At 38.6% G+C, this 135,762-nt stretch overlaps 9 protein-coding genes and 1 long non-coding RNA gene across 22 annotated transcripts in view; 8 read left to right on the top strand and 2 right to left on the bottom strand.

The window, feature by feature from the left end:
* scarb2b (scavenger receptor class B, member 2b) overlaps positions 1-6,080 on the bottom strand; it is a 46,970-nt gene extending 40,890 nt beyond the window's left edge. For all 5 annotated transcript variants that reach the window (XM_082140121.1, XM_082140119.1, XM_082140118.1 and 2 more), the window contains exon 1: positions 5,744-6,080. In XM_082140121.1, coding sequence (XP_081996247.1) covers positions 5,744-5,866 — 123 coding nt within the window. In that variant the 5' untranslated portion in view covers positions 5,867-6,080. The remainder of the gene's footprint in view (positions 1-5,743) is intronic.
* A 16,754-nt stretch (positions 6,081-22,834) lies between these two features.
* Positions 22,835-29,259, top strand: LOC309476912 (liver-expressed antimicrobial peptide 2). 3 transcript variants are annotated; one of them, XR_014198409.1, is made up of 4 exons: positions 22,835-23,035; positions 24,365-24,507; positions 25,863-26,030; positions 29,125-29,259. XR_014198409.1 is itself a non-coding variant. In XM_082140073.1 (3 exons), the coding sequence occupies exons 1-3, from the start codon at positions 22,976-22,978 to the stop codon at positions 29,156-29,158; spliced, it is 237 nt and encodes a 78-aa protein (XP_081996199.1). In that variant the 5' UTR covers positions 22,835-22,975; the 3' UTR covers positions 29,159-29,259. The 3 variants fall into 3 exon arrangements, 2 of the variants coding, with proteins under 2 accessions (XP_081996199.1, XP_081996198.1); XM_082140073.1 differs by lacking the exon at positions 25,863-26,030; XM_082140072.1 differs by lacking the exon at positions 29,125-29,259 and having other exon boundaries at positions 25,863-26,768.
* On the bottom strand, positions 26,425-47,971 carry scarb2c (scavenger receptor class B, member 2c). The gene is made up of 12 exons (XM_082140014.1): positions 47,706-47,971; positions 46,820-46,977; positions 45,151-45,295; positions 44,775-44,963; positions 39,817-39,908; positions 39,589-39,708; positions 38,317-38,495; positions 36,810-36,928; positions 32,883-32,956; positions 30,724-30,775; positions 29,165-29,317; positions 26,425-27,945 (listed from the first exon to the last, which is right to left on the bottom strand). The coding sequence occupies exons 1-12, from the start codon at positions 47,826-47,828 to the stop codon at positions 27,907-27,909; spliced, it is 1,443 nt and encodes a 480-aa protein (XP_081996140.1). The 5' UTR covers positions 47,829-47,971; the 3' UTR covers positions 26,425-27,906.
* Positions 47,972-48,200: 229 nt separating this feature from the next.
* On the top strand, positions 48,201-58,951 carry LOC309476875 (lung adenoma susceptibility protein 2-like). Its single transcript, XM_082140015.1, has 8 exons — positions 48,201-48,783; positions 49,515-49,780; positions 50,470-51,045; positions 55,999-56,131; positions 57,459-57,525; positions 57,601-57,747; positions 58,536-58,582; positions 58,667-58,951. The coding sequence occupies exons 2-8, from the start codon at positions 49,537-49,539 to the stop codon at positions 58,791-58,793; spliced, it is 1,341 nt and encodes a 446-aa protein (XP_081996141.1). The 5' UTR covers positions 48,201-48,783; positions 49,515-49,536; the 3' UTR covers positions 58,794-58,951.
* A 2,609-nt stretch (positions 58,952-61,560) lies between these two features.
* LOC309478087 (vitelline membrane outer layer protein 1-like) lies at positions 61,561-63,177 on the top strand. Of its 4 annotated transcripts, none has more exons than XM_082141537.1 (6): positions 61,561-61,794; positions 62,023-62,126; positions 62,242-62,358; positions 62,638-62,819; positions 62,898-62,930; positions 63,098-63,177. In XM_082141537.1, the coding sequence occupies exons 1-4, from the start codon at positions 61,591-61,593 to the stop codon at positions 62,816-62,818; spliced, it is 606 nt and encodes a 201-aa protein (XP_081997663.1). In that variant the 5' UTR covers positions 61,561-61,590; the 3' UTR covers position 62,819; positions 62,898-62,930; positions 63,098-63,177. The 4 variants fall into 4 exon arrangements, with proteins under 4 accessions (XP_081997663.1, XP_081997661.1, XP_081997664.1 ...); XM_082141535.1 differs by having other exon boundaries at positions 62,892-62,930; XM_082141538.1 differs by lacking the exon at positions 62,898-62,930 and having other exon boundaries at positions 63,098-63,164.
* Positions 63,178-68,838: 5,661 nt separating this feature from the next.
* Positions 68,839-77,865, top strand: LOC309476906 (lung adenoma susceptibility protein 2 homolog). Its single transcript, XM_082140066.1, has 4 exons — positions 68,839-69,023; positions 75,966-76,095; positions 77,455-77,521; positions 77,597-77,865. The coding sequence occupies exons 1-4, from the start codon at positions 68,861-68,863 to the stop codon at positions 77,750-77,752; spliced, it is 516 nt and encodes a 171-aa protein (XP_081996192.1). The 5' UTR covers positions 68,839-68,860; the 3' UTR covers positions 77,753-77,865.
* A 158-nt stretch (positions 77,866-78,023) lies between these two features.
* LOC309476922 lies at positions 78,024-79,211 on the top strand. Its single transcript, XR_014198419.1, has 2 exons — positions 78,024-78,383; positions 78,432-79,211. It is a non-coding gene; the product is annotated as an uncharacterized lncRNA (long non-coding RNA).
* An 11,476-nt stretch (positions 79,212-90,687) lies between these two features.
* Positions 90,688-131,934, top strand: LOC309476897 (vitelline membrane outer layer protein 1-like). 3 transcript variants are annotated; one of them, XM_082140053.1, is made up of 6 exons: positions 90,689-91,066; positions 91,297-91,421; positions 91,544-91,657; positions 91,870-92,051; positions 92,128-92,160; positions 92,348-92,433. In XM_082140053.1, the coding sequence occupies exons 1-4, from the start codon at positions 90,872-90,874 to the stop codon at positions 92,048-92,050; spliced, it is 615 nt and encodes a 204-aa protein (XP_081996179.1). In that variant the 5' UTR covers positions 90,689-90,871; the 3' UTR covers position 92,051; positions 92,128-92,160; positions 92,348-92,433. The 3 variants fall into 3 exon arrangements, 2 of the variants coding, with proteins under 2 accessions (XP_081996180.1, XP_081996179.1); XM_082140054.1 differs by lacking the exons at positions 92,128-92,160; positions 92,348-92,433 and adding an exon at positions 131,766-131,934 and having other exon boundaries at positions 90,688-91,066; XR_014198406.1 differs by lacking the exons at positions 90,689-91,066; positions 91,297-91,421; positions 91,544-91,657; ... (1 more) ...; positions 92,128-92,160; positions 92,348-92,433 and adding exons at positions 131,558-131,689; positions 131,766-131,934.
* On the top strand, positions 108,558-116,819 carry LOC309477560 (vitelline membrane outer layer protein 1-like; the record flags this gene model as incomplete). The annotated part of the gene is made up of 3 exons (XM_082140834.1): positions 108,558-108,602; positions 114,179-114,279; positions 114,553-116,819. The coding sequence occupies 3 exons, from the start codon at positions 108,558-108,560 to the stop codon at positions 114,734-114,736; spliced, it is 330 nt and encodes a 109-aa protein (XP_081996960.1). The 3' UTR covers positions 114,737-116,819.
* A 1,155-nt stretch (positions 131,935-133,089) lies between the features above and the next one.
* On the top strand, positions 133,090-134,903 carry LOC309476894 (vitelline membrane outer layer protein 1-like). Of its 2 annotated transcripts, XM_082140050.1 has the most exons (6): positions 133,090-133,465; positions 133,711-133,829; positions 133,952-134,065; positions 134,334-134,518; positions 134,595-134,639; positions 134,817-134,903. In XM_082140050.1, the coding sequence occupies exons 1-4, from the start codon at positions 133,265-133,267 to the stop codon at positions 134,515-134,517; spliced, it is 618 nt and encodes a 205-aa protein (XP_081996176.1). In that variant the 5' UTR covers positions 133,090-133,264; the 3' UTR covers position 134,518; positions 134,595-134,639; positions 134,817-134,903. The 2 variants fall into 2 exon arrangements, with proteins under 2 accessions (XP_081996176.1, XP_081996175.1); XM_082140049.1 differs by having other exon boundaries at positions 134,595-134,903.
* The last annotated feature ends 859 nt before the right edge of the window (positions 134,904-135,762 follow it).

Below are 135,762 nucleotides of genomic sequence, written 5' to 3'. Positions count from 1 at the left end.
GAACTTAAGGGTTTTCTGTTAGAACGGTGTCGTGTTAGCGGCCCCTAAGTTAATAACTAATGATCGTTGCGACGGAAGTGAATCAATCAAAACTAACTTTAGCTGGACAATAACTTTATTCTAGATCTGCTGTAAAGCCAAAACAATCTCTGTTACTGTAATTTCCTATTATCACTGTAAAGCAGCTTTGAAACAATCTATATTGTTAAATGCGCTATATAAATGAAGGTGACTTGACTTGACTTGTTATACAATGTATCTTTCTATATGATGTAATGTATATTCTTATTGGTTAACTCTGAGAAACTCCCCTCATATTCTTACTATGGGCCCTATTTTAACGATATAAGCGCATGGTCTAAAGCGCACGGCGCTAATTCACTTTTGCTAGTTTAATGATAGGACAAATGGTCGGCGCTCCCGGCGCAAGGTTTAGAAGGGTCGTCCCTATTCTCTTAATGAGTAATGGGTGTGTTCTGGGATTTACGTGCGTTAAACCAATCAGAGTCTCATCTCCCATTCCCTTTAAATGCCAGTTGCGCTCGTGCCATGGCGGATTCGCTATTTACATGACGGAATTTGATAGTGGAAAGACCGAACGCGTCTCCAGAGCGCAAACGGATCTGCTCGTGCGCGAGGTTAAAGTGCACAAGCAGACCCTGTACGGGACAAGCCGGATTCCACCATATCTTTATGTACACAATAATAATATTTTACATTGTAATCCTTTTATTTTAAATATTTGGCATGTTTGTGTGGACCTGAAAATGATAACTGCGTCGGACTGAAACTAGCAGAAAATACTTGCGTCGCGCTTGGCGCTGCATTGCGCCGGTGTAAGATAGGGCCCTATATCTTCTGAGATAAAGATGCTAATAAACTTGAAAGATACTTTTCTCCCTCAGCGCTGGGTCATTGTTCATTCAAATGCTAATTCCTGGAAGGACTGGAATGAGGCACATGAAATTCTAATTCTAACAGTAGCCTAAAAATTCTTCATGATATCTGTGACAATAAATTCATTGCTTTTATAACTAAGAAAAATAACAGCACAGGGGGTGTTGCAAAGGGTTTAATCAGGCGCTCCATATATAGAACCTTTTAGGGGTTCCCATTATGGGATGAAGATAAAGGCTCTTTGAAATTGAGTCAAGAACCGTAGAGTTCTATTTAGAACCACATTGAACCTTTTTGGATTAAAGGTTCTTCAAAATTGAGTCAAGAACCTAAGAGTTCTATATAGAACCGCATTGAACCTTTTTGGCATAAAGGTTCTTTAAAATTGAGTCAAGAACCCAAGAGTTCTATATAGAACCACACTGGACCTTTTTGGATTAAAGGTTCTTTAAAATTGAGTCAAGAACCCAAGAGTTCTATATAGAACCGCATTGAAACTTTTTGGCATAAAGGTTCTTTAAAATTGAGTCAAGAACCCAAGAGTTCTATATAGAACCGCATTGAAACTTTTTGGCAAAGAGGTTCTTTAAAATTGAGTCAAGAACCCTAGAGTTCTATATAAACCCCATTGGACCTTTTTGGAAAAAAAGTTATTTAAATTGAGTCAAGAACCCTAGAGTTCTATTTAGAACCGCATTGAACCTTTTTGGCATAAAGGTTCTTTAAATTGAGTCATGAACCCTAGAGTTCTATATAAACCCCATTGGACCTTTTTGGAAAAAAGGATCTTTAAATTGAGTTAAGAACCCTAGAGTTCTATTTAGAACCGCATTGAACCTTTTTTGGCATTAAGGTTCTTTAAATTGAGTCAAGAACCCTAGAGTTCTATATAAACCCCATTGGACCTTTTTGGAAAAAAAGTTCTTTAAATTGAGTCAAGAACCCTAGAGTTCTATTTAGAACCGCATTGAACCTTTTTGGCATAAAGGTTCTTTAAATTGAGTCATGAACCCTAGAGTTCTATATAAACCTCATTTAAACCTTTTTGGAAAAAAAGTTCTTTAAATTGAGTCAAGAACCCTAGAGTTCTATTTAGAACCGCATTGAACCTTTTTTGCCATAAAGGTTCTTTAAATTGAGTCATGAACCCTAGAGTTCTATATAAACCCCATTGGACCTTTTTGGAAAAAAAGTTCTTTAAATTGAGTCAAGAACCCTAGAGTTCTATTTAGAACCGCATTGAACCTTTTTGGCATAAAGGTTCTTTAAATTGAGTCATGAACCCTAGAGTTCTATATAAACCCCATTAGACCTTTTTGGAAAAAAGGATCTTTAAATTGAGTTAAGAACCCTAGAGTTCTATTTAGAACCGCATTGAACCTTTTTGGCATAAAGGTTCTTTAAATTGAGTCAAGAACCCTAGAGTTCTATATAAACCCCATTGGACCTTTTTGGAGAAAAAGTTCTTTAAATTGAGTCAAGAACCCTAGAGTTCTATTTAGAACCGCATTGAACCTTTTTGGCATAAAGGTTCTTTAAATTGAGTCAAGAACCCTAGAGTTCTATATAAACCCCATTGGACCTTTTTGGATTAAAGGTTCTTTAAAATTGAGTCAAGAACCCAAGAGTTCTATATAGAACCGCATTGAAACTTTTTGGCATAAAGGTTCTTTAAAATTGAGTCAAGAACCCAAGAGTTCTATATAGAACCGCATTGAAACTTTTTGGCAAAGAGGTTCTTTAAAATTGAGTCAAGAACCCTAGAGTTCTATATAAACCCCATTGGACCTTTTTGGAAAAAAAGTTATTTAAATTGAGTCAAGAACCCTAGAGTTCTATTTAGAACCGCATTGAACCCTTTTGGCATAAAGGTTCTTTAAATTGAGTCATGAACCCTAGAGTTCTATATAAACCCCATTGGACCTTTTTGGAAAAAAGGATCTTTAAATTGAGTTAAGAACCCTAGAGTTCTATTTAGAACCGCATTGAACCTTTTTTGGCATAAAGGTTCTTTAAATTGAGTCAAGAACCCTAGAGTTCTATATAAACCCCATTGGACCTTTTTGGAAAAAAAGTTCTTTAAATTGAGTCAAGAACCCTAGAGTTCTATTTAGAACCGCATTGAACCTTTTTGGCATAAAGGTTCTTTAAATTGAGTCATGAACCCTAGAGTTCTATATAAACCTCATTTAAACCTTTTTGGAAAAAAAGTTCTTTAAATTGAGTCAAGAACCCTAGAGTTCTATTTAGAACCGCATTGAACCTTTTTTGCCATAAAGGTTCTTTAAATTGAGTCATGAACCCTAGAGTTCTATATAAACCCCATTGGACCTTTTTGGAAAAAAAGTTCTTTAAATTGAGTCAAGAACCCTAGAGTTCTATTTAGAACCGCATTGAACCTTTTTGGCATAAAGGTTCTTTAAATTGAGTCATGAACCCTAGAGTTCTATATAAACCCCATTAGACCTTTTTGGAAAAAAGGATCTTTAAATTGAGTTAAGAACCCTAGAGTTCTATTTAGAACCGCATTGAACCTTTTTGGCATAAAGGTTCTTTAAATTGAGTCAAGAACCCTAGAGTTCTATATAAACCCCATTGGACCTTTTTGGAGAAAAAGTTCTTTAAATTGAGTCAAGAACCCTAGAGTTCTATTTAGAACCGCATTGAACCTTTTTGGCATAAAGGTTCTTTAAATTGAGTCAAGAACCCTAGAGTTCTATATAAACCCCATTGGACCTTTTTGGAAAAAAAGTTCTTTAAATTGAGTCAAGAACCCTAGAGTTCTATTTAGAACCGCATTGAACCTTTTTGGCATAAAGGTTCTTTAAATTGAGTCATGAACCCTAGAGTTCTATATAGAACCGCATTGAACCTTTTTGTCAAAACGTTTCTTTAAAATTGAGTCATGAACCCTAAGGTTAAACCTCATTTTACCTTGCTGACATACTAAAAAGTTTCTGATCTATTATAATGGCATCATCTATTTCACATTCATCTGCCTCTAAACGGTACATAAAAACAAAACAAAACAAAAAGCCAGAATTTATGAAGATAGACAAAAGTCTCCAGTACGAACCATGCGGACAATCTAGATGTGAGTGTGAGTGTGTGTTTTACTCCTCTAAACATCTGCAGAACATGATGAAAGCAGAGGTTAATCTGAGGAGTCTGATGTCTCGGATATAATCGACGGACGCCTGTAAACATGGGCGGCTCAAACAGAGATCGTCTGACCGCTTCAATCGGCACTGTTATTCTCGGCTGTGGGCTGAACTTGAGAGGGTTAATTGCTACTCTGGAAAAAGAACTTCCTCTTGCAATAAAATCTGCATTATTGCTGCACTAAAAGAAAACTTGGAGTTGAAATGATTTTCACTAAGAAATTGCTGGTAAATTTCACTAAATTATTACAAAGAAATGTGTTATTACCAACAATTATTACAAGTAACGTGAAACTTTGAATTAGAAAGACTAAATTATAAAGATTTAATTTTCTTTTTACTTTTACTTCTTTTTCTTTTTACTAAGATATTTTAGTGCTGAAATGCAGTGAACCGACTCATCACACTAACTTTTAGGCTAAAGTTGCATGAACTAGGACTCTAAGACAAACCAGCTGAACATACTGTAAAAGTATCTTTCAGCAGAAGAGCAGCAGTGTTCATGGAAACACACACACACACACACACAATGTTTTCCTGTTCCTGCAGCCGATGACATTTCAATACAAACAGAGCATTGAGATCTGCTATTAAAGCTCAAGATAATTATTTGTGCAAACCGAATTAGAATGAGCGGTTTATGTTCCTGATGACTTCATTAGATCGTTCTCTACACTGTCTGATGAACTATCATGTGATTTCTGCAGACATGGCATTTATGTGAAGCTCTAAGAGGAAGAGTGATGGTAGCACGTGGACGAATGCAGAATGTGGTGAAGACAGAAACACTGAGCACATGTTACACGTCACTCTGATTACACCGAATGAGCACATGCTCGTCTCTGAGGACTGAACACACCGTGCTCGTTTCCCGCCACTCCATGGGGTTTCCGAGCTCATGAAATGGTAATAATTAAGTAAAATTTAAATAAATAAATAAATTATTTATTTATTTATTAAAAAACAATCAATATAAAACACTTATTAAAAAGTAAGTATCCTAAAAATTTAAATAAATCATAAAACTTTAAATAAATCATAAAAAACACTACAAATGTAAATAATTTAATATAAAACAATTACAAAAAATTAAATAGATCATTGAAATTAAAATAAATAATTAAAAATCAAAACAAAACAGTTCCTAAAAATTTAAATGCATAATTTAAGACAAAAAATAATCTATTTAAAACACAAAAATAAGATAAATCATAAGAATTTAAATAAATCATTTAAAAATAAAAATAATAAATATGAAACACTTACTAAAAATTTAATAAATCATAAAAAGTAAACTTAATCATTAAAAAAAATCGGAATAAAAGACAAAAACATTTATAAATCATAAAAAGTAAAATAAATATTTAAAAAATAAACATGATTAATATAAACACTTAACACTAATATAAAAAATTATAAATACTTAAATAAAAACAATAACTATAAAATAGTTACTAAAAACTAAATAAATCATAAGAATGTTAAATTAAAAGAAAAAAACGTATGAATAATGTAAAAGACATAAAATATTATACACATTTAAAATGAATAAGATTACAATATTTTGGCTGACAAAAAAAGTTCACTGTCATCAAGCAGAAATCAAACCCAAACCTCACACAGAGTAAGACACAAGCACTAATAAACTCCACAATGATGAATGGAGATGAAAACGAGTCTCTCACCCTCTTCAGCTTGTTGTGGATCAAGGTCTGGAAAACACCGGACACAAACAGTGCGATTCCGGAGACCAGGAGAAGAGCGCCGATGACTCCGGACGAGAACATGCAACAGGAGCCTTTCCTCATGGTGCAGGTGTATTAAAGCTGAGGCTGATGAAGTGATTCCTCTGCTACAGCAGCTGGACGTGTGTGTGAGGTTCTCCTCCTAAACACACACACACACACAGGGTTGAAAGTTCAGCACTTGCAGCAGGTTTGCATGAGATAATAAATCAGCTGTGGCGTGTTGACTGTAATAGTGTCTGCCTCCAGAAGCTTTTCAGAAGAGTAAACGCGATCCAGCGGGCGGCTCAGTATTTGAATGAATGAGTGCAGTGTGAGGGGCGAGCGTCACCGAGAGTGGGAGGGAACTGAGAGAGAGAGAGAGAGAGAGAGAGAGAGAGAGAGAGAGAGAGAGAGAGAGAAGGAGTGTCGCGTGTTTGGATTCCTGTACATGGATCAAGGTGACCGGACGGATTTAACTGGACCTTCTGTTGTGTGTAAATTCACAACTCTCATGAAAACAGATCTCATGTTTCACCACCAAAATCAAAGCAAACTTTTAAAAAATATGTTTTGCTAATAATGTTTGTGTTGATTCATTTTTCTTATAAACACACACACACACACACACACACACACACACACACACACACACACACACACACACACACAAAACAACTTTTCTTCTATGCATTTCTCTTGCTTCCTAATCTAATAAATAATGATTGTTGTTTGGCTCTTTGACAACTTGCTTAATGCACAGAAGTACATTTAAAATAATGTACTTTTGAACTGAAAACAAAGGATATAACAAATGTGATGTACATAAATTATGTTTTGCATAAAGCAACATTGTGGAACATAATGACTTCATTGTGAAATTTATAAAAACGCATAATTATAATGCATGTAGATTTGTAATTCTCATTATTGTCAATAATGCGGTCATATTTTATTTTATTTATCAAAAGCAGCATGAATTAACTGCAGCACATCGAATACTAGCACAATGTGTACGTTCTTTACAATTAAAATGACATATAATAGAGCGGGAGGCAAAATGTCACAATATAAATCGGTAATAATCATATAATAAACATTTTCTTTGTGATTTTGAGGTGAAATTATTATTTTTATACATTTCATGTCATGTGCTTATGTGAACTTATGTGAAAAAGTTTCCATTCAGAATGTGTGTGTTTATATTCATACATTTGGGGAAAATGTGCAGTATTGTGTAATGCACTTTCCTGTTTCTTTTAATAGCAGGGCGTGCGATGCACAAATCTTTAAATGTTTGAAGAAATACTCAAATATTTAGCAGAACACGCTTGTAAAGCTATTTTCCACACAAAGCTGTTTAATGAAACGTCCAGCGAGACAAAACAGCTGCAAACGTCATAAACAAACTCATGTGCAGGTCAAGGACTCTCTCTCCCTCTCTCTCTCTGTTTCTCAATGTCTCTCTCTCTCTGTTTCTCAATGTCTCTCTCTCTCTCTCTGTTTCTCAATGTCTCTCTCTCTCTGTTTCTCAATGTCTCTCTCTCTCTGTTTCTCTCTCTCTCTCTCTCTCTCTCTGTTTCTCAATGTCTCTCTCTCTATTTCTCTCTCTCTCTGTTTCTCAATGATCAGAACTTCAACAGTTCTCATTTTTCATGACCTCTGTGGCATTTCATGGTCTTTATTAAGGAATCTGGGAACTTTGTACCAAGTCACAGCAAATGCAAGGGGAAGTATGTGACCTACATGTGTCATATAGACTGAAGAACAAAGATCCACCCTGACTTCTCCACACGGATCCAGGCGTGGACGGACCGCACAGAGAGAGAGAACGAGAGAGAGAGGAGGAGTGGAGCATGTTTGAGAAGGAACCGCATGTAGAGGTCAGTGAGCACAAAGTTACAAGAGTTAAAGGGTCAAACGCCTGCAGATATCAAAGAGGAACTATTATGCCCGTTCACAAGTCTTGATTGTGTTTCAGTCTCTACTAGACCAGGTTTTCCAGCTTGAATGTTGATTATTTTCCTCATATTCTCCATTGTTGCGGCTCCTCTCTTCCCAGTCTGTCAGTAACGCTCTGTTCACTTCCTGTCTCTATGAAGCCCCTCCTTCTGAAAAGCACACTGTGCTCTGATTGGTCGGCTGGATCAGTGTGTTGTGATTGGTCGAGCGCTTCGAGTGTGTTTGGGAAATGTCCCGCCCCTTACCATAACCGCCAGTTTAACACACTACTAACTAACTCAACCAGGCCCCGCCCCTTTATTCTGCGTATGAATTATTATAATGAGGAATATTGTGACGTGTTCGTTCCCGGAAGAAACTCAAGACTTTAAACAATACAGAATGTTTCAAAGCAGCTTCACAGAAATAAACAGTAAAAATGTATGTAAAATTCATCGATTATGAAACAAGTTTAATCTCTAGTCATTATTCAGATCAATTCAGCTCATGTTTGTTCTCATCTGATATTGTCAGAATTCAATATTATTGAATATTAATCATCTTTTTTTGGAGTATCCTGCACTGTAAATATCATAAGTCCAGTACCGTACCTTATGATACACCACGGTACCAACACAGTACTTTTTGTAAGACATTATTGTAATTTTTCAGATTTTTGCCGCAAAAATGACTGAATTTGCTGTGATTTGTTATTTTGCAATGAAAACCCACCAATAATCATCCTGCATTTATGTAATTAGTATTAGTGACTGTACAAGCAATTAGCAGTAAATATATTTGTGCAATAATTACTGAAATCGTCTCTGGTTACTTACGTAACCTATGTTCTCTGAATAGGGAACGAGACGCTGCGGATAGCGCAGTGGGATATTCTCCGAATGTGCCGATTGTCTGAAGCCCTATAGAATCACGCCAATTCATTGGCTGATGGCGCCCGCGCAGTCTGGCTCCGCCCCGACGCTCTTACGTCGCATCATTACATATTCGCGTGCGCCATCTGCTCCTCAGATTTCTCTGCCGAAAAGAAAACTGTCAGCAGCGCGAGGAGCTTGGCAGCTAACGCAGCGTCTCGTTCCCTATTCAGAGAACATAGGTTACGTAAGTAACCAGAGACGTTCTCTTTCATAGGTTCACTCAACGCTGCGGATAGCGCAGTGGGAACGGACTACCAAACTCGCCAAGCTAGAGCGCTTTCCATGACTGGTACATAAATGAGACAACGACCAAGATGAGTTCAAACAGAAAGAACCTGGGAACCCGGGGTCATGTCAAGATCCAAATTATAGAACCTTACAAAAGTGTGCGGAGAGGACCAGCCTGCCGCAACACAAATGTCCTCCAAAAGTGCTCCTCTAAAAAGAGCTTGAGAAGATGCCACACTTCTGGTGGAATGTGCTCTAATGCTAAGAGGTGAAGGCAAGCCACGCACCTCGTAAGCCAACGAGATAGCTTCTGTGACCCAGTGAGAAATCCTCTGCTTTGATGCAGCAAGCCCACGGCGGCCAGCACCGAAGCAAACCAGAAGCTGGTTAGATTTCCTCCAACCGCCTGAGCGGTCTACATATATCTTAAGAGAACGAACTGGGCAGAGCAAGTTAAGCTTCCTATCTTCCTCAGAAGAAAATGGAGGAGGGTGGAAAGCGTTAAGGTTAACCACCTGCGAGCGGAAAGTTGTGGAAAGAACTTTGGGGACATACCCTGGTCTCGGCCTCAAGGAAACCTTGACCAAGCCAGGAGCAAAGTCCAAGCAAGACTCGCTAACAGAAAGAGCTTGTAAGTCTCCTACCCGCTTTAATGAGGACAAGGCCAACAAAAGAGAAACCTTGAGAGTCAGAATCCGCTCCGGAGCTGACTCCAAGGGCTCAAAGGGGGCCTTCGTCAAACCCTCTAGGACAATAGAAAGGTCCCATGAGGGAACTCTAGGGGAGCGAGCCGGTTTCAGGCGCTTAACCCCACGCATGAAGGCCGAAACTAACCTTAGTTTCCCCAGGGGAATCTCGTCCGATTCCCTATGTGCTGCAATAGCTGCGACATAAACTCTGAGAGTGGTAGCAGCTGCTCCAGAAGCAAACTTCTCCTGCAGGAATTCCAGTACTGAACCAACAGGGCAGTTAACCGGGCTCCTATCATGTGCTAAGCACCATGTCTCAAAAACCTTCCATTTGGAAGAATATAGCCTCCTTGTAGAAGGGGCTCTAGCACTCGCAATGGTCTCCTGAACGTCAGTTGGGAGATCAGAACTTAATGCTAACGGCCTCTGATCGGCCAAACATACAGCTTCCATATGTCTGGGCGAGGATGCCATATCCTGCCCTGCAGTTGGGACAGCAGGTCTTCCCTGACCGGGATCTTCCAGGGGGAAGATTCCAGCAGAGGAATTAGCTCTGAAAACCATGGCTGAGACGGCCAGAACGGAGCTACCAGGAGGAGGCGGACTCCGCTCTCTCTCACTCTGGCCAAGACCGCCTGGATCAGTTTGATGGGCGGGAAGGCATAGAGTTTCTGCGTTGGCCAAGGGTGAGCAAACGCATCTATCCCTAATGGAGCCGGGGGACTCAGGGAGAACCAAAGCGGGCATTGGGACGACTCTTGACATGCAAAGAGGTCCACTTCCGCTTCTCCGAAAACCTCCCATATCAGGGCCACCGTCTGGCGGTTCAACATCCATTCTCCCGATCTGAGTTTCTGCCTCGATAGAAAATCTGCTGCGAGGTTCAGAACCCCTGGGACATGAACTGCTCTCAGAGACAGGAATCTGCTCTGAGACCACAGGAGAAGGTGACGCGCATGCCTGTCTAGGGTGCGCGACCGAGAACCCCCCTGCCGGTTCACATGAGACACCACTGCCATGTTGTCTGTTCTGACAATTACATGGTGTCCTTCCAGAAGAGGGAGAAAATGATGCAGAGCCAGAAAAACGGCTCTTAACTCCAGGCAGTTTATGTGCCAAGAGAGAGTCTCGCCAGTCCAGACCCCACACGCTGGTCTGCCCTCGAAAACCGCTCCCCAGCCGGTGAGAGAGGCATCCGTCGTAATCATTTGACGACGAAATACCGTACCCATGCTGACCCCTTTCCGAAGAAAAAGAGGGTCCCGCCAAACTGACAGGGCTCGAAAGCAACTGCGCGATACCTTCAGTAGACGAAGGGTTGGCCCGGAGGGCCGAACCCCTGAGAGCTTCATCCACCACATGAAGGGTCTCATGTGGAGCAGGCCCAGCGGTAGCACAGAGGAGGCCGCAGCCATTAGGCCCAGCATCCTGCGGCAAGTGCCCACAGACACATGATGGCCTAGCGAAAAACGGGCCAAGCATGTCGTCAGACTGGAAATCCGTGCAGGAGCCAAGCGGGCCTGCATGAGAACGGAATCCATGTTCACCCCCAAGAAAATGGTGCTTTGAGCCGGAGCAAGAACACTCTTCTCCGAGTTCAATGGTTCAATGGAGTCATGGTGACCAGGTCTGCCTGCTCCGGAGGAGAACAAAAAGTGCCTCCGAGGATGCGACCGGCAGTTATAGAGAGTGTCGGGGGTGAGGGGAGAAAGCAAAAAGCGTCTCCTTCCTCCCGCGCCGGGCTGAGTAGAGATGGTGAAAAATGGCCTGCACTTCGAGACACTCTGAGTGGCGAAGGTGACAGGGCAAGGAAAGGAGAGCTGGGAGGTGGGCAGAAACGCTTGCGCGGTCTGTCCCAACCTTGAGGAAGCAGAGGAGCTCTCCTTTTTCCGACCGGAGGGTCAGGAACGGCTCTGGGCCGCCGGAGCGGTCGGTTTGTCGGACCGCTTCAACTGGAGGCGCTTGTGAGGCCGTTGACGGGGAAATGGGCGACCGCGGGCTCCCCAAACCTGTGTAGGTGGGGGATGCACCGGTTCGCTCCTCCTGGAAGAGAACTCCGGTCTATAAGAGGGACGTTCTCTGGGTCGAACAGGGGAGGGAGCAGAAGGTTCCCTAACCCTCCTGGGCATGAACTGTCTGAACGCGGCCGATTGGGATTTGGAGGAGCGGAATTTCTCAACCACTGTGTTGACCGCCTCACCAAACAACCCTGTTTGAGAAATGGGGGCGTCCAAGAGGAAAACCTTCTCCTTGTCACGGATCTCCGTGAGATTAAGCCACAAGTGGCGTTCCACCGCAACGGAACCAGCCATAGAGCGACCTATGGCGCGTGCAGTATGTTTGGTGGCTCTTAAGGCTAAATCCGTAGCCTTACGAAGCTCCTTGACCGCTTCGGGGGTCACGCCGTCGCCCTCGTCCATTTCCTTCAGGACGTCCGCTTGGTAGGCCTGAAGAATGGCCATAGTGTGCAGGGTCATGCCTGCCTGCCCAGCCGCCATGTAGGATTTCCCAATGAGAGAGGAAGTAGTCCTACATGCTTTAGAGGGGAGGAGGGGGCGCGACTTCCAGGACGGCGCAGACGACGGAGCAAGATGGTCGGCTAAAGTCTCCTCAATCGCCGGAATGGCGGAATAGCCCTGTTCCACAGAACCTACTAGGTTGGTGAAATCAGCAGCTGCCGCATTAGTGAGGCGCGCAGAGAAAGGCTGCTTCCAGGATCTGGAAATCTCGTGATGCAGATCACTGAAAAATGGCAGCTTTCTCCGTTGAGGCCTAGAATTAGGGCCACTGAGAAGTCTCTCGTCGAGTTTCGACGACTGAGATTCGCGGGGCTCGTCGGGCCAATCAATAGCGAGCTTCTCCGTAGCGCGCGAAAGTACGTCAACGAGCTCCGCGTAGGCCGCAGTAGGCCGCGCTTCCTGGCCGCTCGGCGGGATAACCTCGTCGGTGAGAGGAGGCCCGAAATCCTCGGAGTCGGAAGCCTCGGTAAAAAGTACATCCTCCAGCCCGAAAGAAACCGCGTCGCGTGCTCCCGGGCTGGGGCGCAAATAATCGTGCGAAAATTCGACTGGCATGCCTCGCGCGTGCCGAGGGGAGGGAGGGAGAGAAAGAGCGGGGCTCGTCTGCTCGAACTCCACATCCTCAAGCTCTACATCCGAACCCCAAGTCGCGGATCCTCGAGCGGCCTCGGGAGCGCGACAGGGGGAGACGAATGATTCCCTCTCAAAAACTGCGAGCCGCGATTTGAGGGTTCTGAGCAACAAATTTTCACAGAATTTGCATTTAGACGATCCTATGACTGCCTCGCGCGCATGTGAAAAACCCAAACATTTAACACACTTACTGTGTGGGTCGTCGTCAGCGATGTAACGAGCACATGGCGGAGTACAGCGTCGGTATTCCATGGCAACTTCACCGTAAGGAGAAACAGAGTTCCGCTTGAACAGTCGCAGAAGCGCCGAGAATAATCCAGAAGTCGTATTATTTAATTTTTTTTAATTTTTTTTTTGAGCTCAGAAAAATCACGAGCGAAGGGCAAACGTGACCGCTTCGTTCTGAAGGCAGAGAAATCTGAGGAGCAGATGGCGCACGCGAATATGTAATGATGCGACGTAAGAGCGTCGGGGCGGAGCCAGACTGCGCGGGCGCCATCAGCCAATGAATTGGCGTGATTCTATAGGGCTTCAGACAATCGGCACATTCGGAGAATATCCCACTGCGCTATCCGCAGCGTTGAGTGAACCTATGAAAGAGAACAACTGTTGCGCAATCAATTTGTTATCTATACATCATTGTTTAGGCCTACATTTGTTACATAATGCAGCAAAATCAATTTGTTTGCGCTCAGAATTATGGATTTTAATAAGCTAAGATTGTTTTCACCCTGTTTTTGGCAGAAAATATGTTAAAAAAAATATACTGTTGTGAGTATTTGCATTAATTCTTGCACTGCAAAACCCTGGAGGAACTGAATATTATGAGCTTTCTGAATTTTTAATTTTAATTTTGCACAAAGTAAAAGAAAACCTGTTTCAGGATCATTAGGATTTAGTTTTTCATTGTGACATGATTTTCATGCCAATTAAGTTCAAGTTTCGGGAGAGTTTTAATTTGCTAAGATTGTTTTCACCCTGTTTTTGGCAGAAATTTTGTTATAAAATATACTGTTGCGAATATTTGCATTAATTCTTGCCCTGCAAAACTGAATATTACTGAACTTCTTTATCAAGTGCTTTCTGAATTTTTCATTTTAATTTTCCTGTTAACTGATCCTGTTTTAGGATCATTAGGATTTCGTGACATGATGTACAATTAACGTCAAATTTCGAGAGAGTGAGTGTGTGAGTCAGAAGTCATGTGTGTGAAGAAGTGAAAGGTCAGTTCAGAGGTCACGCCCTGTGTTTGCACTCTCACCTGAATTCTCCGGGATCATGTGACCCAGCGTCCAGAAGAACGCAGCACTTCCTCTTTTACAGGTGATTAGAGTCAAACATTCCAGAACAGCAGGAAATTGTTACCGTGGTTACCTCTGACCTCCACACAGCCCATAATCACACACGACTCTGAAGAAACATCCGATCATCAGGCTTCAGACGTCTGACGCCTCCTACTGGTGAAACACAGAGAGATTTTAGGATTAATATGGAATTTAATATAAAAAGTAAACTGAAACTATGTTTTCTTGTAAAACTCACTCCAATAATCTTCTTTTTACAGTGTAAGCTGAGTGTTTCCATTAATAACAGCGAGTTAAGAATCCTTACACACCAGATTTACATGAGGAGAAGGAGGAGGATCTAAATGCTCATTGTCTTCATCACGGAGCTTCAATGGTGTTTGTATTCTGTTCACTGGGTGTGGAAGATGCAGACATCTTTTATTCAAGCAATCCAGCGCCGTCGTCAAGGGGACGAACAGGAATGTCGCAGGTCCTGTGAGTGGTGAGGGGCCTCACTAAGGTCCTTTACAGTAGAGTCTGATTACTGGCGCAGGAGGGGGTCCCATAATAATGAGCTCTCGCTCCCGGGAACTGAAGTGATGCCAACAAACAACCCGCTCTTCAGTCTATATATATATATGTACACACACAAACTTTTATTTTGGATGTGATTAATTGTTGCCCAGCACTAATATATATATATATATATATATATATATATATATATATATATATATATATATATATATATATATATATATATATATATATACACATACATACATACATGCACATAAATACACATATCAATAATCACGGGTTATTACAGAACATGTAAATAAAGGTGTTTTTTCTTTAGTATGAAATTCTCAATGATTCAGATTTGTATTACTTCAGCAAAAATTAAAGGCAACAGATATAACCAAGATCTATAAATACTTTAAATTTAAATACAAATGATTATTTTATAAATTAATTCTAATTCAAACCAATATTAATTAATATCATTATAAATATTATTTATAAACTCATATATAATTTATAAAAAAATATTAAATACATTTACAAATTGTATAATATATATTTTAAATGTAAATAAAATACGTAAAAATATTACAAATTAAAATAATAATAAAGTAATGCAAAATATCTCATTCTGATTAATGTAATGTGGAACATATATAGATTCTATAAGAAAAGTTTGTAATAATAAAGATATTAATGTTTTTGAAAGAGTCTCTTCTGCTCATCAAGGCTGCATTTATTGGATCAAAAATACAGTAAAATAGTGAAATATTATTACAATGTAAATCAGCTGTTTTCTATGTGAATATATAGTAAAGTGTAATTTATTCCTGTGATCAAAGCTGAATTTTAGGCATCATTACTCCAGTCTTCAGTGTCACATGATCCTTCAGAAATCATTCTAATTTCTAATATTTTTAAAATAATATAGTTGTAAATTTTTTACATCGGATCCAAAGTGTGTTTTGATCAGAAGTCCAAACATGTGACCATATTTGTAGTATAAACACTAATGTGCTGATGCGTCCAGTGAAGCTCCGCCCACTCCTGTCAATCATTCCCAGAATTTAGCAGATTCTGCACTTCCATTCACTCACTCAGAGTTTGATCAAAACATCAGAAATATCACCGTTAATAGCAATGGAAGTTAAAGAGGATCGGGCCTCTACATCAGATCCTCCATTGTGTTAGCTTTCTGTTTGATTCGCACATGACCGTGAAACAACAATAGACGTTTAGGGGCCCAGATGAGATACATGAAACAAACAGGGGCCCGTGTGTTCACGTCATTTATAGGACTAACCCGTCTTTCTACAGCAGTGAGAGGAGTTTTCCAGGACAGGAATGTCTCTATTCCCTACAATCCCAGACACTAAACACACAAACACACACACTCGGGCTTCTGAGGGGTCCAGCGTTTCTGGGGGTTGATTTTGGGAAGCGCTTCCCGGTATTCAGAAAAACAATGATGGGAACGCCAAGTTAGTATGTAAAGACAAAGATGTATATATATATATACAGAGTGCTGTGGTGAACACAAAAACACTAAACATGAGCTCACGGTTATTCTGATCTGCTTTCGGCTAGTTCTAAGACTGTTTTGCTAACGTTATTATTACGTTTTGAAAACTTCATTTTTTAATGCATCTCTAAAAGTTCTGAAACAAGTAACATTTTAAAAAAAACGTTAGATGAACATCCAACTAAACGTTTCAGAAAAAATATTACGCTCCATGAATGATGTATAGATAATGTTTTTGTTTGAACGTTTTGAGAACATTAATAAAGACCAGAAAACATTATATTAATGTTACTGGAAGAGCAAAAAGGAACATTCATTATATTCTATAATTGAACAAAACCTCACGTTTCACAATTCTCAATATTACCAGATAATGAATTAATAACTCAAATTAATTAACAAATTAATTGATATCGAACACTGTAAGTGTATCCAACCTTACCTGGATATACTCATGTTAAGCTTATACTATATAGCAAATCTTAACTGCTTAACTGTTAAATTGACAAAAACTATATAATAAGCTATTAAAAGTTGGATATACAGTATAGTAGCATATTTCCTACTTTTCATGTGTACATACATATAGTACACTCATGTAAAGCATATATATATATATATATATATATATATATACAGTGGGGCGAACAAGTATTTGATACACTGCCGGTTTTGCAGGTTTTCCCACTTACAAAGCATGTAGAAGTCTGTAATGTTTATCATAGGTACTCTTCAACTGTGAGTGACGGAATCTAAAACAAAAATCCAGAAAATCACATTTTATGATTTTTAAGTAATTAATTTGCATTTTATTGCATGACATAAGTATTTGATACATCAGAAAAGCAGAACTTAATATGAGGTACAGAAACCTTTGTTTGCAATGACAGAGATCATACGTTTCCTGTAGTTCTTGACCAGGTTTGCACACACTGCAGGGATTCTGGCCCACTCCTCCATACAGACCTTCTCCAGATCCTTCAGGTTTCGGGGCTTTTGCTGGGCAATACGGACTTTCAGCTCCTCCAAAGATCTTCTATTGGGTTCAGGTCTGGAGACTGGCTAGGCCACTCCAGGACCTTGAGATGCTTCTTACGCAGCCACTCCTTAGTTGCCCTGGCTGTGTGTTTCGGGTCGTTGTCATGCTGGAAGACCCAGCCACGACCCATCTTCAATGCTCTTACTGAGGGTTGGCTAAGATCTCGCGCCCCATCCATCCTCTCCTCAATACGGTGCAGTCGTCCTGTCCCCTTTGCAGAAAAGCATCCCCAAAGAATGATGTTTCCACCTCCATGCTTCACGGCTGGGATGGTGTTCTTGCGGTTGTACTCATCCTTCTTCTTCCTCCAAACACGGCGAGTGGAGTTTAGATCAAAAAGCTCTATTTTTGTCTCATCAGACCACATGACCTTCTCCCATTCCTTCTCTGGATCATCCAGATGGTCATTGGCAAACTTCAGATGGGCCTGGACATGCGCTGGCTTGAGCAGGGGGACCTTGTGTGCGCTGCAGGATTTTAATCCATGACGGTGTAGTGTGTTACTAATGGTTTTCTTTGAGACTGTGGTCCCAGCTCTCTTCAGGTCATTGACCAGGTCCTGCCATGTAGTTCTGGGCTGATCCCTCACCTTCCTCATGATTATTGATGCCCCACGAGATGAGATCTTGCATGGTGCCCCAGACCGAGGGAGACTGACGTCATCCTGAACATCTTCCATTTTCTAATAATTGCACCAACAGTTGTTGCCTTCTCACCAAGCTGCTTGCCTATGGTCCTGTAGCCCATCCCAGCCTTGTGCAGGTCTACAATTTTATCCCTGATGTCCTTACACAGCTCTCTGGTCTTGGCCATTGTGGAGAGGTTGGAGTCTGTTTGATTGAGTGTGTGGACAGGTGTCTTTTATACAGGTAACGAGTTCAAACAGGTGCAGCTAATACAGGTAATGAGTGGAGAACAGGAGGGCTTCTTAAAGAAAAACTAACAGGTCTGTGAGAGCCGGAATTCTTACTGGTTGGTAGGTGATCAAATACTGATGTCATGCAATAAAATGGAAATTAACAATAAAATGGAAATTAACTACTTAAAAATCATACAATGTGATTTTCTGGATTTTTGTTTTAGATTTCGTCTCTCACAGTTGAAGAGTACCTATGATAAAAATTACAGACTTTTACATGCTTTGTAAGTGGGAAAACCTGCAAAATCGGCAGTGTATCAAATACTTGTTCTCCCCACTGTGTATATATATATATATATATATATATATATATATATATATATATATATATATATATATATATCCTACTTTTCCAGCGTACAGTACACTGATACTGTAAGATGTTATAAAGACATTAAGATATTACAAATATCAACATCATGATTTTATGTAAAGCTGCTTTGAAACAATGTATATTGTGAAAAGTGCACTATAAATAACTCTGACAGGATGAATCTCAGTGTTTCTCCTTGGTGGGAAGGTTCGTGCAGTTTCACAGAATGAGGTTTACCATCTACACACACACACGACACGGTTACCCTTTACCTGAACTCTCTGAGATCATGTGATGCAGCAGAACTGAGAACTTCCTCTTCACGGGTTATCAGTCCCGAGCACCAGGAAACCCGTTACCATGGTTACCCAGGACCTCCATGCAGCCCATAATTAATAGCACTGAGCTCTCAGTGAGGGGCGTGTCTGGACCAGCAGCATCTAAATTAGACAGTACTTCATTAATAACAGCACAAAGTTACAGTTACAATAAAATATGTGAGTTACGTTTTCAAATAAGTAACGCAAGTTACTCATGTATTGACTGACGGCTCACCTTTCCCCCCCATGATGAGAGAAATCTGGCAAACTCAGATTAACCTGCAATAATTAAACATGTTAAATAACACATGCATTTAATCTCACTTTATTTACCAGTGTCTTTAATGCTGACATTCAATGACCCACTTTAACTAGGGATGCAAGATATATCGGTATCGGCCGATATATGTTCGTTAATAATGTTATCATTATCGGCCCAATAAGAATATTTGCCCGATACAGCTGATAAATAGTAGCCTGGGAAAACCCAGACAACTTCCGGCAAATTTAGATTTGCTCTACAGTAGTCTGGCAAAGAGCTCATTCAAGCCCATTTCTAATCCCTCGAAATCGCAACACCAATCAGAAACGTTGGGGCGGGCTTTACACGATGACGATCGCTCTGATTGGTTTTAGGTCTATCCAATTGTGCCCAGAGGCATTTGAGCGACGTCCGTTGGTGAAGCGCACCAACTTTTAAATGCATTATTATATTCAAATTGCAAACATATGAGGACAGTCTCCATGAAAGACCCACTGGCAGATGAACGTGCTGCTACATTTCTCTCCGAAACGGTAGGAAATTAAATGAGATTTAATAGAGGATTTTAACTGTGACAAGATGATTGACAGGGCAGTTTACGTGGCAGGATGCACGCAACAGATCCGTCCGATAAAGATGACGAAGTAGTATGTCCCAAAGCTTGCCTACTTTTTTGCTACACATTCAAAAGTAAATACCTTTTCTTCACAAAAAGAGTACATACTTTTATGGCGTAGTGTAACTTAAGCGAATTTGGACGCAACATATGGCTTTACACGATGACGATCGCTCTGATTGGTTTTAGGTCTATCCAATTGCGCCCAGAGGCATTTCAGCGACGTCCATTGGTGACGCCACTTTGGAAATGAGTTATTAATGAAGCTTTGCCAGACCATAACTCAGTTACTACTGAGAATGGTCTGGTTTTAACCAGGCTAGATAAATAGTGTATTATTTCCTTCAGATGTTCACTGTTCAACATGATGATTTTGAATTCCTTAAAATATGATTAAAATCACTTCAAAAAAGGAAAGTACAATTCAGTGCAACATGTGCAGCGCAATCTGTCATATCAGCTACATAAAATCATAACATTAATTGTGTTCTTTGGAGATGGATTTTAACGGTGAGACCATATACCGGCCGATAAATACAAATCCAAATTTTTATATAATTTTTGAGAGCCCGATTACAAAAAAAGATTAGAATCCATGTCCCAAGCGCACAATTATAACGTTCTCATTATGATTTTATGTAGCCGATATGACAGACTTGCGCTGCACATGTTGAACTGAACTGTATTTTTCCAATTCCAATAATATTTCAAGAAATTCAAACCTATCATGTCGAACAGTGAACATCTGAAGTGTCTCAGCTGAAGGAAATTATCCATTATTTTATCAGCTTTAATATATCTGAGAAATGTTCTTATCAGGCCGATAACGATAACATTAAAAATGAACATATATCAGCCGATATTGATTTGGTGGTCGATATATCGTGCATCCCTAATTTCTATTATAGGAAAATTATACATTTATGTGAAAACATGCAGTTCCTTGTTACTTAGATGTTAAATAAAAAGCAGCAGTAAGACTTGTCTTGGCCAGAATCTGTTAAACGTAAAGACAAAAGATTAAAGCAAAACCACAGTGCAGTGATGCAGTTCTATCATTCCAGAGAATATGTGTAAATATCATCATAAACAGGAATGAAGAGAATATGTGTAAATATCATCATAAATAGGAATGAAGAGAATATGTGTAAATATCATCATGATCAGGAATGAAGAGAATATGAGTAAATATAATCATGAACAGGAATGAAGAGAATATGAGTAAATATCATCATGATCAGGAATGAAGAGAATATGAGTAAATATCATCATGATCAGGAATGAAGAGAATATGTGTAAATATCATCATGATCAGGAATGAAGAGAATATGTGTAAATATCATCATGATCAGGAATGAAGAGAATATGTGTAAATATCATCATGATCAGGAATGAAGAGAATATGTGTAAATATCATCATGATCAGGAATGAAGAGAATATGTGTAAATATCATCATGAACAGGAATGAAGAGAATATGTGTAAATATCATCATGATCAGGAATGAAGAGAATATGTGTAAATATCATCATGATCAGGAATGAAGAGAATATGTGTAAATATCATCATGATCAGGAATGAAGAGAATATGAGTAAATATCATCATGATCAGGAATGAAGAGAATATGTGTAAATATCATCATGATCAGGAATGAAGAGAATATGTGTAAATATCATCATGATCAGGAATGAAGAGAATATGTGTAAATATCATCATGATCAGGAATGAAGAGAATATGTGTAAATATCATCATGATCAGGAATGAAGAGAATATGTGTAAATATCATCATGATCAGGAATGAAGAGAATATGTGTAAATATCATCATGATCAGGAATGAAGAGAATATGTGTAAATATCATCATGATCAGGAATGAAGAGAATATGTGTAAATATCATCATGAACAGGAATGAAGAGAATATGTGTAAATATCATCATGAACAGGAATGAAGAGAATATGTGTAAATATCATCATGATCAGGAATGAAGAGAATATGTGTAAATATCATCATGATCAGGAATGAAGAGAATATGTGTAAATATCATCATGATCAGGAATGAAGAGAATATGTGTAAATATCATCATGATCAGGAATGAAGAGAATATGTGTAAATATCATCATGAACAGGAATGAAGAGAATATGTGTAAATATCATCATGATCAGGAATGAAGAGAATATGTGTAAATATCATCATGATCAGGAATGAAGAGAATATGTGTAAATATCATCATGATCAGGAATGAAGAGAATATGTGTAAATATCATCATGATCAGGAATGAAGAGAATATGTGTAAATATCATCATGAACAGGAATGAAGAGAATATGTGTAAATATCATCATGATCAGGAATGAAGAGGGTAGTGAATGAGCTGGAGAACACTGCCCTCTGCTGGACAGGTGAAGCAAATGCTCAAACATCAGCAACAAAAACACATTTTAATGCTAGTTGTGACTTATTATTGGCTCTTTTTTATGTATTTCAATATGACTCAGTAATGGAGTAAAAGAAAGTGAAAATTACTTCTTTTTTTGGCATCGTTTCCCCCTTTGTACTTTAAATTCTTCTATTGACTCTATTATGATAAGACATATATGATAAATGGGCTAAATATATGTTTCTAATGTGATCTTAAAAACATTTAATCATTCGGAAAGGCTTCTTAAATACTGAAAATTAATCGAATATAAACTTTACAATAACGTCCCATTCGTTAATACCTTTAAAAATGAGAAACACATTTGTTACAGTCTCTATTAATATTTGTTAATGTCAGTTAATAAAAATAAAACTGTTTTGTTAGTTCATATCAGCTCAAGTCAATGAAATAATATTAAAAGATACAACTTTTGATTTCAATAATATATTAGTAAATGTTGAAATTAACATTTATCAAGATAAATAAATGCTTTAGAAATATTTCTCATTGTTAGTTCATAATGTTAACAAGCTGAACCTTATCGTAAAGGGTTACTAAATAAACTGCCATATTAATTACTTTACAAAACTTCAAGGCTATAATTAGCATCCCAGGACAAAAAAGGTTTAATTTGTGTCGCATTTTCATCACATCATCATTCCAGACTTACATTATATGTGTGTGTTCCTCTAAATGCGGATTCTTTATAGGGATTGGGAATCCTCTGGGAAGAGCTCAGCTTGGACATTGACCAGGTAAACACACGAATGAACACAAGAATATCAGGAAACTCAGTCGTATATTTGATTAGTCTGATCTCAGCAGGGCTCATGTTTTAATCTGCTCTTCCACCTCACTTACTGTAGTTTTGGTTTGATAAAAGGTCCCGTTACCCTTGTAGACGTGGAGTCGCCCTAATTCCTGTGATTAAAGCGTCCGCTGATCATTGATCTCTGATACTGTTATCAGCCGTTGATATAAACAGCGTCCGGCTCAATCACGATCTCACTGGAAGACCTTGAACATGATCACAGCAAACCAGCGCCTGCTCGTCCTCCTGCTGCTCTCTCTCTTGGCCTTGCAGGTACAGCGCTTCACTATCAACTGGGGGAATGCTTAAATCAGAAATTATTAAGGCATCATCTAAAAGGTGCACATTTTTTGGGCACAGAATGTAAAGCTACGGAGCCCCTAAAGGGACATAATGGTATAATGGTTTATAATTGGTGGGGGAAAAAAGGGAATGGGAGGAAAAAAAACATTTCAATGCTTTCGCGAGAGAACGCAAAAACATATCATTTTTCCTCCCATCTAATTTTTTTTTGTATCACCATGTCCCTTCAGGGATTCCGTACTTACGGATAATTTACTTTTATCATGTTATTTTATAGCCATAATTTGTGACAAGCTTCACTATCAACTGTGGGACTGATTAAATCATAAATTATAAAGGCATCATCTAAAATTGGAAAAAAAAAAGCTACGGAACCCCTAAAGGGACATGATGGTGGGAAAACATATGGAATTATTGGAGGGGAAAAAACTATTTTCAAATATCATTGAAATGGCAGGATCATTTTTCCTCCCATCTCATATTTTTTTTATCACTGTGTCCCTTTAGGGATCCGTAATTTACCTTTATCATGTTATTTTATAGCCTTAATTTGTGACAAGCTTCAATTAAGCGCTGAAAACAAACTTTACCAAACGTGATCAATTTAGACAATGACAAGAATGGTTTTTGTAAAGAGTTAAAGTTATTACTCAAAAAAAATAAAAATAAAGGTTATTTATGGGCATCGATGGTTCCATTAAGAACCTTTAACAACCTTTTCAATCCATAAAAGGATCTTTATAATGGAACAACTATTCAAATGTTCTTCACATCCGTCAGTCGAGATGTTAAGTTGCAAATGTAACCGGATCATCTCGTTATCTGCACGTGAATGTTTCCTCCAGCTGGAAAAACACGGATCTGTTCTCATCGGTTTCCTGTGATTGTGCATGAGAACTAAAAGGCTTGGTTTGTTCTGTACAGTAAAACACACGCCGATGAGGATCCGAAGGCTTCGGTCAATCATTGTCAGCAGTTGCACAATGTTTGGAACGACCTTGTCGACTTTCTAAATTTAGGCCTATAGTTGCTCAAAAGTCTAAATTTGTCAATTCGGGACATTTATCATCCTTCAAAGCGCCGTGATATTGTGATGTTTAATAAATAACCTTCATCTCTGGATGTCAGTGAACTGAAAGTGCCATGAGGCACTTCACTATATCCGAGTGAAACGCTTCTCAAACAAGAACAAATGTAGGGGGCGGGGCTTGATTTGGTCTGTGTGGACTTGATTGGATGGTTGTGGTTTGCTATTGGCTGACCTCATGTGATTGACAGGTTGCCTCTCTCTGTCCGCAGGTCCAGTCGGCACCCGTAGATTCTGACTGGGCAACTGGACTGATCCATCGGGCCAAACGCTCGTTACTATGGCGATGGAACACTCTGAAACCCGTGGGTTCTGGATGCAGAGATCATTATGAGTGTGGAACAAACTACTGCAGGTGAAGCATTAAAAGGGCCCAAAAATGCATTAAAAGTTTAACTATATGCACGTTTCTATTGTTCTTAAAATTGTTGTTGTTTATTGTTCATTTAATCCCTTTAAAATACTTATTGAATGCTGGAAATTAGTCATATAAATGGTAACACTACAATAAGGTCCCATTAGTTAATGCATTAATCTTTATTTATTCGTCTTTGTTAATGTTAGTCAATAAAAAACATAACTGTTTATTGTTAGTTCATTTTAGATCAGATACATTAAATAATATGAGCAACTTGATTTTAATAATGTATAATTAGAAAATTAATATTAACTAAGATTAATTCATGCAGTTAATTAATATTAACAAACAGAAAATTATTGTAAAGTGTTACCAAAAACTTAATACTGATATGCAATAACGCTTTGCATTAAGGATCGATTTGTTAACATTAGTTTGACTACATTAGTTAACATGAACGAACAATAGCCTAAACAAAACTTCTGCAGCATTTAGATCATTAATCTTAATGTTCATTTCAACATTTACTGACATTTCTAAAACTCATAATATTAGTTAATGCACTGAGATATGCTATAGTATGAACAACAAATATTAATAACTAATATTATGAATAAATGCTGCATCAAATAAGAACTTATTATAAAGTGTTGCCGAATATGCTTGTTGTAGTTTAAAGTATTTCTAGGTTTGTTTGGCAGACATGATTTTTGTAAACGGTTAAAGTAATTGCTCAATGAAAAATTGACAGTTTGTTGACATGAGGACGTCAACATAAAGTGCACAAATCCTCCAATAAATGCTGTCACTTCGACATAAAAAAAAAAAAATCCATTCAAACCACAGAAGATAAATGATTTAAATGCACCTATATTTTCATTTCATTGTGATAAAAGATGTTTTTCTTTTTTAAAAGAGGTGTTAATATTTACTAAGGGGACCTAAAATAATGTAGATTGTGACTAGATAAGCTTCACCTGAACGGAATCGCGTTTTCGCCTCGTCATGCGTCTACGGCGCCTCACGAGGAATTGTCGGCGCTCTAAGAAACGCGAATTAATCGCGAAATAATGCTTTTTAGTTGTATCGACACACAGCCCTAATCACAAAAACACACTTTCACACAGAAACCTCAACCTCAACCCTTTAAAAGACAGATAAGACTAAGAGTTTATCAGAGAAAACTTTAACCGCTGCGTGAATCAGCAACTCCGGAGCAATCAGCTAACATTATGCTACACAGCATTAGTGGGAATTTTTCATACGCATTTCATATTTGCTTTATTATGATTGTCATCATATTTTTGTGTGGGTGTTTAAGTTTAACTTACCAACCCTTTCCTCTCTTCCAGGAAACACACATGCTCCTTTAATAAAGCTCAACTGGCGTGAGTGACGTGATGATTCTGGCGCCAAATTCAAATTATGGAAAACAAAATGGCGAAAATATCCTATTTCTCAAACATCAGGACCTACATCTAACATCTAAAGACTGTCAGACCTACATGAACTGTATTCAGGTGAATCTCTCCAAGAAATGTACATGTCATATTAAACTCCAAAATCAAAAAATCATAAACTTTTTTACTTCTCATTTCTTTATTTTGATTTTGGAGTGAAATATGACAATATTCTTGACAGATTCAATCCTTCAGAAACTCAGGAACATGCCAAGAACTCCAGTTTCATCATCAGCCACCATTAACAGCGTTGTGCATATCTTGATAACGAGTAAAATATTAACTTTGCATGCTTAGTTTCTGATTCAGATTCAATGAGGCCCATGTTTGATCTGATAAAATACAATCATATATAGCAAAATAATCTGTAGCAAATGTATTTTATTTTCATGTGCATCTTCCAGAAAAATTAGGATTTTATTTATTTTGTAAATATCAGACACATAAAGTGAGATAGTGTGACATGCTTTTTATTTTGTTAAAATGTTTTATTGTTTGTCTCATTAACTTGTTACATTGATAGTGCAATACATTTTTTTAAGAAAAACAAACTAAAATGCTCACATGATGAAATAAATTGATAAAACAATTATTTTAAAAACTTGAATCATTAACATTCCTTTTATAAACCTAAAACAGCTGTTGTTGTCTTCATCACTGGGTCTTAATTCATAAGCACATTTGACATGATTATTTCACAATTATAGTTACGAGCTTTAATTAATATTTCCATAAAGTAAACGCCGGTTGCTGTTGCACGTTTACGTCACCTGAAAATTTATCTGACGGATCTGGGGGCTCGTCCGGGATAGACCCTAGTAGACTGAAGGTCGTTTCAGGTAAAGTAAAACTGAAATCAGACCACAGTTTCAGATCATGTTGTAATATTGTTAAATTCAGCAAAACTAAACAACTAGTAAACCCTCGGCCCTTTTCAAACCTAAAAAACACCACAACCTCCAGCCACCAAACACCTGAACATTATGCATTACAATAACAGATAAAGTGAACCTAGCGGACATGAGGCTTAATAAACATCAGATTAAAACTGATCAGTGCATGTAAATTAACTAAATTAATATTGAGACGGTTACTGAGTTCAAGCTGAACTGTCTCGAAGCTGTAGTAATACTGTGCTGTTGAAACTATGAAACACTGAAAACAAGTTGCGTATAGAGTTCAAATCAGTGATCAAGGTTATCAATTCTTTTAGTGGCAAGTCAGAAACATTCAGCCTGTTAACTGTCCTGGTTTACTGTATATTCATGTTATAAATCGACTCTAAAAACATTCTGCACCATCAAAATCTTGGTTTGCATCAAAGAAAATCACTTAATATGGCAGACGTGAAAACAGACTTAGTGCAAATACATCACTGCACCAAATCAAAGATAGTGACAATTTGGTCAGCAGCAGAATTTTAAAACACACAATGATCCTGAACGTTATTGGCTGTAAATACACAGACTATAACTTACATTAGTACTGATATCGGCACCACTGTCAGTTTATTTGGCAGATGAGCTCATGTTCAAGAATTGCATCAGCGTATTAATAATACTAGTTGTTGTCTGTGGTGATGTGTATGATATCTCATATCAATACCTGTGATGTGTAATGTGTTGCATCACTGCCACTCCATTAGTGTTTTCTGATTTATTTTCATAACATAAAACTCGTAAACTGGCTAATTTGGAGGCACCTGCACTTTTTGGCTCTATGATCCTCAATCATCTAAAATGAAATGGCATTAAAACCACAACCCGGGCGATGGATCCGACAGCCAGGCGGACCCGACACACACTTCGCACTTTGAGCCGTCAGTCTCTGCTCCTTCAACCTTTGACCCTCGCCGTGTGAAAACCAAATCCTCCTCGAAGTCTAAGCGAATGTTAGTTCATCCTGATATCGTCCGGTTTATGGCCACGTCTGGGAGTTATGATGAAAGCAGGGGCTGGCGCTCGGCCGCAGTGCTCTAGAAGAACACATCAAACACAAAGACTTTAATCAGCAACGGCAGTTCAACGAATGGATCTGATTAAAATGACCCAATATTTGTCTGTATTAGAATATCACTGTTATGACAGGTCACCACACTCCAGTCACTATCAGTCAGTGACGGTCATAACAGACACAAATATTGTGTAGCCTCAACCTGGCATTCACTCAACCAAGCCAATTCTAACATCAAACTCTATTATAATGAAATGTGACTGGAGTTTCCCTAAGTTTCAAATGAAATGTGCAATATCTATGAAGCATTAATGCTGTTTATGTAAGCGCTCCAAATTACTCACTTGTCAACTTTTCTTTTTACCCCATTTTTACTGCATCCGTTTATGAATTTGTAAGTGACCCGTGTTATATTATATTATATTGCTATTAATCGCATCTAACATAAAAGCTTGTTTATATAATGTGTGTGTGTATATATATATATGATGTAATAATAATATAGTGTATATATTATTATGATATATAATTATAATGATATATATATATATATATATATATATATATATATATATATATATACACACACACACACGTTATTATTATATTATATTATTATATTTTATTTATCATATTATATTTTAGGGCTGTCAAATCGATTAATCACACCTAACAGAAAATGTTGTTTATATAACATATGTGTGTGTATATATATTATTATAATTATATATTATAATAATGTATACACACTATTATTATTACTACATTATATATATATATATATATATATATATATATATATATATATATATACACACACACACACGTGTGTGTGTGTGTGTGTGTGTGTGTGTGTGTCTGTGTGTGTCTGTGTCTGTGTCTACACACATATATTATATAAACACAAACTCGATTTGTTAGCCCATATATTATTGTATTATATTATACTAACTAAGTGTATATAATATAATATAATATAAATGTTAATGTTTTACATTTTAGATTAAAATTGTAGTTACATTTTTAAGTTTTTTTTTTTTTGGTACTTATCTCAGTTTTATTTCAGTTACACTAAAAATAATTTGGTGTAGAAACTTAGAATTTTCAGTAACACATTGAAATAAACGTGAAATTCTGATTTTGTATTGTCTTGTAAAACCTATTCCAATATTTATTTATTTTATTTCTTGTTTTATTGCAGCTTTATTTCAGTGAGAGTGCACCACAGGAAGTGACATCACCTGTGGCAGCTGCTGCCGGCACATGAGCACGATGAAGATCACGCCCAGTAAGATGCCCACACTGATCACTATGAAGGGGATGTTGACGATCACGTTAGCCTCGGTAACCACCACTTGCAGCTTCTTGGCGGATTCCTCGTCAATAACCACGCTCTGGAGAACAGGAGGAAGCGTTTACTAGATCAGAGGAGACACACACTTTCATCCTGGGATGTGAACGCACTGAAACTCAAAAATAACTTCAATGAGTTCAGATCTCCATCCACAGAATTGAGTTTAGGCTGTCGTGATTCCTGATGTCTGATCATCTGAGATAACCACAATAATTATGTTGTTTAAATTTCCATCACATTTTGCCTTAAAGACATGGCATAATATGCACAATATCATGTTTCATGTTAAAGATCATAAAATAAATACACAAAGATTGTCATCAAAGGTCTTCCTTTATTTGAAATGAAGGCTGTTTGGGTTTAATTATATTATATTATATTATATTAATTATATTATATTATATTATATTATATTATATTATATTATATTATACTCAGTGACATTTTTGTTTTGATTTTAGTTTTATTATAGTTTCATTAATATTTTATATTAGCTTTTATTTATTTTTTCATGGTAATTTTTATTTATTTAATTAATTATTTTTTTTGTCATTTCGTTGTGTGTTTTTATTTAATATTGCTATTTAGATTTATTATTAATTTAGTTTTTATTTATTTCCAGTTAATAATTTTACTGATTATTTCAGTTTATTGCCAAGGCAACATTTCTCATTTTTGTTTAGTTTAAGTTTTCCATCTAATATTTATGTTTTATTTTATTTTATTTTATTTTATTTTATTCAGGCTTTATTTCTATTAACAGAAATGTGTTTAATAGTTTTAGTTAACGATAATAACCCTATATTATATTATGACAGAAAACAGACAAATAAAACAGAATTAAATCATTAATCATAATTATTTGTGTGATATTGATCATGATCGAGATTTCTCTCATTATCAGCACTTTTATTCAGAGCAACTGGTTTATATCTTTATTTCTACACATGAGTTTAAGTATGAGAAACTGATGCAACCACAACCCTCTCTGTCTCTTTACTCTTCCATGGCTTGTGTAAATATTTATTTTGCATCATGTTTGGACGGTTTGTCCATCACACCTTTCATAATTGTGCATCTCAACAAAGCAACAGTGATGAAAATCTCTCTAAGAGTCTCTCGTTCTCCTGGGAAGAGAAGCCGATTCCTTCAGCTTCAGTTCTGACACACACACACACACACACACACACACACACACACACACACACACACACACACACACACACACACACACACACACACACACACACACACACACACGAGCTCAAAGCAGTTTAAACTGAGATAAGCTTCCAGGAAGAGTTTCTTCTGAAGCTTGATAACCCGTCTGTTAAAATCATCCAGCAGGACGGCTCAGATTCTCATGTCTAAAACAGGTTTTAACATGTAAACAACCTCAACATCCTATAAAAGCCTGGTGGAGATATTGATTTAGTCAAACTTTACCTCATTAAGGTACATCACTGGAAACACCAACGTCCGGATTTTCCCAGGTTGACTGCAAACCAAAAGAAGGAAATATGTCAAGAATATGTGAAGATGTTTAGACCCACTAATATAGAGATTAATGCAATATTTGATGCATGACAGACACATATCAGGGTTATTATCGTTCACTAAAACTATTGAAAACGTTTCTGTTACCTGAAAGAAAGATGAAATAAAATAAAATATATGAAAATATACTTAAACTAAACGAAAATTAGAAATGCTACATTGGGAATAAACTGAAATAATCAGTAAAATTATTCACTGGAAATAAATAAAAACTAAAAGTGAAATAAAAATAAAATCGCTATTTGACAACTCGCTAACATTATTTAATACTATAGGTTTTTGATTTTATGAAAAGCTTATTAGATTGAAAAAGATTGTAAATGTAAAATTAAAATATATTAATTATTTTAAAATAAAAACCATCAAAATAAAACATTAAAATTAATTAATTCAAAATTATGTACAATTAAAATAAATGAATAATTTTAAAATAAAAAACATCAAAATACACACTTACTAAATATAAATTAAATCATAAAAATGCATAATTAAAACAAATAAATAATCTTAAAATTAAAAACATAAAAATAAAAATATATATTAAATCATAAAAATGCATACATTTTTTTTTTAAATCCATCGAAATATATTAACCCTCAAACCTAAAAAAATAAAAAGTAATAAAAAGACAAAAGCACAAAATGAAATGAAAAAATATATAAAAAAATATAAAAAATATTTTGAATCGCATTTGTGAATAAAGCAGCGTTTCCATCCCATGTGTTCAAGAGAACAAAATCGTCACTTCCTGGGAAATTGGTGTAAAATATGAGTAATAAACTGTACGTTTCTTCAATCGTCTGTTTTTCCCTCCATCATAAACGAGTGTGTCTCAGAGCGTCAGACGAAACACAGTAAACGCTGTCATGTTCTCTAGCGTTCAGATGCTGGTGTTCGTGAACACACTCGTGTGTGTGAGACGCTTCTGGAGGGAATTACACCAAATCATTCTGATCACACACTTTGACTTTCAGAAACACCAAACCAACATTTGAGATGCTGCGATGCCATTGGTCCACTGGTTACTCCAGTTATCCAATCACATGAGTTACTTGTTGCTCATCAAGGGATTTATTCATTAAAAGTGTTTCGATCATAGTTTATGTGCATGTCTTCTTATCAGATAAAAAATATATCCGCTTCAATTGAGCACACAAGTTTTTTATGCACGTTTTGAATTGAACATTATGTGCATCTTGGCGTTTTCATCCAGCATTTTTTAATGCAGTTTCCCAAAATGTGCACAAGAATAGGTGTCTGGAAACACGGCTCCTCTCAGATGAGCATTATCAGCTCGACGGGACTGAAGGAAGTCAGTTCACGATGTCCATGTGTCATGATGATGATAATAGATGTGCAGAGATGTTTTCCGTTCACACACTCATGAGGATGATTTATCTGCGCTGGGAGGCTTGGCTCTCAGATAGTGTATCGCATTTCAAAACCAAGCCAACAAGCTGTCGGCTCATTTGGCAGCGTTGTGTCTTCGGTCACGTCACCGGACCCCAGAACAGACTCTGAAAGCGACCCGTAACACCAAGTGTGTCCTAAAATAACTCCGATCCTCTTTATCACGCAGCTGTCAATCATTACAGCCGGAGTGACCTACTTCAGGTCAGGGTTCATGAGAGGCTTATGTAATGGATTCGTTTTACTGGAGCTCATGTAACCCTACAAACATGTCTTACTCAATCAGAAGTAGTTCTGGAGCTAAAAACAATAACAAAGTTTTACATGTATGACACCAAACTTAGGTTCCTAATGTTGTGGTGAAGTCTCATATAATAGTTTTACATGCATCAGAGGTCAAAAACACTTTAACTTTCTAATAATGTCCATTGCACATCACCTCATTTCTCAAAGTGTCTAAAACAGTTCGTTGGAAGATTCAGTCTCTCTAAACCCCGCCTCTCTCAGAGCCTGCTCTGCCCTGATTGGTCGGAAACCAAACGTGTGTAAAGCCACTGTGTTTCTAGATTTGTCTAGATTTTTTGAAGGGAAATATGAACAGTACTAACATGATGTTTTGTGATCAGACTCGTCCTCACCTGAAGCCTGGGATCTGATGCAGGTAGACGTTCACCTGAACACGCTTCGCACCTCGAAGCAAGAGTCCCGTGAGCTGAGAACACACACACACACACACACACACACACACACACACACACACACACACGAATCAACATCAGGTTCCCTCAAATACCGCCTACAACTCCTTAACATTATTCAACACTACGTTTGTGAGTTTATGAAAAGTGAATTAGTTTGTAATAGATTGTAAATAAATCATTTAAATAAATCATTTTCAAATAAAAATAAATATAAAACACTTACTAAAATTAATTAAATCATAAAAATGTAAAATTAAAATAGAGAATTTAAAATAAAAACTATCAAAATAAAACACTTACTGACAATGAATTAAATCATAAAAAAATTAAAACAAATAATTGTAAAATAAAAACCATCAAAATAAAACATACAAAAAATTTATTAAATCATAAAGATGCATTATTAAAACAAACAATTTTAAAATAACCATCAAAATAAAAGACTTAGCCTACTAAAAAGTAATTAAATAAATAATTTTAAATCTAGTTTTATAATTTATAAATTTAGCGTGTCATAATTCTGACATCAATACCATGGGGAAAAACTGCCATATAGATATTTTTTACAATATTTCATAATCTGCTGTCACTTTAAGACCTGACGCACAGATCCAATATATTGTTACACATGCGTTTTCTTTCTCAACTGTTTACTTTCACTTAAAATGTACATGAATACTCGCCAAGACTGGCATTTTGACATTATTTTGAATATTTAAGCGCAATAAGCAGCGAAAAAGAGCTCAATTTAGTACTGAGAGGTGGCTTTATGTTGACAAAAAACTATATTTTTGACACTAAATTGCACTTAGTGTATTATTTTAAATGCCTTTTTAAAAGTCTACAATTGAAAAAAGTATATTTAGGAGATATACTGTATATAAAATTAAACCTCCCAAAGTGGCTAGTAGGAGTGACTGCGTTACACGACGCTGCTGAAACACACACGCATTTGGTGTTAATATCAAGCCCTGTCCGCGACCCATTTAAAACATTTCACCCACACTGGATGCTGCCAACACGTGTGTGCCGTGTGCAAAAGGCATGATGGGTACTGATATGAGAAAACATTGCATAAAGCCACACGCACCTTCCCTGATATAAAACTGATTCTTGGCACGTGCGCATTGACAAAAACCTGAGCCTAACTTCTATCCTTCAGTAAAGAGGAAATACAATAACAGTGAATATGGTAATCATTCAGTACTACGGTACACATCTGATACTGTTACTGTACCATGGTACCGCCAGTGTTTTATAGCGTAGAATCTGTTCCAAGTGAACCTACACAAACACCATAAAACACACCTACAGCAAACTTTATCCCGTTGATCCGCGTCCATCCCGATCCTGCAGCAAAAGCACTTTTTAACTTGATCTAGAGCTTGAATAAATGTTTGCGGCTTTTTTGTACAGAAAGGGTTTGGAGAGACTCTTTGATTACAAACTAAACAAACCCCCACCAGAAGAAAAACCCCACCTGTTTAATTACTGACTAGCTGTCGGGAAGTGGGACGCCTCTGGACTCACTGGGAAATCAGATAAACTCATCCCAACATGATCGGCTTTATCAGCCAGTGACTCAGACTGAAGAGTAATATGTTTGTTTGTTCTGTCAGTAAATAATGAAATTACAGATGTCATTCATTCATTCATTCATTCATTCACTCACTCTGGATCTGTAGCATTGCTATCAGTTGAAAACATGAGGTTTCTGATGAAAGAGAATCTGTCTCAGTGAAGCCTGAGTGTGGAGCGACGGCGCCCTCTTATGGTAGTGCTGATATATGCAATATAAAGTGCAATATAAAAAGGCATCTATGTATTTTCATGTTTCAATTTCATTGTCACCTTGATTTTGCCAAGTAAGACATGTTCCTGGATCAACATATTTTGTTGATCCTGGAATAACATTCCTGTCCCAAAATTGAGTCCTTACCCTACCCCTACCCCTACCCCTACCCCTACCCATAACTTTTCCCTAAAATCAGAGGGAAATGATAGGTGAATAACACTGATGTTGAAGCACCTTGGTGAAATCACGTTCACCGTAAAGAAATATTGTGTGAGAAGAATATGAAATATGATATTGTAAAGACAACTAATTAAATTAATTATATCTAAAATTAAATAATTAACTTTATACTGTCACTGATTTATACCACCAATCTATCCATCCATCATCCATCCATTCACCAATCCATCCATCAATCATCCATCCTTTCATCTCTCAGTCATCCATCCATCATCCATCCATCCATCCAACCATCAATCATCCATCCTTTCATCTCTCAGTCATCCATCCATCATCCATCCATCCACCCATCCATCCATCCATCCATCCATCCATCCATCCATCCATCCATCCATCCACCCATCCATCCATCCATCCATCCATCATCCATCCATCCATCCATCCATCCATCATCCATCCATTCACCAATCAATCCATCAATCATCCATCCTTTCATCTCGCAGTCATCCATCCATCATCCATCCATCCATCCATCCATCCACTCATCCATCCATCAATCATCCATCCTTTCATCTCTCAGTCATCCATCCATCATCCATCCATCCATTCACCAATCCATCCATCAATCATCCATCCTTTCATCTCTCAGTCATCCATCCATCATCCATCCATCCATCCATCCATCCACCCATCCATCCATCAGTCATTCATCCTTTCATCTCTCAGTCATCCATCCATAATCCATCCAACCATCAATCATCCATCCTTTCATCTCTCAGTCATCCATCCATCATCCATCCACCCATCCATCCATCCATCCACCCATCCATCCATCCATCCATCCATCCATCATCCATCCATTCACCAATCAATCCATCAATCATCCATCCTTTCATCTCGCAGTCATCCATCCATCATCCATCCATCCATCCATCCACTCATCCATCCATCAATCATCCATCCTTTCATCTCTCAGTCATCCATCCATCATCCATCCATCCATTCACCAATCCATCCATCAATCATCCATCCTTTCATCTCTCAGTCATCCATCCATCATCCATCCATCAATCATCCATCCTTTCATCTCTCAGTCATCCATCCATCCATCCATCCATCCAACCATCAATCATCCATCCTTTCATCTCTCAGTCATCCATCCATCATCCATCCATCCATCCATCCATCCATCCATCATCCATCCATCCATCCATCCATCATCCATCCATTCACCAATCAATCCATCAATCATCCATCCTTTCATCTCGCAGTCATCCATCCATCATCCATCCATCCATCCATCCATCCATCCATCCATCCATCCATCATCCATCCATCCATCCATCCATCATCCATCCATTCACCAATCCATCCATCAATCATCCATCCTTTCATCTCTCAGTCATCCATCCATCATCCATCTATCCATTCACCAATCCATCCATCAATCATCCATCCTTTCATCTCTCAGTCATCCATCCATCATCCATCCATCCATCCACCCATCCATCCATCAGTCATTCATCCTTTCATCTCTCAGTCATCCATCCATCATCCATCCATCCATCCATCCATCAATCATCCATCCATCATCCACCCATCCATCATCCATCCACCCATCAATCATCCATCAATCATCCATCCATCCATCATCCAATTTCCCCCCCATGAAGACAGTTGGAAATTCTCCTGGAAAAGTGCAACTGCATGGATAAAGCATCGACTGCATCCTGATTGGTTGCGATGTTGCGGCTCCATGCAGCACTTTGCTTTCAGAAGGCTAAATATATAAATTCCTGATCAAATGATCAAGACCTTTATTTCCCACATGCGAGCGTGCAGCGGATTTCTACGTGACAGAGGTCTTCAGGGCGGTCACACACACGTACCGGGTTGATGTCAATGAACGTCTCGTGCTCCTCCTTCTTGGGATTCATCCCGAAAACATCCTGGACAAACTTGTCATCAGCCTGGTAGAAATGAGGGGAGGACATGATGATGGGCGCACCTGAGAAGACACACACACACACACACACACACACACACACACACACACACACACACACACACACACACACACACACACACACACACACACACACACACACAGACGTTAGCAGGCCGTCCAGCGTCCGCTCTGTCGCGAACAACAGTCAAACTCACACGGTCAGATTCCCTCAACATTTCACATCAGAGTCACCCTAAAGGTCATACTCATGGTCATATTCGCGTCAGTAATTATTTTACTGAAATCGGCTGGTCCTGATAACTTGGAGCCTTATTTTCTACAGTTAGCATCTGATTTTATTGCACCGCCTTTGACTTATCTTTTTAATCTCTCTCTGGACACGAACGAAATTCCACTTACATGGAAATCTGCATTTGTTCTTCCTCTGTTAAAAGGGGGAGACCCGACAGATTTAAATAATTACAGACCCATCTCGAAACTGTCCGTCCTGGCCAAGGTTATGGAAACTCTGGTGAATGAACAATTGAAAGAGTTTCTAACTACCAACAATATTTTGTCTAATTTTCAATCAGGTTTTCGTAAAAAACACAGCACAACTACAGCAGCCCTAAAAGTAGTAAATGATTTAATTGACTCTTTAGATAAAAAACAACATTGTGCAGCTCTTTTCATTGACCTATCTAAGGCTTTTGATACTGTGGATCACGCAATATTAAAACAAAGACTTCTCAGTGTCGGGTTGTCAGAACAAACAGTCTGCTGGTTTGAAAACAATCTATCAGGTAGATCTCAGTGTGTACAGGCAGATGGTCTCACTTCCAGCCCTCTTAGTATATCCAAGGGTGTGCCCCAGGGGTCAGTGCTGGGACCACTCCTATTTATATTATACATCAACATTCTTGATCAAAATGTCTCCAACGCAAATTTTCATTTCTATGCCGATGATACTGTGATATACTGCTCTGCATCAACTCCAAACCAAGCTCTTTGTCAGCTACAACTTGCTTTTGATACTGTACAACGTACCTTGTTCGATGTAAAACTTGTTTTGAATGACGACAAAACAAAACTTATGTTGTTTTCCAGGGCAAAATCAAAGTCACGGAACCTTCTACCTATCACTACTTCTCAGGGCTCCGAGATCGAGTCTGTGTCTGTGAGTTTATCTGTCCCTCAAGTCCGGACTGAATTGGGAAAAGGGGCGTTTAAGTATGCAGGCTTGTGATAAATATATATGAAACTTTGATATTTTATGACCTTGTAACTCACTATTTATTACCGGCATAAATTGTTATATGTTATATGTTGATGTTATATGTTATATGTTTTTATGTCTGCAACCTTGTTAATTGTGCTGCTGCCCGTCATGGCCAGGACGCTCTTGGAAAAGTTTCTCTTTCTGGTTAAATAAAGGTAATAACACGGACCTTGTTTGCACACGCTGGCGTTGAGGAGGCCGGAGCCGAGACAGTTTCCCTCCGGCACACAGAAGCCTGCGTTATCTGGGTTAATCGTAACATTAGCGAAAACATCGCTGGGAGGAACGAAACGGAAACCAGGAACCCCGTTTACACTCACGTCGGACTCGTACAGAGCGTACAGAGACCTGTCAACACAAAACACACACTCAAACATGCAGTTAATTAGCACTATAACTGCTTTACAGTTCATCTGAGTCAAACAAGCTATGAGTCAGGCTGACCTACTTTCAGATTTTTATCGGCTTTGTTTGTCACTATAATTTCCCTATAAACTTTAACATGGTTTCTTTCACTGTGATCAGTGTGATGTAACACATTTTTATATTTGCAGATCACTTCAGAACTGCTGAATAGTGTTTCATGTGATCAGCTGACTCTGATTCATGCCACATCTGACCTATTTACACGTGACCCGATGAAAACACACTTCAACCTTTTCTGATGCAAAGACCTTTCAGATTAACCCGTGTAACAAGTCACATGTTCAGACCCAATGTGATCAATACTGAATCAATAAGAGTCTTTCTAAACTAAACTTTAAATCAGCAGCTCAGCAAATATTATTAATGACTTCTAGAAAACGTACAATCAAAAATTACAATAATTTAATATGTCTGTTTTTATTCATGATTTGGCAAATGTCAATAAATGCATTAATATTCATCATATTATATTAACCATATATCAAATATTAAGATTATACATACATACAACATTTATGATTAGTATTATTATTTATAATTTATTATACTCCTAACGTTTGGGATCGTTTTTTTTTTTTTTAAAGGTTTATGAAAGAAGTTTCTTCTGCACATTTATTTGATAAAAAATGCAGTAAAAATTTTGTAATATTATTATAATGTACAACATCTGTTTTCTATGTGAATATATATTAAAGTGTAATTTATTCCTGTGATCAAAGCTGAATTTTCAGCATCATTACTCCAGTCTTCAGTGTCACATGAATGATCCTTCACAAATCATTCTGATATGATAATTTGCTGCTCATTAACATGTATGATTATTATCAGTGTTGAAAACAGTTCATATTTTTGTTTAAACTGTGATAAAATTTTATTTTTCAGGATTCTTTGATGAATAAAAAGTTCAAAAGAACATTATTTGAAATTTTTGTAACACTATAATGTTTTTTATTCTTGATGAATAAAAGTATTAATAACTTTCAAATCAGTGTGTATGAATGGTCTGCGTCCTCACCTGCACAGATCAGAGGAGAATATATAGAGTTTCTCAGTTTTTGTGATGATCGGATGGAAAGAGGCTCCGTCGGTGCCGTTGATCATGTTACACTCGTCTGAACTCCACCACTCTAACGCACTGACAAACAGAGCAAATAATCCATAATTCAATCTTCTCTGAGCACATGCTGATCGTGCAGCTCGTTTGAAATCCATTCATGAATCTTCACTTTTCTGCTGATTTTACCTCTGTCCGTTCCACTCATTTATACGAGCAAAGTCCTGATAATTCTGCCTCCCCGTGAAGAACACATAATCTCCGTCATCTGTGCCATTTTTCTGAAACACAATCAATGACATGAGAATGAAAGACATGAAGACAAACATGTACAGTTGCATTAATAATATTAGCTATATCTACCTATATGGGAACTTTAATAGCTGATCCAAATGCCAATATATAAGAGCAACATAATGCACAAAAAAGTTTGGGGTCAGTAAGATTTTCAAAAGTCTCTTCTGCTCACCAAGGTTGCATTTACTTGATCAAAATACAGTGTTTTTTTATAGTTATAAAGTGTTTTATAGTTATAAAGTGTTTTATAGTTATATAGTTATAAATGAAAGTGTAATTTATTCCTGTGATCAAAGCTGAATTTTCAGCATCATTACTCCAGTCTTCGGTGTCACATGATCCTTCACAAATCATTATCATATGAAGATTTGATGCTTATAAACATTTATGATTATTATCAATAGCTATGTTTCCATCCATCTTTTTTTATGTGCACTTTAGGGAAATTCTCGTGAATTTTGAACTTTGAATGGAAAAATAGCTAGTTATTATTATAGTTTATAGTTTATTGTAGTCATGATGCATAGTTATTTTCATATTTTGAAGCTTTTATATTTATATTTTTGGTTTTCATTTTTGGTTAATTCATTATGTGCTTTTGTCATTTAATTACATTTTTGTTTTTTAGGTTTTATGCATTTTTATGATTTCATAATTTTTTTGTGTTTTATTTTTGGTGCATTTTATTTTAACATTATTTATTTATTTAAATTTTACACTAATTAATTTTGTAAGTGTTTTATTTTGATGGTTTTTATTTTAAAATGATTTATTTGTATTAATTATACTGTTTTATGATTTAATACATTTTTTGTGTGTTTTATTTGTATAGTTTTTATTTTAAAATGATTTATAGTATAATTATGCGTTTTATGATTTAATTCATTTTTACTGTTTTATTTTGATGGTTTTTATTAAAAAATTATTGATCTATTTTAATTTTACACTTTTTATGATTTTATTAATTTTGCAAGTGTTTTATTTTGAGTTTTTTTTTTTTTATTATTTATTTGTTTTAATTATACAATTTTAGGATTTAATAAATTTTAACCAGTGGACCAATGGCGTCGCAGTATCTCAGATGTTGGTTTGGTGTTTCTGAAAGTCAAAGTGTGTGATCAGAATGATTTGGGTTAATTCCCTCCAGAAGCGTCTCACACACACGAGTGTGTTCCCGAACACCAGCATCCGAACGCTAGAGAACATGACAGCGTTTACTGTGTTTCGTCTGACGCTCTGAGACACACTCGTTTATGATGGAGGGAAAAACAGACGATTGAAGAAACTTACAGTTTATTACTCATATTTTGTGCCAATTTCCCAGGAAGTGACGATTTTGTTCTCTTGAACACATGGGATCAGAGCCGGATTATCCATAAGGGCACTTGGGCCAGTGCCCAGGGGCACCAACCATTCACAACCACTAGGGGGGCACCACATGACACAAGCTTTAAAAATATTTTTCGTAAATTGTTATATTTTTTACTTGAAATTCTTGAAAGACCATACATAACTCGTTTATGAACACTAATTTAACAACAATAATAATAATAATAAATTATAAATAAATAAAGATTACATGACCACTATCACTCCCCCCCTCCCTCCCCAATCTGTCAGAGTTGAGTTGGTCCACAACCTACGCGCAAATGTGTCTTTTTTTTTTTTACGGCTACAGAAAATGAATCTAAATCCGAAATGGACAGACGTCAGTTGAGTGGTTTTGCAGTTGTTGTATGTGTTAAAGATTTTATTTGGGATGTGTTAATTGTGATTATATTGGCTGGGTTTATAAAAGTTTATAAAATTGAAATGATCTTTGCTTGGTGCATTTGGAAACAAATCTTGTCCATTTCTAAATGTAATCGCGTGCATCGCTGATGATCATACTGTCCGTGTGTTGAAAAAAACTTCGATTAAACACACTCGCAACCAAAGCGGAGACGTTACAGCGTTGCCAGTGGCACTGAGCGGAGTTTTGCCGCTGTAGTGGACACGCACCGTTACTTTTAATGTTACTATGTATAGTGGGCACTATACTTTGAGGTATAGTGCCCAGGGGCACCACACTGTCTTAAAGGACAAGTTCGGTATTTTACACTTAAAGCCCTGTTTACAGATCGTATCTGATGAAATAGAACGGTTAAGATAAAAATTTGGACACATGCTCCTGTCCCGAGAATTTTAAGTTTATTTCGCTTTTGTGGACCTATTTTGCCAAACGCGTCACACCCGTGATTCTTCCGTTGAGTGCTTGAATAATAGACACTCCAGCCCAGTTGGTGGCGATAATGCACCTTTGCCAATTGCAAGCAAACCACGGGCATTTCATTGAATACACAGAAGAAGCAGAAGAAGAAGCGGCGGAGTAATATCGTAAAGGTGCTGCGGTCTCACAGCAAGTCAATGGAGTTGGACAAAAACTAGGGGTGCAACGGATCAAAAAACTCACGGTTCGGATCGTTTCTCGGATCAGAGTCACGGATCGGATCATTTTTCGGATCAGCAAAAAAAAAAAAAAAAATTTTTATTAACACTTTTAAATTATTAAATTAAAATATATAAAATCAACTTAAAGTGCACAAGGCATAATATCTTCTTTTTAACATAATTAATGAAAAACAACTTAAAGTGCAACATAAAACGGCATCTCCTTCCTTTAAACATGGACCAATGCTTTATGTGTTTCCACTGTCATATAGGGCTGTCAAAATTGCTCAAAAATGACGTTCGAATATTCCCTCTAAAAAACACATATTCAAATTATTCGAACATCTGGTTGCGCATTTTGTCAATGACGTGCATTAGGCCTATGTCAATAACAGGACAAATTAATACAAAGAGACATAACTACTTGTATATGTAGTTCATTTAAGTTTAAACATATTTGACAACGTATTACCTTGCTCGCTCGCACTCGCAGGCACTCTTTCTCTCTCTCTCTCGCCGTCACCCATGCTGCGTTCACACCAAACGCGAATAGAGCGTCTGGCGCGAGTGATTTCAATGTGAAGTCAATGTAAAGACGCGTTTACGCACGTCTGGAGGTTTTGCGGCGCGAATGAGGCGTCACGCTCTCTGCGGTTCATAACGCTCGCCATGACCACGCTGTGTGTGGACTGAACATGCGCACAACTTTTTTTTCATAAATCAATCCGCGGATCACGTGAGTGCCGAACCGAAGATATTGATCCGAACGGATCACGGATCAATGATGATCCGTTGCACCACTAACAAAAACTACGATAAAACCTGTTGGAATGCATCTTTTTCAGCGATTTTTGATGGAACATATCAGTGAACACCCCCTGACCACTCGGTGAGTTTCACGTCTTTGTAAACGAAAGTTTAATGTGTTTTTAGGACGGAATCTTCCAGTGCATATAGACAACCATTGTGGGGGTGTGGGGGGGAAGCGAAATAAACCTAAAATTCTCGGGACAGCAGCATGTGTCCAAATTTTAATCTTAACCGTTCTATTTCATCAGATACAATCTGTAAACAGGGCTTTAAGTGTAAAATACCGAACTTGTCCTTTAAATACAGCCCTGCATGGGATGGAAACGCTGCTTTATTCACAAATGTTTGATGTGCTATTCCAATTAAATTAGCAAGTTTGGGGTAGAAACATGGATGGATGTTGTAACTCCTTTTATCCTTTTCTGTAATACTGTAATAGTATTACCTATTAATAATAATAATAATAATATCCTTTTCAGTTCAAAAGTTCAAAAGAACAGCATTTATTCGATTGAAATCTTTTGTAACACAATAAATGTCACTTTTGATCAATTTAAAGTGTCCTTGCTGAATAAAAGACCTTTAGAACAGCCGTGTTAAACCTAAAATCAAACATATTTAAATGAAAGACAAGCATAAAACCATCCAAGGAGGGACAGTTACTAAAATGCTAAAATCCTCAATTGACGATTTACAAATCATCAAAACAGGAACAGTGATTTGAGGAACTTTCAGACACTGACTGAACTTTAGCATTAGTATTAGAGGTTTCAACAAGCACTAGCCACAACCCAGCGACAACCCTCCGGTCCCTCTCTCGAATCAACACTGAAGTGACTTAGGGTGTACTCACACTAGGCACGGTTGCCATGAACCGGGCCCGAGTACGATTGTCCCCCCTCCCCACTCCCCCTCTGGCCTGCACTCACATAGGGTTTCAGCATTCGTGCCGGAGCACGCTTACTTCATTATGGTGCGACGGTTTCAGGATAAACAGGAAGAGCGGCGCTCTCACTGAACACAATGGAGTCCAGCACGGTTAGCGCTCACACTGCATGCGAACCGCGCCCGAGTCCAACTGAACCGTGCTCTGGCCCACCTCTTCCAAGCGGGCCAGGGCCGGCTAATCGAGCCGCGCCCGGGCACGGTTCGGAGCACTCACACTAGTCAAACGAACCGCGCTTTGGTGGTCAAACGCACTCGGGCACGGTTCAAACTGGCTAGTGTGAGTACACTAAACTGCAGTTCATGGACTGGCCACTAGAGACCGGCTGCAGAAGAGACTCAATCCCATAAACCCCACATTTTTTTAATAACGTTTAAATTATATCAAGCCTTGAAGTTCTGCATAATTAAGGGCGTGGCCACTTGAGTGACAGGTGGATTGCCGCTGATGTCACTGCTAGCCGTTTGTCTGCTGTCTGTTAGCGTCACGTCACCTCAGCTAATCCGCCACTGCACATTTTCGGTTATCAGCGAGATGGCGACGGCTGGCTCCGCCCACTTTGGTCTTCAAAAATGCTCTTCAGAAACACTACGGGTGACATCACGCACACTACGTCCATATTTTGTTTACAGCCTGTGGTCACAACACTGCAAACACCACTAACCTTGTAGAAAAGTCCGAAGTGGTCTTCCAGCTCAGGCTTCAAGATTTTGAGGTCTTTGAGCAGCGGGTCTTCGTAACCCCACAGCAGGGCGCCGACCCTGAACGTCTCGAACACACCCACGCCTTTGGATATCATCAGGTCAACGATCAATCGTCTGACTAAGCTGTCTTTGAATGTCTCCATCACAGTCTGAGGTCAAAAACACACACACACACACACACACACACAGAGAGAATTAGCTCATCTCGGACGTCATTTCTTTATGCAAAATATAATTTATTACTGTTATTTTGACTTTGGGCTGAAATGTGTCATGAGATTCACACGTCAAACTCTCATTTTTGTGGTTTTAATATGTCAGAGTTCACAATCTCACCACAGCGGGGATGTTGACAGTCCGGACGAGGTCGTCCTCGGAGCCGCGTGACATGTCAGGCTCAAACACGTACGTTTTTGGATTGACAGCTTCAACTCTGGTTCCGTTATCCATAAATTTCACATCCTCTTTCGGCCGATACTCCCTGAAAGAGGAAATTCAAGTTTTCAGATCTGGTTCTTATTGACTTATGAAAACAACAGTGTGTTGGAGCTGAGCTACTTTTCAACAACAGATCATGTGATTCAGATAAGATGTGAAGCTGTTGACATGTGGGCACTGGCTGGTTAACGTTTTTTAGGAACTTTTTTGATGTGTCATCAAACTTGTGTAAGAAAAAGCTGGAAACACAGCAAAAAAAAAAGAAGAAGAAGAAGAAAAAACAGCATCAAATCATCATATTAGAATGATTTGTGAAGGATCATGTGACACTGAAGACTGGAGTAATGATGCTGAAAATTCAGCTTTGATCACAGGAATAAATTACACTTGACTATATATTCACATATTTTACATTGGAATAATATTTCACATTTTACTGTATTTTTGATCAAATAAATGCAGCTTTGGTGAGCAGAAGAGAGTTCTGTCAAAAACATCCATTCATCAAACAATCATCCATCAATCAATCATCCATCCATCAATCATCAATCAATCAATCAATCAATCAATCATCCATCATCAATCATCCATCAATCAATCAAATCATCCATGCATCCATCCATCCATCCATCAATCAATCAATCATCCATCAATCATCCATCCATCCATCAATCAATCAATCATCCATCCATCCATCCATCCATCAATCATCCATCCAATCAATCAATCAATCAATCAATCATCCATCCATCCATCCATCAATCATCCATCCATCCATCCATCCATCCATCATCAATCATCCATCAATCAATCAATCATCCATCAATCATCCATCCATCCATCCATCCATCATCCATCCATCCATCCATCCATCCATCCATCAATCATCCATCCATCCATCCATCCATCCATCAATCATCCATCCATCAATCATCCATCCATCAATCATCCATCCATCAATCATCCATCCATCCATCCATCCATCAATCATCCATCCATCAATCATCCATCCATCCATCCATCAATCATCCATCCATCAATCATCCATCCATCAATCATCCATCCATCCATCCATCAATCATCCATCCATCAATCATCCATCAATCAATCAATCATCCATCCATCAATCAAATCAATCAATCATCCATCAATCAATCATCCATCCATCCATCCATCCATCAATCATCCATCCAATCAATCAATCAATCAATCAATCAATCATCCATCCATCCATCAATCATCCATCCATCCATCCATCATCAATCATCCATCAATCAATCATCCATCAATCATCCATCCATCCATCCATCCACCATCCATCCATCCATCCATCCATCAATCATCCATCCATCCATCCATCCATCCATCAATCATCCATCCATCAATCATCCATCCATCCATCCATCCATCCATCAATCAATCATCCATCCATCAATCATCCATCAATCAATCATCCATCCATCAATCAAATCAATCAATCATCCATCCATCAATCATCCATCCATCCATCCATCCAAAATCATAATTAATCATAATCTTTTGACTGGCAGTGTGTGTTATGGCTCACCTGTATGTGTACGGGCCGATCTCTATGACCGAGGGCTTGTCTCCGTTCAGAACCTCTGCTGGATTGGTCACGTTAAAGAAGTAAAACTGCATGTAAACTGGCGGCGGCGGGTTCTGCCACACCGAAAACGCTTCTGTTCCATTTTCCAGAATGATTTGCTGTAAGGGAAAGTGAATTGTGGTTAGAAATTTACTCAAAACCAAAGTTACTCATGGTTCCTCGAATCATTAAGGAAGAGAAACACATAAAGCTTCTTAATTCTTCATAATATCACATATTTATATATCATATACAACTCAAACTTTCAAAGTGCACATTTATACAATTTTGTGTAAAGCAAAAAAAATTCTGGACATGTTATTATGTAATTTCTCTCCTTCAGCAAATGGCATATGATATTAATTCAATACCATGATATTATGGAATGAAATTTCATAGTAATAATGCTAGAAAAAATAATAAAGTATAATTTAGGATATAATATTATAATGCGAGGAGAAAATCATACTACATAATAATAATAATAATAATAATAATAATATATTACATAATATTATGTTTGATTTATATAATATAATATTATTATACAATACACTATGATAAAATGTAATAAAATATTATATATAGTATTATAATATATTGTCATAATATTATGTGAGAAAATCATACTACAACTAATAATAATAATAATAATGTTTGATTTATATCATATAATAATAATTGGTTTATATAACATACATATTGCATAATATATCATATTGTTTGATTACTAGAAAACATATCTCTACTATATTTATTTTTTGTCACAGTATCTATAAGAAAAACAGCATGCACGTGATATAAACATATGAACAACACACAAACACACACACACATACTCACTGACCTCCTTTATTCTGTTGTTTAAGAGCTTCTGGAAGACTTGCGACAAAACCATCGCGATCCCGGCGATTAACAGCAGAATACAGATCACTCCAGTGCTGTAAACACAGCAGGCCCGGAGCCGCATGATCAGCTCAGCTCGGTTCGGTTCGGTTCGGAGAGAAGGACGGAGAGACCGAGCTGAGAGTGTTTACATGTGTCAAGAACACACATTGAGCGGAGAACTGCAGTTTCTAGCGAGACACTGCCCGTGTGTTCCTGCAGGGGGCGCTCGATGGCTCAATACACAGAGCCTCACGACGACTTTTATTTGTCTTATTAAAGATATATGTAATCTGTAAAGTATGATAATTAAAAAATATTACTTGAAAATGTTATTATACAACATATAAAAGAAAACGCAATTTAAATCTCTACAAAAATACGTGTAATCGCAGCGCTGAGAAATGTATTAGGTATCACGTGACCGTATTAAATCACACTTTAATAATATACGTTAACTGATTATATAAAGTGGTGAATTAAAACAGTAAAACTATTTAGAACCAGTGAATTTAACCAACTAGCGACAACTTCCGGGTCGCCCATTTCGAGAAACGTTTATTAAAGTTTACATTACTTCCTCCTTATTCTATTTCTAGCGAGGAATGAAAGAACCGCCGCCCACTCGTGAGTCAGGCATTTTTATAACATATTACTCCCTGTGATTCGATTCCTCCATATTAACCCGATTCATGCGGAGAACTGTGACATAAATCAACAACTTTTCCTATCATATCAATCCTATAATTTGAGTGGAGCAGCAAATGAGGATACAGCATCTCGAGGAAAGGTCATATGACCCAATACGCATGCGCAGCTCGCTCAGAACTCGTCTGAGTGGAGTAGCTAGCGCGCAAAGAACCTCCACAGGAAGGTCACGTGATCTAGTGCGCATGCGCAGTGTCGCTGGCGGTTACCCGAGTGATTTCAGTTTTCTGTTGCATGTTCAGACCATGGTTCAGACGTTTTCTTCTGATCAGTTTTTCTTCGGTTTATTCTTACTTTCGGTTTCTGTTCGTGATCTGCAGTGGATTCGTCGGGTGAGTTTCTGTTTCTGTTTTCTGATGCAGGAAAGTGAAAGTTTAAACCGGTTTAAAACGGATTCCAAACATTCTCAGTCGACTCTAAAATCAGATTGTCTATTTATCAAACTCAATGATCGTCAAACTAACTAACTAATTAATGTAGTAATGAAGTATTAATATAGCAATAAACAGCATGAGTTTGATTTCCAGCAGAAATTATCCAACAGAAACCTGAAACTCCTGTCAAACAACTCCTGTATAGTACTATTATGTTAGATGGAAATGTGTTTGTTTGTGTGTGTGTGTGTGTGTGTGTGTGTGTGTGTGTTTGTGTGTGTGTGTGTGTTTGTGTGTGTTTGTGTGTGTGTGTGTGTGTGTGTGTGTGTGTGTGTGTGTGTGTGTGTGTGTGTGTGTGTGTGTGTATGTGTGTGTATTACAAACTTTTATGTTAGGTGTGATTTATTGATTTGACCGCACTAATTATGTTTATTTATATATTCTTTTTATATTTATTTTAATAAACTTTTTAATGTAATTAAATAAATGTATTTATTTAGACTGATTTTATTTTTACTACTACCGGTATTATTTTTTTTAAACATTATTTACACTGTGTTTTCGTAGTTAAAAATGTCATGCAACTAGCATACATGCATTCATTGGTCAAAAGGTGCGAGAGCCCTGAATTATAAAATGCATAACTGAATGTTTGTTTTATAATACAGATGTGTGATGTGTTTTTGCAGAGTGTTATGAGTGGAGTGTGTGATGATGGCGTCCCCTGAGTCGAGTGTGTCGTCACTGCTGGCCACATCAGGACGTCTGCGCAGCTCGATCCATCCAGAGCCCGTCGCCACCATCAGATACAAGGACAAACACTACACTTCTGCCTCAGAGGCACTCGACGCGTACATCTGTGACTTCCACAGGAGTCTGCGGGACTCTGGGACGTCAGCCGGGACGCTGGAGCTGCCCAAACCACCCGCAAAACCTCATCCCAGGAACAGAGATGGTGAAGGAGAAGCACTTCATCACATCACAAGCTAATTCATATGTTAATGAATAATTTATATGCAACATAAGCTCAATCATCACAGACAGATGCGACAAAATTGTATTTCATCACAGTGTTATTTTAGGATCATTAATGTACTATTTATTATTTATTAATACTATATTATTATTATTTATTAACATTTTGATGTAGTTTTTTATTTGTACATTTTCCATTTTTATTGCAATTTTAGGATTAAGTTTAGGTTTTAGTCATTTTGTTGTGTGTTTTTGTCTTTTTTTTCTTTTCTTTTTTTTTTGTTTATTTGGTTTTTATTATTATTATTTTTATACATTTTTATAAAAAATTTTGTTGCAGTAATTTTAGTATTAAAAACCTACTTTATTTTAGTAGTTTGGAAAGTCAACATTTCTAATTCATTTAGTTTAAGTTTTATATATATATATATAAATATTCATTTTTATATTTTCCATTTTCATTGCAGTTTTTATTCATCTTTATTTAAATTTTAGTTTTAGTAAATTTTTAACTTTAACTTAAACTCATTTTATTTCAGTTAATTGCCAAGTCAGCATTTCTAATTTGTTAGGTTTAATTATTTATTTATTTTTTATTAGCGAAAGTGTATTTTAATTGTTTTATTACATGCGTAACGTCTTGTGATTTACTTTGATTGACATGTGCAGTACTGAAGACGAGTTTGACGGATGGAGAGCTGAACTTCCTGAACATTCCCGTCCGGAAGAGAGACTCGGACCGGCTCAGTATGACGACCGACGACCTCTTAGCTCTCCCAAACGACGGCTCTCTCCCCGTGACCCGCACCTCCGCCCTCCTCTCCCGGTCAGGATCCAGCTTTCCGTCAGGAATGAGCTTCAGCTCCCGGTCTCAGAAACGCTCCTCACGCCGACCCGCTCCGCCAGCGAGTAGGGAATCTATCCCTGTGGACGATTTACTGATGGGCGGCTTGCGATCACATCGTCAGGCTCCTCCCCCTAATGTCCTGCTAGCCAATCAGACGCATCCACCGGACACGCCCAGATCACCGTGTCTCCCGCGCTGGATGACCAGCCAGAAATCTGAGATGGATTTTTCTGGGATGACCAGCGTTCCTGACCTGAAGTACCCGCTGTGGCTCAGACAGTGTGAGGAACCATCAGACGGGCATCAGAGCGATCGACCTCTCGCTGTTCCTTCATGGGTCAGAGAACTGGAAGAGTCCAGTCGTGACACACAGGCCAGCACTAAAGGACACCCGTATGGTAACTCAAACCACAACTGAAATCAGAAAACAACTGGGAATTCAAATAAAACTAATATTTATTAAAAACAACTTATTGTATTTCAGGTAGTTGCCAAAGCAGCATCTGTCACTCATTTTCATTTAAAATAAGTACAACTAAAATAAAAGTGAATTAAAAAAAACATAAACAATATAGACATAAATGACTAAAACTTTAATTAAATTAAAGTGGATTTAAAAAAAAATATATATAAAATTATTCAAAATATTAATAAAAACTGTAACACTATCTCGATACTAGAATATCAGAACTGGGATATTTCACCTAATTATGCCACGTGCAGTACTCACCTTCATGCAGTGTTATTTTACTATCATTAATATATTAATCATCTGTATTAACTAAAACTATTAAACACATTTCTGTTAATTGAAATAAAACTAAATATTAGTACATTAGAAATTTTGCCTTGGCAATAAACTGAAATAAGTTGAAGTACTAAAATTATTAACTGGGAAAAAAATTAAATAGAAATAAAGTAAATCTAAATGGCAACATTAAAAACCATATAATGAAATTACTAAAAATTAAACTAAAGTAAAATGTAAAAAACTAGCTCAAAATATTAATAAAAAAGAAAATGGTATTTATTAATATTTTTAGTTAGTCTTTATATTTCCATGATGTGTTTTTGTAATTTTTATTAGCTATTTCTATTTTGTTTTTTATTATTTTTATTTCAGTTTAATACAAGTAATTTTAGCACTTACTAAATGAAATGTTGCCTTGGTAACTAGATGAAATGAAATAAGTGTAGGCCTACGTTTTTCAATAATATTTGTTATGATTTTTAGTTTTAGTGAATGATAACATGTCATTCCAGATGAAACCGTGACTGGTCTGTTGTGTTTGTCTCTGTGTAGATGATCAGATTGTGTGTCTGATGTTAAACACTTCTCTTGTGTTTGTCTCTGTGTAGATGATCAGATTGTGTGTCTGATGTTAAACACTTCTCTTGTGTTGGTCTCTGTGTAGATGATCAGATTGTGTGTCTGATGTTAAACACTTCTCTTGTGTTTGTCTCTGTGTAGATGATCAGATTGTGTGTCTGACGTTAAACACTTCTCTTATGTTTGTCTCTGTGTAGATGATCAGATTGTGTGTCTGACGTTAAACACTCCTCTTGTGTTTGTCTCTGTGTAGATGATCAGATTGTGTGTCTGATGTTAAACACTTCTCTTGTGTTTGTCTCTGTGTAGATGATCAGATTGTGTGTCTGATGTTAAACACTTCTCTTGTGTTTGTCTCTGTGTAGATGATCAGATTGTGTCTCTGATGTTAAACACTTCTCTTGTGTTTGTCTCTGTGTAGATGATCAGATTGTGTCTCTGATGTTAAACACTTCTCTTGTATTTGTCTCTGTGTAGATGATCAGATTGTGTCTCTGATGTTAAACACTTCTCTTGTGTTTGTCTCTGTGTAGATGATCAGATTGTGTCTCTGATGTTAAACACTTCTCTTGTATTTGTCTCTGTGTAGATGATCAGATTGTGTCTCTGATGTTAAACACTCCTCTTGTGTTTGTCTCTGTGTAGATGATCAGATTGTGTGTCTGATGTTAAACACTTCTCTTGTGTTTGTCTCTGTGTAGATGATCAGATTGTGTGTCTGATGTTAAACACTTCTCTTGTGTTTGTCTCTGTGTAGATGATCAGATTGTGTCTCTGATGTTAAACACTTCTCCTCTTGTGTTTGTCTCTGTGTAGATGATCAGATTGTGTCTCTGATGTTAAACACTTCTTCTCTTGTGTTTGTCTCTGTGTAGATGATCAGATTGTGTGTCTGATGTTAAACACTTCTCTTGTGTTTGTCTCTGTGAAGATGATCAGATTGTGTGTCTGATGTTAAACACTCCTCTTGTGTTTGTCTCTGTGTAGATGATCAGATTGTGTGTCTGATGTTAAACACTTCTCTTGTGTTTGTCTCTGTGTAGATGATCAGATTGTGTGTCTGATGTTAAACACTCCTCTTGTGTTTGTCTCTGTGTAGATGATCAGATTGTGTGTCTGATGTTAAACACTTCTCTTGTGTTTGTCTCTGTGAAGATGATCAGATTGTGTGTCTGATGTTAAACACTTCTCCTCTTGTGTTTGTCTCTGTGTAGATGATCAGATTGTGTGTCTGATGTTAAACACTTCTCTTGTGTTTGTCTCTGTGTAGATGATCAGATTGTGTGTCTGATGTTAAACACTCCTCTTGTGTTTGTCTCTGTGTAGATGATCAGATTGTGTCTCTGATGTTAAACACTTCTCCTCTTGTGTTTGTCTCTGTGTAGATGATCAGATTGTGTGTCTGATGTTAAACACTCCTCTTGTGTTTGTCTCTGTGTAGATGATCAGATTGTGTCTCTGATGTTAAACACTTCTCTTGTGTTTGTCTCTGTGAAGATGATCAGATTGTGTGTCTGATGTTAAACACTTCTCCTCTTGTGTTTGTCTCTGTGTAGATGATCAGATTGTGTGTCTGATGTTAAACACTTCTCTTGTGTTTGTCTCTGTGTAGATGATCAGATTGTGTGTCTGATGTTAAACACTCCTCTTGTGTTTGTCTCTGTGTAGATGATCAGATTGTGTGTCTGATGTTAAACACTTCTCCTCTTGTGTTTGTCTCTGTGTAGATGATCAGATTGTGTGTCTGATGTTAAACACTCCTCTTGTGTTTGTCTCTGTGTAGATGATCAGATTGTGTCTCTGATGTTAAACACTTCTCTTGTGTTTGTCTCTGTGAAGATGATCAGATTGTGTGTCTGATGTTAAACACTTCTTCTCTTGTGTTTGTCTCTGTGTAGATGATCAGATTGTGTGTCTGATGTTAAACACTTCTCTTGTGTTTGTCTCTGTGTAGATGATCAGATTGTGTGTCTGATGTTAAACACTCCTCTTGTGTTTGTCTCTGTGTAGATGATCAGATTGTGTGTCTGATGTTAAACACTTCTCTTGTGTTTGTCTCTGTGAAGATGATCAGATTGTGTGTCTGATGTTAAACACTTCTCTTGTGTTTGTCTCTGTGAAGATGATCAGATTGTGTCTCTGATGTTAAACACTTCTCTTGTGTTTGTCTCTGTGAAGATGATCAGATTGTGTGTCTGATGTTAAACACTTCTCTTGTGTTTGTCTCTGTGTAGATGATCAGATTGTGTGTCTGATGTTAAACACTTCTCGTGTTTGTCTCTGTGTAGATGATCAGATTGTGTGTCTGATGTTAAACACTTCTCTTGTGTTTGTCTCTGTGAAGATGATCAGATTGTGTGTCTGATGTTAAACACTTCTCTTGTGTTTGTCTCTGTGAAGATGATCAGATTGTGTGTCTGATGTTAAACACTTCTCTTGTGTTTGTCTCTGTGTAGATGATCAGATTGTGTGTCTGATGTTAAACACTTCTCTTGTGTTTGTCTCTGTGAAGATGATCAGATTGTGTGTCTGATGTTAAACACTTCTCTTGTGTTTGTCTCTGTGTAGATTATCAGATTGTGTGTCTGATGTTAAACACTTCTCTTGTGTTTGTCTCTGTGAAGATGATCAGATTGTGTCTGATGTTAAACACTTCTCTTGTGTTTGTCTCTGTGTAGATTATCAGATTGTGTGTCTGATGTTAAACACTTCTCTTGTGTTTGTCTCTGTGTAGATGATCAGATTGTGTGTCTGATGTTAAACACTTCTCTTGTGTTTGTCTCTGTGTAGATGATCAGATTGTGTCTCTGATGTTAAACACTTCTCTTGTGTTTGTCTCTGTGTAGATGATCAGATTGTGTGTCTGATGTTAAACACTCCTCTTGTGTTTGTCTCTGTGTAGATGATCAGATTGTGTGTCTGATGTTAAACACTTCTCTTGTGTTTGTCTGTGTGTAGATGATCAGATTGTGTGTCTGATGTTAAACACTCCTCTTGTGTTTGTCTCTCTGTAGATGATCAGATTGTGTGTCTGATGTTAAACACTTCTCTTGTGTTTGTCTCTGTGAAGATGATCAGATTGTGTCTCTGATGTTAAACACTTCTCTTGTGTTTGTCTCTGTGTAGATGATCAGATTGTGTCTGATGTTAAACACTTCTCTTGTGTTTGTCTCTGTGAAGATGATCAGATTGTGTGTCTGATGTTAAACACTCCTCTTGTGTTTGTCTCTGTGTAGATGATCAGATTGTGTGTCTGATGTTAAACACTTCTCTTGTGTTTGTCTCTGTGTAGATGATCAGATTGTGTGTCTGATGTTAAACACTTCTCTTGTGTTTGTCTCTGTGTAGATGATCAGATTGTGTGTCTGATGTTAAACACTTCTCTTGTGTTTGTCTCTGTGTAGATGATCATATTGTGTGTCTGATGTTAAACACTTCTCTTGTGTTTGTCTCTGTGTAGATGATCAGATTGTGTGTCTGATGTTAAACACTTCTCTTGTGTTTGTCTCTGTGTAGATGATCAGATTGTGTGTCTGATGTTAAACACTTCTCTTGTGTTTGTCTCTGTGTAGATGATCAGATTGTGTGTCTGATGTTAAACACTTCTCTTGTGTTTGTCTCTGTGTAGATGATCAGATTGTGTGTCTGATGTTAAACACTCCTCTTGTGTTTGTCTCTGTGTAGATGATCAGATTGTGTGTCTGATGTTAAACACTTCTCTTGTGTTTGTCTCTGTGTAGATGATCAGATTGTGTCTCTGATGTTAAACACTCCTCTTGTGTTTGTCTCTGTGTAGATTATCAGATTGTGTGTCTGATGTTAAACACTTCTCTTGTGTTTGTCTCTTTGTAGATGATCAGATTGTGTGTCTGATGTTAAACACTTCTCTTGTGTTTGTCTCTGTGTAGATGATCAGATTGTGTGTCTGATGTTAAACACTTCTCCTCTTGTTTGTCTGTGTGTAGATGATCAGATTGTGTGTCTGATGTTAAACACTTCTCTTGTGTTTGTCTCTGTGTAGATGATCAGATTGTGTCTCTGATGTTAAGCGCTCCTCCTCTTGGTCTCTGTGAGCCGCTGAAGGAACACAACACTTCAGGAGAGACGGAGACGCTGGACGCTGATCGATCCTGGGACAATCCACCCGTGGCCTTGTGAGGGATTTCTCACATTTAATCGCATTATTCATTTTATTAGCAAAACACTTTGATCATCTTCAAATGAAAGGGGAAAATTACACCTATCAATCATAGGGTGTGTTCAGTATACTACAACAGTTCTTCAAGAAAATAGTATGAAATATATAGTATATACGGTTTAAACTTATTTTTCATGTAACGTAATGAGGTCATGTGACAACAATAACAAATCACTATTGTTTGAAATGTTTATTATTATTACGTACTGCATTCTGTTTCACATATTTCTTCACACCTACACATCAATTTATATATATATACACAGTACAGGCCAAAAGTTTGGAAACATTACGATTTTTTTAATATTTTTGAAAGAAGTTTCTTCTGCTCATCAAGCCTGCATTTATTTGATCAAAAATACAGAAAAAAATGTAATATTGTGATATATTATTACAATTTAAAATAATTGGTTTTCAATTTATTATACTTTAAATGATCATTTATTTCTGTGATGCAAAGCTGAATTTTCAGGATCATTACTCCAGTCTATCACATGATCCTTTAGAAATCATTCTGATATGATGATTCATTATCAAAGTTGGAAACAGTTCTGCTGCTTAATATTTTTTCATAACCTGTGATACTTTTTTAGGATACTTTGATGAATAAAAAGTAATAAAAAAAAGAAAAGAAAAAAAGAAGCAAATGTTTTAAAAATAGAAATATTTTGTAACAACAATATACACTACTGGTCAGTCATTTGGGGTGAATATTTTTTTTTCTTTTTTTTATATTTTTATAAGAAGATTTATATTATTAGAAAATATTTTTTTATTTTGAATAAATGCAGTTCTTTTTAACCTTTTATTCATCAAATATATTAGGCAGCAGAACTGTGTCCAACACTCATAATAAATCAGAATATTAGAATGATTTCTAAAGGATCATGTGATAGACTGGAGTAATGATCCTGAAAATTCAGCTTTGATCACAGAAATAAATGATAATTTAAAGTATAATAAATTGAAAACCAATTATTTTAAATTGTAATAATATATCACAATACTACATTTTTTTCTGTATTTTTTATCAAATAAATGCAGGCTTGATGAGCAGAAGAAACTTCTTTCAAAAACATTAAAAATAGTAATGTATACAGTATATTTATAATGCCATTTCAAACAGCTATCTTTGATTTTTTTTTAACCCAAAGTAAAAATGTGTTCCTGTAATTCAAAAGCAACACAAATGTTGGTCATTGGTTCAATTCCCAGTGAATGCAAGACTAAAAATAAAGCATCTGCTAAATGCATAAATGTAAAGCATATCCCATGATCTGTAGTAAATCTCCAGTACCAGTGGGTGGCGCTGATGAACCACAACCGCCTGAAGAGCTTCAGAGGAGCAAGGTACAGTATGTGACGGTCATTATGACTGAAACTCAATGCTGTTTAGTGTACATCTGTACTGATAGTGTGTGTTAGTCTGCAGGCTCGTGTTCATCAGGATACAGCAGCAGAAAACACCCTGGTCCAGTGGAGGCGCTCAAACACATGCTGTTCCGCCTACAGGCCGTCCAACACGACATCAGCCAATCACACGCGTCCACTGAAGCCCGAACACTGGAGCCGGTACAGTAAACCAGGACAAGAAACATCACCTCATTTAACTTCTGCTGCTCTTGTTTTGTCATTATTTGTTGTGATGTTTAAAGGTGCAGTCTGTAAGAATGACAGTTATTCTGAAATTATTCCATAATAAATTGTTTTCGTTATGAATTTAAGTGTCATATAAAAGTATAATGTATATACGGCTGCCAAAATAAAAGATCAGTTTATTGTGTTACGAACTGGAATCTGTAGTTGCCTTTATTGGAAATGTATTGGCTGAATGTTTCATTTTGTATTTAGTGAACGAACAAGTTTATAATTCATAAAACAAAATCTCTGAATAGCATCATGTTGTCATGAATTTAAAAAAAAATTCAACAGTTCCCTTTTTACAATGTGGGAAAAATCTAGAATCGCTAATATTGAAGCGTTCAAATGCACGTTCAGAGATGAAACTGCAAGCATTAGAACCTCAAGTTTAATTTCTGATTTATTTTTCCTTCTGTGAAACACAAAAGTAGATGTTATGCAGAATGTTCACGCTACTCTTTACAGCATAAGTGTTTTTTATACCGATGCGCTCAAAAAAAGCGCCATAAAACTATAATTAAAGTATGTCATGCAATAAGTCTTACAATAAATGTCCTCACACAAAGCTGACCTTTGGTGTTGTTGACGACAAAGACAATTGGTTCTCATAAGTCATGTGACCTGCCAATCATGACATGTGAAGATTATATATATATGCAACCATAGAATTTTTTACTCATTTTTACAATTTCTTTTTGTTTTGTGATTGTATTTTTCAGGAGGAAACAGAAGAAACTGCCATGGGAAGCGACGAGTCGTTACAGAGGTCAGGAGAGTCATGTGATCTCAGTGAAGCGGCGTTGCTCTCGTCTGTTGCTGTTCATTGTTGTTCTTTTGTCTGTTTTCTCAGAGCTCTTCATCACCTGGACAGACTGAAAACACTCGTGGACGACATGAACGAGAGGAAGGCCAGAGCAGAGGATGATGGGACAGATTGTAAACACACTCCTGCAGCGAATATCAAGAAGCAGTTCTGAATCAGAAATCAAAGACTGTTATTGTGCTACACACACACACACAGACACTTCATGGATCATATTTGCTTAAATGTGTGATTTCTGCTTCCCAGTGTCTAAAAACTCATGAAAGATAAAAAGTGTAAATAAACTATCAAGCAAAGCTGTTTCAAAGGCAACATGCTTTTACTGGCAATTGGACCTGATCATTGTTTGTCTAAAGTGTGTTCACATGCACAATCATTTAGTCTCTTATATTCATAAAAATACCCCAAATACTTTAATCTACCTGGAAGTCTCAGACTATTATAATCCAAACCACACCACAGAACATCACTTTTACCCCAATTTACTTTGGCAGATCGAGCTTTCCCATAACTCTCTAAAATAACTTGTATTGTGACCATAACTGATTTTCAAACTATACATTTTTCTTTCTTGTACACTGTTAATGTTCCAAGTAAAAAAAGAAGCATGTCGGTCCACATCTTTCATGGATAAACCCCTGCTCCTCACAAGAGCACCTTAGACTTTCATTTAGAAAAGGACTCAACTTTAATATCCTGTCAGTCCACTCTTGTAAATCAGCAGAAAGATCACATCACGTTCTCTTCAATGACTAGAACTTCTTTCTTGGGTCACTTCAAAGTCTGTTTTAAACAAAGTTGAATAAGATGTATATTGTTGACAAAAATCCCTTAAATGTGCTTTACCAATTTCCCATTTCCCAAATAAGAACGGTTATTTCTTCTAGATATCACTATGCAGTCAAGCATAATAAACTTGTGATCAGTCAAATATCACATGTCTGTCCAACCGTGCGGCTGAAATTCTCCTCTCCTTCATTCACCTTTACCCAAGTTTATTGTTTTACCAAGGGATTATTTTCTCTCCAAATACAGTGCTATGCATAAGTTTAGACACCCATGCTAAAGTTGACTAAAAAGAGGAATAAAAAATCATCTTTTGGAAATTGAACTTAATGCCTTAATTAAAAAAAATAGGAAAAATCCAACCTTTAAGGACACCAAATTTTTTTTGTGAATGAATAATGTATCGTAAATAAATAAATGTTCTTCCTTAAAATACAGGGTGCATAAGTCTGGTCACCCCTATGTTAAATTCCCATAGAGGCAGGCAGATTTTTATTTTTAAAGGCCAGTTACTTCATGGATCCGGGATACTATGCATCCTGATAAAGTTCCCTTGGCCTTTTGAATTAAAACAGCTCCACATCATCACATAGCCTTCACCACACCTAGAGATTGGCATGGAGTACTTTCCATAAGATCATCTCTCAATGCAAATCAAACCAGCTATTAGGCTAACTGAAATAAAACCATGCCAAAAACCATGTGTGTGTGTGTGTGTGTGTGTGTGTGTGTGTGTGTGTAGGGTATAACTGCTGTGTGTGTGTGTGTGTGTGTAGGGTATAACTGCTGTGTGTGTGTGTGTGTGTGTGTGTGTGTGTGTGTGTGTAGGGTATAACTGCTGTGATGTTTGTAACTGTAAGCGGGGTTACGGCCGTGACTTTACGGTGTAATTTTAACGATGTGCATTAGAAAACATTAAGAGATAAAATTTCAAATTGGAGCCTGTAGTCCGTCAATTCTTGCACCCAACAACACAACAAGATGACATTTAATAATAATAATAATAATTTAAGCTCATCAAGCTCATTGATGTCGGCTCGAAATTGGTCTATATATTCACCGATTTGAACGTCCCTTATTCTGACTTGTCTCTCAAACGCTTAGAGACAAATTTATATTATAAAGCTCATTTTGAGGAAAATTGGGTTGGAGCTCATTGTCTATGTTGTGTTTTAACAACGTTTATCTCACGAATATTGATCCGGGAAATTTGAATCTGTGAATATATTGCCAACTTTACTTAGTTAAGTACTGACCGCATTTCTTTATATTTGAGTCCAAGTTCAAACACTATGAAACGCTCCACTTTTAACGTGCAGAGCTCTGAAACTCTCAAAACAGGTTTTGCGTGAAAACACAAATATCTTTGTGAGGGAACGCAAAGTTTCTCGGGGGAACACAAAATATTTTACATTTTTTTATTTCACCCACCACCATGACCCTACTAACTAATCACTATGGTTAATATGCTTTTCTTCCTGTCTGCTTTCTATTATCATCTCTCTTCTTTTTCTGGATGTATATGAGGGATAGGAGGAAGACAGAAACGATCGTGTGTGTGTGTGCTCAAGGACACAAAAGACTGGTTCTACTTCTAAAACCTTAAAAGGAAATCAGCCATCTTGGTTGAGTTTACTGGAGTTCAAGGACATGAAAAGTTGAAGATTAGAGCCTAACTTCAGTTGGAAACAACAGGAGTATAAAAAAACTGATGAGTTGATTGCCCCTTTGGATACTGATACGTCATTAAACCCCGACGCCTAGTAGCCGAGAGCTGAGGAAACTAAACCCCAAGTGAAAGACAACAAGCCTAGAGTTGACAACTCCTTTGACCCAAAGCGTGATTATCTGCTGTATATATATATACCTCTTAACTCGTTGATTGGGTTGATTAACTGAATGTGCTCCACTCGTGTTTAATTAGGTTTGATTATCTGAACGTGCTCCCAAACTTTGTTAATAAAACATAATTTCTTAATATGCCAAATATGGTAGGGGTTGATCTTTGAGTACTATGATTGGATGGAATGGACATCCTTAATCTTGTGTATAAATATGAGGCTTCTTCCTAAACAGACTTGAGAATGTGATGGTATTATACTGTCTCTGCAGATCATCTATCGAAAATTAATTTAACTATCAGTATTCTGGCCAGTGCTGTAGCAATGCACCACTTCTTTTCCATGATGTTTTCACTGCTAGCCATTATTGGGCATGTGAGCGTTACGTCTGCAGAAAGCCGCTCTGAGCGGAGCATCGACCGATCTTCCAGATCTGAGCTGAAAGTGTCAAATGGAATGAATTGGGGATTGTGGGGGAATCAGAGCATGTGTCCAAATGGAACGTACGCCGCAGGGTTTAGTCTAAAGGTAAGTTGGGCATTGACTCTATTTTGCTGATATAGGAATGGAAGAGCGCTTCAAAGGTTCAAAACTGTGGAGTTGCTGTTTATCATCTAATTCCTGGTTTCTCCAGGGAACTGCACTTGCTTAAGATCTTAGTGTCTGTAATACTAAAGAGCATGAAGATAAATGTTACTATGGGTTGGGTTAGAGTTAACTCTTTCAAATGGAAGATTATCTTGATGTTGTTTTAAGGTGGAAAGACCAGGTGGTGATGATACTGCACTCAATGGGATTCGTCTTCACTGTGTCGATCAGCCTCGGTCCAAAACGTCGATCCAAAGTTCGGCCGTAGGAGAGTAATGGACTCAAATTAACAATTCTTGCCTTAAGTGTTTAATCTAGATAAATAAATTGATGATTTTATTGAAGATAATAATTGATTTGATCAGGCAACCTCTGTGTTTTCTTCAGCTGGGGTAAGTGGGGACTTACCCAATGGTGTAAGACTTCTGGATACTTGACCGCTTTCATGCTGAGAGTTGAATCTTCCCAAGGAGCTGGAGATGATACGGCCGCAAACAACATCAAGTGTGTGTGGTGCTATAAGTTGTAACATCTCTTACCCAGTGTATACCTCTTACACCATTTCTTACCCATCCTGGGTTTATTTAGCTATTTAAGGACTCAGTTTTCCCCCATCAATAGTTTAGTTAATATCACACTCGCAGTCGTGCTGCTGTTCAAGATTGCAGTGATTAGGCTGTCAGCTGCAGGTGATCATGTGACTGACATTCAATCCAACAGCACAAGTGCATATTTTAACATATATTGTCACATGTGTTTAAAATTTTTTTTTAAAAAAATTAGGTTCAAATGCAGTGGAGGTGCTGTGCTGGAGGGTGGCAGCACAACCTGGGGCGACTGGGGTGAATGGAGTCCAACGTGTGAAGGAAGAGGAATCTGCGGCATACAGACCCGGATAGAAGAGCCACAGGGACTTGGAGACGACACCGCTCTCAATGACGTGCGCATGTTCTGCTGTGATTAAGGTGATGTGATCACAATCAAACTCAGATCTTACTAATACTGACTACAGATCAACTAAATCTGTTTTCTTTCAGGTGTAGGAGGATGACCACAAGAGTCAGATCAAATGGATGGTAATTCTTGATCATCATTCTATGATAAACTGACATGAACCATGTCATACAACAGCTTTTTAAAGGGATAATGCACAGTCATTATCAAAATAAAGCTTAACCGGATGATCGGGACATTTACATCCTGCCTGTTATTGGAGTTGAAATCATTTTATTCTTTCTTGCAGGTTATTGATTCTTCTGAAGACTCCTGAACTTCTGCTGAAACGGTTGTCAAATATCAGCAATAAAGATTTTCTAAACCGAACCTTGAAGGTTCACATTCTTTTGCACAATACTTTACATCAGATCGTTCACTACATTAGTGCATGTGGCAGATGGTCTAAAGTGACTTACATCAGATCGTTCATTACATTAGTGCATGGTGCAGATGGTCTAAAGTGACTTGTATTGCGTTCAAAGTTATCTGGGAATAACCAACATACTCTACAGGAACACTACATTTAAAGTGTAATATTGTCAATCCTGTTACCCTAAATTCTGAAAACAAAGATTCTAATTATTAGACAAACTTCCCCTCGTAATAATCCAGAATACTGTCTAACACTTGATGGCTACTCGAAGTCTTCGTCGTCGGTGAGGAACCTGGGTGTGCTCTTTGATACCAATCTTTCATTTGAAAGTCACGTGTCTATCTGTAAAACTGAATTTTTTCCATCTTAAAAATATATCTAAATTACGTCATATGCTCTCATTGACAAATGTGGAACAATTAGTTCATGACCTCAAGGCTAGATTATTGTAATGCTCTACTGGGTGGTTGCCCTGCACGCTTAATAAAAAAACTATAGCTAGTTCAAAACGCAGCAGCTCGAGTTCTTACCAGAACCAGGAAGTATGACCATATTAGCCCGGTTCTGTCAACACTGCACTGGCTCCCTATTAAGCATTGTATAAATTGTAAAATATTGCTGATTACTTACAAAGCACTAAATGGTTCAGCTCCACAGTACTTGAGCGAGCTCTTAACGCATTATAGTCCATGTCTATTGCGATCTCAAAATTCGGGCCAGTTGATAATACCTAGAATATCAAAATCGACTGCTGGCGGTAGATCCTTTTCCCATTTAGCACCAAAACTTTCGAATAATCTTCCTAACATTGTCTGGGAAGCAGACACACTCTGTCAGTTCAAAGCTAGACTAAAAACACATCTCTTTGACCAAGCATACACTTAACTGTATGCCATACAACCGACTGCAAGCCTGTGTACGGATCTAATTCCATCGTCAAGTTTGCGGACGACACTACGGTGATTGGTCTCATCAGCAACAACGATGAGACTGCCTATAGGGAGGAGATCAAGCACCTGGCCACATGGTGCACTGAAAATAACCAGCTCCTCAACACCACCAAAATGAAGGAGCTCATCGTGGACTTCAGGAAAGTGTCAAGAGGCACACACGACACCATCCACATCAATGGAATGGCTGTTGAGCGTGTCTCCAGTTTCAAGTTCCTGGGGACCCACATCTCGGCGGACATGACCTGGACAACCAACACCTCCAGCCTGGTCAAGAAGGCTCACCACAGCGCCTTTTCTTCCTGAGGACACTGAGGAAGAATCAGCTTTCCTCCACTATCCTGGTGAACTTCTATCGCTGTGCAATAGAAAGCATCCTGACCAACTGTGCTACAGTGTGGTATGGGAGCTGTTCTGTTGCAGAGCGCAAGGCACTGCAGCGGGTGGTGAAAACCGCCCAGCGCATCACTGGGACTCCACTACCTGCCATCGAGCACATCCAGAGGAAACGCTGTCTGCATCGAGCTCGCAGCATCCTTAAAGTCCCACTCCGATAATATTTTGAGCTATTTTTAAACATTCTCAGTGGTCTTTAAATGACGATTATGCCGTTTTTAGCCAAAATCACAAAACCTGTGCCGTTTTCTGGGACTTCGCTTCAGACGAGCGGCAGTAGCTCATTAGCAATTCGCCTCTGCGTTGCGGGCGGAGCCGTTGGCTGAAGCGAGATACATAGGCAGCAACAGCCTCTTTCTGTCTTTCTTTCTTTCTGTCAACACAGAAAACATTTCATCACTGGATAGTTTTTTTCGTTTAATTAAAGTGTTGTTTTATGTCAGCTGAATGTCCGGAACGCTTTTCAGAGAAGATAAGGCAACTTATTTAGCACAATTCACACCCAGCGGCAATTCAGAAAAAGAAAAAAAAAATCTCAGAATGCTCCACATGAAACTTTGGTCTTCCGACCTTTTACCGCCGTGTCGATTTATTTTGATTAATATGTGCGAGGGAGAGAGAGCAAGACAGCGCTTAGTTTGGAGACGGTGAGGTCTTGTTTACATTTTCGCCTGGCTCCGAAGACAGAGAATGCGCGCGCGCGCGTCCGGGTCTCTCTCTCTGCTCGTTCTTTCAGTTAAATAAGCGCAGCAGTTCATCTACATTACTCACCGATCAAATAAGACTGGCGGGACAAAAATTCAATTTGGCGGGCGCTAAAACAAGTTCAATGCAGGAAAATTCATGCGTGAATTTAACTGAGTAGTACATGACCATGCACTCGCACAAATGCGACCACATAAAATTTTAACTCGCACATTCTCAAAAAATGGTCGCAGTCTGGAACCCTGGAACGTAATCCATTCATCTCTCACAGCAACATGTTTTGGTAAAGCATGAAAGCTAATACCAATATCTCTCCTCTTAGCATTGCAACCCGCTACCGCACATACTGTAGGTATTGATCCGCCATCGTCTTCTCTACTCCGCAGAACCTGAGCGGGCGGGGCGGAGGGGAATATGAGCTTGTGGCCCCGCCCAGTGGAGTTACTACGTCACAACTCCAGTCTATTTTAGCCGGCATTTTAGCGTCTGCTACTTATTCACAGCCATTTGAATGCAGAAATACTCAGAAATACAACTTTGAATTTATTTTTCTCAAGATATGTCCTCTAACATCAGAAAAATACCACAAGAACATGTTAACACCTAGAAAAACATGATTTTCATCGGAGTGGGTCTTTAAGGACTCCTCTCACCCAGCCCACAGACTGTTTTCTCTCCTGCCCTCCGGCAGGCGTTTCAGGTGCCTCCGGACCAGGACCAGCAGACTAAAGAACAGTTTTTTTCCCCAGAGCTGTATCTTTATTAAACTCTAACCCTCATTGATCCCACTCCCCTCATATACTGATTGACTCTCCTCTCCCTCCTCACACCTGCCTCCATTTTGTTATTTGGAATACTATAATGTTCATTTGCACTGCTGACTGTTATTATAGTAACAACTGTTTACATATGCATCTGCACTACTTACCTACTTACCTTGACTGGAATATGCTCAATTTGCACTGCCGACTGTTATTTACAGTACCAATTGTTTACATATACATTTGCAATACCGTACTTTAACTGTAATATGCAATTACTTTCCACTGCACTTTTACTCGGATAGCTTCTGTCCAAACTTTATTTGCACTACTTTAATTCCATTGTTATACTGCTCATCTTAGCCTAACTTATTACATATATCTATCTGTAAAACTCTGTTTATAGTAATAGCCATCTATATATTATGCTCACATTCTGTTTATAGTAACAGCCATCTGTATATATATTCATAGTACATATTCACCTGTATACTCTGTTTATAGTAATAACCATCTGTATATTATGTTCACTGTACATATCTATCTGTAAAAATTCTGTTTATAGTAATAGCCATCTGTATATTATATTCAGTACATATCTAGCTGTAAATTCTGTTCACAGTAATAGTTATCTGTATATTATATTATCTGTATATTATATTCATAGGACAAATCTATCTGTAAAATTCTGTTTATATTAGTATTTAACTCTATATTTATTCAGTACATATACATGTCCTGCACTTATGGAACCACTGTATATCCTGCACTTGCTGCTATTGCACTTCTATTTAGACCTAAACTGCATTTCGTTGCCTTAATTGTACCTGTACTTGTGTAATGACAATAAAGTTGAATCTAATCTAATCTAATCTAAAACTCATTATAGACTTACATTATTCAATGTTAGGCTGCAAAGTTTAGATCAGCCGGAACCGGGAACACTTCCCATAATTCCTGATCTACTTGGTACATCATTAGAAGAATGACATCGACGCTAATATTAGTCTCTCTGTTTATCCCGAGGTTCACCGCAGTGTGCCGGATCCAAGCCGTATCCAGATCTGAGGAAGGACCAGCGCCTGTACGTGACGACAACGCAGTCCTGAAGTGTCAACTAGTCTCTCCCCTGTGAAGGCCTCCTTCTCTTCCCTTCAGCTCTGTACAGATAAAATGTTGTTGGGATAACTCCAGTTCGTGTGGCTACGCCATAGCGATACAAATTTTGTATAATAAATCTTAAGCCTGACAAGTAGTTTGTGAGGGTTGGTTTTCTAGGGAAGGACTACATGCCTGCGCACATATATTCTAACACACATACCTATAGACTGAACTCTTAATATGCAGGTGCACGCCATTGGCGTTCTCACAGGTTCGTGTTTTTAAAGTTTGCGTAGAGAGAACTTAAGGATTTTCGGGTAAAACAGTGTCGTGTTAGCAGCCCCCAAGTTAATAACTAAATTGTTGCAAGGGAAATTAACTTTAGCTGGAAAATAACTTTATTCTAGAGCTGCTATAAACCCCAAACAATCTCTGTTACTTTAATTTCCTATTATCTCTGTAAAGCTGCTTTGAAACAGTCTACATTGTTAAAAGCGCTATATAAATGAAGATGACTTGACTTGAGGCCTATATATATATATATATATATATATATTGGCTAGTGTATATTTTTTTATCATGTACATAAATGGACCATGGTGAACATACAGGTTTTCAACGCTGTTTGAATATAAAACCCAGTTGAATATAAAAAAAGTCCAGTGCAAACGTTACTCCCACTCGTTATCGGCAGAGATGGGCAGTATTTTAATTACATGTATCTGAAATACATATTTAATTACTTTTGAGTATTTTGTCATTTGTATTTTCCTTAAAAATAAATGAATGGTAAATGGACTGCATTTATATAGCGCTTTCACAGACCTATAACCACAAAAGCACTTTACATATAGCCTCACATTAATCCATTCACTCACTCATTCATACACCGACGGCAGTGTCAGCCATGCAAGGCGCCATCCAGCTTGTCGGGAGCAGCTGGGGTTAGGTGTCTTGCTCATGGACACTTGGTCAGGTGGAACCGGAGATTGAACCACCAACCTTTCGGTTTGTAGACAACCTACATGAACCACTGAGCCACTGCCGCCCCATAAATGTAATTTGTAATGAAATACTTTGAGAGACTGTAATTTGTATTTAAAATACTTAAAATATATAATTTTAGTTTACATATATTATCTTTCATCACCAAGCTTAAAGGGATAGTTCACCAAAAAATGAAAATAACCCAATGATTTACTCACCCTTAAGCCATCCTAGGTGTATATGACTTTCTTTTTTCAAACGAATATAATCAGAGTTATATAAAAAATGTCCTGGCTCTTCCAAGCTTTATAATGGCAGTGAATGGCCATAAAAGTGCATATTTCCATGATAAAACACATCTATCCATCATAAAAGGGCATCTATCCATCATAAAAGGGTATCTATCCATCATAAAAGTGCATATCCATCATAAAAGTGCATCTATCCATCATAAAAGTGCATCTGTGACTTCCACAGGAGTTTGCGGGACTCTGGGACGTAAGCCGGGACGCTGGAGCTGCCCAAACCACTCGCAAAACCTCATCCCAGGAACAGAGATGGTGAAGGAGAAGCATTTCATCACATCACAAGCTTATTCATATGTTAATGAATAATTTATATGCAACATAAGCTCAATCATCACAGATGTGACAACATTGTATTTCATCACAGTGTTATTTTAGTTTTTTCTATTCTAAATATTTATATTCCAGAAATGTGAGAAGGATTTTTCTGGGATGACCAGCGTTCCTGACCGGAAGTACCCGCTGTGGCTCAGACAGTGTGAGGAACCATCAGACGGGCATCAGAGCGATCGACCTCTCGCTGTTCCTTCATGGGTCAGAGAACTGGAAGAGTCCAGTCGTGACACACAGGCCAGCACTAAAGGACACCCGTATGGTAACTCAAACCACAACTGAAATCAGAAAACAATTGGGAATTCAAATAATGCAAACACTTATTTTATTTCATGTAGTTGCTAAAGCAGCATCTGTCACTCATTTTCATTTAGTTTAACTTCATATACACTATAATAAAAATCTATTAAAAAACTATAGTCATATTAAAAAAGAAAAGAAAAAATACATAAAAATGACAAAAGCAACTAAAACTTTAACTAAAATTAAAATGAAAGTGGAAAAAAAATAAATAAAACATTGTTCAAAATATTAATAAAAACTAATAGTATCTCAATAATACTAGAATAACACTATGTCTATTAGATCGTGTGTCTGATGTTAAACACTCCTCTTGTGTTTGTCTCTGTGTAGATGATCAGATTGTGTGTCTGATGTTAAACGCTTCTCTTGTGTTGGTCTCTGTGTAGATGATCAGATTGTGTGTCTGATGTTAAACGCTTCTCTTGTGTTGGTCTCTGTGTAGATGATTAGATTGTGTGTCTGATGTTAAACACTTCTCTTGTGTTTGTCTCTGTGTAGATGATCAGATTGTGTGTCTGATGTTAAACGCTTCTCTTGTGTTGGTCTCTGTGTAAATGATTAGATTGTGTGTCTGATGTTAAACACTTCTCTTGTGTTTGTCTCTGTGTAGATGATCAGATTGTGTGTCTGATGTTAAACGCTTCTCTTGTGTTGGTCTCTGTGTAGATGATCAGATTGTGTGTCTGATGTTAAACACTCCTCTTGTGTTGGTCTCTGTGTAGATGATCAGATTGTGTGTCTGATGTTAAACACTCCTCTTGTGTTTGTCTCTGTGTAGATGATCAGATTGTGTGTCTGATGTTAAACACTTCTCTTGTGTTTGTCTCTGTGTAGATGATCAGATTGTGTGTCTGATGTTAAACACTCCTCTTGTGTTGGTCTCTGTGTAGATGATCAGATTGTGTGTCTGATGTTAAACACTCCTCTTGTGTTGGTCTCTGTGTAGATGATCAGATTGTGTGTCTGATGTTAAACACTCCTCTTGTGTTGGTCTCTGTGTAGATGATCAGATTGTGTGTCTGATGTTAAACACTCCTCTTGTGTTTGTCTCTGTGTAGATGATCAGATTGTGTCTGATGTTAAACACTCCTCTTGTGTTGGTCTCTGTGTAGATGATCAGATTGTGTGTCTGATGTTAAACACTCCTCTTGTGTTTGTCTCTGTGTAGATGATCAGATTGTGTGTCTGATGTTAAACACTCCTCTTGTGTTGGTCTCTCTGTAGATGATCAGATTGTGTGTCTGATGTTAAACGCTTCTCTTGTGTTTGTCTCTGTGTAGATGATCAGATTGTGTGTCTGATGTTAAACACTTCTCTTGTGTTTGTCTCTGTGTAGATGATCAGATTGTGTGTCTGATGTTAAGCACTCCTCTTGTGTTGGTCTCTGTGTAGATGATCAGATCGTGTGTCTGATGTTAAACACTTCTCTTGTGTTTGTCTCTGTGTAGATGATCAGATTGTGTGTCTGATGTTAAACGCTTCTCTTGTGTTGGTCTCTGTGTAGATGATCAGATCGTGTGTCTGATGTTAAACACTCCTCCTGTGTTTGTCTCTGTGTAGATGATCAGATTGTGTGTCTGATGTTAAAAACTCCTCTTGTGTTTGTCTCTGTGTAGATGATCAGATTGTGTGTCTGATTTTAAACACTCCTCTTGTGTTTGTCTGTGTGTAGATGATCAGATTGTGTGTCTGATGTTAAACACTTCTCTTGTGTTTGTCTGTGTGTAGATGATCAGATTGTGTGTCTGATGTTAAACACTTCTCTTGTGTTTGTCTCTGTGTAGATGATCAGATTGTGTGTCTGATGTTAAAAACTCCTCTTGTGTTTGTCTCTGTGTAGATGATCAGATTGTGTGTCTGATGTTAAACACTTCTCCTCTTGTGTTTGTCTCTGTGTAGATGATCAGATTGTGTGTCTGATGTTAAACACTCCTCTTGTGTTTGTCTCTGTGTAGATGATCAGATCGTGTGTCTGATGTTAAACACTCCTCCTGTGTTTGTCTCTGTGTAGATGATCAGATTGTGTGTCTGATGTTAAACACTTCTCTTGTGTTTGTCTCTGTGTAGATGATCAGATTGTGTGTCTGATGTTAAACACTCCTCTTGTGTTTGTCTCTGTGTAGATGATCAGATTGTGTGTCTGATGTTAAACACTCCTCTTTTGTTTGTCTCTGTGTAGATGATCAGATTGGGTGTCTGATGTTAAACACTCCTCTTGTGTTTGTCTCTGTGTAGATGATCAGATTGTGTGTCTGATGTTAAACACTCCTCTTGTGTTTGTCTATGTGTAGATGATCAGATTGTGTGTCTGATGTTAAACACTTCTCTTGTGTTTGTCTCTGTGTAGATGATCAGATTGTGTGTCTGATGTTAAACGCTTCTCTTGTGTGGGTCTCTGTGTAGATGATCAGATTGTGTGTCTGATGTTAAACACTTCTTCTCTTGTGTTTGTCTGTGTGTAGATGATCAGATTGTGTGTCTGATGTTAAACACTTCTTCTCTTGTGTTTGTCTGTGTGTAGATGATCAGATCGTGTGTCTGATGTTAAACACTTCTCTTGAGTTTGTCTCTGTGTAGATGATCAGATTGTGTGTCTGATGTTAAACACTTCTCTTGTGTTTGTCTCTGTGTAGATGATCAGATTGTGTGTCTGATGTTAAACACTTCTCTTGTGTTTGTCTCTGTGTAGATGATCAGATTGTGTGTCTGATGTTAAACACTTCTCTTGTGTTTGTCTCTGTGTAGATGATCAGATTGTGTGTCTGATGTTAAACACTTCTCTTGTGTTTGTCTCTGTGTAGATGATCAGATTGTGTGTCTGATGTTAAACACTTCTCTTGTGTTTGTCTCTGTGTAGATGATCAGATTGTGTGTCTGATGTTAAACACTTCTCTTGTGTTTGTCTCTGTGTAGATGATCAGATTGTGTGTCTGATGTTAAACACTCCTCTTGTGTTTGTCTCTGTGTAGATGATCAGATTGTGTGTCTGATGTTAAACGCTTCTCTTGTGTGGGTCTCTGTGTAGATGATCAGATTGTGTGTCTGATGTTAAACACTTCTCTTGTGTTTGTCTGTGTGTAGATGATCAGATTGTGTGTCTGATGTTAAACACTTCTTCTCTTGTGTTTGTCTGTGTGTAGATGATCAGATCGTGTGTCTGATGTTAAACACTTCTCTTGAGTTTGTCTCTGTGTAGATGATCAGATTGTGTGTCTGATGTTAAACACTTCTCTTGTGTTTGTCTCTGTGTAGATGATCAGATTGTGTGTCTGATGTTAAACGCTTCTCTTGAGTTTGTCTCTGTGTAGATGATCAGATTGTGTCTCTGATGTTAAACACTTCTCTTGTGTTTGTCTCTGTGTAGATGATCAGATTGTGTGTCTGATGTTAAACGCTTCTCTTGAGTTTGTCTCTGTGTAGATGATCAGATTGTGTCTCTGATGTTAAACACTTCTCTTGTGTTTGTCTCTGTGTAGATGATCAGATTGTGTGTCTGATGTTAAACACTTCTCTTGTGTTTGTCTCTGTGTAGATGATCAGATTGTGTCTCTGATGTTAAACACTTCTCTTGTGTTTGTCTCTGTGTAGATGATCAGATTGTGTCTCTGATGTTAAACGCTTCTCTTGAGTTTGTCTCTGTGTAGATGATCAGATTGTGTCTCTGATGTTAAACACTTCTCTTGTGTTTGTCTCTGTGTAGATGATCAGATTGTGTGTCTGATGTTAAACGCTTCTCCTCTTGGTCTCTGTGTAGATTATCAGATTGTGTGTCTGATGTTAAACACTTCTCCTCTTGGTCTCTGTGTAGATTATCAGATTGTGTGTCTGATGTTAAACACTTCTCTTGTGTTTGTCTCTGTGTAGATGATCAGATTGTGTGTCTGATGTTAAACACTTCTCTTGTGTTTGTCTCTGTGTAGATGATCAGATTGTGTCTCTGATGTTAAACACTTCTCTTGTGTTTGTCTCTGTGTAGATGATCAGATTGTGTCTCTGATGTTAAACGCTTCTCTTGAGTTTGTCTCTGTGTAGATGATCAGATTGTGTCTCTGATGTTAAACACTTCTCTTGTGTTTGTCTCTGTGTAGATGATCAGATTGTGTGTCTGATGTTAAACGCTTCTCCTCTTGGTCTCTGTGTAGATTATCAGATTGTGTGTCTGATGTTAAACACTTCTCCTCTTGGTCTCTGTGTAGATTATCAGATTGTGTGTCTGATGTTAAACACTTCTCTTGTGTTTGTCTCTGTGTAGATGATCAGATTGTGTCTCTGATGTTAAACACTCCTCTTGTGTTTGTCTCTGTGTAGATGATCAGATTGTGTCTCTGATGTTAAACACTTCTCTTGTGTTTGTCTCTGTGTAGATGATCAGATTGTGTGTCTGATGTTAAACACTTCTCTTGTGTTTGTCTCTGTGTAGATGATCAGATTGTGTGTCTGACGTTAAACACTTCTCTTGTGTTTGTCTCTGTGTAGATGATCAGATTGTGTGTCTGATGTTAAACACTTCTCTTGTGTTGGTCTCTGTGTAGATGATCAGATTGTGTGTCTGATGTTAAACACTTCTCTTGTGTTTGTCTCTGTGTAGATGATCAGATTGTGTCTCCGATGTTAAACACTTCTCTTGTGTTTGTCTCTGTGTAGATGATCAGATTGTGTGTCTGATGTTAAACACTTCTCTTGTGTTGGTCTCTGTGTAGATGATCAGATTGTGTGTCTGATGTTAAACACTTCTCTTGTGTTTGTCTCTGTGTAGATGATCAGATTGTGTGTCTGATGTTAAACACTCCTCTTGTGTTTGTCTCTGTGTAGATGATCAGATTGTGTGTCTGATGTTAAACACTTCTCTTGTGTTTGTCTCTGTGTAGATGATCAGATTGTGTGTCTGATGTTAAACACTTCTCTTGTGTTGGTCTCTGTGTAGATGATCAGATTGTGTCTCTGATGTTAAACACTTCTCTTGTGTTGGTCTCTGTGTAGATGATCAGATTGTGTGTCTGATGTTAAACACTTCTCTTGTGTTTGTCTCTGTGTAGATGATCAGATTGTGTGTCTGATGTTAAACACTCCTCTTGTGTTTGTCTCTGTGTAGATGATCAGATTGTGTCTCTGATGTTAAACACTTCTCTTGTGTTTGTCTCTGTGTAGATGATCAGATTGTGTGTCTGATGTTAAACACTTCTCTTGTGTTTGTCTCTGTGTAGATGATCAGATTGTGTGTCTGACGTTAAACACTTCTCTTGTGTTTGTCTCTGTGTAGATGATCAGATTGTGTGTCTGATGTTAAACACTTCTCTTGTGTTGGTCTCTGTGTAGATGATCAGATTGTGTGTCTGATGTTAAACACTTCTCTTGTGTTTGTCTCTGTGTAGATGATCAGATTGTGTCTCTGATGTTAAACGCTTCTCTTGTGTTGGTCTCTGTGTAGATGATCAGATTGTGTGTCTGATGTTAAACACTTCTCTTGTGTTTGTCTCTGTGTAGATGATCAGATTGTGTCTCTGATGTTAAACACTTCTCTTGTGTTTGTCTCTGTGTAGATGATCAGATTGTGTGTCTGATGTTAAACACTTCTCTTGTGTTTGTCTCTGTGTAGATGATCAGATTGTGTGTCTGATGTTAAACACTTCTCTTGTGTTGGTCTCTGTGTAGATGATCAGATTGTGTGTCTGATGTTAAACACTTCTCTTGTGTTTGTCTCTGTGTAGATGATCAGATTGTGTCTCTGATGTTAAACACTTCTCTTGTGTTTGTCTCTGTGTAGATGATCAGATTGTGTGTCTGATGTTAAACACTTCCCTTGTGTTGGTCTCTGTGTAGATGATCAGATTGTGTCTCTGATGTTAAACACTTCTCTTGTGTTTGTCTCTGTGTAGATGATCAGATTGTGTGTCTGATGCAACACTTCTCTTGTGTTTGTCTCTGTGTAGATGATCAGATTGTGTGTCTGATGCAACACTTCTCTTGTGTTTGTCTGTGTAGATGATCAGATTGTGTGTCTGAGTAGATGATCAGATTGTGTGTCTGATGTTAAACACTTCTCTTGTGTTTGTCTCTGTGTAGATGATCAGATTGTGTGTCTGATGTTAAACACTTCTCTTGTGTTTGTCTCTGTGTAGATGATCAGATTGTGTGTCTGATGTTAAACACTTCTCTTGTGTTTGTCTCTGTGTAGATGATCAGATTGTGTGTCTGATGTTAAACACTCCTCTTGTGTTTGTCTCTGTGTAGATGATCAGATTGTGTGTCTGATGTTAAACACTTCTCTTGTGTTTGTCTCTGTGTAGATGATCAGATTGTGTCTCTGATGTTAAACACTTCTCTTGTGTTTGTCTCTGTGTAGATGATCAGATTGTGTGTCTGATGTTAAACACTTCTCTTGTGTTTGTCTCTGTGTAGATGATCAGATTGTGTGTCTGATGTTAAACACTCCTCTTGTGTTTGTCTCTGTGTAGATGATCAGATTGTGTGTCTGATGCAACACTTCTCTTGTGTTTGTCTCTGTGTAGATGATCAGATTGTGTCTCTGATGTTAAACACTTCTCTTGTGTTTGTCTCTGTGTAGATGATCAGATTGTGTGTCTGATGTTAAACACTTCTCTTGTGTTTGCCTCTGTGTAGATGATCAGATTGTGTCTCTGATGTTAAACACTTCTCTTGTGTTTGTCTCTGTGTAGATGATCAGATTGTGTCTCTGATGTTAAACACTCCTCTTGTGTTTGTCTCTGTGTAGATGATCAGATTGTGTGTCTGATGTTAAACACTTCTCTTGTGTTTGTCTCTGTGTAGATGATCAGATTGTGTGTCTGATGTTAAACACTCCTCCTGTGTTTGTCTCTGTGTAGATGATCAGATTGTGTGTCTGATGTTAAACACTCCTCCTGTGTTTGTCTCTGTGTAGATGATCAGATTGTGTCTCTGATGTTAAGCTCTCCTCCTCTTGGTCTCTGTGAGCCGCTGAAGGAACACACTTCAGGAGAGACGGAGACGCTGGACGCTGATCGATCCTGGGACAATCCACCCGTGGCCTTGTGAGGGATTTCTCACATTTAATCGCATTATTCATTTAATAGCAAAACACTTTGATAATCTTCAAATAAAAGGGAAAAATGACACCTATCAATCATAGGGTGTGTTCAGTATGGCATACTACAACAGTTTTTCAAGAAAATAGTATGAAATATATAGTATATACTGTTTAAACTTAAAACTATTATTATTACGTACTGCATTCTGTTTCACATATTTCTTCACACCTACACACACACACACACACACACACACATATATATATATATATATATATATATATATATATATATACTGTATATATATACAGTACAGGTCAAAAGTTTGGAAACATTACGATGTTTTTATATTTTTGAAAGAAGTCTCTAATGCTTATCAAGGCTGCGTTTATTTGTTCAAAAATACAGAAAAAAAACAGTAATATTGTGAAATATTATTACAACTTAAAATAATAGTTTTCTATTTGAATATACTTTAAAAAATAATTTATTTCTGTGATGCAAAGCTGAATTTTCAGGATCATTACTCCAGTCTATCACATGATCCTTTAGAAATCATTCTAATATTCTGATTTATTATGAGTGTTGGACACAGTTCTGCTGCCTAATATATTTGATGAATAAAAGGTTAAAAAGAACTGCATTTATTCAAAATAAAAAATATATTTTCTAATAATTTAAATCTTCTTTATTATCACTTTTGATCAATTTAACACATCCTTGCTGAATAAAAGTATTGATTTATTTCAAAAAAGAAAAGAAAAAAATTACTGACCCCAAATGACTGACCAGTAGTGTATATTGTTGTTACAAAAGATTTCTATTTTTAAAACATTTGCTTCTTTTTTTATTTTTACTTTTTATTCATCAAAGTATCCTAAAAAATTTTCACAGGTTATGAAAAAATATTAAGCAGCAGAACTGTTTCCAACTTTGATAATGAATCATCATATTAGAATGATTACTAAAGGATCATGTGATAGACTGGAGTAATGATCCTGAAAATTCAGCTTTGATCACAGAAATAAATGATAATTTAAAGTATAATAAATTGAAAACCAATTATTTTAAATTGTAATAATATATCACAATATTACATTTTTTTCTGTATTTTTTTTATCAAATAAATGCAGGCTTGATGAGCAGAAGAAACTTCTTTCAAAAACATTAAAAATAGTAATGTTTCCAAACTTTTGACCTGTACTGTATATATATATATATTTTAACCCAAAATAAAAATGTGTTCCTGTAATTCAAAAGCAACACCAATGTTGGTCATTGGTTCAGTTCCCAGTGAATGCAAGACTAAAAATAAAGCATCTGCTAAATGCATAAATGTAAAACGTATCCCATGATCTGTAGTAAATCTCCAGTACCAGTGGGTGGCGCTGATGAACCACAACCGCCTGAAGAGCTTCAGAGGAGCAAGGTACAGTATGTGACGGTCATTATGACTGAAACTCAATGCTGTTTAGTGTACATCTGTACTGATAGTGTGTGTTAGTCTGCAGGCTCGTGTTCATCAGGATACAGCAGCAGAAAACACCCTGGTCCAGTGGAGGCGCTCAAACACATGCTGTTCCGCCTACAGGCCGTCCAACACGACATCAGCCAATCACACGCGTCCACTGAAGCCCGAACACTGGAGCCGGTACAGTAAACCAGGACAAGAAGCATCACCTCATTTAACTTCTGCTCTTGTTTTGTCAGTATTTGTTGTGATGTTTAAAGGTGCAGTCTGCAAGAATGACAGTTATTCAGAAATTATTCCATAAAAAAAAAAATTTAATTTTGTTTTCGTTGTGAATTTAAGTGTCATATTAAAGTAATGTATATACGGCTACTAAAATAAAAGATCCGTTTATTGTGTTACGAACTGGACAAAAAATCTGTTGTTGCCTTTATTGGAAATGTATTGAAACTGAATGTTTCATTTTGATATTACAGTTTTTTACAATCACTTTGTTACTATTTTCAGAACCTTGATGTCATTTTTCACAACTCTAGACACAAAACTCACAACCAATGATCAAAATGCACATTTTTCAAAACTCTAACCCTTTTCTCATTTGCTTGGATACAATACACATACAACTTAGATCATTTGTTCATTCAACAAAAATCACCTGTTCAATATGACACAACTTAACATCAAAGTACAACTATTTCAAAAGGCAATTCACACATTACATTTCAAATGAGTGTCTATTCATTTCCTTACAGTGATCTAACTATCAACTGATACAACTGCTCAAAATGATAAGTAACTGTTGCATTACTCTTAATGCATAGTTGTATGGAAACAGACAAACAATCTTCCATACTGTAAATCATGAAAGTTTCAAGATAATGAGATTCATTGTCACCAATTAGCGTGGAGCATGAACCAATTAGACTACAATATCCATGGATGTAGCCTAATATTTTATCATAATGCTTCATCAGACACTGTGTCTATGGTCCCAAATACTGTACCACCTTTTCAGACTATTTACAGTATTGCCAGTACTACACTGTATAGATAACCACTCCTGTTTGGTTTCTTACAGTACAAGCAAACAAGTTGAGGAACACTGCATTTGATGTTTTACAGTACTGTCTTTTCTTTTCTATTTCATAGTTAATTATTTTTGCTTTGATTCAAATAAACCTATGTTGTGATTGTAGTGTTTTGCATCAATAGATTACAAACTTTGTTCAATGATTCCACTGTGTCTGTAGTATTCTCTCTACTACTGCAGTACTTTTACAGAGATGTATTTACTGTACCATAATGAAACCTGTATCACCTATTTTGTTCTACAACATTTAATGAATGTACGAACAATGACACAGTGAAACTATCGGTTGCTTGTGTGTGGATGATCTATAGTTATGTTTCAATGGTATTTCACAGTAAATTTGTTTTTTTGAACCAATGATTGTGCAAGTGCAAGATTTCTTTAAAGATGTGAATGCACAATGCAATGTTTTGAACATTAGACAGCCTGTGTTACAAGTGATAACCGTTTTGAGTTTTGTATCTAGAGTTTTGAAAAATGACATCAAAGTTCTGAAAATAGTAGCAAAGTGATTGTAAAAAAACTGTAAACGAACAAATTAAAATTCATAAAACAAAATCCGAATAGCATCATGATGTCATGAATTGAAAAAAAAAAATCAACAGTTCCCTTTTTTACAATGGGGGAAAAATCTAGAATTGATAATATTGAAGCGCTCCAATGCAAGTTCAGAGATGAAACTGCAAGCATTAGAACCTCAAGTTTAATTTCTGATTTATTTTTCCTTCAAATTAGATGTTATGCAGAATGTTCACGCTACTCTTTTCAACATAAGTGTTTTTTATACCGATGCGCTTAAAAAAGTGCCATAAAACTATAATTAAAGTATGTCATGCAATCTATTCCTCTTAAGTCTTACAATAAGTTTCCTCACACAAAGCTGACCTTTGGTGTTGTTGAAGACCATTAGTTCTCGTAAGTCATGTGACCAGCAAATCATGACATGTGAAGTTTATATATATATATATATATATATATATATATATATATATATATATATATATATATATATATATATATATATATGCAACCTTAGAATTTTCCTGCATTATTCCTTTATAGTCTCTTACTGCTTTTTTAAATTTCTTTTTGTTTTGTATTTTTCATGAGGATCCTCAGAGGAAACAGAAGAAACTGCCATGGGAAGCGACGAGTCATTACAGAGGTCAGGAGAGTCATGTGATCTCAGTGAAGCGGCGTTGCTCTCGTCTGTTGCTGTTCATTGTTGTTCTTTTGTCTGTTTTCTCAGAGCTCTTCATCACCTGGGGCCCGTTCTTCGTACGTCGCTAACTCACTTAGCTGGATTTGATTGTTGGCGATTTGGCATGATCTTGGATAGTTTGGTTCTTCGAAGCTCATCCTGGACTTGTTGTCATAGCAACAGTTGCGCAATCTTAAACCTGCTCGTGAGCAGAGGCTTATTTCATGTTAACAGGATTAGACTGCGTCTTCATAAGCGGAGCTGATACGGGAAGTCCAGCGCAGCGCGATAGTGCACTTTCTGAGATGTATATTTTTTCTCGTGACTCGTGAGATTGTCGTTTACATTATTAATTTGTTGGAAACGCACATTTATTTTCGACTTGTCGGAGTCGGGCTTTACAGTACAAACTGTTTGCATTGCCCTAAGATTATTTGCGAGTGGCTCTTTCCTTTACACTATTGGAGATGCGGAGAACTTGATGGAAAGTGCTGTCTGTCGTGTCATTCGGAGTTTACCTGGCGCTTTTAGGTTTAAAAAACAGTTTTAGGGGTTTTTTTGTGGCATTTCTAAGCCACTGAAGACCCAATGTTGTAAAGCAGTTTTTTAAGCAGTTTTTTTTTTTTTTTGGGCTATCATAATTTTTTATGAAGATCATGCAATCATGACCATGCTGATGTCACTCAGGCTTCACTAACGTGATTGGTACCATAGACTACCAGACCATAGACTGCCATCAAGGCCTCAATGAAGGGGATTATGTGAACAGAAAGGGGGTTCACAATGTAAATGCCCAGTTACTATTGGGATTCTTAATATTCCAGATTAATAATATTATATCAAATTAAAAAAAGGCAGTTGAATAAAATCTTCCATATCACAAATGTGAAAGCAAAATGGCCAGGATCTGACTTAAGAATTTTCAGAGATTCACATTATGCACATTATTTGAAAGTGGTAAGGAAAGTTCCACAATTAAATATCAAGCTCACTGTATTACATACACTTATGCTGATCCTAACAGAACTGCATTTTTTCATAGGTGATTATGACATGTTCCTGCCAGCAGACAGGTGTTTTATGACCCCATTCCCTGACCCAAACCAGTTACAATGCAGCTCTAGCCAGAACAAGGGCACACAATGAAATGAACTTTGGCTAACTAAAGGGAAGATTTCAGTGTCTGAAGGGGTTGCACACCTGACAGGGCCTGTGACATTGTTGCATGTGCCATATTGGCACTTTTACAACACTTTTCATTAAATGTTTAATAAAAGACAAATATGCTTAGTTCCTTGAGTTTTATTTCAATTGTTCTTTGTAAAGAAAAGCCAGTGGTCAAGTGCCTGCAACAAGAGATATTAGACACATGCCTCATGCAACAAATAAAAAGGAAAAGTTGTCTATCCACTGCCCACCTGTAGGCCTATGTCTCCTCTGTCTGTGCAGACTCTTCTGTAGGCCTTTCTGGAGATGTGGAATCCTGCAACTTATATTGCAGCCATAAAGCATACAAGTATAAATGAAGTAAAGTTATTTATGCACTTGCAGGTAGGCTAGTTCCTCCATATGACAGTTATCTGAGAGGGTTTATTCACTGTCCAGTGCAATGGAAACAAATGGACATTACAATTACAAAGTCTTATACTTTCTTTCCTTTGGAAAGTTAGAAAATGTCCACTTACTGCACAAAAACCTTACTGAAACCATTCTCACTCTGCGTCAAATGTCTGCGCAACCGCTGCGCTAAAAAAAGCATAGGCTTATAAGCTACATTGTACAGTGTTTACAGAATCGAGGCATAGGACTAATCAATTTTTCTGATATTTTTCTCTCTACAAGTCTAGAATTAGCTACACAACGAATAATCAACAATGCGGCACATTGAGGCGTATGAAACACGACTTTAATGAATTACCTACACATATACAACACTATATACACAATTAATTAAAATAAATGTACAATTAAAATACAATTAAAATACATACTATTTAAAAAAAAATTAATGCATCACATGAATCAAAAACTTATTTATCACAATAAAAAATCACATGCCTGTAAAGTTTAAACATTAGATCATCAAGCAAGAAAATGCAATTAAAAAAAATATTTGGCTACAAACTAAACTTTTGCAGGTCCTGTCAATTCAAGCATCCAATCCAACATGGTTACCCACCAACCCGGTCATACTAAATTTACAGGAGTTTCTTTCTTGTCTGAGCTCTTTTAAGAGTTCGGACTCAATAGCCATAAGCGACAGAGAGTTGAGGCGTTCTTGACACATTCTCGATCTCAGTTCGTTTTTAATTCGAGACATTTTCGAAAATGAGCGCTCTCCCTCGCAATTCGTAACTGGCAGTGTTAGAAAAAGTTTTAACGCAATGTACACGTTTGGAAAAGTTGATTGTAAATTTAGATTAATCATTGTTTGGAGCATTTTGAGGGGAATTTTTTCTTCATCTTGCATAAATGATCTAAAATGTGTCAATTCGTCTGCCAGGGTCTTATCCAAATCCAGCGAGTACGCAGCTGAGAGCGAGTTGGCGCTTGTCGTAATGTCAAATTGTTCAGGCATAAAAAGAGCACCAAACAGCTCGGTCAGGTGTTTGTAAGCATCCAACCGATGTTGAAGACAGGATGTAAGTTTGTCAATTATTACATTGAATGTCTCAACTCTAAATTGATCCCTTCCATCAAGCAGCACATCTGGTTCTGCACTCTCGTCTGCCATCGTTTTGCGCTTTTTTATGCGCTGGATGTCACGCTTGTAACACTGAGAAACGCCGAACACATTCATGGCTGCTCTTTCAAATGCTTCAAAGCCATCTCGCTGCGCTGCCACAAACTCAAGCAGAGATGAAATAAGACGAGATGCCGTAAATATGTCTATGTCGTGCCTCTGTAATTGCTTGCGGCCTGGAACCGGTCTAATACAGTGTTCCAAAAATGCGCCATAAAGGTCATCTCTATAGTGTCCAGCTTGGTGCACAGCGCAGAAGCTTCGCTGCGAGTTTCTCGTTTCTCCTGAATGTCATTGGACATTTTACCCAATGCCTCTCTGACCTGTGCATAGTGTTTCCAAAGTGCCTTACAGGACTCTGCACGCGCACTCCACCGAGTATCCGATAGTGATTTTAATGTCATCTTGATGTTAGTATCACTAAAGACCTTTCCCCAGCGGTGCGTGGATGATGCGCAAAAAGAATAAAGGGACTGAACCAAATAAAAAAAACTACCAGCTACTTTGCAACTATCTACAGCGTTAGTGCCAACCAAATTTAATGAATGTGCTGCACATGGCACAAAATGCATTAAGGGATTTCTCCGTTTAAGGTGTGCCTGGACCCTTTTATACTTCCCCGACATGTTATTTGCACTGTCGTATGACTGCCCCCTACAATTGGATAGGTCAAGCCCAAGACTGTCAACCATAGCCAAAATGCAGTCGGCCAAGCTCTCCCCGGTGTGACTTTCTATTGGTTCGAAAGCCAAAAAACGCTCCACCACATGTCCATCAGGATCAACAAAACGAAAAATAAAAGTCAGTTGGTCAACATGAGAGATGTCTGGGGTGGAGTCTACAATTTAAAGTTTAAGGTATAACTTAAGAACGATGTAGCGTTAAGGTTTTAGGAAACCCAGTTCAAATTCCTTGTGTCTGCCAAAAATGGCAAATTATCTCTTTCTGATTCTGACAAATAGTACTTTTTCTTATTCACACAAAGAAAGAAGCTTAAAGAGTGGTTAAATTAAATATAATTTGAAACAGGATTGAACAGACAATGGTTCTATAAGAGATTTGGAGGCCTATATTTTCACAGGGCCCAGTAGTAACTGGAGTGCCAGTGAGCCCTCGACTATAGAGCCTTGTTTAAGAGGCCTTGCTATGGGACACATTCAAGCATAAATAAACATTTGTTTTCATTGTTGAGGGGTTTTCTGTACCAAACTGGATCGCGGAAAAGCTTAAAGCCCGGGGCCCCCCCGGGCTCCTGGTAGTCAAGGGCCCCTGGGCACTGGCCCCATAGGCCCGGTCAGTAATCCATCCTTGTCCAGGGGGACATATATATATATATCTGCCTTTTTATGCTTTTGTAGACAGGATCGTATACACTGAAAGGATGGAGAGAAGGGAATAGGATCGGCAAAGGACCTCAAGCCGGGATTCAAATATATTTTATAGGCATTTAACCAAGAAAAACTGTTTTCAAGGGCACTACAGTCTGTTAAATAAACATATATTTTATTGGATCAATGTATTTTTGTGTGTTTACAAACAGCTCATAAATATATAAATATAAAAGTAGTCTTAAGAAGTTCTGATCGGCTCGAAAAAGGAATCACTGATTGTTCAGAAAGGCTTCCAGTTCTGGATTTGAAGACACAGTTGATTCTTAAAGCAGTTTTACTGACACCAGGATTTAGTTTACAAACCAAACAGAATTCATTTCATCAGTATTGTTATGTAGTAAACGATGTGGCTCGGGTTAAACACATTTTAGGCTTAATATTAAGAAATGTGCATTGTGCAATAAAGAAGAAGTTTAATTATAACATTTATACCAGTAAGTCTCAAGCGATATGTCAGTAAATATGATAATGGATATGTAGTTTACTGTTGTATAATATCAAGGAAATGCAACCCTGCCTACTTGTCTATTGTAGACTCCTTATTTACTGAATAAAATGCATGGTGTACAATGTTGTTATTTATTTTGTTTCTAAGAAATGCCTTATACGGTATTGGCAGAGATATACAGTAATAGTTTGTTATTTATGTGTGTGTGCCTATACCCATGAGAAGGAGGAGCAGAAGTATGTGTGTTTATGTGTGTGTGTGTGTGACTGCTCAAGGACACAAAAGACTGTGGTACTTCTAGAGCCTTAAAAGGAAATCAGCCATCTTGGTTGAGTTTACTGGAGTTGAAGGACATGAAAAGTTTAAGATTAGAACCTAACTTCAGTGGGAAACAACAGGTGTATAAAAACTGATGAGTTGACTGCCTCTTTGGATACTGATACATCATTAAACCCTGATGCCTAGTAGCCGAGAGCTGAGGAAAAGAAACCCCATGAAAAACAAAAAGCCCAGAGTTGACGACTCCTTTGACTCAAAGCGTGATTATCGCCTGTATATCCTTGTGGGACCCAGGCATAGACTTTGGTCCACTGTAGTGGACATTATATTTTAGTGAATTTCTCTGACATCATACATGTCACATGTCACACCTGGGTGTCCTGTGAAGAGCACAATCAGGGGACAAATGTTTGGAGGTTTCACCATGAACACAACTTCTCCTTGGTCTTTAAAAATGTCTGACATTCATTTAGTGATCAAATGTAGGAAATATGATAATATATTGTAATTATAATTTAAATCGGACTACTTTTCAAATTGTATTTCATAAACCAACATCTCAGGAAAACGTTATGGGGTTTCAAATCAAAAAATGACTTTCTGTTCCAGAACAGGGCATTGATTTCATACGTGTGTCCACTGTAGAGACATCAGGACTTACATCATGTTTATCAGGCATTTTAGGAGACACAACAAGTGAATATGGAAATAAATTATACATCAATATTCCTATGAAATATTAGGTATTATTATTAAAATGTTGCTAATTATTACTCCAATTATTACACTTCTTTTTTCATTAAATGTTGCTCCAAGAAAACATTAATGTGCACATTAGATACACAGATTCATTGCATTGAATGAGAATATTAATTTATGGCCATTTTACCCACATATTCCATAAAGTAAAATGGTGTATCAATTCATTCCGTTATATCTTTCATAACATAGTTGAGAATCATCTTTATACAAATTTTGGTTTAAAAAAAAATCCTGAAACCCCAAAATGTATTGGTGATTGAAAAAAAAAATCCCATTGTTTTTGCCTATACATATAATTTAGTGTCATTTTATTTTTTTAAACAACTGAGTCCTGGTGTCCACTACAGAGGACATAGCATTACATATGAATTAAATATCATTTTTCAAAAATGTTTTTTTGTTGTTGTTTCTTATGCTCTAAACCAGTGGTTCCCAAACCTGTCCTGGAGTAGGGGAGCGCGGTGCACAACCTAACGCGGGGCTAGTTGTAACACGCTTGTTTTAAATACTTCCGCACATGCTTGGATGACGAAACTTTGTGTATTCACTATTGCCATATCAACCCTATTTGGAAGATATCCATAGACATTTATTAAACCATCGCAAAAGTAAATTTCTTACTTAAGTTAATTTTTCATCTCTATTTTTTGTGTTTATTTAAAATAAGACAAATCTGATATTATTTTAATCTCCAAGATGTTAGATAGTTCTTTAATGCTTCGCTAACTAGCAGAAGACACTAGCCGGGTTTAAATCCCAGTTGTGCAGGCGGGGGCATGTTGTAACACTGCGTTACAATGTGCCCCTATTAGAAATATGCTATTATATTCTATACTTTTATTAATTTTATTGAGAAAACGTGAGAAAAAGGTGAATAAAGACAGAGTCAATGTTCAGAAATGACTAATTATTTATTTGTTTTTGAACTATGTTGTATAGCTGTGTTTTCATGTGTTCGTAGTCAAAACTCAAAAATGAGTTTATATTTAATTATTAAAAATTGCCATTATTTTATATGGAAACGTTTTTTAATTGTATTTTATTTAGAAAATATTTTAGTTTGTTTTGTATATTTTTTTTATTAGATCAGATAACATTTTAAGCTGTCATATGTTATGTTACAATGTGCCCCACACATGTTACAATGTACCCCACCTATGGGGCATGTTGTCACATTTCACTTCCATTCTTTCGGGGTAAATCAAGAAAAAAGTATATACTGTATTAATAAAACAAAAACACATAATTGTACTAGACATGTGGGAAATTAATGTGGGGGAAAATAAGTACTCTGAACCATAAGTAGATTTACACAAACTGAGAAAGTCAAAAAGCGTTACTTTGTGCCCCGCTCTCCCCTACCCCCAACACTGCACGTTTTCTTTGTCTCGCTAATCAAACACACCTGACTCAATTCATCAGCTCATGAGTTTAATCTCTTAACTCGTTGATTGGGTTGATTAATTGAATGTGCTCCACTCGTGTTTAATTAGGTTTGATTATCTGAACGTGCCTCCGAACTTTGTTAATAAAACATCATTTCTTAATATGCCAAATATGAGTATTATGATTGGATGGAATGGACATCGTGGATGATTCTGCTTAATCTTGTGTATAAATATAAGGCTTCTCCCTTAGTGAACTTCAGAATGTGATGGTATTATACTGCTTCTTCTTTATCATTCTCTGCAGATAGTCTACCTAAAAATCAGTATTCAGGCCAGTGCTGTAGCAATGCATCACTTCTTTTCCATGATGTTTTCACTGCTATCCATTATTGGGCATGTGAGCGGTCGAGCCGCAGAAGGTCGTTCTGAGCGGAGCATCGACTGATCTTAGAGATCTGAGCTGACGGTGTCGAATGGGGATCGTGGGGGAATCAGAGCATGTGTCCAAGTGGAAGGTACGCTGCAGGGTTTAGTCTGAGGGTAAGTTGGGCATTGACTCTATTTTGCAATATATGGGGGTGGATGAGTTCTTCAAAGGTTCAAAACTGTGGAGTTGCTGTTTGTCATTTAATTCCAGGTTTCTCCAGGGAACTGCACCTGCTTAAGATTGTTAAAGTGTCTGTGTAATACTAAAGAGCATGAAGATAACTGTTACTATGGGTTGGGTTAGAGTTAACTCCTTCAAATGGAAGATTGTCATGTTGTTTTAAGGTGGAAGGACCAGTAGGTGATGGTGATGATACAGCGCTGAATGGGATTCGTCTTTACTGTCTCGATCGGTCAAAACAATCTATCGGATTTTCGGACTACATTGAGTCCAACGTATAGGAAAGTAATGGTGACTGGACCCCAACCTTTACGGGAAGAGGAATCTGGAGTTGTCAGTGGTTCATAAGATCACTTAGAAAGTGTAAGTAAATGATTAAACTATTTAAATGTACATTAATATATCTTATTATTCAGACATATAGTAATAGTTACTAAGTGTGTTAATAAATGCTTTATTAACATGTATTTCTACTGTAATTCAGGGTTTATTCAGGTAGTTATAAAGCATTTAGTAGTGGTCAGTTCACTATGTGTGTGAGCTCATCTAAAGTGAGGACTAGTTATGCTTTGTAAAGCATTTATAAAGGAGATTTAAAGGCTGTTAATATTTCTATGTTCTGTATCACTGTGTTGTGTTTGTTTCCTTTTTCGGTTTAGAAGATAACTGAGTCTTTAAATCTCCTTTATAAATACTTTACAAGGCATAACTAGTCCTCACTTTAGATGAGCTCACAAAAATAGTGAACTGACCACTACTAAATGCTTTATAACTCCCTGCATCTACTACATTTACTTACAATTTCTAAGTGATCTTATGAATCACTGTCAACTCCTAATTAACTGGTTTGTAAATAATGCAATACTTCATTTAGAAATGATAAATTGATCATTAATAAAGTACTCATTCTGTGTGATGGGGCAGTGCTGTGCACCTCGCGTTTTTGAACCTGAAAAACGTGTTAGGTGTGATCGGGGCCTAACTCCAATAGAGTTAAGAATGTCTTTAAATGCCAATCCCAATGCATCTTTTTCGTTATCTACATGTATATTAAAATCACCAACAATTACGATTTTATCTGCAACCAATACTAACTCTGATAGAAAGTCAGCAAATTCTTTGATAAAGTCTGCATGGTGCCCTGGTGGCCTGTGTACAGTAGCCAGCACAAATCTCAAACGTGATTGATCATTTACACTATATATTGCTATATTAAGCACCAACACTTCAAAAGAATTATATTTGAAACTAGACTTCTTAGTAATTCTAAAAATTTTACTATAAATTACAGCAACACCTCCCCCTTTGCCTTTCAGACGAGGCTCATGTTTATAACAGTAATCTTGGGGGGTGGACTCATTTAAAGTAATGTAATCATTTGGTTTTAGCCAGGTTTCTGTCAAACACAGCACATCTAGATTATAGTCTGTAATCATATCATTAACAATAAGTGCTTTTGAAGTAAGGGATCTAATATTCAGCAACCCAAGCTTTATCATTTGCTCATTTGTATTATATCTGTTTTTTATTTGTTGAACATCAATTTTACCCTTAGATGGGTTTAGGAGTTTTTTGTATGTCCTAATTCGGGGAACAGACACAGTCTCTATATGATGATATCTAGGTGAAAGAGTCTCTATGTGATGGGATTTATCAGACCTTGGTGACGTGAGGCCGCTAGCCGACGGTCTGTTTAGCCAGTCTGTCTGCATCCTGACCTGAGCCCCAGATTGTCATGTTTGCGCTCTAAGACTATGTGCCATATTACTAGAGAGAAGAGCAGCACCATCCCAGGAGGGATGAATACCATCTCTTTTCAACAGGTCAGGTCTGCCCCAAAAACTTTTCCAATTGTCTATGAATTCTATATTATTTTGCGGACACCACTTAGACAGCCAGCCATTGAGTGAGGACAATCTACTAACTATTTCATCACTCCTGAGAACAGGAAGGGGGCCAGAGCAAATTACAGTGCCTGACATCGTACTTGTGAGTTCACACACCTCTTTAACATTAATTTTGGTGATCTCTGACTGGCGGAGTCGAACATCATTTGTGCCTACGTGAATAATAATCTTCGAGAATTTACGATTAGCATTAGCCAGCACTTTTAAATTTGCTTTGATGTCAGGCTCTCTGGCTCCCGGCAAACATGTGACTATGGTGGCTGGTGTCTCTATTTTCACGTTCCGTGTAATAGAATCACCAATATCTAGGGCACTTTCAACAGGATTCTCAGTGGGTGTTTCACTGAGTGGGGAGAATCTATTTGAAGTTGTAATCGGAATGGAAGAGCGGTTTTGTCCCGCGACTACAGCGTCTCACCGTCACCCAATTGCCCTGCTGCACAGGCTCTACTTCAGCCGGAACCAAACAATGTACAGAGTTCACTAAGCTAGTCGCATCCAAAGCAGTATCTAAAGCCCTTGCACTCTTACAATTAACCTCGATTAAAGCTTGGATGCATGTCTCTAGTTCTGAAATCTTCCCCGTCAGCTTTACTATCTCCCTGCATTTATCACATGTAAATCCTGTGCTGACAGAGAAGGATATGCTAAACATGTTGCATGAGATGCAAGTAACAATAAGAGGAGAAGATGACATGACTTACCGTGTTTGTTGACTGATCCTACTCACCTAAGTTGTTTGATGGACTCGTAAAAGGCGCGAGAAAAATAAATAAATAAATAAAGAGCGCACAGATGGCACGCTAACAGGCTAGCGAATTACTAGCGTGTTGTGCTAGCAATAACGATTTAGATTGAAGCTAGCGATGTCAGGTTAATGTGTGATGTTGAGTAAGTTATATTTAGCAGTATAAAACAACAAGGAATGATATAATAATGATTCAAAGCAGAAAGATATACAAAGCTTTCAGATGCACACCAACGCAACAGCTCTAAAAGATAGGCATTTTACTGAGTAAAACACTTTCCAAGGACACTCAGACAGATCTGGTAAACAAACAGATGTTTCTACAGCTCTAAAAGATAGGTATTTTACTGATTAAAGCACTTTCCAAGGACACTCAAGTTAAACAAACAGATGCTTTTGACGTGGACTCGGTGTTCCTGGCTGCTGATTGGCTGAATTTAAATACATATAAATGTAATGTTCTGAATGGCTCAAAAAAGAAGCAGGCATGTTCTACTGACCAACCAAAGAAGGAGCTGGATGATTTTGCTTAATCTTGTGTATAAATATGAGCCTTTTTTCCATAATAAACTTGAGAATGTTATGGTACTACACAGTCTCTGTGTCTGCTTGATCATTCTCACATCACAAGGGTTGAGGCGTCTGTTTCCACCTGATCACTGATAGCTGAGGCTGCAGATAGTCTACCTGAAAATTAATCTAACAATCAGTATTTATTTTATCAATCAGGCCAGTGCTGTAGCAATGCATCACTTCTTTTCCATGATGTTTTCACTGCTAGCCATTATTGGGCATGTGAGCAGTCAGTCCACAGAAGGTCGTTCTGAGCGGAGACCTTACAGATCTGAGCTGACGGTGTCGAACGGAATGAGTTGGGGATCGTGGGGGTTTAAGAGCATGTGTCCAAGTGGAAGGTACGCCGCAGGGTTTAGTCTGAAGGTAAGTTGGGCATTGACTCTATTTTGCTAATATGGGGGTGGATGAGTGCTTCAAAGGTTCAAAACTGTGGAGTTGCTGTTTGTCATTTAATTCCAGGTTTCTCCAGGAAACTGCACCTGCTTAAGATTGTTAAAGTGTCTGTGTAATACTAAAGAGCATGAAGATAAATGTTACTATGGGTTACTATGGGTATTCAAATTGGAAGATTGTCTCAATGTTGTTGTTTTAAGGTGGAAAGACCTATTGGTGCTGGTGATGATACGGCGCTCAATGGGATTCGTCTTCACTGTGTCGATCGGTCCAAAGGAGCATCAAGCATAAATGACTACACCTCAATTGAGTCTGACGTAGGAAAGTAATGGACTCAGATTATTACCAATTCTTGCATTAAGTGTTTAAACTAGATAAGTAAATTGAGGATTTTCTTGAAAATAATAATTGATTTGATCAGGAAACCTCTTTGTGTTTTTTCTTCAGGTGGGGTGTGTGGACAGATATCAAATGGTGTAATTCGGGATACTTGACAGCTTTCCAGCTGAGAGTTGAATCTCGCCAAGGAGCTGGAGATGATACGGCCGCAAACAACATCAAGTGAGTGTGTGGTGCTATAAGATATAACATCTCTTACCCATTCTGGTTTTATTTTGCTATTTAAGGACTCAGTTTTCCCCCATCAATAGTTTAGTTAATATCACACACGCAGTCGTGCTGCTGTTCAAGATTGTGATTGCTGCATGTGATCATGTGACTGACATTTAATCCAACAGCACAATTACATATTTTATCATAATGTTGTTTTCCAGGTTCACCTGCACTGGAGTTAATTATCTGGAGGGTGACAGCACAGCCTGGGGCGACTGGGGCAACTGGAGCCCAACCTGTATGGGAAAAGGAATCTGTGGCATACAGACCCGGATAGAAGCGCCACAGGGAATAGGAGACGACACCGCTCTCAATGACGTGCGCATGTTCTGCTGTGATTAAGGTGATGTGATCACAATCAAAAACTCAGATCTTACTAATAGTGACTGCAGATCAACTAAATCAGATTTTTCTTTCAGGTGTAAGAGGATGACAAGAAGAACAGCAAGAAGGTAAAATGTATTGTAATTATTGATCATCATACTATGATAAACTAACAAACCATGTCATACAACAGTTTTGTAATGGAAATCTGTAAAGTCAGCCGGTCATTATCACAAAATAAAGCCTAACTGAATGATCATGACATTTACATCCCACCTATTATTGGAGTTGAAATTATTTAATTCTTTCTTGTAGGTTAGTGATTCTTCTGAAGACTCCTGAACTTCTGCTGTCAGTCAAACGGTTGTCAAATATCAGCATTAAAGACTTTCTAAACAGAACCTTGTAGTTTCACATTGTTTTGCACAACACTTTACATCAGATCGTTCATTACATTAGTGCATGTGGCAGATGGTCTAAAGTTACTTGTACTGCATTCAAAGTAATTGTCTTATCCGTTCATGCATTTGTAACCCTTGACTCACGTTAAATAGGTAAGGCGAAATTAAAAGTATAGACCAGTTGCTAGGTTCAGCAGGATTACCATAGGAACTACGGTGAATGTGCAATGAAATGGCTGGAGGCAAAGAGTAAGTAAGAAAAAGTATTATTTAGTAAACAAATAGAAATAAAAGCAGTTCAAAATAAACAATATTTAACAATAAGCATAGCCGGCATATGCAACACAAAAAAATATCCCCAGTCCCATTGAGCTCAGTTTGTCTTTCGTATGTTATAAGTCAAGTCAATTGTCTTTATAGTTCAGTTCCTTTTTTCCTTAAAAGTGGTGTTAAGTCATTACCACTCGGCACGGTGGGAAAAAGTGGTTCTTCGAAGTTCAATCCAGTTCTGGGCACAGCCTCGCCAGCGAGAGAATCCAGGAAATCCATCCAGGGTTTTCTTAACCATGTAATACTAGCCTGCACAACAATAATGGTATTATTGTTTAAAGCTAAATAAAAGTCTGTTATCCTATCTCTTCTCAATTGCTATAGCTTTGTTTATCTTTTCTCGTATTACCATACTACAAATATACAGTAATGTTTTACATGCATGTTTTTAACTCAAATATCTTTTTTATATTATTCAACCATAACATTATGATTAAATATTTTTAACCAATTAGCATATTCATTTTTAAACAAATTTTAACTTTCTGTACATCATGAAATGAATTACACTAATGAATTCAGATAATCTCCTTCAACAATCAACATTTCTATCAGTAAAACCTTATCTGTGCTACTGGGTTTAGCATTACAGTAGAATTACTGTACACTTTAATATGATAAACCATCAAAATGTACAATCAACCTCAAAATAATAATTACATTGGACCAAAAATAGTACAAAAATAACTAAAAGTGCTTCTCAATATTGTTATGAACTAAAATAGCATTTGGTATGATCCATGTCTTAACCAAAAATAGCTTTTACATTGCTTTCAAAACAAAAAAACGGCACTCGCAATTAGCGTTAGCATCGTGCTTATTTTAACATGCTCTAGCATGTTTTCCTAATTCTCACATGGCACGAACTTACCAAGATGAGGTATCCTGAGGAACCAGCAAGGCAACAACAACACAGCCTCTCCAGCTCGTGCTCCTTCACAAACGACCCAAAAGTTTTAGCTCGGACCGTCTACAGCCTGTCTCGCTCATTTCCCGCGTGCAAAAGGCCGGAAACTAGTGAGTGATCCGGTCTGCAGCTTGGAAGGCGGGACTAATACCATTCTTCTTCTTCTTCTTATATAGGATTCCGGCAGTGTAGACGCTGCTGAGCGTATTACTGCCCTCCACAGGTCAGGGTTTGACTTAAATTCTTACATACAGTCCTGTATCATGCAAGAACTGAAGAACTGCGACTAATACCATTTCCAACAAATCAAAAGGTCATTATCACCCAACTTGACCGTGAAAAACAGGAAAATAAAGTTTGAGCGAGGGAATCACATTTCCTCTTTTCAAAATAAAAGTTTTTTTCAAAATAAAAATGCATATATATAAATACAGCAAAAAGGAGAGAAAATTACCCATTTTCTCTACTGGGTTACACATTCACTGAGAATGACCAACATACTCTACAGCAGGCATAGGCAACTCCGGTCCTGGAGGGCCACTGTCCTGCAGAGTTTAGCTCCAACCCTAATTAAACACACCTGAACAAGGCAATCAGTGTTTTCAGGATTACTAGATAGATACAGGCAGGTGAGTTTTTTTCAGGGCTGAAGCTAAACTCTGCAGGACAGGAGTTGCCTATCCCTGCTCTACAGGAACACTACATTAAATTAAAGTGTAATATTGTCAATCCGTTACCCTAAACTTTTTGCCTTTCTAAAGATATAATTGTATCCCAATATATAAATGTGTGTTTTTAGCTACAATTGTACAATGCATATTCAGAAAATGATTTGATGCAAAACAAATTCAAACCTTATTTTAATATTTGAGAAGATTGTAAACCCACTCCAGCAGCAACTATCACAAACGGTGCCAGAATCAAGAAGAATTTATGAATCAGAAATCAAACATTATTCTTTTCCTGAACACACAGACGCTTCATGGATCATATTTGCTTAAATGTGCGATTTCTGCTTCCCAGTATCTCAAACCTCATGAAAGATAAAAAGTGTGAATAAACTTTTTTAAAGGGCACATGCTTTTACTGGCAATTCAACCTGATCAGTGTTTATTTAAATGATGTTTAATTAACAAAGTTCGGGAGGAGCACGTTCAGATAATTAACACGAGTGGAGAGCACTCAGCAATCAACGATAAGAGGGTATATACTCAGCAGTCTCACCTCAATTGGTTGACAGAAGAGTCATCTGACCCTAACTCATACCGTCCTATAGCACTCACAGCAGTGACCTGTAAGATTATGGAGAGGATGGTAACTAACAGATTAGTATATTTTTTAGAAACTAGAGGACAATTTGTTGATGTACAGAATGGTTTTAGAAATGGAAGATCTACAATGGAGTCAGTTGCAGTTGTAGATCAAGATATTAAAAGGGCATTTAGTATTTAGCAATTCCTTATCCTTTAAGAGGATAAGGAAAGAGAGGAGGAGAGGAGAGGACGCTGGCGTTGTTTGTTCGCCGCTTCTCCGCCCGCGATCTTTAATTGCGCTTATAGTTTGATTATATATTTTTAAGCTTGTGCTATTTTTACGAGCCTTGTGCCTTTTACGAGCTATTTTTACTGACATAAGGTGCACACCTTTTATACCAGTGGGGAAGCTGGGTAAGGCTATGTTCACACTTAACGTCTTTTTTGACAAGAAAAAGTTGACAACGGCGTTTTTTTAGCAAAAAAAAAACGCTGGCAGCGTTCAGTTACAAATAGCAACCGAGCGCGTCTTTTGTGGCTGGCGCATATACTGACGCGTCTTGACCATGCGTCAACATACGACGAAAAGGGTACCCCCATAACGTCCATATGTGACGATTCGGGTTATGGGTAGGTTTAGGTATGCGTTAGGGTACCGCTAGGAGGCGCTGCTGGTGCGCTTCTGTCTGCGTCTCATATTGACGTTAAAGGGGTACCCTTTTCGTCGTATGTTGACGCATGGTCAAGACGCGTCAGTATATGACGTTTTGGGGTGAGACCGTGCTGCTATAACAAGAGCTGGAACAGTAGCCTAGTGCTGTGTGATGCAAAAAATGTCGAGAAAGAGAAAGTTGGCTCTTGCGTTGGCTTTTGAAGTTACCGGGGAGGAGAATGTCGGTTCACAAAGACGTTTGTGGGTGCACAACAGACAGTTGTTCTTGTTGTTATGGAAACGACAGGTCTCGCTACTCGCTTGTCATTGGTCAGCTGTCAAAAAGGCGCTTGACGTAGGGCGTTCTTTTCAGAAAAGTTGAACTTTTTTCAACTTAAAAAGACGCTCTGAGCTGCAGAAAAAGACGCCGGCGGTGGCGTCTAAAAAAGCGCTCAGGACTTTTTTGAAAAAACGGTTTACTCCATAGGGTTATAATGTAGAACAGACGCTGGCAGTTTGAAAAAAGACGCTAAGTGTGAACATAGCCTAACTTGGCATCTACCTGCTACAGATGACTTCCAGCTCGCAATCACACCGGGATTTAACATCCTCATCATTAAAGAACTTGGACTTCTTTGCCGCCCTCGGCACATTCATAGAGGCTCCGGTAGAAAATTCATCTTTCATAACCAGCCAAGCTGCTCTGCTACAAACATCCCATCTCTCTGGTCATCTGTTGCATGTCTGACGTCTGCATTCATCACGGAAATGTCTGATCTCCTAACAACACTCTGTACGACCTCTGCTAATACGATAATCCTGGGAGATATAAATATTTATGTCGACACCCCCTCATGTTATCCCGCTGCTGATTTTCTTCAGCTGCTAGACTCCCTTAACTTACAACAACATGTTGATGTCCCCACACATTCCAGGGGACACACACTCGATTTGGTTATATCTAACTACGCTCCTATCAGCAACCTACATGTTTATGATCTTGGTGTTTCAGATCACAGGGTCGTGTCAATGGAGTTGCCCTTTCCTTCCTCCAATACCAAACCAAAGCGACAGATCCACTACAGAAAGCTGAAAAACATCAATGCGGGTGCCCTGGCCCAGGATCTTCAACATCTCTCCTCCGGCTTTACTGACTCCCTTTCTGTTGCTGACTCAGTGGGTTTCTACAATCGGACTGAGCAGTCTTCTGGACTTTTACGCACCCTTAATATCCAGGTCAGTCTCATTCACGCGCTCAGCACCCTGGTACACCTGCGAGCTGCGAAAGATGAAGACGGCTGGGCCTGTCCTTGAGCGGCGGATGAAGGCCTCTGGACTGACTGTTCACAAACAGGCATACAGGGAACAAAAGAAGGCATATGCAGAAGCTCTGAGGGATGCACGTTCCAGGTTTTATTCCACTATCATCAATAACAGCCCCGGTAACTCCAAACAACTTTTTTCAACAATAAACCATCTTCTCAAACCCCCCTTATTGTCCCACTCTGAGACCACCGCGGAGAGGTGCAACATGCACATTACTTTTTTCAAACAAAAAGTTATTAACATCCGCTCTCACCTCTCCACCACCGCTGTCCTTACCCTCCCAACGGTCGACCCACCGCTTGAGATTGTTCAGCCCCTCTGCTCTTTCTCTGATGCCACACAGGAAGTAGTGGAGGACGTCATCAAAAAAATTAAGTCGTCCACCTGTGCCTTGGACCCTTTCCCTTCAGCACTGCTGAAGGCAAACATTTCTGCTATCTCTCCATTCATCACTAAGATCATAAACCACTCCCTCATGGTTGGCCATATCCCATCAACATTAAAAACTGCTGTCATCAGACCTCTACTGAAAAAACCCACTCCGGATCCAGAAGTTCTTTCTAACTACAGGCCCATTTCCAATCTTCCATTCCTATCAAAGGTTCTGGAAAAAAATAGTAGCAGCACAACTTCATGTTCACCTCAAACACAATAACTTGTTTGAAAAATGTCAGTCTGGTTTCCGTCCTGGCCATAGCACAGAAACAGCCTTGGTCAGGATCACCAACGACCTCTTGATGGCGGCAGATACTGGTTTCCCATCTCTGCTCATCCTCTGGTCCTGGACCTAACAGCTGCTTTTGATACAGTAGACCATAACTTCCTCCTCCACCGGCTGCACTACATCACTGGACTCTCAGAAAATGCTCTCAACTGGTTTATTTCATACTTGACTGGCAGAATGGAGCACGTCGCCCTGGGCAAAGCAAAATCACACAATCACAACGTCACCTGTGGTGTCCCTCAGGGCTCTGTGCTGGGCCCTACACTCTTCTCCATTTATATGCTCCCGCTTGGAAAAGTCATTAGCAGACATGGTATATCTTTCCATTGTTATGCTGATGACACACAGCTTTATCTCAGGACAACCCCCACTTCTTCTGCTCCCTTGCCAGCATCCACATTGACCACATGCCTGGAGGAGATAGAGGTGTGGATGAAGCTCAATTTCCTTCAGCTAAACAGTTCCAAAACGGAAGCCATCTTAATTGGCACACCACATCAACTCTGCTTGTCCACCATCAACAGTATTACTTTCTCTGGCCAAAACATCACCCTTTCTTCATCTGTCACCAATTTGGGTGTTAAAATGGACTCTCAACTCACTTTTGACACCAACATCAAATACCTCTCTAAGACATCATTCTACCACCTAAAGAACATAGCTAAGCTCCGTCCAATACTCAACCTGGCAGATGCAGAGAAGCTCGTCCACGCCTTTGTCTCCTCCAGGCTGGACTACTGTAATGCGCTCCTTATTGGGATCTCTAGTAAAAGCATTCAGCGACTCCAATATATTCAGAATAGCGCTGCCAGGATCCTGATGAGGGTGCGCAAGCATGATCACATCACCCCCATCCTGAAATCTCTTCACTGGCTCCCTGTCCCATTCAGAATTGAATATAAGGTTTCCCTCCTCACCCATCAGTGCATTCACGGACATGCCCCCCTTTACCTACAGGAACTTCTCTCTCACCAGACCTCTTCACGCACTCTCCGCTCTGCAAACACAAACCAGAACCAAGCTCTGTAGCATGGGTGATAGGGCCTTCTCATCGGCTGCCCCGAGGTTGTGGAATGCCCTCCCTGATCAGCTGAAGGCCCAACAGACTACAGATGTTTTTAAACGAAACCTGAAAACGCATCTTTTAAAAAAAGCTTTTCACTAAATGTATTTTCTTTAGGTTTAACTATTTTTAAATCTTGATTTTTCATTTTTATTATTAGATTACTATATGCTCTGTAGCACTTTGAGATTGCTAATATGTAAAGTGCAATACAAATAAAATGTATTATTATTATTATTATTATTATTATAAGGAAATAGTAGCGAGTGTATTTCTGGATATTGAGAAGGCTTATGATTCTTTGTGGAAGATTGATTAAAATTTTTGACATGGGAGTTAGGGGACGAATGTTTAATTGGATAAAGGAATTTTTAATAAAAAGAACAATTCAAGTAAAGGTTGGTAGTGTTAGTTAAAAGACTGTGGACATAGAGAATGGAACCCCACAGGGAAGTGTAATAAGTTATTAAATATAATGATTAATGATATCTTTGGTAAAACAGAGAGATGATTCGGGTTATCTTTATTTGCAGATGACAGGGCCGTTTGGAAAAGAGGGCGTAATGTAGAGTTTGTTTTAAAACAGATACAAAGAGTGTTAGTATCTGTAGAGGAATGGGGAAATACATGGGGCTTCAAAATCTCTGCTTCTAAGACTAAATATATGATATTTGGTTTTAAAAGAAAGTTACCTAATATAGGGCCATATATGTATGGGTCTCCATTAGAGAAGGTAAAGGAAAGCTGGATTTGTATGGAGCTTATAATATGACAAAATGATTTGAATTTGAATTGTGTAAATTTGAATTATTTGCAAGTGTAATCTAACTAAATTGAATTTTAGGTGGTAGTTTAAATAGTTCTGAATTTGATTTTTTTTAAACGAATATTGAACGTTTGAAATTTAACAAATTGAAATGTTTTTATGGCTGAATTTTATAGACATGTATTTTCAAACAGCTAGTTTTTTTGTTCTGAATTCGTATAGTGCAAATATTCAGTTTAAAAAAATACAGATTCAAGTTTTCAAGATGAAGAAATTCGGAACTTCAAATTCAGTTTTCTAAAATTGAAGTTCAAAAATTGAAGTTCAAAAATTCAGATCTTACAGAAAGTAGGTCACAGGTCATCCACAGGGAAGAGTAAAGGATCTCAGATAAGTCGAACAGAGCATTTTGGCTGCACTGCAGTAGTTTTCTGCCGCAAACGCGGTGGTGGTTCAAGAGAATCCGTGTATCTTTCGTTCAGTCGTTTTTTTATTTAATATTAAGAGTAGAAAAATGAGAAAACAGCTTGAGTATTAGATTTCTTCTAATATTCTAGTAATAATAGTCCGCTGCAGCAGTTGCACGGAGGTTACAAAACGCGTGTATTGCAACTATAGGCTACATTTAATTTTCTCATCAAACAACTAGACTAACGAATGGCTCGGCACAACAGAAGAGCTTAGACAGGGCTTTCTCTCTGTGTAGACCAGCAGTTGGTCTGAATTTGCCTATTTTCTCGACTGTATAGGCTAAGTCTCGTTTTATCATGAAACACGCTGATTTATTCCAAAGTGACTCAGGCATATATAATGCATTTAATGTTAAATAATCTAAATGTTGACTTTCAAAAGTAGGTGCGCCAAGAAGGCTATTCTCTGTATTTTGGTTCATTTTTGGTGAGCGCCAGAAAGATCTAAAGAGACCGAGACGCGCTAAAGCAGCGCATCATGTTGTTTTATTTATTTTTCAATGGCATGATATTTTGTAGTCATTTTGAATGTACACAAATAAAAATATACATTTTACTGTTTCGGATGATGTCATATTATCTGTATGACTAAATAACAAGAGTATTAAGTTATTTCCCAGCAGTGGAACAAATCCAAGTGATGGCGCTCGCGCATCGCGCTCTCACACAACATAGTAGGATATCAGTTCTGGCGTTGCTTCATATCGCAGACTGTTCATTATCAAAATGAAACACAGTCAACCAAACATATAAAAAGTTATTCTGCATAATTTAATTGGTCTGTTGTACAATATAAAGGGCAAGCTGTGCCACACACAGTCCCACTCCAATCATTTCCCTTGCTGTGAAGACGCTGATTTAGCCTATAGGCCTACGTGTATTTTGGGACTCGACTGAAGTATGAAGCCTTCTTTATATTAATAGTTAGCATCCACATGTTACATTGCAATGAAAACTTTTGACTGAATGAGAGATGCGCGACCGTTTCGATTTAAATAAATTTGTTTAGGCTTGGCGTTTATAAAGGGCACAATATAGGCTATTTTTATAGTCTGTAGCCTATATATTATTTTATTATATAGCCTACATACTTATTTTTCATTCTTGTTGTTTTTTGCATTCATTTGTCATAAGGGAAAGTAAAATAGGCAACACATAACCTACATGTTAATAGTGTTTATCATGTAAATGCTTTTATTTTATTTACAGGTCTTTTACACTATTGCTGAATAGGCTGATATAAAAAAAAATACAAATAATTATGACGCCTTTCTCTTATGAACTTGAATTTTAGAAAACTGAATTTGAAGTTCCGAATTTCTTCATCTTGAAAACTTGAATCTGTATTTTTTTAAACTGAATATTTGCACTATACGAATTCAGAACAAAAAAACTAGCTGTTTGAAAATACATGTCTATAAAATTCAGCCATAAAAACATTTCAATTTGTTAAATTTCAAACGTTCAATATTCGTTTAAAAAAAAATCAAATTCAGAACTATTTAAACTACCACCTAAAATTCAATTTAGTTAGATTACACTTGCAAATAATTCAAATTTACACAATTCAAATTCAAATCATTTTGTCATATTATAAGCTCCATAGATTTGGGGTATATGTGGAACAGCTAGGGTTGGAAATTGGTCGACGTATTTCTAATGGAAGTTCTGTTCTCACTGCTGAATTAATGGTGGCTCTATGGTGGATTGAGGAAGTAAAACCTAGAGAAGTCATTATCTGCTCTGATTCTGCAGCTGCTCTAGAAAATTTAAAAGTAGGAAAAATCTAAAGCTCGTCCTGAATCTTGAATGTGTTTTTTAGAATTAGATTTGACTGCAACATTGGGGTGAGGGGGAATGAGCGGGTGGATAAAATTGCCTAAAGCCAGGAAATATCCTTTCTGGGGATAGAGCTGGACTCCAGGTCTATGGTGGTGCGCCTGACGCGAGAACGCACGACAGCGATCCAGCGCTTTGCAGCGACATTCACTATAGGGAAGAATCTTCCCCTCAGAGTGTTTCAGAGGATGATGGGTCTCATGGCCTCAGCCTCGACGGTGCTGTGACTGGGTCTGCTACACATGCGCCCCTTTCAGCTGTGGCTGAAACGGCGTGTACCAGCGCGAGCGTGGACGTCAGGTTTGCTTCGTCTCATGGTGAATCAGACATGCGCAGCAGCTCTGAAACCGTGGATGAGAACCGGCTGGTATCAAACCGGTGTGAACCTGGGCGCCGCCTCACAAATCAAAGTAGTCTCGACAGATGCTTCCAACACTGGTTGGGGCGCCCTTTACGAAGGGAGACCCTCCATGGGCTTGTGGTCAGACGCAGAGAAGCATCTACACATAAACTGTCTAGAGATGAAAGCGGTCAAAAACGCCCTTCAGTTCTTCCTCCCCGTGTTAAGGAACCACCTTTTCAGGACAGACAACACGTCAGTGATGTCCTATATAAATCACCAGGGCGGCCTCAAGTCCCGGAACCTTCTTGCAATAGCAAGACGCCTCCTCATATGGGGCCAGCACAACTTGCGCTCGCTGAAAGCGGCTCATGTGCCGGGCGTCCTGAACGTGAGCCCAGATATGCTATCCAGGGCCAAGCTCTCCCCAGGGGAGTGGTCTCTGCATCCCATGACGGTGCAAAATATCTGGGCAGAGCAGAGGTAGACCTGTTCACGTCGCAAACCAACGCTCACTGCCCGATGTTCTTTTCAAAAGAAAGGGAAGCGCTGGCCCTAGACTGGCCCAGACGCCCTCTCTATGCGTTTCCCCCGGTCACCTTGTTACCACAGGTAATCAAGCGAATCAGGGAGAGCAAATGCTCGATACTCCTGATAGCCGCGCTATGGGAGAATCAAGTTTGGTTCCCAGAACTGATAGAACTGGGGAACACAGCTCCATGGCCGATTCCGCTGAGGAAGGACCTGTTGTCCCAGGCCCAGGGCGCAGTTTGGCACCCGTACCCCGAGCTGTGGGCCCTACATGTGTGGGCGATCAACTATCATCATTTCACCTCCCAGAGGGAGTGCTGAACACGATCACACAGGTTAGAGCTCCGTCTACTAGATGGCTCTATAGCGGTCAGTGTTCGGTGTTCGGTCAGTGTTCGCTGAATGGTGCTCAGCTCATGACTTAAACTCGCTAGATTGTGAGGTAACGGCGGTGCTCTCTTTCCCACAAGAGCTGTTGGATAACGGGAGAACCCCATCCACGCTCAAGGTGTATGTGGCGGCTATAGCGGCTTTTACGAAGCCTGTGAATGGCCAGTCGCTGGGAAAGAATGACCTCGTAATCCGTTTCCTCAGGGGTGCTAGGAGACTGAACCCTCCTCGGCCACCCTCGGTTCCAGCTTGGGACCTTTCCACGGTCCTAGAGGCCATGAAAGGTGGACCATTCGAACCATTACACGTGGTGGAGTTAAAGTACCTGTCCTTCAAAACCACTTTTCTGCTGGCACTAGCCTCAGTAAAACGGGTGGGCGACCTGCACGCGCTCTCAGTGAGCGCTACGTGCCTGGAATTTGGGCCTAATGACTCTAAGGTCATCCTCAAACCAAGGCATGGTTATGTCCCGAAGGTGCTTGCGACTCCGTTTAGAGCGCAGGTTATTTCCCTTTTGGGCCTCCCTGCGTCCGACAGTGAGGCTGGGGTTAACTTCCTCTGCCCAGTAAGGGCTTTAAGGATTTATGTGCAGCGCTCTGCTGCCTTTAGGCAAACAGAGCCGCTTTTCGTTTCGTTCGGTGGCCGCGTCAAAGGGCTAGCCATCTCGAAACAGACCCTGTCCAGATGGATAGTGGATGCTATCGCGTCAGCTTATGCGTCCAAGGGCCTGGATTGCCCCTTGGGGGTTAGAGCCCACTCGACTAGAGGCATGGCCTCGTCGTGGGCATGGACAAGTGGGGTCTCACTTCATGACATTTGTATGGCAGCAGGCTGGGCCTCACTGTCTACATTTGTAAGGTTTTATAACCTAGAAGTGCCCGCCTTACAGGCCAGGCTGTTCTCAGTCTGATTATACCATATTAACCTTGTCTACCCAACTCAGTTTGGTTAGACTGTTGATATGCTGCAATGTCCTGTGGGCTTATGCAGTTTCAAGGTTGATGCCTTAACTGTATATATGTGTGCGCACCTATCTCACATTACCGAGTCGTCCCTCCCCGTTCTGCCGCTTCGTGTTTATTCCACTTTACATGAGCCCCGGGCTTACTGCCCTTGGGACATTAGTGTTGGAATTCCGCACGCACAGCGTTATACATGGGGTTCCCGTAGCGTAAGCTAAACGTACGCAACACGAGAGTACTCTCGTAAGAGAACGACACTCGGTTACAAACGTAACCTCGGTTCTCTCTAGAGAGATAACGAGTGTTGCGTAACCTGCCGTGCTTGTGCTGCATTGTGGTTTCGCTTCTAGTCGACTGAAATCATTGTGCAACCTGGGTGATGGGTATTTATAGGCTTTGGCCACACCCATTTTGGCAGGTCATGACGTAGTGCGGGAAGGCTTCCCATTGGCGCTGGAGTCATGCCAAGATGCACTGATAGGCAAGGCAAGGCAAGGCAAGTTTATTTATATAGCACATTTCATACACAATGGCAATTCAAAGTGCTTTACATAGAAGAAATTAAAATAATAAAAAGAAATAAGAATAATTAAAACAGTTTAGAAAAATTAAATAAAATACAGTACTTTTAAAAATAAAAAATAATATTATTATAGATCTTTCCTTCAAAGGATTCCCTTAAGACTTAAATCTTTCCTTCTTTTAACCTTCAATCTTCTTACGACTTCCATCTATCAACTTTCCTTTAACTTTCTTTTCTCCCTCATTTACTCACACGTTCTTTTCACTTTCTTTAGCACTGCGTTCACATTCTTTCTCGACTTCCATCTATCAACTTTCCTTTAACTTTCTTTTCTCCCTCATTTACTCACACGTTCTTTTCACTTTCTTTAGCACTTTAGCACTGCGTTCACATTCTTTCTCAGACGAAAACTTTAATATCGTCATTTAAACACTGTTCTACTTTCAAACCCACATTAATACACGTCACTTTCACATTATCACTTTCTTTTACCTTCTGAGTGGGCATTTACAGTTTCGGGCTAAATGCCCTGCTGACATAGGAGAAATTAAAATAATTAAAAGAAATAAGGATAATTAAAACAGTTTAGAAAAATTAAATAAAATACAGTACAGTACAAACAGTCGGACGAACAGCGGCACAGTGCTCATTCAGTAAATGCATAGCTAAACAGAAGTGTTTTGAGTCTGGATTTGAATGTGACCACTGTAGGAGCACATCTGATCTCTTCTGGAAGCTGGTTCCAGCTGTGGCTGGCATAATAGCTAAAAGCAGACTCACCATGTTTAGAGTGAACCCTTGGTATTTCTAGCTGATATGATCCTAATGATCTGAGTGATCTGTTGGGTTTATATTCAGTGAGCATATCTGCAATGTATTGAGGTCCTAGGCCATTGAATGATTTATATACCAGTAATAGTACTTTAAAATCAATCCTAAATTTAACTGGGAGCCAGTGTAAAGACCTGAGGACTGGTGTGATATGTTCATATTTTCTGGTTCTGCTCAGAATCCTAGCGGCAGCGTTCTGTATGAGTTGCAACTGTCTTATGGTCTTTTTGGGAAGGCCAGTGAGGAGTCCATTACAATAATCCACCCTGCTGGTGATGAAAGCATGCACAAGTTTCTCTAAGTCTTGCCTGGAAACAAAGCATCTAATTCTTGCAATATTTTTCAGATGATAGTATGCTGATTTAGTTATTGCTTTGACATGACTACTGAAACTAAGGTCTGACTCTAGTGTCACACCAAGATTCCTGACTTGATGTTTAGTTGTTTGACCCCTAGAGTGAAGGTATGCGTTCACCTTGAGAACTTCATCTTTGTTTCCAAACGCAATAACTTCAGTTTTGTCTTTGTTTAATTGAAGAAAGTTTTGACACATCCAACTGTTGACTTCGTCAATGCATCGGCACAAGGAGTCAATGGGGCTGTAATCATTAGGCGATAGGGCTAAGTACAGCTGTGTGTCGTCTGCATAGCTGTGGTAAGCAATTTGGTTATTTCTCATTATTTGGCTCATTGGGAGCATATACAGGTTGAACAGGAGTGGTGCAAGGATTGAGCCTTGAGGGACTCCGCATGTCATGGATGTCCACTCAGACTTATGGTCTCCTATACTAACATAATAACCTCTCCCATCTAAGTATGACCTGAACCATTTTAGGACTATCCCAGATAGCCCCACCCAGTTTTCCAGCCTGTCAAGAAGTATGTTATGATCGACAGTGTCAAATGCAGCACTGAGGTCGAGTAGTACCAGCACTGATAATTTGCCTGAATCAGTATTTAAGCGAATATCGTTTATTATCTTTATGAGCGCTGTCTCTGTGCTGTGATGCGGTCGGAAACCAGATTGAAAATTGTCAAAGTAACCATTTGAGCTTAAGAATTTGTTCAGCTGATTGAAGATAACTTTTTCAATGAGCTTGCCTATGAAAGGAAGATTTGAGATCGGTCTATAGTTGCTTAATATGGTCTTATCCAGATTGCTCTTTTTCAGGAGGGGCTTGACAACTGCAGTTTTCAGGGAGTTTGGAAAACTCCCAGAGAGAAGTGAGGCATTTACCACTTCTAGAAGATCTGCTTCTAAACTGTTTAGCACACTTTTGAAAAAAGATGTGGGAAGTGTGTCAAGAGCGCATGTTGATGTTTTAAGGTGTTGTACGGTTTCTTCCAAAATTTTGCCATCAATTTCTTTGAAGTCAGACATAGTAACTACTTTCTCAGGTGGTCTGATCTGTCTGACCTCAGTGCAACTCAAGGATGTGCTGATCACCTTTCTGATATTATTGATTTTCTCAGAGAAGAAAGAAGCAAACTCACTGCACTTGCTGTTTGAGAGCATTTCACTAGGAATCTGGCTTGGGGGGTTTGTCAGTCTCTCTACAGTAGCAAAAAGAGTGCGTGTGTTGTTTAAATAGCTGTTTATAATATTTGAGAAGAAAGTCTGTCTAGCTTTGCCTAGTTCCATATTGAAAGCATGCAGGCTGTCTTTGTAGATGTTATAATGGACTACAAGTTTTGTCTTCCGCCACATGCGCTCTGCTTTTCTGCATTGTCTTTTCATATGTTGCACTGCTGTTGAGTTTCTCCAAGGTGCTTTTTGTCTGACACTCTTCTTCCTGACTTTAACAGGAGCAATATCATCAATTATATTTTTAACTTTTGAGTTAAAAGAATCAAGGAGAAAATCAACAGAGTCAGCAGATATGCTTGGTGTTAAAGATATAGCCTTCATAAATAGTACACTAGTGTTCTCATTTAAGCATCTCTTCTTGACAGACACAGATCTAGCTTCAATGGCAGGAGAGATCAATATATCAAAGAAAATACAGAAATGATCAGACAGTGCTACATCCTTAATAACAATCGATGAAATGTTTAGACCCTTACTGATAAGTAAATCTAGAGTGTGTCCATGATTGTGTGTGGGTCCATGTACATGCTGAGTCAGATCAAAAGTTTTTAAAACAGTTTTGATTTCTTTTGCCATATTGTTTTCTGCATTATCTATGTGAATGTTAAAATCTCCAGCAATGGCAAAACAGTCAAACTCTGAGGTAATTGTTGATAACAGTTCTGTAAAGTCCTCAGCAAAGGCTGGAGAATATTTTGGAGGCCTGTAAATAATAAGTAAAATGCGAGGAGCACCTTTTAACACAGTACCCAGATGTTCGAAAGACGGGTAATTCCCAAATTATATTTGCTTACATTGATAGATATCTTTAAAAAGAGCAGCTAGACCCCCACCTCTCTTAACAGCTCTGCAGACACTCATAAAAGTAAAGTTAGGAGGGGCTGTTTCATTGAGGATTGTTGCACTGCAGCTGTCTTCTAGCCAGGTTTCATTTAGAAACATAAAGTCCAGGTTGTTTGTGGTTATTAAGTCGTTGACTAGAAGTGATTTATTTTTAAGTGAGCGAATGTTTAAAAGTGCTAACTTAACAGTCAGCTAAGACTGTTAGGTTAACTGTTACTGTTAAGACTGATAGGTTGCAGCAGTTGCTGCAGAGCAGCCAATGGGCGCGCGAGCTGTCTCGCCTATGTCTGCCTGCTGCAGCAAATGCGTTTTACATTTTGGAAAATTAAGGATAATTTTCTTGCTTCAGTATTCTCGAGAAAAGGACTTTTCCCGTAGCGTAAGCTAAACTTACGCAACACTCGTTCCCTCTCTAGAGAGAACCGAGGTTACGTTAGTAACCGAGTGTCGTTTTATTTTGTTTGGATGGGTGTTGTATTATGTTTAAGATCTGTGCCTCAGTTTTCTCTGTTTCAGTTAGTCTCCTAGGCAAGTTACAAATCGTCGCTGTCGGGCGGAATCCTCGTATCTCCAAAACCATTATTTTTCAGGAAATTAAAAAAACTGCATATTTTTTTAGTTATTAAACATTGTATCGTTAAAGTTGGTAATATACCTTATATTGCTATCATATACTGTTGTATACCAACATTAACACAACATTTCCCTAAAATAATGTTTAATCGGAGATACGAGATTTATGACTTGGGAGCGGGGAGATACGAGGTTACGCTGTCATTGATTAGAATGGAACGGACACAGACGGCGCTGCTGCCAGCAGTGTTCATCACAGTCTGCGGTCGCGTTCAGCCTTTTGATAAGAGATAAGGCTTTAAGAGCTATTCAAATCTAATGATTGTGGTTACATACATCTTCCTAAACTCCATTTTAAACGTTTAAGAGATATGAGTGATGCAATACCAAAATATTAGGCTGTCTAAAATAGGCGGAAATTAATCTGCACGCAAACAAAGTCTGCGGTCGCGTTGAGCCTTTTGACAAGAGAAAAGGCTTCAATAGTTAATCAAAGCTAACGACCGTGGTTACATACATCTTCCTAAACTCTATTTTAAAGGTTTAAGAGCTATAAGTGAAGCAGAACAAAAAATGATGAGCTGACTAACGTTGTCTAATAGGTGGAAATTTACCTAATCTGCACGCAAATTTACCTCCGTGGCTCACGGGCTTCCTTCTGCACCGAAGCATTACAGCTATCGATTTTTAACAAAACAAGCCAACTAAAATGTATCTAACCTAACTATTTTCACTCGTTATTGTCTAAAAAACAGACAGAGTTATGCAAAAATAGGCTTAACTTACTGGCGCCAGTAGACAGACCCTTTTTCTCCCATAAATAAAACCTGCTACTTGGGGTATTTTACATGCACAGTGCCAACTTCGAGTCAGTAAAATAATAATAAAAACAATCATTTAAAGCTGGTATCCAAAACATTTAATTCAATTCAAGTATAATATTAGATACATTTTAAAACTTCAATGCACAAGTATAATAAGCCTAATAATAAGCCTAGTAATACGTAGACATTTAAAATGCATCAATAACTGATATCATAGTTTGACACAGATAAAATCAGAGTTAAGGCTTGCTTTACGTGTTGCTCGACGAGGGTTTCTTAATCGTTGCGAGTTTCAATCCTGAGGAGACAAAATGCCGCGAGGCTCCCGCCCGCCGTGGAGTGAAGAAGAGGTGGAGTTACGAGGATTCTCAGACAGTTGAAGTGTCCAATGGAGTTACGAGATTTGCTCTCAAGCTATTTTCAACACTTTAGATTGGTTAATAATTTGTAAAAATAACAGAACCACGTGGGGACTGACCAATAGCATCGATTTGTGAAAAAATATGAAATTGACCAAATTTGGACATACGAGGTTTCCGCCCGACAGCGACGAAATGGTTAAAGTTGTCACAGGCTTTTCACATTTCTTTTCTTTTTTTTTTTTTTTTGGTTCAGTGTCAGTTCTACTTTGCGTTTTAAGTTCTTTTTGTTAATAAAACAAAGACTGCTGTATTTAGAGCTTTTTCTCCTCATTGCAACCAACTCATATTCATAGTGTTCTAATCAGCCATCTTGGTTGAGTTTGCTGTTGAGTTCAAGAACATGAAGAGGCCTTGAGAAGGATTTTTTTAAACTTGGAACTTGCGTCAATCAAGAAGATTAGAGCCTAACTAGAAACTACAGCCAGTAGTAGGAGCTGTTCCGCATGTTTTCAATCCGCCCATAGAGGGTGGGGATCTCATTTCACAGAATGTATAAATAGTGTCAGCCATCTAACAGGCTCATGTCAGTGGAGAAAGCTGGTGGATACACACAGGTGTATCCTACGCGGAAGCAGGGGCGTCAGACAGGGGGTAATAGTGGAACTGAGTAACAGGGGCCCTTTGGCAAAGGGGGGGCCCCACAAAGATATATTGATATGTATTGGTGTTGTGAGGGGCCCACCTCTTGGTTCTGTGACCGGGGCCCAACATTTGGTGCTACACCCCTGCGCGGAAGTGTTTTATCAACTAAACGTGATGCAATTATAAATTCTCCTCCCCCTTCACATCTGTCACTATCATTTTAATTTATACTTTAACTTTGCAGTTTATATAAACCACACATCTCACAGGTTCCAACAGGGTATCTTGCTTTATTATAATTCATAAACCGATCGGTCTGTGCAGCGCCGGTTCAAGTCGAACAAGCCTTAAATCTCCGATGCCTAGAGCTGAGGCAAAGAAACCCCAAGTGAAAGACAACTCCTTTGGCTCAAAGCGTGATTATCTGCTGTATATATATACACTCACCTAAAGGATTTTTAGGAACACCTGTTCAATTTCTCATTAATGCAATTATCTAATCAACCAATCACATGGCAGTTGCTTCAATGCATTTAGGAGTGTGGTCCTGGTCAAGACAATCTCCTGAACTCCAAACTGAATGTCAGAATGGGAAAGAAAGGTGATTTAAGCAATTTTGAGCGTGGCATGGTTGTTGGTGCCAGACGGGCCGGTCTGAGTATTTCATAATCTGCTCAGTTACTGGAATTTTCACGCACAACCATTTCTAGGGTTTACAAAGAATGGTGTGAAAAGGGAAAAACATCCAGTATGCGGCAGTCCTGTGGGCAAAAATGCCTTGTTGATGCTAGAGGTCAGAGGAGAATGGGCCGACTGATTCAAGCTGATAGAAGAGCAACTTTGACTTAAATAACCACTCGTTACAACCAAGGTATGCAGCAAAGCATTTGTGAAGCCACAACACGCACAACCTTGAGGCGGATGGGCTACAACAGCAGAAGACCCCACCGGGTACCACTCATCTCCACTACAAATAGGAAAAAGAGGCTACAATTTGCACGAGCTCACCAAAATTGGACAGTTGAAGACTGGAAAAATGTTGCCTGGTCTGATGAGTCTCGATTTCTGTTGAGACATTCAGATGGTAGAGTCAGAATTTGGCGTAAACAGAATGAGAACATGGATCCATCATGCCTTGTTACCACTGTGCAGTCTGGTGGTGGTGGTGTAATGGTGTGGGGGATGTTTTCTTGGCACACTTTAGGCCCCTTAGTGCCAATTGGGCATCGTTTAAATGCCACGGCCTACCTGAGCATTGTTTCTGACCATGTCCATCCCTTTATGACCACCATGTACCCATCCTCTGATGGCTACTTCCAGCAGGATAATGCACCATGTCACAAAGCTCGAATCATTTCAAATTGGTTTCTTGAACATGACAATGAGTTCACTGTACTAAAATGGCCCCCACAGTCACCAGATCTCAACCCAATAGAGCATCTTTGGGATGTGGTGGAACGGGAGCTTCGTGCCCTGGATGTGCATCCCACAAATCTCCATCAACTGCAAGATGCTATCCTATCAATATGGGCCAACATTTCTAAAGAATGCTTTCAGCACCTTGTTGAATCAATGCCACGTAGAATTAAGGCAGTTCTGAAGGCGAAAGGGGGTCAAACACAGTATTAGTATGGTGTTCCTAATAATCCTTTAGGTGATTGTATACACCTCTTAACTCGTTGATTGGGTTGATTATCTGAATGTGCTCCACTCATGTTGGTTTGATTATCTGAACGTGCTCCCGAACTTTGTTAATAAAACATAATTTCTTAATATGCCAAATATGGTAGAGTTTGATCTTTGAGTACAATGATTGGATGGAATGGACATCGTGGTTAATGATTCTTGTGTATAAATATGAGGCTTCTTCCTCATGGAATTATACTGTCTCTGCTTTATCATACTCTGCAAATAGTCTACCTAAAAATTAATCTAACTCTCAGTATTCAGGCCAGTGCTGTAGCAATGCATCACTTCTTTTCCATGATGTTTTCACTGCTAGCCATTATTGGGCATGTGAGCGTTCAGTCTGCAGTAGGGATGGGGAAATGAAGCCTCATGAATCAGTGACTACGTTTACATGCATCCAATATCCGGGTTATGGTCGGGTTAAGGTCACTATTTGGGTTTCTGAAACATTCAGAATAACGCGTTTACATGCGTGAGCAGAGAGAGATACTCCTGTATACATGGAATTTACAATATCCCGATGTAAACGGCGACGCGCGGTTAGCGTCTGGACGTACGGACTTCCTTAAGACGCAATATGCGTCATTTCCGATTCTTTTTCCTGTATCCAAAGACAACAACAACAGCAGCAGCACGCGGATAATGAATAGTTCGGGGCAGATAGCGATCGCCTTTGTTTGCACTTTCCTCCTCGCTCCAAAAGTGTGGTGCTGTGCTGCGTCTCGCCATGTTTACCTCTACTTCTTGTTTACTTCCGGTATACTGCACGCGGGTTTCTGTATGCGCCGTCCCTACTCAAAAGACCAAGATTCCTTGCGAATAGAACATGCGCAGAACACAAATCAATGTCCCTTTTGATGGGGATATGCCGATACGCGTTTACATGACCAAATATTCGGGTTAGAAAGGGGGTACCCCAGGTATAATATCCGGGTTTTTAAAAACCGGGATATGAGCATATCCGGGTTTTTGCTGGTGTTTACATGGCCGTGCGCGACCGGGTTATTGCTAATATCCCGGTTTTGAACGGGTTATTGGCTGCATGTAAACGTAGTCACTGAGGCATTCCCCTGAGTGTTCCGGGAAAAGATTCAAAGCTTCGAGAGTGTCGAGAACAGCGCCATCTGGTGCTTATTTAAAATAAAGCAGCCAGAAGTCTGTGTTAAAAGCTCTGGCAGATGAAGCAACCACAACACACTCCATAGTTTCAATGTAATGTGTACAAATAAAAGCCTTACATGTTTGAAACACAAAATTGTATGATTTGTTCATTAAATAAATTCATTTTCTCTCCTCACAAACACATCAACCAGACTGAGCCAACAATAGGCTTGTTTGAGATGCGCCTTGCCTCGGCTGAAATGTATGTGAGAGTAGGCGGCTGCAGTGAGAGGAGGAGTGAAAAAAGTGCAGGCAAGCGGGACAGATCTCTCTTCTCGCAGTGGATCTGACACCTGTGAGATCAAAGATGGATATCGCGGGATTCACGGGATTCACGCTCGTGCACGGTGTTGCTAATAAACTGGATGTAATTTAAGTTCTGTTGCTTTTATATGAGAATAAATGTAATGAACAAGACACCCAAAGTACTTGTTTAATTCCATTCCAAATACATGTTTATCAAATTTTTTTTTCTTTAATACAGACATATGTGTTTTTTTATTCTTTTTTAAAATAAAAAATACATTGCATAACCCATAGAGATCGCACTGTCAGATAGTTTGGGAATATTAATATAAATATACACACAAAACATGATATCAGAGTTTTAAAATCAAACATTTTAAAAGAGAACAATACATCACGGTTGTTTAAACCAATCAGCATTAAGCTGTGTCGTCAAGCAAGTCGTTTCCCATCATGCTTTTGATCAGCGCAGTCGGTGGAGAGCAACTGCGCTCGACTGCAGAATCCGACACGTGCACCTTTTGCTCGCGAGAGATTTTTGACATACGTCAGCATGACATCAGAGCAAGGCGGACTGCACTCGGACACATTTATAACCGGCATGCATCTCGCGCTGATCACCGGTGATCGGTTCTGCACAGATTTTGCTCATCTCAAACAAGCCTAATGACTCGTTAAATAAGATCTGGGCACCCAAAGCGAAACGTGCAAGTGATTGGACAGAAAGTGAGGCTTCATTTGTCGTCGATCACGTGACACTAGTAAACCAATACACCCCCCGATACGGGCTTCACTAGAAATTAGGCTTGTTTATAAATAAACTGAGAATTTTTTTTATTTATTTTTTTACAATAATAATAATTTTGATCAGGCAACCTCTTTGTGTGTTTTCTTCAGCTGGGGTGAGTAGACAGATATCCAATGGTGTCCTTCTGGAGTCTTGACATCTTTCCAGCTGAGAGTTGAATCTCCCCAAGGATTTGGAGATGATACGGCCGCAAACAACATCAGGTGAGTGTGTGGTGCTATAAGATATAACATCTCTTACCCAGTGTAAACCTCTTACACCATCTCTTACCCATCCTGGGTTTATTTAGCTATTTAAGGACTCAGTTTTCCTCCATAAACTAACTCAGTTTAGTTAATATCACACTTGCAGTCGTGCTGCTGTTCAAGATTGCAGTGATAAAGCTGTCGGCTGCAGGTGATCATGTGTCTGACATTCAATCCAACAGCACAATTACATATTTTATCATAATATTGTCACATCTGAATTTTTTCCAGGTTCACCTGCAGTGGAGGTTTTGTGCTGGTGTGTGACAGCAGCACAAACTGGGGCGAGTGGGGCTTCTGGAGTCCAAAGTGTCTTGGAAAAGGAATCTGCGGCATACAGACCCGGATAGATGAGCCACAGGGAATGGGAGACGACACCGCTCTCAATGACGTGCGCATGTTCTGTTGTGATTAAGGTGATGTGATTGCAATCAAAAACTCAGACTGACACACACTGCAGATCAACTAAATCTGTTTATTCTTTCAGGTGAGAGGATGATGGCAAGAAGATCAAATGGATGGTAATTATTGATCATTATACTATGATAATCTAACATAAACCATGTCATACAACACTTAAAAAAAAGTTTTTTTATTTTTATATGCAAAGTCAGCCGGTCATTATCACAAATTAAAGTCTTACCAGATGATCAGGACATTTACATCCCGCCTATTATTGAAGTTGAAATGTATTTTATCCTTTCTTGTAGGTACATCAGTGCTGCTAATTCTATTGGCCAGCCCTGTAATGTGTGGAGCTGAGGCAAGGAAGGTCCAGGCTTACGGGTTCTAGTAAAAAAAAAAAGTGTTTAGTTTTCTTATAATTTAGAACTAAATTTAATGCATGTAGATTGAGCTGAATATTTTCAAATGCTTTTTGTAGCTTTAAAATTGTCTCAGCAGGTGATTTTGCAGAACAATAGATAATGGTATCATCAGCATACAGGTGTATTTTTGCATTAAAAACATTTTCACTGAGGTTATTAATATATACTGTAAACAGCAAGGGCCCCAATATAGAGCCCTGCGGTACTCCAGAATTAACAGTAAGTTTCTCAGACATGTAGTCATTTAGATGTATATGTTGACATCTGTTATTTAAGTAGCTACTGACCCAATCTATAGCAGCATCAGAGAGGCCACTGCAAGCCAACCGTGATAATAAGATGATTTACTGTATCAAAGACTTTTGTTAAATCAATAAATAACGCAGCACATGATTTACGATCATCTAAAGCACTGATTATGTCATTAAGTACTTTCATTGTAGCGGTGGTAGTACTATGATTTTTTTCTAAAGCCAGACTGAAAAACAGATAGAATACTATTACTAACCAGGAACTGTTTTAATTATTCACTGACGAGATTCCAAAATCTTAGCTATCACTGATAATTTAGAGACTGGACGATAATTGTCCAATTTAGATCACCAGGGTGAGGGTCACCACCTTTCAGCATTTGTAGAACCAGGGCAGATTTCCAATCTTCAGGAACAATATTCTGTTCCAGTGATAAGTTTAAGATGTAAGTCAATGGCTCAGCAATGATTTCTGCTGCAAATAAAAAAAAATATGGCCTCAATCTCATCAGGGCCTGCAGATGTACGAATATCCAGTTTTTTTCAGCGCCATTAAGACTTCATGACTCATAATAGGCTTAAAATTAAATCTAGGACTATAGTCTTCCCTTGAGTGACATACGTTCAGAGTATTTTGATCAGACAATCCACTAAATATAGATCCAGCTGATACGAAATGCTTGTTAAAGCATTTTACCATTTAGTTTCTATCGGTTATTTGCCTTTCATTTATTGTTAATTGGTTCGGGAAACCATTAGATGATTGAGTGTGGGACAACGACTTGAAGGTTTTCCAAAACTTAGTTGGGTTATTTAGATTTCTTGTTGTTTCATTAAGATAAAACTCAGGTTTTGGGCTGTGCATCTATTTCTCAGGGCTCTAAAAGCCACCCAGTCCTTTTCTTGGCCAGTTTTTCTAGCTCTGGCCCAAGCTGAATTCCTTTCACGAAAAATCTCAGACAGTTCATCAGTGAACCAAGGATTATCGCGGCCCTTCACTCTAAACTTCTTGATAGGTGCTTATTCATGACCTTTAAAAATAATGTATAGAAATACTGCCATGCAGAGTTCACATCCCAGTCACATGCAAACAAATCATGTTAAAAAACTTGAATATCAAAGTTCTTAAAACACCTTTTTTTAATAATTCTAGGTTTTACTTTTAGAATCGTACAATTTCGTATAGCTGCTACAGCACAATGATCACTGACACCGTCTGGAAAAATTCCTATGTGGGTGAATTTATGGGGTTTATTTGTTAGGATGACATCAATTAGAGTGGATTTGCTTGGGTTATTAAAGGTGCCGTAGAATGGATTATTTTATTATTTTATAATGTTTCCTGGGGTGCCCTTATAATGTTAGTATGTTTTTTAGATCAAAATTGGTTATAATTTAGAAATAAAAGGCATATTTCCTAGCCTGATTTCATCTATTGATTTGAACACTCTGTTTGAAGGGGCGTGTCTGCTGTGAGACTTCAGTGTTGTTGCCCACTGCTGTGATTGGCTGACATGCTTGCATATGAAATATCTGGCATTACATGTAGAGCTATCTGGAAAACTTTTACTATTACAGCTTTTATACGTTTTTACTATTACAGCTATCGGGATTAACAAATCATGAGAAGTTTTTTTAAGTATTTAGATCTATTCCCATCACATAAAAGGTTGCAGATGAGCATTGAGCAGATGACAGCCTGTTGATCGCGTGAATGAAGATCTTATCACTGCAACGCGATTTACTGATGCATAAACAGTGTTGAACGACTTTGAGAGAAAGATTATCTGTCTTTGAACTTGAACAATTACACATCAGAAATTCACATAACCCACTGGTTCTTCAGAGGCTCGGATGAAGGAGCTAAAAAAATACTTTTGTGTTCATTTGTACATCCAAACACTGAGCAACTGCCATGCTTCGTTCGCTCGTTTGCAAGCCATGATGTCTCTCGAGGAAAAAACAATATCGCGCTGGATCTAGATAACACAGTGTAAATTATCGTTAATAAAATCACTACTTACCGCTTGCGGGAATATAACGTTAGTTGAAATTGCCCCCTTCGTCCGTTTGAGACGCCGAGAGAAGCCTGGCTGCTTGATATTGTTCCAGGTTAGAAAAAAAGTCTGCGGTGAAATGGGCAGAGCAACTAACAACTTCGAATTAAACTGTAGCGGTATCCGATTATAGATAGATTATAGATAGATCTGCCATTTTCCCTATGATCCTCCTCCTGCTTGTTTCTTCACCTGCAGAACTTCTGATGATTCGGCTGCGCAGTTCCGCCTGGCACTGAGCATGGGCTAGCATATGCAAATTTTTAGAGGCGTACATATTAATGATCCCGACTGTTGCGTCACAGTTGGTGTTATGTGGAGATTCGCCTGTTTTTCAGGGGTGTTTTTCAAAAACGAGATTTAAATAAGAAAGAGAAAACTATGGTGTTTGAGACTCACTGTATGTCATGTCCATGTACTGAACTCTTGTTATTTAACTATGCCAAGATAAATTCAATTTCACATTCTAGTGCACCTTTAAGATTAGGTCTTGTGGGTGCATTTATGATTTGAGTTATATTCACTGAATCACAAAATTTCTTAAACTGGTTTGACACTGATGACAACCAATCCCAGTTTAAATCACCCAGCAGTAAGAGTTATTTTCCTTGCAACTCAGCTATCACTGATGACAGTGAGGTGAGGCTTTCCTGTAGCTCAGTGGTAAGAGCATTGCGTTAAAAACGCAAGGTTGTGGGTTCGATCCCAGGGGATTGCACATACCTATGTATAAATGTATAGGATAATGCAATGTAAGTCGCTTTGGATAAAAGCGTCTGCCAAATGCATAAATGTAAATGTGAGAGTGTCATTTACAGCTGAGGGTGGTCTATAACAGCCAACGATATTCAGATGACAATCATTTCCATAGTGTAAGTCCATAGCTAATAGCTCAAACTGTTTTGGGATGGACAATGACTTTATAACAGTTGCATGGAATTGTGATTTTATATAGATTGCAACACCTCCTCCCTTACTTTTCCGAACAGAACGAAAAACATTGTATCCCTCTGTTGCAACATCAATATCTGCTATAGATTTTTTGAGCCAGGTCTCAGACAAGACCAAAATGTCAGTTTTGGTCATCTTGGCCCAGATTTTGACTTGGTCTAATTTGGGCATTATACTACGAACATTCAAATGCAGGACACCTAGGCCAGACCTATCTGAAAATTCTAGAGGGGTTGAAAGACAATTTCCCACTGTTTCCAAATGTTTTCCCACAATTTCCCAAATTAATATTACAATCAATTAACCTGTTTGTGCCGTGAACACTCACTGTTAATAGTTTATTAATTCTAAGAAATGTACATTTCCGGGGCATGGGAAATGTCTTTCTTAATTTACAGTACTACTAAGAGCAAGTAGTCAAAATCGGTATGATTAGCGACTTCAGTATATGAGCTTGAGACACGGACAACTTTACGTGTGACATGAACAAGACTTTATTAACTAGACTAAACATTTAAACTACTCTAACATACATACATGCATACAGTTTACCAAGGGAAAGAGAGCTGAAGCAGAATACAGGAAAGCAAGAAGTTATAGCATTGTTTGAAATTCAGCAGATCAACAGCCTTGAGCAAACCATCAGTTTAGTTCTAACACGCCTTTCTTTAAAAGGGGTAAGGACACTTAATGTTTCAAATAATGAGACGTTTGATACTTGCATGTCTCGCCCATTTGAATTAAAGCTAAATTAAAGAGGCGTGATCTTGTGATCAGTGATTTTTAAAGCATGAAGATGTCACCCTCTAGAGGTGTGTGAGCCAATAAGAAGTACCGGTAGTTCCCTTTGGAAGGAATTTCTTTACGACCCTTTGTTCAAGCAGGCCTTTGAACATGTAATTTGATAGGGTGTTGAACAAAAGAATCTTCAAGATTCTTATAATACTAATGCGTCACAGGGGGGATGTTTCATTCCTAAGAGTGGACTTTAAAGCTAATTTGTTAAATGTAACAAATATTTATGTGTCTGATTGTCTCAGTCGTTACACTTGCTTAGTTGGGGACATTTAATTTAATATTCAACAATATTATTGATCTGCATTGACCGCATTATATGAGAACTGAACTGAGCTGGACGATGACATCACGGTTTTCTCCAGAGCGGCTATATATATATATATATATATATATATATATATATATATATATATATATATATATATATATATATAAATGAACTAAATAACTTTTTTACAACAAAAATGAAACATCACTGAGCTTACTTAAGCTGGACTGTGATGCTATTTTCTTCTGGAAACAACAGATTTTGTTGCATTATTTTCCTGTTATCTCTATAAAGCTGCTTTGAAACACTCTGTATTGTAAAAAGCGCTATATAAATAGAGGAGACTTTATTTCAGTTAACATTTATCTTATTTCAATTAGCGACAGTGTATTTAATAGTTTAATTTAAAACTGCAAATGCACTGCCTGTTCTCTTGATCTCATGCGTATCGTCTTGTGAGTGTTAATTTGCTTTGATTGATGTGCAGTAATGAAGACGAGTTTGACGGATGGAGAGTTGAACTTCCTGAACATTCCCGTCGGGAAGAGAGACTTGGACCGGCTCAGTGTGACCACCGACGACGGCTCTGTGTATGACCATATTAGCCCGTATGGAAGTAGAATAATGTCAAATGTTTTTGAAATAAAAAGCCTGTTGAATTGCACTACTTGAAAAAAAATAGGCATTGCATTAACCATGCTTGCATTTTAATGCATTGTATTTTTAGTGCTTACATTTTTATGGGATGAAATTCAACATGGTTGAATATTTAAGCTGTGAATATTTCAATTAAAAACATTTCAAACACCTTTTCATTATTAAAAATTCAATAATCCATATTCACCTTTCATATTTCACTTCCAAAATATTCAAACTGTTTAAAAATACAACCAATAATATTCAACAAGCAATTTTCGGTCCATTTTATTTCGCTTTGCAAATTCGCTTCCACAAATTCAGTGGTTCAAATTCGACAGTAAATTCAACATTGACGTCCAGGAACTGCAGGAAAAGCAGAAGATTGCCGAGCATACTCTCCATCTGCTGTTAGTCTACCTCACCATCAGATGGTGCAAAAGCGCTTGTTGTTGACGAAGACATTCATTCATAAAATGAAAATGATTATCTGTGTCAGTATATGCGGAAAAGATGATAAACAAACAAAAGCTGTGTTTATGTTTCATTCAATAACTTCATTGTTACTTTCCCTGTGTATTCTGCATGTCATCAGCTTTCTCTACCATGAACAGGATCATAATCGGTTTCCCTCAATACCTCATGCTCAAGGATTTCCCTTCCGTTGATACAGTGATATGAAAGACCAATCTTGCACCTTATTAGGGAAGTAGGCTGTAGGCTATTATATAGGCTACAGGCAAGAAGATGGACTCAGAATATGAACTTAACGCGCAAAGTTTCATGCTGAGCGTTTCGTGATATACTGGCATAAAATCAACACATACATATAGTATGCATACGTGTATTGCATTAGCTTAAACTGTCACAGCACTGGACATATTGTCCTCCTATTGTTAGTTTAACTGTAAATCGCTTTGGATAAAAGCTTCTGCTAAATGACTAAATGTAAAAATTCGCTTGATATTGGACATTCGCACATTTAGGGACCGTCTCTAAAGTTGCATACAACATTGGCATACACGTTTCTAACTTCAATAGCAAACTTAAATTTATTTGAATAAATATCAAAAATCCAAAGGGTGCGCCTTAATGCCTGACACTAAATGAACACTTTACAGTTGGTTTTATGACTGTAAGTCGTTCTATTCAAATGCTATCGGAGTTAGAAACGTGTATACCAAAGTCGTATACACTTTAGAGACGGTCCCTAAATGTGCGAATGTCCAACATCAAGCCATCTTTATGCCAGTCTATCACTGGGAAACGCTCAGCATTAAGCTTTGCGCGTTATTCTGAGTCCATCTGCTTGCCTGCGAGTTTGGTCTTTTACATCACTGTAGTCCATTAAGCTACGTTAAGCGTTGTATATGTCCAGCAGGGGAATCCTTAAGTATTGAGGGAAACCCTAATAGCCTGCATGCAGCACATCACCACAATATAAAGTTAAGGCAACTAAACAACCAAGAGAAATATATGTCAACCTCAAAAATGTAACATTGGATCTGTATATCCGCATCGGGGAATAACATTATAATCTCGTTCACGGTAGAGAAAGATGCATGTAGGCTACACAGGAAAAGTAACCGTGAAGACACTGTTAAGTTTTATTTAACATAAAACAGCCGTCATAATAATCACAAATACACTTACATTGCTGTAAATGAGTTTTATGAATGAATGACTTGTTCTAACTGTTGCTGGTCTTCAACACGCGCTTTTGCACCATCTGCTGGTGAGGTCGACTAACAGCAGATGGAGAGTATGCTCGGAAATCTACTGCTTTTCCTGCAGTTCCTGGACGTCAATGTTGAATTTACTGTCGAATTTGAACCATTGACTTTGTGGAAGCGAATTTGCAAAGCGAAATAAAATGGACCGAAAATTTCCTGTTGAATATTATTGGTTGTATTTTTAAACAGTTTGAATATTTTGGAAGTGAAATATGAAAGGTGAATATGGATTATTGAATTTTTAATAATGAAAAGGTGTTTGAAATGTTTTTAATTGAAATATTCACAGCTTAAATATTCAACCATGTTGAATTTCATCCCATAAAAATGTAAGCACTAAAAATACAATGCATTAAAATGCAAGCATGGTTAATGCAATGCCTATTTTTTTTTCCAAGTAGTGCAATTCAATTTATTTCAAAAACATTTGACATTATTTTACTTCCATAAGCCCGGTTCTGTCAACACTACATTGGCTCCCTATTAAACATTGTATACATTTTAAAATATTGCTGATTACTTACAAAGCATTAAATGGTTTAGCGCCGCAGTACTTGAGCGATCTCTTAACGCATTATAGTCCTTCACGTCTATTGCAATCTCAAAATTCCGGCCAGTTGTATAATACCTAGAATATCAAAATCGTTGATGGCGGTAGATCCTTTTCCTATTTAGCACCAAAACTTTGGAATAATCTTCCTAACATTGTCCGGGAAGCAGACACACTCTGTCAGTTCAAATCTAGACTAAAAACACATCTCTTTGGCCTAGCATACACATTATAGACTTATATAATTCAATGTTAGGCTGCATAGTTTAGATCAGCCAGGACCGGGAACACTTCCTGAAAATCCTGATGTACTTGGTACATCATAAGAAGGATGGCATCTACGCTAATATTAGTCTCTCTGTTTATCCCGAGGTTTACCGCAGTCCGCCGGATCCAGGCCGTATCCAGATCTGAGGAAGGACCAGCGCCTGGACACAACGACAACGCGACAAACACCTGAAGTGTCAACTAGTCTCTCCCCTGTGAAGGCCTCCCTCCCTTTACCTCTGTACATATAAAACGTTGTCAGGATAATTTGGGTTCGCGTGGCTATGCAGACGTGACAAAAATGGATGTATTATACATTTTTAAGGCCAGACAAGTAGTTTGTTGATGTTTGATTTGTGAAGAAGGACTACACGCCTGCACACATATATATTCAAACGTGCATACCTATCGACTGAACACGTGATGCGCATGTGCACGCCGTCTGCGTTTTTGCGGTTTGCATTTTTGAGGTTTGCGCAGAGTAAACAGATAATCGTTTGCACCTTCACACCTATTTCAGGGAGTGCGTTCTCGAGACACCAGGCACTGTTTTGTACGAATGGGCAGCCGGAGCACTTTAAGGGTTTTTCTGTTAGAACGGTGTCGTTTTAGCGGCCCCTAAGTTAATAACTAATGATCTTTGCAACGGAAGTGAATCAATCAAGACTATCTTTAGCTGGACAATAACTTTTTCCTAGAGCTGTGGTAAAGCCTAAACAATCTGTTACGGTAATTTCTATTATCACTGTAAAGCTGCTTTGAAACAATCCATACTGTTAAAAGCACTTAAGGTGACTTGACTTGACTAAATTCTGCATTTCAAAACTTAAATACAAGAGTATATTTAAAGTGCATGACGTGAAGAAGCTCAGGCTCGGCAGGCATGACGTGAACAGTCTCTGGCTGAGAGGATACTGTGGGCTTGTGGGGCTCCTCATCCGCAAAGCCCACAGTAAATGACAAGCCACTTAAAGGACAAGTTCGGTATTTTACACTTAAAGCCCTGTTTACAGATCGTATCTGATGAAATAGAACGGTTAAGATTAAAATTTGGACACATGCTGCTGTCCCGAGAATTTTAGGTTTATTTCGCTTCCCCCCACCACCCCCACAATGGTTGTCTATATGCACTGGAAGATTCCGTCCTAAAACACATTAAACTTCTCTCAACGGAAGAATCACGGGTGTGACGCGTTTGGCAAAATAGGTCCACAAAAGCGAAATAAACCTAAAATTCTCGGGACAGGAGCATGTGTCCAAATTTTAATCTTAACCGTTCTATTTCATCAGATACGATCTGTAAATAGGGCTTTAAGTGTAAAATATCGAACTTGTCCTTTAACAAAAGGGGCAAGGTCAATATATTGAATTAGAGTCCAGGGAGGGGTATTGTCAGACATGAGATAAATCCATGGCAAAAAATGTCCTTTAAGACAACATCATTAAAGTCCCACGGCAAAGCTCACAAACTCGTCAATGTAATCCTCAATTGGACGGTCACCTTGGCTGAGGCGGAAGAGACGAATTGCTGGATCCATGTCTGGCAAAGTCTTCTGTCACAAACTGCTCTGAGACACAAGAAGGGATGAGGATCTAAATGCAGTTTTATTGAAAGGGTAATCCACAATCGTAGTCGAAAATACAGGCAGTCCATACAAACAAACAAATCAAGGCAGGGAACACGGGCAAAAGAGTAATCCATGGAACAGGCAAGAAATCCAAAAACCAAGAGACATGAAACCAGGGAGAATGCTCGGAATTGCCGTGTAAAGGCCATTGCACACTGACTCCGAAATTTTCGTATGCGTTTTTTCGTGTTCGTCAGCCTTAAAGGTAGGGTAGGTAATCCTGTTCAGAAACACTTTTTTTTATACTGGGTGAAATGGTCCTTCCATCCTGATAGTAGTCAATACATTATGTGTTTAGAAAAAGGAATGAAAAAAATTAGACCTCTGTAGCAGCTGCAGGACAGTAAAAACTCTGACCAATCACTGCCATTCGGTGCGAATGTAAAGAACCAATCAGATGCCTTCATGTCTCGTGCCCGCCCCGAGCCCCACTGCGCGCACTCATCACATGTCACCGTTCCCGGAAATATTCAGCTCAAAGCACCGGCATATGCAGTCAGCGAAGGCAAACAAGGCAAAAACTACTTCCTCGGACCCTGCCCGCGCTCTTGAACGACCTCCTCTGCTTCGCCCTCAACCCCGGACCTGTCCTCGAACCGACGATGCGGTACTTGTCTCCGGACTCGGAGTGTACGTTAGTCTTCATTAGAGTCAACAATGTTTTCATCATGGAAACTCTTACATGCAAAACACCGTATATGTTATGAATCTTACACGAAATTCATCTTCATCACAGTGTAACTGATGGTAATGGAAAAACGTGTATCAATGCAACCTGTTTTTAGTTTTGCCTTATAAATATAGCTCGTTACCGAATGAAACTTTACCATTATCGATATGCTAGCTTGATAGTGAGTACTAAAAGAAATCTTATTTGTTTATATTCATAGTGATAAAGTTAGGTATTTTATTACATGTGATTCTGACATGATGTCACTGTATGTACTGCGCTCCTTCCTCTCCACTCGTCTCAGGTAATAAATGCGTCTTGTTCCAGCCTGAGCGTTTGGCGTCGCGCGTTCATGTGTTTTGGGGGCGTGGCTTTGGAAGGAGCTCAGAAGGGAGGGGGTGGAGTGAATGGAAATAATGAGCTGTGTTTATTGCAGATTAAAAGGTCTACAGTCACTCGATTTTTATATTTTCTTTTTCAGAGTACTTACATTTTAATTATGTATTGGTATATAAAGACAGTTTAAACAAATTTGGAATGATTTTTTTTTTAGAAAAATGATTACCTACCCTACCTTTAAAATTCGTCACGCACAGAAACCTTGCACACCGAGTCCGATGCGTATTTATTAAACCTTTGCGGAAAAAAACGCAAAAAATACAAAATGGATTCGTCAAGCAGTTAGGATGATTTTGTTTCTCTTTCTTCTTAAAAAGAGAAAAAGAAAGAGGAAATATTGGGTCCACCCAATACTGAGATTGCGCCGAGAGGAAGGAGAGTTTCACCTCCTTATCAAGGAGTTGCGAAATTATCCCAAGCGATTCAAAATTTACCTCAGAATGTCAGTGGAACAGTTTGATGCTTTGCTAGCGATGCTGTAGCCACATATTAAAAAGACCACCACCAATTTCCGTGAACCAATCGATCCTGAACAGAGATTGGCAGTATGTCTAAGGTATGGGCACACACACACACACACACACGCAGACGGCCGGCGGAAGCGCTGGGCAGACAGAACAGCTGTATACAGGTTATATTTTATACCCAAATAATACATGATTAGTAATCGAATTGGCTGCTCAATCCATTGTGGGTTTTGTCGTTCGCTTGTACGGTGGCTCTGAATTGTTAAAAAACCTCTCAAAATACTGGCTGTGGATGCGAAAAACTCAGAAAATCGAACCCTATCCGAATTTTTTTATTACGGACGAAAGTTTCGTAGACAGTGTGCAAGCGTGATTGACATAACGTGAGGTCGAATATTTTTTTTAACGTGCGAAAATTTCGGACGCGAATTTCGGACTCAGTGTGCAATGGCCTTAACACTTAAACAAGAGTTCACAGAGAATAAATGAGAAAACCAGGCTTATATAGTGGGTGCTTCTCAATTCTTAATTGTGCATCCTCGTTTCCTCTCCTCGCGTCTCGGCTCCACCCCCTGTAGGATGCGAGGGAAGGACGCCAGGAAAGAAAATGAGGACGGAGGAATCGAATGAAAGCTTTTTAATACATTGGAATACTTGATCACTCGAGCATCACTTCATAGCGTCTTCAGCAGCACTCAAAGAATCTGCCCTAATGTTGTATTAGTTTGGTTATTTAAGAAATTCATAATAAATAATATAAAAGCAAGATACCCTGTTGAAATATGTGGGATATGTGGTTTATATAAACTGCAAAGGTAAAGTATAAATTAAAGTTATTGTGACTGATGGTGAAGGGGGAGGAGAATTTATACGTGCGTCACGTTTAGTCGATAAAACTCTTCCGCATAGGATACACCTGTGTATCCTCGCTCATAACTCCCCAGGAAGCCTCCTCGTTCCTCGACTCCTCACGGTGAAATTAGAGAATTGAGATGTCCTTCAAGATGGCTGAGATTGATCGGTTTCCATGTCATAGGATGGAGGACAGAAGAGCGAGGAGACGAGGAGGGATATTGAGAAGCACCCACTGTGAGCTAAACAGGATAATGAGACACAGGTGGATGCAATCAGGGATGATGAGTCCAGGCAGAGAGTTATGGGAGATGTAGTTTGTGAGGGAATGACAGTATACTGATGTGGAGTGCCCTCTGGTGGCTCTCAAGGGCACTCCAGCTGGTGACCGTTACAATATGTAACACAATATGCAACGCATGTTTTGTTGTGGTCTTACTGGGATCATACTAGCATCCAAAAGACAACATATGCCGGTCCACCAGCGTGCCAGCATCTGACAATTTCTAGTGGTTTTATTTGGTGATTACTTTTCCTTTGGAGTTTGGAGTCAAATTTTGTTTGATTTATTTGCAAAGCAAATGCCATTGTATATGATTGGGAAACCCTGTTGACAAGTTACAATTGTTTTTTTTCTTGTTTTTTTTTTTCTTTGTCATTTCTGATTACTATTTTTGAATGTTGTCTAATAAACTTTGTTATATTTGCAAAGAAACACACTGTGATGTTTGCACTCTTGAGTTATCCACATCTCTTGCAAGATGATGGGGTCACAAAATATTTTATCGACATTTTACAAAGAAAAACAGTTTTCAAGGACACTTTTAAACACTTTTGACAGTTAAACGTATATTTAAATTGGATCAATGTTTGTATTTTTGTGTGTTCACTGTTCACGTAACGTACAGGTCATTGGCATGCGCTAGCTGCTCATTGGGTAGAACCAGGACATCACAAAATTGATTAACCAGTCTGAAGTTCTGATCGGCTCAAAAACGAATCCTTAGAGCAGTTTTACTGACCCCGGGGTCAGTTTTAGTTTAGAAACCAACCAGAATTAATTTAAAGTGGCCACTGTTATTATTTTCTTATTTCTTAGGTTCCCCTTTTGACTATTCTTGTGTAAGACTGCCCTTGTGTAACTTCTTTTCGTTGTTATCTGCACATCATGGACACACCTAGACAAAACAAGAACTAGGGTTGAACACACTTATACACTCGCACCCAAACGTGAACTCAAGACACGCACATACATTTAAACATCTGACTTCTCTTCCATGGTATTATATTTCTTAATATGCCAAATATGGTAGGGGGACATTGTGGAGGATTCTGCTTAATCTTGTGTATAAGAAGGCTTCTGTCACAGTGTCTGGTTTGAGTTCCCTGGGTCACCATTAGATGTCCTCCTTCCCCACGGTGTCTGTCACATTCTGAACTACATTCCCCACGATCCTTGTTCTTCATTGCACTCAGCTGTCCCTTGTCACTTAATCATTGCACTCAGCCAATTCCCCATTAGCATTGTCATTTCCCTGTGTATATAACCCTGTCTGTTTTAGTATGTGTCATGGAGTCCTTGTAATTATCACGCCACTTCTGAGTTCTGTTTCCGCTCTGGTTTACCTGTTTATTGTTTTGTGTTTGGATTGCTTATTTGAATTTTGACCTCTGCCTGGACTGTTTATGAGTTACGGATTTCCCTAATAAAACATCACTGTATTATTGGATCTTCCCTTGTCTCTTTAAGTGTGGATTGTGACAGAAGGACTCCGTCACACACAAAGATCCAGCGGTATGTTCGCCAACTTCTCTGCCCCAGCCACCGAGCGGGAGAGGAGAGAGCGTTTTGAAGGAACCCGTCTGGTCATTTTTCGTGGGACCCGGGGAGGTCGCAGAGGAGTGGTTGGTCGAGAGGGAATCCAACACCACTCTCCACCATGGCCCCCCTTCGACTCTGGGCTGGTGAGGGACGGGTCGGAGTCGCCGTCGTAGACGGAGAGGGGGTAGGAGACACAAGTCTGCCAGTCCGGAGACTGATCTCACCCCAGAGGTCGTGCCTGTGCAGCCCGCTATCATCCCAGAGGCCGTCCCCGTGCAGCACGCTGTCATCCCAGAGGTCGTGCCCGTGCAGCACGCTGTTGTCCCGGAGGCAGTGGCCGAGCAGCCCGCTGTCATCCCGGAGGCAGTGCCCGAGCAGCCCACTGTCGTCCCGGAGGTCGTCCTGGAGCAGCCCACCATCAGTCCTGCCACGACCAAGAGAGCTGTCTTCCTGTTCCACGCATTGGCAGTTCTGCATGCATGGAGGAAGCATGTCATCCCGGAGGCCGTGCCAGAGCAGTCCGCTGTCGTCCCGGAGGCAGTGCCCGAGCAGCCCACTGTCGTCCCGGAGGTCGTCTTGGAGCAGCCCACCATCAGTCCTGCCATGGCCAGGAGAGCTGTCTTTGGGTTTTACGCATTGGCAGTCCTGCACGCTTGGAGGAAGCACTTGAGTTCCGCCCAGCCAGAGCCTGTTCACGTCACGTCTGCCGAGCCTGTGTCTTCGGACAAGATGGCCGCCGCCGAGCCTGTTCACGTCACGCCTGCCGAGCCTGGGTCTTCGGACAATATGGCCGCCGCCGAGACTGTTCACGTCACGTCTGCCGAGCCTGTGTCTTCGGAGAAGATGACCACCGCCGAACCTGTGTCTTCAGACAAGATGGTCGCCGCCGAGCCGGTGGTGTCGGTTCCAGTTCCTGAGCCGGTGGTTCCAGTTCCTGAGCCGGTGGTGTCGGTTCCAGTTCCTGAGCCGGTGGTGTCGGTTCCAGTTCCTGAGCCGGTGGTGTCGGTTCCAGTTCCTGAGCCGGTGGTGTCTGTTCCAGTTCCTGAGCCGGTGTCTGTTCCTGTGCCATGGCCGCCCGAGGGGTCGTCGCCGCCCGAGGGAGTGTCTCCCCCCTGGCCGCCCAATGGACTGTCGTTTCAGCCCTGGCCGCCCGATGGACTGTCGTCTCCGCCCTGGCCGCCAGATGGACTGTCGTCTCCGCCCTGGCCGCCAGATGAACTGTCACTCCCTGTCCCCGTTTCCCTCCATGGACCTGGCCCCCCATCCCTCCCCCTGATCCTCCACCAGTCCACCTCCTGCCTGGACTCCTGTTTTGTCTGTCATGTCTTGGAGCGTCTGGTAGCCGCTCCGTAGAGGGGGGGGGGGGGTTATGTCACAGTGTCTGGTTTGAGTTCCCTGGGTCACCATTAGATGTCCTCCTTCCCCACGGTGTCTGTCACATTCTGAACTACATTCCCCATGATCCTTGTTCTTCATTGCACTCAGCTGTCCCTTGTCACTTAATCATTGCACTCAGCTAATTCCCCATTAGCATTGTCATTTCCCTGTGTATATAACCCTGTCTGTTTTAGTATGTGTCACGGAGTCCTTGTAATTATCACACCACTTCTGAGTTCTGTTTCCGCTCTGGTTTACCTGTTTATTGTTTTGTGTTTGGATTGCTTATTTGGATTTTGACCTCTGCCTGGACTGTTTATGAGCTATGGATTTCCCTAATAAAACATCACTGCATTATTGGATCTTCCCTTGTCTCTTTGAGTGTGGATCGTGACAGCTTCTCCCTTAATAAACTTGAGAATGTTATGGTACTACACAGTCTCTATGTCTGCTTGATCATTCTCACATCACAAGGGTTGAGGCGCCTGTTTCCACCTGATCACTGATAGCTGAGGCTGCAGATAGTCTACGTGATAATTAATCTAAAAATCACAATTTTTTTATCAAGCAGGCCAGTGCTGTAGAAATGCATTACTTTCCATATTTTCACTGCTAGCCATTATTGGGCATGTGAGCGGTCAGGTCACAGAAAGTCGTTCTGAGCGGAGCGTCCACCGATATTACAGATCTGAGCTGAGGGTGACGAATGGATTTACGCGGGGAACGTGGAGGTTTAAGAGCATGTGTCCAATTGGAACGTACGCCGCAGGGTTTAGTCTGAAGGTAAGTTGGGCATTGACTCTATTTTGCTAATATGGGGGTGGATGAGCGCTTCAAAGGTTCAAAACTGTGGAGTTGCTGTTTGTCATTTAATTCCAGGTTTCTCCAGGGAACTACATCTGCTTAAGATCTTAGTGTCTGTGTAATACTAGAGAGCATGAAGATAAATGTTACTATGGGTTGGGTTAGAGTTAACTCTTTCAAATGGAAGATTGTCTCAATGTTGTTGTTTTAAGGTGGAAGGACCAGGTGGTGATGATACAGCGCTCAATGGGATTCGTCTTCACTGTGTCGATCGGTCCAAAAAATCATCAGGCTCACATGACTACACCTCAATTGAGTCCGACGTAGGAATGTAATGGACTCAGATCATTCAAAATTCTTGCATTAAGTGTTTAAACTAGATAAGTAAATTGAGGATTTTCTTGACAATAATAATCGATTTGATCAGGCAACCTCTTTGTGTGTTTTCTTCAGGTGGGGTAAGTGGACAGATATCAAATGGTGTCATTCTGACATCTTTCCAGCTGAGAGTTGAATCTCCCCAAGGATTTGGAGATGATACGGCCGCAGACAACATCAGGTGAGTGTGTGGTGCTATAAGATATAACATCTCTTACCCAGTGTAAACCTCTTACACCATCTCTTACCCATCCTGGGTTTATTTAGCTATTTAAGGACTCAGTTTTCCCCCATCAATAGTTTAGTTAATATCACACTTGTAGTCGTGCTGCTGGTCAAGATTGCAGTGATAAAGCTGTCGGCTGCAGGTGATCATGTGAATGACATTCAATCCAACAGCACAATATCATATTTTATCATAATATTGTCACATCTGAATTTTTTCCAGGTTCGCCTGCAGTGGAGGTTTTGTGCTTGAGGGTGACAGCAGAACAGACTGGGGCAAGTGGGGCTTCTGGAGTCCAAAGTGTCATGGAAGAGGAATCTGCGGCATACAGACCCGGATAGATGAGCCACAGGGAATGGGAGACGACACCGCTCTCAATGACGTGCGCATGTTCTGCTGTGATTAAGGTGATGTGATCACAATCAAAAACTCAGATCTTACTAATAGTGACTGCAGATCAACTAAATCGGATTTTTCTTTCAGGTGTTCGAGGATGACAACAAGAACAGCAAGAAGATCAAATATATTGTAATTATTGATCATCATACTATGATAAACTAACATAAACCATGTCATACAACAGTTTTGTGATGTAATTCTGTAAAGTCAGCCGGTCATTATCACAAAATAAAGCCTAACTGGACGATCAGGACATTTGCATCCCGCCTATTATTGGAGCTGAAATTATTTTATTCTTTCTTGTAGGTTATTGATTCTTCTGAAGACTCCTGAACTTCTGCTGACCCATGAAGAGAAAACGACTGTGAAGCTTTGGGGGTGTTGGACTCGATCTACTCCACCTGTGTTTTGGATCTGATCAAGGTGTAGTCTTTGACATAAATGTGATTTTCTCAACTATTTTGTTTAAAATGTTGCCTTTATGAAACTTACTGACATTCAAGTGTTGATAAAAAGGGATGCATGAAGCTAATAAAATGTTTTTAAAATTAAGTACAGTTAAAGGTATTTTTTCAAGTATAAAAAAATAACATTTGAACATAATAGTATAGGCCTACTGCAACTGCAAAAAAGTATAATGTTAAGTTCACTTAAAGAAAACTTGTAGTATAAAACTACTAAACTAGTAGTTTACTGAGAGTACATTAAAAGAAAACTTGTAGAATAAAACTACTAAACTAGTAGTTTACTGAGAGTATACTTCAAAGTTGCTACAAGTATTAAAATAGTAAACTACTAGTATACTCATAAGTTCACTTGCAGTACAAATGAGAAACATAATTATGAACTAGTTGTGCACTTAAAGTTTACTACTGTTACACTTATAGTACACTTAAACATATACTTTTATATACTTCAAGTGGGCCAATTTAGTCCCAAGCGGTATTAAAATAGTACACTTACAAGTTTACTACTAGTACATATTGACATTAGTATACTTACTACATAAAGTATACTTAAAAATATACTTGAACATTACTCAAGTATACTTCATAAAATGAACTTGAAGTATACTTTTTTTTCGTAAGGGCAGGCTCGCCATGGCCAGATGGTTATTATTTTCTTATTTCTTAGGCTCCACTTTTGACTGTTCTTGTGTAAGACTGCCCTTGTGTAACTTCTTTTCGTTGTTATCTGCACATCATGGACACACCTAGACAAAACAAGAACTAGGGTTGAACACACTTATACACTCGCACCCAAACGTGAACTCAAGACACGCACATACATTTAAACATCTGACTTCTCTTCCATGGTATTATATTTCTTAATATGCCAAATATGGTAGGGGGACATTGTGGATGATTCTGCTTAATCTTGTGTATAAATATAAGGCTTCTCCCTTAATAAACTTGAGAATGTTATGGTACTACACAGTCTCTGTGTCTGCTTGATCATTCTCACATCACAAGGGTTGGGGCGTCTGTTTCCACCTGATCACTGATAGCTGAGGCTGCAGATAGTCTACGTGATAATTAATCTAACAATCACTATTTTTTATCAAGCAGGCCAGTGCTGTAGAAATGCATTACTTACTTTCCATATTTTCACTGCTAGCCATTATTGGGCATGTGAGCGGTCAGGTCACAGAAAGTCGTTCTGAGCGGAGCGTCCACCGATATTACAAATCTGAGCTGAGGGTGACGAATGGATTTACATGGGGAACGTGGAGGTTTAAGAGCATGTGTCCAATTGGAACGTACGCCGCAGGGTTTAGTCTGAAGGTAAGTTGGGCATTGACTCTATTTTGCTAATATGGAGGTGGATGAGCGCTTCAAAGGTTCAAAACTGTGGAGTTGCTGTTTGTCATTTAAGGTTTAAGGTTCCAGGTTTCTCCAGGGAACCGCACTTGCTTAAGATTTTTAAAGTGTCTGTGTAATACTAAAGAGCATGAAGATAAATGTTACTATGGGTTGGGTTAGAGTTAACTCTTTCAAATGGAAGATTGTCTCAATGTTGTTGTTTTAAGGTGGAAGGACCAGGTGGTGATGATACAGCGCTCAATGGGATTCGTCTTCACTGTGTCAAACGGTCCAAAGAATCATCAGGCTCACATGACTACACCTCAATTGAGTCCGACGTAGGAATGTAATGGACTCAGATCATTCAAAATTCTTGCATTAAGTGTTTAAACTAGATAAGTAAATTGAGGATTTTCTTGACAATAATAATTGATTTGATCAGGCAACCTCTTTGTGTGTTTTCTTCAGGTGGGGTAAGTGGACAGATATCAAATGGTGTTCTTCTGGATACTTGACATCTTTCCAGCTGAGAGTTGAATCTCCCCAAGGATTTGGAGATGATACGGCCGCAGACAACATCAGGTGAGTATGTGGTGCTATAAGATATAACATCTCTTACCCAGTGTAAAACTCTTACACCATCTCTTACCCATCCTGGGTTTATTTAGCTATTTAAGGACTCAGTTTTCCCCCATCAATAGTTTAGTTAATATCACACACGCAGTCGTGCTGCTGTTCAAGATTGCAGTGATAAAGCTGTCGGCTGCAGGTGATCATGTGACTGACATTCAATCCAACAGCACAATATCATATTTGATCATAATATTGTCACATCTGAATTTTTTTCCAGGTTCGCCTGCAGTGGAGGTCTTGTGCTGGAGGGTGACAGCAGCACAAACTGGGGCGAGTGGGGCTTCTGGAGTCCAAAGTGTCATGGAAGAGGAATCTGCGGCATACAGACCCGGATAGATGAGCCACAGGGAATGGGAGACGACACCGCTCTCAATGACGTGCGCATGTTCTGCTGTGATTAAGGTGATGTGATCACAATCAAAAACTCAGATCTTACTAATAGTGACTGCAGATCAACTAAATCGGATTTTTCTTTCAGGTGTAGGAGGATGACAACAAGAACAGCAAGAAGATCAAATATATTGTAATTATTGATCATCATACTATGATAAACTAACATAAACCATGTCATACAACAGTTTTGTGATGTAATTCTGTAACGTCAGCCGGTCATTATCACAAAATAAAGCCTAACTGGACGATCAGGACATTTGCATCCCGCCTATTATTGGAGCTGAAATTATTTTATTCTTTCTTGTAGGTTATTGATTCTTCTGAAGACTCCTGAACTTCTGCTGTCAGTCAGAACGGTTGCCAAATATCAGCATTAAAGACTTTCTAAACAGAACCTTGTAGTTTCACATTCTTTTGCACAACACTTTACATCAGATCGTTCACTACATTAGTGCATGTGGCAGATGGTCTAAAGCCACTTATATTGCATTCAAAGTAATTGTCTTATCCGTTCATGCATTTCCTGAGAATGACAAACATACTCTACAGGAACACGACATTAAATAAAAGTGTAATATTGTCAACCTTGTTACCCTAAACGATACTTCAGAAAATATCACAAACGGTGCCAGAAGCAAGAAGCAGTTATGAATCAGAAATCAAAGACTGTTATTTTCCTACACACCCAGACGCTTAACATATTTGCTTAAATGTGTGATTTCTGCTTCACAGTATCTAAAACCTCATGAAAAAGAAAAAGTGTAAATAAAATATCATATATAAAATATTTGATAAAATATCAAAGCTGTTTGAAAGGGAAAATGCTTTTACTGGCAATTCGACCTGATCAGTGTTTGTCTAAAGTGTGTTTACGTTCAGGTCAGTGACTTGTACAATCATTTAGTTTTGTCTTGATCAATGGCTGGAACACTAATAGGATAAACACTGATTCTTTTTCTTACTGAGAATGTTCTGTGTATATTTATTTCTTCCTAACCCTATGACTTAAGAAATCCGGTTATAGGCAAGGATGAAAATAAATGTATGACTCCTCAATTCTCCTTATGTTCTTCGGAGACTATATGACTAAAAAGTCATACCGGTTTGGAACAACATGAGTAAAGGATGATAGAATGATAATTTCCTTTAACAATGGCTTCCTTGCAATTGCTGTTATTTAGTTATTGAATGTATTCAAGCCTTCTTCTTAATATCATTAATTCATCTTTGTCATTAGGATACGCACCAAAAAC

The sequence above is a fragment of the Leuciscus leuciscus genome (genome assembly GCF_965113295.1).
Source record: "Leuciscus leuciscus genome assembly, chromosome: 16".
NCBI lineage: Eukaryota > Metazoa > Chordata > Actinopteri > Cypriniformes > Leuciscidae > Leuciscus > Leuciscus leuciscus.
Note: the sequence above shows the minus strand (reverse complement) of the source record. Positions and strands in the feature narration are given on the sequence as shown.

Excerpts from the sequence above, each read along its gene's own strand:
- LOC309476912 (XM_082140072.1), top strand. The coding sequence starts at position 22,976 with ATGATCACAGCAAACCAGCGCCTGCTCGTCCTCCTGCTGCTCTCTCTC. Across the intron at positions 23,036-24,364 it reads TCTCTCTCTTGGCCTTGCAG|GTCCAGTCGGCACCCGTAGA; the intron begins GTACAGCGCTTC and ends CTCTGTCCGCAG. Across the intron at positions 24,508-25,862 it reads TGTGGAACAAACTACTGCAG|GAAACACACATGCTCCTTTA; the intron begins GTGAAGCATTAA and ends CCTCTCTTCCAG.
- scarb2c (XM_082140014.1), bottom strand. The coding sequence starts at position 47,828 with ATGCGGCTCCGGGCCTGCTGTGTTTACAGCACTGGAGTGATCTGTATT. Across the intron at positions 46,978-47,705 it reads TAAACAACAGAATAAAGGAG|CAAATCATTCTGGAAAATGG; the intron begins GTCAGTGAGTAT and ends TTTCCCTTACAG. Across the intron at positions 44,964-45,150 it reads CTGTCAACATCCCCGCTGTG|ACTGTGATGGAGACATTCAA; the intron begins GTGAGATTGTGA and ends TTTTGACCTCAG.
- LOC309476875 (XM_082140015.1), top strand. The coding sequence starts at position 49,537 with ATGATGGCGTCCCCTGAGTCGAGTGTGTCGTCACTGCTGGCCACATCA. Across the intron at positions 49,781-50,469 it reads TCATCCCAGGAACAGAGATG|TACTGAAGACGAGTTTGACG; the intron begins GTGAAGGAGAAG and ends TGACATGTGCAG. Across the intron at positions 57,526-57,600 it reads AAGAGCTTCAGAGGAGCAAG|TCTGCAGGCTCGTGTTCATC; the intron begins GTACAGTATGTG and ends AGTGTGTGTTAG.
- LOC309478087 (XM_082141537.1), top strand. The coding sequence starts at position 61,591 with ATGCACCACTTCTTTTCCATGATGTTTTCACTGCTAGCCATTATTGGG. Across the intron at positions 62,127-62,241 it reads CAAAGTTCGGCCGTAGGAGA|CTGGGGTAAGTGGGGACTTA; the intron begins GTAATGGACTCA and ends TGTTTTCTTCAG. Across the intron at positions 62,359-62,637 it reads ACGGCCGCAAACAACATCAA|GTTCAAATGCAGTGGAGGTG; the intron begins GTGTGTGTGGTG and ends TAAAAAAATTAG.
- LOC309476906 (XM_082140066.1), top strand. The coding sequence starts at position 68,861 with ATGACCAGCGTTCCTGACCGGAAGTACCCGCTGTGGCTCAGACAGTGT. Across the intron at positions 69,024-75,965 it reads CACTAAAGGACACCCGTATG|ATGATCAGATTGTGTCTCTG; the intron begins GTAACTCAAACC and ends GTCTCTGTGTAG. Across the intron at positions 77,522-77,596 it reads AAGAGCTTCAGAGGAGCAAG|TCTGCAGGCTCGTGTTCATC; the intron begins GTACAGTATGTG and ends AGTGTGTGTTAG.
- LOC309476897 (XM_082140054.1), top strand. The coding sequence starts at position 90,872 with ATGCATCACTTCTTTTCCATGATGTTTTCACTGCTAGCCATTATTGGG. Across the intron at positions 91,067-91,296 it reads CCGCAGGGTTTAGTCTGAAG|GTGGAAAGACCTATTGGTGC; the intron begins GTAAGTTGGGCA and ends TGTTGTTTTAAG. Across the intron at positions 91,422-91,543 it reads ATTGAGTCTGACGTAGGAAA|GTGGGGTGTGTGGACAGATA; the intron begins GTAATGGACTCA and ends TTTTTTCTTCAG.
- LOC309476894 (XM_082140050.1), top strand. The coding sequence starts at position 133,265 with ATGCATTACTTACTTTCCATATTTTCACTGCTAGCCATTATTGGGCAT. Across the intron at positions 133,830-133,951 it reads ATTGAGTCCGACGTAGGAAT|GTGGGGTAAGTGGACAGATA; the intron begins GTAATGGACTCA and ends TGTTTTCTTCAG. Across the intron at positions 134,066-134,333 it reads ACGGCCGCAGACAACATCAG|GTTCGCCTGCAGTGGAGGTC; the intron begins GTGAGTATGTGG and ends ATTTTTTTCCAG.